At 43.5% G+C, this 117,737-nt stretch overlaps 6 protein-coding genes across 9 annotated transcripts in view; 3 read left to right on the top strand and 3 right to left on the bottom strand.

Moving 5' to 3' along the window:
• Positions 1 to 25,104: 25,104 nt before the first annotated feature.
• LOC309446993 (uncharacterized protein C17orf67 homolog) lies at positions 25,105 to 29,640 on the bottom strand. The gene is made up of 4 exons (XM_082067232.1): positions 29,569 to 29,640; positions 28,938 to 29,038; positions 25,850 to 25,989; positions 25,105 to 25,302 (listed from the first exon to the last, which is right to left on the bottom strand). The coding sequence occupies exons 1-3, from the start codon at positions 29,621 to 29,623 to the stop codon at positions 25,873 to 25,875; spliced, it is 273 nt and encodes a 90-aa protein (XP_081923358.1). The 5' UTR covers positions 29,624 to 29,640; the 3' UTR covers positions 25,105 to 25,302; positions 25,850 to 25,872.
• Positions 29,641 to 31,374: 1,734 nt separating this feature from the next.
• DGKE (diacylglycerol kinase epsilon) lies at positions 31,375 to 44,639 on the top strand. Its single transcript, XM_082066953.1, has 11 exons — positions 31,375 to 32,323; positions 33,936 to 34,095; positions 34,518 to 34,637; positions 35,556 to 35,699; positions 36,521 to 36,678; positions 36,971 to 37,022; positions 37,162 to 37,275; positions 37,624 to 37,695; positions 38,211 to 38,338; positions 38,717 to 38,828; positions 39,122 to 44,639. Exons 1-11 carry the CDS (start codon positions 31,866 to 31,868, stop codon positions 39,311 to 39,313), a joined length of 1,710 nt encoding a protein of 569 aa, XP_081923079.1. The 5' UTR covers positions 31,375 to 31,865; the 3' UTR covers positions 39,314 to 44,639.
• A 2,698-nt stretch (positions 44,640 to 47,337) lies between these two features.
• Positions 47,338 to 55,803, bottom strand: TRIM25 (tripartite motif containing 25). Its single transcript, XM_082066833.1, has 9 exons — positions 55,170 to 55,803; positions 54,044 to 54,139; positions 53,560 to 53,793; positions 53,244 to 53,400; positions 52,547 to 52,630; positions 52,102 to 52,167; positions 51,967 to 51,993; positions 51,465 to 51,605; positions 47,338 to 50,784 (listed from the first exon to the last, which is right to left on the bottom strand). The coding sequence occupies exons 1-9, from the start codon at positions 55,782 to 55,784 to the stop codon at positions 50,255 to 50,257; spliced, it is 1,950 nt and encodes a 649-aa protein (XP_081922959.1). The 5' UTR covers positions 55,785 to 55,803; the 3' UTR covers positions 47,338 to 50,254.
• A 1,522-nt stretch (positions 55,804 to 57,325) lies between these two features.
• On the bottom strand, positions 57,326 to 62,342 carry COIL (coilin). The gene is made up of 7 exons (XM_082066775.1): positions 62,060 to 62,342; positions 60,516 to 61,698; positions 60,104 to 60,190; positions 59,335 to 59,382; positions 58,656 to 58,731; positions 58,035 to 58,123; positions 57,326 to 57,557 (listed from the first exon to the last, which is right to left on the bottom strand). Exons 1-7 carry the CDS (start codon positions 62,305 to 62,307, stop codon positions 57,468 to 57,470), a joined length of 1,821 nt encoding a protein of 606 aa, XP_081922901.1. The 5' UTR covers positions 62,308 to 62,342; the 3' UTR covers positions 57,326 to 57,467.
• Positions 62,343 to 62,414: 72 nt separating this feature from the next.
• Positions 62,415 to 72,742, top strand: SCPEP1 (serine carboxypeptidase 1). Its single transcript, XM_082066776.1, has 13 exons — positions 62,415 to 62,520; positions 63,904 to 64,049; positions 64,965 to 65,054; positions 65,427 to 65,582; positions 66,043 to 66,117; positions 66,351 to 66,423; positions 67,415 to 67,452; positions 67,636 to 67,764; positions 69,204 to 69,288; positions 70,097 to 70,210; positions 70,815 to 70,952; positions 72,121 to 72,284; positions 72,407 to 72,742. The coding sequence occupies exons 1-13, from the start codon at positions 62,466 to 62,468 to the stop codon at positions 72,470 to 72,472; spliced, it is 1,329 nt and encodes a 442-aa protein (XP_081922902.1). The 5' UTR covers positions 62,415 to 62,465; the 3' UTR covers positions 72,473 to 72,742.
• A 7,205-nt stretch (positions 72,743 to 79,947) lies between these two features.
• The window catches only part of RAB11FIP4 (RAB11 family interacting protein 4), a 93,904-nt gene continuing 56,114 nt past the window's right edge, over positions 79,948 to 117,737 (top strand). For 3 of the 4 annotated variants that reach the window (XR_014185554.1, XR_014185555.1, XM_082067332.1), the window contains exons 1-3: positions 79,948 to 80,158; positions 105,601 to 105,688; positions 112,094 to 112,182. Coding sequence is in view for 2 of the 4 variants with exons in the window: in XM_082067332.1 (XP_081923458.1) it covers positions 80,015 to 80,158; positions 105,601 to 105,688; positions 112,094 to 112,182 (321 nt within the window). In the remaining 2 variants the exon portion in view is untranslated. The remainder of the gene's footprint in view (positions 80,159 to 105,600; positions 105,689 to 112,093; positions 112,183 to 117,737) is intronic. The other variant, XM_082067333.1, reaches the window with a different exon arrangement.

Raw genomic sequence — 117,737 nt, 5'->3', positions numbered from 1 at the left:
CTCCAGGGAGGGTATCAATTTTGGCAAAAATTTCCATGGAAAAGTTGAAAAGAAGCATCTTGGCTTTGTTGAGAGGAATTTTATGAAGTGGCAGTATTTGTTTGGACTTCATAATTTTGATTGATGTTCATATTTTCATTTGCATTCATATATTTCATTGTTTCTACACTATTGTAATAAGAATGTTTAACTAATTCTAAATCTTGAAAAGTCTTAGGAATCTTGATTTGTGGGAAAAATCTGACATTTCAATTTAGAATGAAAGCAAACTTTAACCATTGAAATTTCCTACTAGAAATAAAGTCCATTTTCTGAGTAGTTCCCGTATTAAATGCAGACATTATTAATTTCTCTAGCCAATCTTTTAGTTCTTCACAGCTCTGCAGCCTTCCGAAACAACTTCTATTGCATGAGAGCTGTTGTCTGGAAAGGATTATTGTGGTAAATATTTGTTTTTCTAAACTATAAAGTAGCGTGTTTTCATCTTTCACAGGAGGGTGGCCCAGTTTCCTGTTGGACTTTTCTCACAATGCTGATCATTTCTATATTAATACTTTAGTGTGAGTGCTTCTACTGTCTTTGCAATATATTATAATCACAGCACTGCTATTGAGGTAGAGATTAATTTTATTTTATTAATTGAAAAATAAAAAGGTGACAGGGAAACTAACATGCAGACTCCCAAAGCCTCTTAAGCTGCTTTGGCTGCAAGTGACTTGCTCTGTCATAGTCCCTGGTATGATCTTGGGTGAGGAATTAAGTCTTAATTGCCCCGATCACTTTGTGCAAGCTCCTAGCAGCAGCTATGGGCCTCTCACGACAGCCTGTGCTGAAAAATCCTGACTCATGTAATTTAAAGGGTTAAAAATCAAGGAGGCAAACTACCAACAACAAAATGCCATGCCTTTGATTTAATAAAGAGATAATCCTCTTTCTATTAGCTACAATAATAATGACTCACCAGTAGTAAATGAAGGAATATACACAGAATGACATCATGTGAACAGCACAGTGTCTGTGGGACTTAAAACGAAGAGGATTATTCCAATATATCAGTTCTGAGCCTAAAACTGGCAAGGATGGATCTGGAGTAAAATTTAACATGAGAAATGTTTATTGAAGCACTAACATAAGAAAGGAATTATATAACTGAGGTTATTAAAAACAATAAGCTCCTATTTCAAAAGTTTTAATTTTGGTAGAATAATATACACCCAGATCGGTGTAAGGCTGTAATTCTATTGAGTCATTCCAATGACATCATGAACCACAGGAGGGGATGTGCCGTGGTTTATCGAGGTCTGCAAACCACACCCCATTCCCGGATGGAATTACAGCCTCTGTCTTACACTGGACACCAGAGCCTCATCTGATTCTTTACGCAGAGGGAATTGCCCCAAAATCAGCAGTTAGTCTGGACTGGCACTGCTCTAAGGAAGAGGAGTTGAAGCACAAATCACTCATAATTCTGAGTTTCCAGGCCTTCTGCTTCTAGATGGCCCATTGTGTGCATTATCACAAGAGTTGCCAACTCCTTTCTATGGGTCAGAGCTTATTTAAAACAAATTAGGAACTGTAGCAAAGTAACTTTTCGGTCATAGGGTCTTAACCTGATTTTTGCAGACAGGGACTTTGAGCTGGTTTTGTGGGTCTGGATTGTCCCTGATCACCCCACAGATCGTCTTGCTGCCGTGAAGCGGGAGCTGGGGAATAGCTGCAAGTGGCCACTTCACCCAATTTCAGGACTAAAATGATATTTTTAGTGTGAGAGGAGAGAGGTTCCCGTAGAGAATGATTCAGAGGAAAAGGAGTCAAATAAAATGAAGATGAGATGTTCAGGCTATCCAGTTGTGTACTGGGAGTAGGTGACACAACCAGCTCTTTGGTTCCCATGACACAGGCTTGGAAAGGTGTTTCTGGAGCTCTGGTGGCCCCATCTGGAGGTACCGCTGGGTAGGGGGCACGCTGGAATCTGGTCCCACAAAATATCTCTGAAAAATCCTGCAGGCCACCTATTTCTCCCTCAGAAAGTGCAGACGGCACTTGTGTGTTTTGTAGATAATTGGTCTGGATACCAGTAAAGTTTGGCTCATATTAGGCTTGGATTTAAGGTTTTACTATAACAAGTAAAGAAATGCAATTCAGTCTAACAGGCCAAAGCCTGCTTCTATTTACTATCCTTATATTTAGATACTAAATCCTGAATATCTATTTCTGGTAAATTGGATTCCAGTGCCGAGCAAAAGAAGAATAACTCAGAGGTCAATGAGATTCACAGTGGTGCCGCTAAGGACAGATCCAGAGTCTCGCTTGTGCTGATGGCAACAGCAGCTCTGGGGGGAGGAATCCGCCCCCCTCTGTTACTCAGAGGGTGCTGACAGAGTATCTTTTATGAGGAGTTTGAAATATTCTGGAATGTGCTTCCTACCCAAGTCCAAAGGAGCCCAGATTTGGTGACTTTCCAGGCATGTTGCAAAAGACATCCATTTGTCAGCTATCTGGAGAAAGCGAGAATGTGCCTCTGTTCGTCTGCCCTACAAAGAGGGGAAATGAAATGCTGGGGAGCTGATGTCTGATTATTTTGTCTGTGCTGGGACACCTGGGCAGACAACTTTGTTATCTGGAAACTAAATAGAAAACATATACAGATCTGACAATCCTCAGCAGGTCTGCGTTTTCCCTGTGTTCCATCTCCCCCCCACATCTCTTCTCATTGAATGATAAGTGCAGAAATATTTTATCATTCAATGAGCTGATTTCTTGGTTTGGATGTTGGTCTTTGATAACATAACTTTTCAAATGCCTGGTTAAATTTACTGCTGCAGATTGCGTTAGAAAGGCAATAACTAGATGAAGCCATATCAGTTGAAAGGTGGATGAATAAATGAACTGGGAAGACGGCATTTTGGAGCAGAGCTCTAAAACTTCTGGGTAAGGTCACTTTTCTAATTATAGGATGGTGAGGCTGAAGACTCCAAGTGCCCAGGCAAAGGATGAAAAAAAGTATCCAACTGAATAAATAAATCTCTTAAAGAAAAAGACAGTTGTCTGCCAAGAAACTTAATACGAACTGTTGAGAGTGCAGTTCTGAAAAAGATTTAATTGGAGATATACTCCTAAGAATATGTAAATAGTCTTTCAGTTTCTTAAGTAAAAGGAGAAACAGATGCCGGTTCTAAGATCAAATATGAAAAGTACTGAGGCCTCTAAATGTCACTTATAACGTATGTAATTAGGTTCTTATCTTGCTAAGAGGTTAGCCAATGCTTTTCTAGTAGAAGGTATAAACTCTTCAGATACATTTTACTGCAAATGGTTCATCTACTTTAAATGCAGTAAAATTCAACTATCTAGATTTTAAAATGTAATTTATAATTTCATGTGACCTTTAGACAGAACAGGGTTTGACTAGATGGTCTTTTGGTGCTCATCAGTTTGGACCTGCTTATTAGGGATCCACTATCTACTTAGTGTTTGGGTACCCCAATGAAACTTCCAGTGATGGCATGTGGACTTGACTACAATGTCATTTATCGATCAAGGAATTTGAGTAAAATAAGTAGATCCATTTTTATTCATATAAGGGCCCACAAGTCAACAGAATCTTAGTCCTTACACATGAAGGACAACAATTCTGTGTGGTCAGAGGTCATGTATTAAATTGCTTGTATTTTTGCCCTTCCTGACTTTGGTCGGGACCATCAAGGAAAACATTGAATCATAGAGTAGAAATTAATGTTCTCAGAAGGGATGGCTCAGACAGTGCCTGACACGGCAATTTTTCATTTGCATGAGGACATTAGATAATTCAACAAAAATTAGTACACTCCACTATGCCTCCATCACCAGCTAACAGACTGAGACCCAAGAGTTTATTTTGTTTGTCTGGGGCAACAGCTCTGACTCCAGTTCTACCAAAAGCCAAGACATAAAACGATTGTGACATTTCTGATCCAGTAGGAATTTGTAAGTACCAGAAAATCTGAGCAACTTTCCCTTCACAAGTCACAGGTTCAGGTAGGAGGCTCAGTCTTGGGCTCATTTTTTTCTTTCTTTTTCAGTTTTGATTACCGCAATAAATCTGAAATTAAACAGAGCTTTCCAGCACTGAGTTTCCAGTGATGCCAGGCTAGATTTATGGTTCTGGGAACAAACCATACAGTTTTGCAGAGATTGTGGTGTTGCCATAGAATCATAGACCTACAGAGTCTGGTTCAGTCCTTCTGCCTGCTCTGAAACAGAATGAACTCTACCTAATGCCTTTCTGTCAGATGCTTCTCCAGCCCATTTTAGAGACCAGTCATGGTGATTCTATCTAGATGTTAATAGAAAAACACTTAGAAAATGGAAATAGCATAGGCCAGCTCCTTTGGTGCACCCAGATATACCCCAGTGACAGCTGCTGTTATGTTGCTGTGGCCCATGGACAGTGAAAACAGATCTTACTTGCATTAAATGTTTTCATTTTGCTGTTCAAAACCATTTCAGTGAAACACTTTGTACAAAACAATGGGCAAAAAATGGTTTAAATGACTCCATTTCCCTTATCTTGGGGAAAGAAAAAAATCTTGCTTTCAAGCTTAGAAAAATAGGTGCTTTCTACTTTTTCCAAAGAAATGTCCTACAATTATGAAATTGTGACAAAATGTAAAATTCCCCAAAGCTGGAGCTTTCCAAGTGTTCCCAGCAGAACATCAGTGCAGTGGTAGAAACAGAGTTTTATACCATTTTCCTTCCCACCCTTGTTCTGTTGGATGTGCTTCTCAGTCCTGCTTCAAAGCTACTTTAGAAAGAGAAGGAAATAAATGGCAGGTGAGGGTCATTGTCCATGAAGCCCAAGGGAAACCTCTCTGTTTCCTCCTGTACACTCTGGAGCAGACCTGAACAGAAAATCAGAGCAGGTTAAGGGGTTCTGCTGGTTCTTCTGTTACCCCCAAATCCAAACTGCAGCTCTCCCATAAAGCGCTCCTGTCTCCACTCGCTGTCCTCTGTACTAAACTCCCGCAAATCCACACCATGATCCCAGTGTGCTGCTCTGCTCTTCTGTCCTTTTTGGAATCTGCACCAAACGTTGAGCCTGGCCAGGAGAATATCTGGGAGGGAGTTTTATTGTTGCGGGGACAGTAGCGCTGACCCTGGTGCGGCTGTGGCGGGGCCAGCGCAGACGGGTTGGCACCTCTGCAAAAGCCGAAAGCATCACCTTTGCCTTTGCCTGAGCGCTCAGATCTCCCACACGGTCCTGGAATGTGCCTCTTGTCTGCTACCCGGCTGGCTGGGGAAGTTTTGAAAAGGTTTAATTTAGCTCTCATTTGAGTCCCTTTACGCTGCCAAAAAATCTGAACTTTGGTTCCAAGCGGAGCTTAGGAATCCTGGTTCCCAGGAGAAAAGAGGGAAGGACAGCGTAGAAGACGTTGGGCATTTTAAAAGAGAGAGAGAGAGAAAGAGATGATAGCAGATAACTTTTTTTTCTGTTTTAAAGGGACAGATGTTTTGTTTTCTTATCTGCTCCATGCTGCAGCACCGAGGATGAGTGATGAGCTCCAAAATTTGGGCTAACAGCGACACTCCATGGCCAGCACTAACCGCCCACATGGGGCCTCCGTGGGGCTCTGGTGGCTTTTGCAGTAGGTGACAAGTCTCTGGCTTATCCCTGTTTGACATGAATGGATGTGCAGGGCCGGCCTGTGCTCTGGGAGCACCCATATGATCCCGTGTGTTCCTCATGCCAGGCTCTGAGCAGTATCTGGCCCATGGAACTGCATAGGTGCAGAGCAGAATCAGGTTTATTGCCTCCTGGACAAAGCAGGGACCACTGTCTTGCCTGGTGTAAATCACCATCACTCAGCTGAAATCAATACAGTGTTGGTAAATCTTGTCATATTGTTGGAAGTCTAGAAATATTTGGTGCATTGCTTAGAGCCTGGAGTCCTGTCTCCTGTGGATGCACAACAATCTCAGCTTTCATTTTGAGAAGTCCTTGTACTTGTGGGGAAAAACTTGATGATGTGACCCAGGCACTCCATAAGGACTTAAAAATCTGGAGGCAAGTGGAAAAAAAGAGAAGGGGGAAAAAATCCAATATGAGTTCTCTGCTACACTTTCAAACTTTCAAAATAACCTCATTATTCTGGAGATCCCGCTGGCTGCTCTTCTAGTTGGATTGAAATTAAACAATTTGCAGTGTCTTAGGATTTGATCTAAATATCCCTAATACAATAGCACAGGTATTCTTTTTTTGTAAGAAGACGTAGTAAAAGCCGCATTGTGCCATTTCCTAATAATCTTCCCTTTTTAGACTCCTTTCCCCCTTTTCAGTGACATTTGTATACCCAGCTACTGATGTAAAACACAACAACATTGATCTTCTCACTAGCTCAGATAGTCCACGTTTGTGAATTTATAGCTGTTAGTAGTTTTTGGTGCCATCCCAATAATTAGGCAAACAAGACACTTCATGTGTGCGTGTAAGGAGCAATTACACAAAGTGGTAGTCACAGGGACCACATTTGCAGGAAGATATTTCTTTCCTATCTGGTTACGGCATCTGCAACAGGCAGTTTAACAACCAGCTGTCAGGGAAAAAACTCTGCGAGTCCTCAGAAGATCAGCAATGGGACATTTCCAATGATCTTGTTGACCTCAGATGTCAAACATAATCAGGTTAACACACCAGGCAGTGAGCTGCATAGAGCTGTCAGCTTATTCCAAAGCTAACACCCGAAGGGCGGAATTCTGCAGCCGGCTCCCCTGGCACTGGGACTCCTGATACAGGAGAGGGCTACAGGAATGGCCCCAGGACGTACAGACAGGACGATTTCTCCAAAAAGAGTTCTATATGGAAATATTGCTGGTCATTAATTTACTAGTAGCTCCAGGCTAAGTTATGGTAAGAGCAAGAATAACGGCACTTGTTTCTAGAGAGAGGAGGATTTCCAGTGAAAGATATTCAGACACTGGCAAGGGACACCTGTGGCCAGACACTGTCAAGCTTTCAAGCTGACTACAGTGTAGGATGTGAACATGGCACTAGTGCTTGTGCTGGAGGTCTAAATATCTCTTGGGAAGTTGGGGACCTAAATGCCAGGCACATTTGAATGGTAGTTAAGTAGAAAATACAAAACTCCCAAGTTGCCCTGTGGAGGTGTAGAGTATGATGAAGTCATCTATGACTGTGAAATGTAAACTGCAAGGATCCAATTCACAGATGACCATTGGAACTATACTTCAAACTTCCATACCATAAACCATACTATACAAAATGTTCAGTTTATACTTTAGCTGGGAACTGTATCCCCTGCGTGCCTTGCAGCTGAGGGCTGGTTGATCCCGCTCTGTTAGCAGTTCTGTGAGCCATGGGGTGTGAGCTGGCCAGTGGGTATGTGCACATGGGTATGGACAAGGCACAGAGGTGTGACTCCCCTGGTGCCTTATTCATGATACATCCATTTCTGCAATGTCATTGTAAAACACCATCATTCTGATCTGGGTTGATTTCCCATTTCCTTCACACTGCCCTGAACATACTGACTTCAAGTGCTGTTGCACCTGATTAAAACTGGGTGGGTAGAAAAAGAATTGGGTTCAAGAGTAGCTAAACACCTTAAATTCATGCTGTGGGCCAGATCTTGAGCTGATGTATTTCAACAAGGTTGTTATTCTATATCTGCTGAAGACATAGCTTCTGTTTTCTGATTAGCCAGAAAATAGCTTCTAAAAAGGCTGGGAATATAATATGCTGGGAATTCTTCACAGACTGTTTTTCCATTAGAACTGGCTGCCAGCCTGCTTATGAGGCTGTCTGACATCAGGTATATCTTTCCTAGGAAGTCTCCATTATCTGATACTGGTATTATTTTGGTGCCAATGATTGAATTAAACTATTCTGTTCTTATTTCAAAATGAAACCATTCTAATGTAAAAGCCATGGACAGATAATATCCTTTAATTCAACTGGCCAAAGACACTTCCTTTTGTTTTAACCAAATCGACCTAACAAATGAAACAAAATTTTCATGGTCAAGAAAGTGTAGTCCAGAGCAGCTCACAATTGACGTGACAGAGAGGTGACCAGACAGCCGGCTGAGACGCTGGAAGTAAATACCGGTCTCAGTCATGCTGATCTGAACTTAGAGTTACAAGATAAAAGTCGCAGGAACCACTTCGATCAGCTCCAGGCTGAGATCGTAATCACCATCTAACAGCAGCGCTTGGGTATGGCTGCAAATTACATCTTACGTCTCCGAAAGAAAGCTCTCTGTGCAGCTTCAGCAGTGACTTCAGGAGCAAGGAGTGTTTGGGAACTTTTTGTGTCACTGACGAGAGTTGGGGAGAGACTGATGAGGTGTTATGCTGAGACACCTCAAAGGAACTGATTTTTGGAATCCTTAAACTATCGGGCTGTTCTCAGGGCTGGCTCAAGTTAGGCAACCCCGAGCAGGCATGTGAAATCACTAGTCCCTTTTAAAAAACATCAGTCTTCAGCTGTCTAGCAGACATATTGGGAAATCAGGCTAATGTGGAAATATTAGCTGTGAAAAGCCTTGAAAGTTCTACAAACCTAAAAAAGGTACTTATTAGTGCCTGTAAAATCTGTGTGTATAGTGCAGGATTTCAGCTTGCACTGAGCAGCAGAACATGCTGTACTGTAGCTATCATCCCCATGAAACTGCTAATGATGCTGCATTTATGAATAGTCATTAGAAAAAGCTGACTGTCTTTGCAGGTTTGGTGCTCAGCCAGCCTGTCTGCTTGTCCTTATTCTAACAGAACTGATGCTGACTGTGATGTGTAGCTTTTGAGGATGAATTAATGCAGAAAAGGAAATATTTCTGATAATGATGCAAACGTTGAAAATGGCTTGGTTTAGAACTGTGCTCTAGGTGGTTTGGGAACCAGCCCAAATCAGCTTGAACCACTCACATGGTTTACACACATTGATCTTGGTGTTACCCCCTGACAGGACTAATTAACATCAGTGAGATAATTTATCAAATATTTGACTTCACTTTGCAGTTAGACACTGTGTAGATAGGAGTTCTCCTGGAAACATATTAAGAATGACTGCAGCATGTTAATGTGGTCACATCGTACTTGATTCTAGGAACACGTAAAAGGGTGTTGGTAATCCACTGAACATACTGTGATGCATTTTGTTTCTTACCTCTTCCCAATAGTCTTATCCGTGACTGTCATGCTGGCATTCTGATGAGGACTGTAAAAATTCATGCGTTGGCAAAATGATTCTATCCATCTGTGCTGATAGTAACATTTGCTAATGAAATGGGTGGCATTATGATGTCAGGAGGATCAGAGCCAAAGGTGGTTTTCTGAACGGAGACTCTGCATGAATCTCCCCAGACTGCCCAGCAGTCAAGGAGATTATATTCTCAACTGTTAAAGCTGTTTACACATACCAACCAGCACTGACTGCCTCTTTGTGGCAAGTTGTTTACATGAATTTATTTTGGGAAAATTCCATTAGACAGGACCAAGATTTCTTCATAAATCATTGAATTTAGCTTGTGTACTGATAAAATCTGGTTAGTCATTTATTCTTCTGAGCAGTGCTTAGTTATGGGTGTTCGTTATTTGTAAGGAGCAACTTACATGGGTAATATAGAAATAATGGGTCGCCTATGGCTGTTTTCAGTGGTGGATATTTTACTCTGCTGGGAAACGATGTATTAGAAAATGACCCTTCTTACCAATTCATCCAGTAAAACAAAGGACTCATTAACTGGAGTCACAGACCTAATGTATGCTCTGCATTTGGTGAATGTAGCCAGCAAAAAATTCCTAGTGAGACACAAACTGCTTTGAAAATGGTCCTGCAGATCAGTTTGCTGCAGTTCGTGCTGCTGCGTCCCCTGGAGCAGCAGGATCTGGTGTGCGATATTGCTGCTGCTCCAACGCTCAGCTCTTCTTCATCCAAGGGAAATCGATGCTGTTGGACCAGACTGCAGTGTCCTCATTTCATGCACTAGCAGAGAGCGAGTTTTTACAAAGTTCTGTTTACCAAATCACAGGAAGGATATACAGAGCTTGAGACAATACAAAATTCATTCCTTGCTTTTGAACAGAAACCTGTTCTTTTTTTGAACCAGTGTATGTGCTGAACTTGCAAAGTGTCAGGAAAAAAAAAAAATCGAAGACTCTTAATTCTATCATTTATAGAGCATCTTGTTGCTGATTTGTGACTTCTTTACTAACATTTGCTGCGATGCATTCATATAGCAATGTGTCATGACTATAAAAAGAAGCATTAAAAAAAGGCCCCAAAAGCAAAACTAAGGTGTAGACATCAATTTTAATACAAATTTCTGGCATGTTCAGACCCAGGATTTTGGTTGCTTCATTTCAGGCAAACGGACCAGGGTTGGATTCTTTGTCACTACAACTGGACCAAGTTTTTTTTATATAATTAACTGTCTGCATTAGTTTACACTAACATGGAATTTGACGCCTTGCCACCAAATGGAAGGTGGCTTTTCATCCTCTAAATTCACACAGACATATTAATCCAACACTGAGGTTTGGCATAATCTCTGACTTCATATAGCACATTTCTTCTCCAAGTGCCTCACAAATATCACTCAAACGCAGCCATTTCTGGTAGGGAAGTTAGAAACATTCCGCAATGCTCACCAAAGAGGGCAACTTAACGCCTCCTTTTATTAAAAACAACATTAATTCAGAGAACCACAGTTTCAATTGTGTTGGAAATACTCAGTCACTCAGACTAACCGGCACGAAGTTCAGTTAACGAGGTGTTTAGCTGTTCCTTCCAGAATCTGTACCCCTGCTTCAGGCAGTCTCTGTGTCTCTTGGATGATTCTAGATCTTTACTTTAATAGTTTGCATGTAAGAGATCTTCAGAATATTTATAATAATGTCCAGTTCCCATAAAGACAAAGTGATTACGTCTCACGCAAACAAGGCTGTTTCCACTGAAGTTAAATGACAGTTGGCAGTAATGCTCAAGGACAGGCAATATTTTGTTATGGAAGAAATATTTCTAATATTTGACATATTTGGTGATGTTGAATTTCTTGTTCCACAAGGTTGTACCTTCACCAAGATTGTGTCTGTTTGTATGTCTGTCCTAAAAGCAGGAATCCTCTGAATAAGATCTCTGTGTGTGGGTAACTCAGATGAAGATTCAGGCTGTCCTCTCCAGATAGAGGAAGAAACACAAAATCCTGCCTTCCAGACACCAGGAAAAGGCTGGGATGGCACAGGTGGTTCATAGTAAGTTAGTCTCTGGATTAATCCAGTCAAGCAAAGAGGACTTAAAGATTGGTAAGACAGACTGGCAGACTTGGAGTCTGGATGTTTGTTGCCTGTGCAGGCCAGAGCAAAATGCAAGAACAGTTGTAGCGCTCCCATAAGCTTCCTCATCACACGCTGCTGCGGATGCTGATTTTGGGGCTGCTATTCACCCCTGCAGAGGCAGCAGGGGATATTAGTAAGTGGAAAGCAAGTTCCACATGTGCAAGTCCAGGGGGAGGCATTCCCTTTGCTGGACTGCAAGCTGCCACACTGCTGCTGATGCTCAGAACTTCCCTACATCAGCAATAGCTTTATTTCCAGCTTGGGTTCCTGAAGGGCTCTCTCAGCAACCTTTCCCTGAGAAATGCACAGAATCAGCCGAGCTCTCAGCCAGCTCAGCCCTCAGCTCTGCTTGTTTGGTCCAACCGAGTTCAGGAGCTCTCCAGCCACATGGAAGAATTTGAGCCTCTCTGGAAGAACAGATGTGGCTGAGGCCAAGAACTTGGGTGTGAATTGCGCCCCAAAAGCGTCCACTTCCCGCTTTACTTTCACTTAGCACAATGTGCAAAGTTATTGAGGAGCAACAAACTGCAGGCCAAGCAGTTACTTAATTTTTTTTCTCCCTTTATTGATTGTTTGCTTTAAAAAAAAATATTGGCAAATCCAGTGGTCATGAAAGCCCTGGATGGATCCAGCTGTGGTGTGGGCAGGATTTGCGTGAGTGCCTCCACAGAGCTCTGCCAATGCACTTTTGTCCTGGCCAATTCCTTCTCTTCCATTCCAACCTTGGCCACTCCGATGCAGACACTACCAAGTCAGGATAACTGAGACATATTATTAGGTGGTTTTGAGCTGTGGATACTTGCCTACAGAAAATGCTATGCTTGCTTTCTCCTCTGACCAGGCACAGTGCTTATGCGAGGTTTCCAGAGGCAGAAAGTGGAGCAAGACTAAATGTGACTAATATGGAAAGGAAATGGTGAAGAAGGGCCATATTGACTCCACTCACCAAAATATGCCCTGTGGTGAGGGCCCTGCTGTGGGAGTTCCAGGGCATGTTGTGCTTTCTAGAGCATTAGGCAACAAGGTGGCTCCAGTCTGTCTTGAGGATAGGATTCCCCTCGCTGGTTGAGTGTGAGACCTCTATCTTTATTCAGGTTGCTGTGCTATGCCTGCCTTCACGGTATCCAAACCCATCCCTGGCTAAGGGCAGAACCTGCAAGTCTTCCTGCTTCTCTGGAACAAGGAGGACCATTGTGGCTTCCCCTAGCATAGAGCTGGTAGGTCAGGTAGGTCCTGGCTGTTCTCTCGATGATTCACATGCTGGGGTTTGCTATACCCAGGTGCCAGGCAAGGGTTGAGAGGCAGCACATCTAGTGACCAGGCCACTGGACTGGAGATCTGGAGAGTTTCGTTTCCACCTGGCTCAGTCAGATTGTTGGTGTGACTTTGGGAAGACTACTTGGCATGTCTGTTTCTGTTCACCTTCTTTGTCTTTTACATGATCCCCAGGGTAGGGCACTATCATATAATTGCATGTAATGCTGGGGGCTGCTGTGTTAGAAATGAGGCATTAAAGATCATGTTCTTCAAGCTGGAAAAACCTCCCACTGAAAGGAGTAAATGCAGAAACTGGGAGGGCTTTGATGTTTCACCAGATAGATAGCAACTTTTAACTGATTAAAGGTACAAGATCAGGGAAAACTTTCTCTTCCTAAAAAATAACCAAAGTAAAGGAATTAGAGAAAAGCTACTATCAAACAAAATACAGAACTTACAGAAAACAGCTTATCCTATAGCTAAAGGCATGGGCTATAAAATAGATTTTTTTTTTCCTTCACAAATCATTTAAACATAAGTAAGAAATCAGTAGCTCCCTCTTCAGAAGGACCCCAAGGATTAAAAATGCAGTGAATCACGGGTATTTTATTACTAGTCTGTGTGTCTATCTGATGGCAAGCATCAATGGCTTCCCTTACACAGGGTACCCAGGGGGATAGAAGAATGCAGGGAATAGCTTACTAGTTTCTGTGTCTGTCTGGTGGCAGAAATCCATGTTTTCTTACAGAAGACACTGCGGTAATGCACGGGCAGCGTTTCAGCGTGTGCGCGCCTGGCTTTCTGGTGGCAAAGCAGAAAGTGGGATTGAAATGTCGCCGCTCCTGGAGCGCCTGCCGTGCCAGCCAGGCACGATTCTGGGGCTCAGCCCCTTGCAGCACACGCAGAAACTTGTGCCACGCAGGTTTGTAAGGGCAGCCGAGGACAAGCGTTAGGAGATGGGGAATGCTGGGGGAAATATCAGAAGTTTGGTAATAAAAACAGATACTGATACAGGAGTTTATTCTGCCACGTGGAGGGGGAACACAGAAAGAATCTTCTCAGGTAGTGGTTGACACTGATTAGGATGGGTGGCAATAAGGCATCAAACACATGAGTACATCCCATTGGTTTCAAAGAAAGCTGCTTCTGTGTGAGTTTTGACAACAGTGTAAACCAGGGAGGTCCTGATACTTGACTCCCCACGTAGTCTGAGGTTCCCAAACAAGAACAGGGGGTCAGGGAGGACCAAAGCCAGCCAGTCCCCAAGGAAGTGGTTGTTTATCCATCTTGCTGAGTGATCTCTGTCCTAGGGCTGATCTCTGAAAGGGTTTTTATTTTATCTGCATACTCTTTAAAGAGGGACTGTCTACCAGGCCCTGAGCGTCATCCAGTGATCCCTCCATGGAGCCCATAATATCCATCTGAGCTTTAACACTTCACGTGGAAATTCATCTACACCAGAGACCACAGGGGAGAGTAAAGATACACAGGGTGACTTTCCATAAGCTGGTGGGGACAGAGAGAAGTCTTGCTGAACTGGGAATGGAATAATTTACCCTACCGAAAAGCTGGATAAATTGGGCTAATTAATTAGTATTAACTCTGCCTTTCTACCACTAGACTCATGTTACTGTGTGAGCTGGGTGGCTTTAAAACGGCTCTTACATCTCTGCTTTCCATCGCAGCATGACACACAGACATATGCCAAGTCTTGATTTAAACACTGTAAGTAACAGGAATCTTGCTCGTCCCTAGATAAGTTACCCTGGTGATTAACTGCCCTCATTGTTAAAATTGTGCATGTTATTCATTAGTAGAGACACAGTCTCTAATGTTGACATTCTGATCTTAAAGGGAAATGGTTTCTAAAGACTGTGGCTGGTGCTCTTAAACCTCTTGGCTGTTTCTGAAGATTGCTTTTTTCTGATAATAAGTGTTCCAAGATCTAGGCAAGAATAGCTATTTTCTCCTTAGTTTGGTTCATGCTTCTATTCCTCATTTCCTTATAGCAAAATGTGATTTTAAAAATGAGCCATATAAAATTTGTTTCCTTTGGTGATTTATTTTATTTTCATGGTGTCTGGAGACATGCTGTACTCCCATCCTCTCAGACTGGTTATTAGCGCTTGGCCTGGCTGTTTCTTGTGGAAAATCATAAAAATATTTGGTGAGCAAAAGAGATCCTAAGTGCTTTGGTGGTCTGATCAGGGAGGGTATTTAGAAAGACTCTGTTTTGTTTTGAATGAAGTGACTGGCTGTATCCTCTAGTGATGGCAGAGACACACCAAATTGCAGCAGAGTTCTGTGTTTTTCTTTAAAATCATTCTTTTCATTTCTAATGTTTGCATGTTTTGTGTGAAACTCCTAACTGGTATGTTTTCAGTTTGAACTATTTCTGGTGTTTTGGTGAAGGTAAATAAGCATCCTGAGGAGGCGGCCCTTGGAGCAGGCCGGTGGCCAAGGACAGCTGAAATTCAATAGGACACTTAGAGGGTGAATAATTTCCAGTGTTACAGAACATCAGGAGCCACGGGTAGTGGGTCTGAGTCAAAGGAATGGCAACCAACCTCGACAGGCTTTGGATCGGGCGGGTAAGGGAAGAGCTGGCCCGCTGAAAGCAGACAGCTTCCCAGAGGAAACTCGTTAGTGCTTCACAATTAATTGCTTGGGAAAACAATTTTAAAAAAAAAGGCTGTAATCCAGCCTTACTAGCACCAGAAATATCCTTTTCCCAATATCATAATAAACATTATTATAGGGAATTAGAGGTGCCACTTCAGTGAAAACATGCTTCCTTAATTCAGTTTTAAGGAGAAAACCCAGTTTTGCTAGGTCTTTCAGTGTTTTTGATCTGGGCTGTTTTTGAAAGAAGTTCAGAGCTCTTTCATACATATATTGAAATCTTCACGTTTGTGCTTCCACATTTGTGAAGAGCTACCACTGAAATTACACTAGCAAAGACAACTGACACTTGAAATATTCACTTGCTGAATATCAAATTAACACCTACAAAATCAAAACCAGGAATCATGACAGATTATCAGAAAAGCTAAATCATTTCATTAAAACTGCAGATAAGCTATACAAATCCTAATCAAAAATTCAAGAAAATGCCAAAAAATAATGTTCATTATAAACACTCTGGGGCATGGCTCCTTTCATAGTGGCATATGGATCATAACTTTGTGAGTAGTCTGAAGTCACTTGTGGAGCAGGTATGGAATGACTGTCACCACCATTGGTATCGGTGTCATTATTGCAGCGACCCAATATATCATTATGCTGCTTATTGGATAACCTGTAGGAATCCTTGGATCTCAACGCATCCTAATTCATTCTGCTTCTATGATTTCTGCACATATGTTGTCTACATTGTAATCGACTGGCTAAAGAGCTTGTTTCCTTCCAGGCTCTCTCAGCTGTTTGAGAGAAGCGCTGGCCCCCAATTTCATGATTCTTTCCATAAAGTGATGTGCAGAGAATAGCTTAGGGAAGCTGAAATTCCAGGTTGGAAGCTCAGACCTTCTAGCCCAGAACGGAGATGTCTTAGGGGAAGTAGAAAACTTGCAACACACAATCAATATTTTGTCCATACTCTGTATCAGTCGCTATTCCATATCAACCCCTTTGCACTACAGTCCACACTTTCTGTCTCTAACTGGTGCCTACGCACACATGGGCATTTTGATTTGCTGCTTCATTTAAGTCCTCTGTGCTAAGAGAAATACTAATATTAATTTCGGAACACTGTAAAGCTTTTCTGCAGTGTCTGCTTTCTGATTCCAGGAGAACACTATCGTGTGAAAGAACCCATTCAAAATCCATTGCATTCCCGTGCTTTTAATTTATGCAGTCAGATTTATACTGTAACTTCACATATCAGTCCTTGTCTGCTCTTGAGTTCATTTGCTTTCATAGCAGACAGAGCTCCTGAAGTGGCTGCATACATACCAGCCTCCTTACACTGGAATGATATTGTCCCTAGGTGGGTTTCCTTATAATTGCCACAGATCCTCCCAGAAATTCTGGCAGAGCACGGAGCACATCACAAGTTCAGCAAATGTGAGACGATCAGCTGCTAAAAGCCTGTTTGTGCTGCTCTTAACTCGGTAGAGGTAATAGCTGATTCTTCACATGCCCAAAATGAAATTAAGGGGGCTGGTCAAAGAGGCTGTGGTTACATGGTCACTTTAATCTGGCATAAATCTGGCTGCTGCTGAAAGGGGTTGTTCCACTCCTCTCCCCCCTCTTCCTCTGCACCCAGTCACTTTTTTCACCCACTCTTGTCTGGCACCAGTGTTTATGTGGCTGTGCGACTAGCTGGACCACAGAACTGATCCAGCTGAGTATCAACTCAATTAGTCGTATGCTTTTTTTTAAATTAGGGTAGTACAGCCACGTGAATGCTTGTGCTGGCATAAGCAAGCACAGAAATGACTGTCTGGGGGAAGAGCAAATGGAAGAACCACTTTTTCAGTAGCAGCCCAAAGGGCCTTTGAATGATTGCCTGATGAATCCAGCAGCATCCAGCCCACACCAATGAAATTATCTAGGCTAGGCCGTGAGCTTCTCACATCCCTTGGTACCTCCACTGATCCTTTCTCATAAGCACCTTCCCATTGCTCAGTAGCCAGTGAATACTTGGGGTTTTCAGACACTCCTTGTCCCAGGAATGCTCTGCCCATATCTTCAGTAAACACAGTTATCTGTGGGGCCTTTTTTTCCAGTTTATAATTTCTACAATCTCCCAGCAGTCCTACTCCCAGCACATCAAATTCATTCAAATTTCTTGTATGTTCTCATTTTTTTTTTCCTTTTTACCACAATGTGCATGCCACCCTAAACTCTTCCAGAGACTGGTCAACCAAAGAAAAACAAGGTATTTTTCCAAGTCATCTAAACAATGAGCATTTCAGTTCTGAGACGGAGCCCTAAGATCATTTCCCAATTCAGTGAAATATTGTCCAAGTTCTGTGGGGCTTAAGGGGCAACACACAGCGTGCAGTTGAGTTATCCCAACAGCAAAGCAGCGCCTCAGTTGTGGCTCCTGGGTTTCCTCCTTTCCAAAAGCAGCAGTGGCGTTAGCATTGTGCTTGGCTCCGGCTGCGCTCCCCGCCTGGCCGCCAAACCAGAATTCCTCAGCTCCCCTTCCCAGCCCACCCGTCTGTGTGGGAATAGGGAATAGGGAGGGCCACTGCTGGGACCTGCCACACCAGCCGAGCTGAGAGAAGAAAGGGGAAACTCCCTCTCCAAAACTCAGATCTGCTCGGTGTTTCACACTAGTGCAGTGACACGGGCCAGGCGGGGTTACAGCCATTGCTTGACGTGATGACCTGACACAGGGACTGCCTGAAGGACAGACAGACTGACAGACTGGCTACCTGACTGACAGTCAAACAGTTATGTTGGGCAGCCCCAGAGCAAGCAGGTTGATGAGTGATATAGGCAGTCTCCAGAAGAGGCCACCAAGTTGGTGGAGGGTTTGGAGGAGAAGCCATATGAGGAGCAGCTAAGTCACTTAGTTTGTTCAGCCTGGAGAAGACGAGATTGAGAGGAGACCTCATGGTGGTTACAGCTTCCTCACAAGGGGATGAGGAGGAGTAGGCACGGAACTCTTCTCTTTAGTGACCCATGACAGAACCCGAGGGAATGACAGGAAGATGTGCTGTGGAGGTTCAGGTTGGACATTCAGAAAAGCTTCTTCACCCAGAGGGTGCTGGACACTGAACAGGCTCCCCAGGGAGGTGGCACAGCCCCAAACCTGACAGTGTTCAAGAAGAGACTGGACAATGTCCTCAGACACACGGTGTGAGCTGTGGGGTTGTGCTGTTCAGGGACAGAAGTTGGACTCGATGATCCGTGTGGGTCCCTTCCAACTCAGGACATCCTATGATTCTGTGGTTCTATGATTGGACCATGCAGCTCTTTGGTACTTCAACCCCCCATGAAACCACAATGTCATTTGGGAACCAGCTACCCCAAAGATGGTATTGCAGCTCTTCTGTCTGAAATATCTGCTTCTATAAGCACTTGAGTTTGAAAGAAAAAAAAGGCCCCTCTGTGTGTGTGTCAGAGCTGGGCCCTGAAATGTGTGACAGCAATGGGACCTGGCTTGGGCAGCACAGGGTGAAATGTGCTGGGAATAGGGGCAGCACCTTCTCCATCCTTCCAGCCATCCCCCAAATGTACGTGCACACCTGCACCTACACACACCCAGTTTCACTCTGATTTGTCCCTGGATTGAATTAAGCTGAAGGATCAAAGAGCAAAGCTGGGACGCTGTTTCCACACAGAGCGTAGACAGGGACTCTGCTCTCAGAAAGCAGCCTGGTGTTTGTCCCTGCTGCCTCACCTGATTCAATCAAAATGCAGCCAAAGGTCTTCAGCTGCCAGCCCCAGCTCCCTCCCATCACCCCCCCTCAGCTTTCTTCCCCATGGACTCCTTCCAGCTTTTCCCCATGTTCTCCAAAATGCCAGAAAGTGCAATTCCTTTTTTTCCCCCTGGAATTTGCATTAAAGCTGGAAGCAAAGACACTTCTGTCTGGTCAGAGGGCATGAATATCTGTTCCAAACACTTTTGAAATAGACACATCAAACTTTATGACACTCCTTTTAGAACAGTGGATTCTGACAGTGGATTCTATTTTCCTTATATAAACTTTGGCAGAGCAACTTTCCATGTCTGCACACATGCAGCCTGCCATATTCCTGGGTTTGGGAGGCTGGGTCTCCATTAATGGTTCTTATTGGTTCTTAAGGTTCTGTTGAAAGTGTGGCTCTAATTAATAATACACAGTTATAGAGCTTTTTAGTTAAATGTAAACTCTTAGTGCTAATTTAAGCAGAATTAAGATACTTTATTTAATAGTTTGCTCAGACCGTGCAGTTCATTATTCCACCCTAAAAATGTTAGGACAGTTGAGGTGATGTATTTATAGTTCCTAAGTACCCCAGCCTAATAACAATCAATTTGAGCAACGGCATGCATTGTTCGTGTGATAGCACAGGAGATCAGAAGGTGGGTTTGTAGGTAGTAAAATCTGGTCATGAGGCAAATGAAGTGAACAATGTCTGAATGCTAATGTTATGATAAATGCTGATCTCCCTGATTTTCAGTAACCACTGCAATTGCTTGCAACATCTAATCAACCCTGTCACCACATGGGTGAACGCAGCCATTGCACTCCAAAGTTGGTAAGTTTGTCTACATAATATATAGCAACAATATATGGGGGGATGTTTGTTCGCCACAACATGATTTGAATTTTAACGGACAACATTAGGCACTTCCGTAACTGAATTCCAAAAATAAAAGGAAATGAACAGAAAGTGCATAAGCTAATAAATACCTGACATCTCTTGTAGTCCTTCTCCATTGATAATGCTCTGTAACTATCTCTTACAGGACAGAGGTAGCAGAAGAGCACAGTTGAAAAATAAATGAGAGACGTGTGGGCTTAAGTTGGAGCAACAGTTAAGGAAAAAGTGACCTTGCTGTCACTTAATATATTTTCTTGTCTTGTTTAATTTAAGGAGTCATGTTCTAAAAAAGCATGTTTGGGTATTTCTGTTGTCCCTGTGCTTCTCTCAGTGCTGGTGCTTTCCTATGGGTAGCCCAGGGCTGTGCTCGCAGTGGTTCTGGGCACACGCGTGTGCTGCTGGCAGCCCGGAGCCAGCGCTGCTCCCAGACCGGGTTCCAGCAGCAAAGCCGGTGATGCATACGGAGCAGAATTAAAAGCTTGGGAATAAATTAACTAGGTGGCCTAAATGTTTGTCATCCCTGGTAAATAGGAAATAGATGAGCAACTGAAATTATGGAAGTAGCCTCCCCCCTATCCCTTGGAAGCCACGACGTTCAGAGCATGCGGGATGATTCCTCTTCAAAGCAGAACTGAAGATGCGTCAGCAGTCTGAGTGTGTAAATAACGCTGCAGCCCTTGGTAAGCCCAGGCAGTATATCATTCGTGCTAGAACCGTGTCTCCTTGGGATGGATCCAAGCCAAAGTTAAAGCAATGTCCTCTGTTCAGTGCTCTGCTTGAAATCTACCGTGAGACTATTTTCTCTCGGGAAAATCCCCTGTTTGTTCTGGGGTGGGATGAAGCGCTGTGGCTTGTTGCAGAGCTAAAGACAACCACAATATATACCCTTAGACACATCAGTAGTATTGGGTAAGAAAGCTTTACCCTCCCTGGGCAGCTTAACCAGAGCTGCAGAATTTACGGAGTGGAGTAGCTGTGCAGCTGATACAAGCACCCCAACTGCAAGAAGTTCACTAAAGGGGGACAACTGAGATAGTCCAATTCACACTTAAAGCCTAGGGTGAGAGAAGGAATGTTTCTGATTCTGGAGATCATAATCTATTGCATTTATGAGCTGTTCTTTACTGAGGTAGGACTGGAAAGCTGTAACTGATACATTTTGGTCTTGGACTATTTTTGTGATTGTTCACTTTGCTGAAAATGATTGCATCGAAGTGCCTCTTAAGAAACACTTTCAGCCCCACAGCCATATTAATATTTAAAGTGTTTTTCTCCAGCAGTGCAACAGCTGTGCAGTGTGAAATCAAAGACATTTTTCTCTCTTTCCCTGGGCAGCATTAAGGCACCGAATGGTAAACAGAGAAAAAGGGAGGGGAAAAAAAAGTGCTCTATTAATTACTTATAGGCTTATAAGCTGGTTTTTGATAAGAGGCGTAGCAGTAGGATGGAAATCCTTCTCCCATTATGAATCATGTGGTAGGTCACCAGTATTGTTCAATGTCCCCAGTTGCTTCGCAGCACAGCTGATCCAAAGTAATGGAATTGAAGTTTATATTAGCCTGGGATTAATTTCAGACTCCAGATTTGTGTGTCTCTGAGCTAAAACTACTACCTTCTTTGCTTAAAATCCCGTGCTTTTACATAGCTTACTCCTCCTTTTGACACTCTGAATGTCAGATCTTGCCCATGATTGCAAAGGGTCTCCTGGGAGAATGGACTGATGCTGAGCTCTGCAAGGAATGGAGGCTTCTTGCATGGTGCTGAGCTTGTGAAACAATCCTTGGGTGGTGTGAAGAGCAGGTGGGAGCTGGGCAAGAAGGGGGAGAAAACCAAACCACAAACTTTTGGTTTCTTGTCAAGCCCACACTGGGCTGGACGTGCCCTTTTGATAGAACAAGGACAGTGGTGTTACCTCAGGAACCTTTTCTGCTTTTTGCTGTTTTTCATTTTAGTACCCATCTTTACCCCCAGACCTGGAAAAGGATTAAAATGCCAGAAAGGAGACAGATCACTCAGCATTTCTAATCACATACCAGAAGTCTCAAGACACATAGTTCTCACAAGATTTTCTAGTCTTTGTAGACCATAAAAGGCTCAGATAACCTTCAAAAGCCCACTCTGATCTCTTTAGTCATTAAAAAATCAGTTTTTACTGAGAACCTAAGCTAGATTCCTACTAGAGTGATCACATTCAATCAATCCAATTTCCCTCCACCATTTCAGAAGTTATTTATGCATTCATTCATTAAGACAGAGTAACAGAAGTCTTCATTCAAAACAAAGTTCTAACATTCAAAACAAGGCTGTAACTAGTGCAAAGAAAGCCGCAGAATACTGCAGGGAAACATTTCCATATGCATTATTTAATTTTGGGTTGTTATAGACATTTGCTTTGTTTATCTCTATCATGTTCACCTTCCAGAAAAGCTCCAGAGAAGCAGCACTGTCACCATGAACAGAAGGGCACGCTCACCTCTTTGGCCTCCAGGAGAAGTGAGCAGATACCATATCATCTAAGCTACAAACAGGTACATTTAATTTTGCATTTTCCGTTACCTTCCCCGCTGTGAAAGTGAATTTCAAATAAAGTGACTTCCTTTCAGTGAAATTTCTGGAAATTCCAGTCTTAGTAAGCGCTTCTAGTGCACGTTCTGCTCAAAGATGAGGCAGTCTGCTAGAAATACCAATTAGTTGAACTGCCAAATTGCTATTTATCTGGCTGTGATGAAAATCTTTTAGTCTTGGCCTTGCTGAAGAAGTTGATGCTTTCCAAAATTCCAGTCTTTGTCTCTTTTCCCTGAGTTGTTGTGTATTTAAATTAACGCCAATATTATTTATCTACTGTCTACTACAGAGTGGTCCTACACTTGAGGGCCCGGGCACAGTCTGCCTTTCCAGGGCAGGTTTGTACGGCACCTTCCTAAAGGGGTTTGGTTTGGTTGGTTTTTTAAAATGGTTTAGAGGTGCCTTTTTATTTCAGTCATCCGAACCAAACATTTTAAGAAAAGGAGGAAAAAAAACCAAGGGAGAAGAAGGAGGGATGCAGTATTTTGCGACGCTGTTTGTATGCAGAAACAGTGGCATCTAGTGGGCAGGTTTTTACATGAGAAAAGACTAAGTTATCAGACCTTGACTATAAAACAAGTTGGTGAGTAAAGCTAACTATATGTTTATCTTTTTATAGAGGAAAGATTTTCACAAGTCTATCTCATCCTTCTCTGTAAAAGCATTTGGAAATCAACTATTATGCCAACTTTCCCATCTTCAGTATACAACTTTCAGAACATTTGTTCTTCCTATTTTAATTACATTAAGCCCTCTCCTGGCTTTCACATACAAATTCTAATTACTTAATGTCATATAGATTATCATAAATCTTCACCCAGCAGGAAAGCTCATGGGTTTTGTGAATGTATAAAAGTCCAGCATTTTACCCTGATATTTTAGATATGGACAAAAATAAACCTCCAACTAGTTGATCTATTTCAACTTCAGATGATTTCAAGCACAGATATGGCTTTGAAGGAAAGATCTGTGTAAAGGAAGAGAATAAAACCACAGTAGAGCAGCCACAGTGCAGGACTCTGGAAAAAGCTTATTGACATCAGTTCTCTAGCTACAAATAAGTATGATGTTTATGCAGCGTTAAACTTTTATGCTAATTATGTATGTTTTTTCACTGCTGAAAAGATTTTTCTTCTTTACCCTCATAATTTTATGTTCTCTCTTTTTTTTTTTTCATGCTTTTTTCTCCCTTTATTCTTGGTTTCAAACTTTCCTCTATGGTGTCTGCTGTTCTTCTTGTCTTGGTGGACCAGGAGGTCAGTTCTACCACAGAACAGAAATATAGCTACTTCTAGAGAGTTTACTTTTATAAAGAAGCTTAAATGCTGGAATTCTAGAAACACTGGTAGTGGTTTTGTTTTGAATCTGAGTGCAAACATGGGTTGGCTCTTTGGCCCGCTGGAGAGATGAATCTGCCCAACTCAAATGTGAGCTAAAGACTATTAACTCCACACCATTGCTTTTTCCCCCTTATGAACTGGAAGAGAGCATGGAACACATACTTGGAAGTACTCCACCTTTCTATGTTTCTAGTTTTCTCTTTGTAAATTAGACATAATAATACTTTTCTCTGGAGATACCTACATGACATCCCCCAACCCTTGTGTGGAAAAGCGAACTTAAAACCACTGAGCAATCTCTGTTCCACGTTTGCTTTGCGATTAGCTCAGCATTACTGAGGTAGACCTAGAAGGTTTTCTTTAACCTTACTAGTTACCTAACTCATGACTGAATATAACTAGACACCAGTTCTTTTCTTTCAGAGAAGTACTTAAATTGACTTTCACTGAGTGTAAGCTGGCATAATTGGGGTTGGTGTCTGCGCAAGGAAGAACAGAGCCAGGATTTCACCTAATGACTTTAACATCAATGGAGATATGCAAATAGAGATCTATGTATTGAGAGTATTATGAATGAAGCACAATAGGAGCCTGATTATGCTTTTTTACACTCCCAGATTTAATCTATGATTTCATCTTGATGGCAGGGGAAAGCAAGCCTTTGATGCTTTGAGATTTAAATTATTTCCTTGGAGTCATTTAGGAGAGTTGTCTTACTGGAAGGGCTGTTGATCCACCAAGTGCTCTGTTGCAGCAGTAATTACCTTATGTATCTCCTTTTTTGTTGTTTTTAATTTTGCTACCAGTCCTCGGGCTCTTGGTGTGAGTGCAGTGACAGAATTGTAAAGGAAATGGAAAAGCTGTGCAGAGAAACTCCGAATTTATCAGACTGCACATAGTGCTTCCCAGCTGCTGATCCTAAGAACTCTTCTGACGTTTCCTTAGTACTTGGCAATACAGAGCCTTACGTCCAGTGACTTTTGTCAGCATATAGTATAAGAGACTAAGGTAGCAAATCCATCTGAAAATTATTTGAATCAAGCTTTTATTATGATATTAAATACTCAGGCAATTAAACATGGATTAGTGTTGCATAAGTGGTAATCTCCTTGCAGTACTGTTGTTTAACATAGGAAACTGTAATTAAGGATTCCTCTGAAGTCCAGAAAGCTGGTCTTCTCTTCATGTTTACATTCTCCAGTTTTCTATGGACCTCTCTTCTAAGTTTCTTTTGCTTCTGACAGTCTAAAGCTGTTCCCTTAGAAAGTGTAATCTGGGATTCATCAGTGATTTACTCTTGCCTATATCTCAGAAACTGGGAGAAAGCCTTTATTTATTCATTGATGCATGCAATCATGACTGTTAGAAAATATATGGTGGTCTATAACATATCTAGCCATTTGTAGTTGGAACTTCTGCTGTATTACTAGGATTGTACTGTATTGCAAAGAGGTTCAGCTCTACAATGAGTGTGTAGCAAATACAGGAATAATCTTGTTCTCCTTAGCACAATCATAGTATATACCCTCTTCAGTGCCCATGAAGAGATCTGCAGAAAAAAAAGCAGATATAATTAAAATACATGCTGACGTGAGCCATGCTAATACAAAGGGCTTCAAAACATTTAGGCATTTTTCTAACATGAATTCTTCACAACAGCCTCTGAGCAGGGTAGCAGGGAGCCAGCTTCCAACCGCCTCTCAGCTGGAAGACATTCTGAAAACTGCCAACTTACCTCCTAGGGCCAAGATTTGGGAATTTTATGTTTTTGTTTTTAAATAAGTTTCAGATCTTTGGCTTATTATGCATTAGCACAGCTCCATTGAATTCTAGGCCAACATCAAGATTTTCAGAGTTTATTTAGATACATGCAGGTACAAATAGATGCCCAGCAGAATTTTAAGCAGATGAACAGAACCACAGTGCCACAGTTGATGCCGAGGATGTTTATTTGTCCTGCCACTGCCCTGTTGCCAGGCACCTTTCAGCACAAGGTACTTTCTCCAGCCATCAGTTGTTCTCTCTTCTTCCAGTTTATGGCTCTGCCTTTTATTATGAAGAAAGAAATATGCACTGTAAAAGAAATAGATATATACCAATTGTGGGGTAGGCAAAGCCGTTAGACTGGATGCACGAGATCCCTGTTGCAGTGTGGTAAGCAATGTGGATTCAACCAGTGCTCAAGGAATTGTTCTTCTGATCTCTGCTCCAAGCACTGGAGGTGAAGCATATACTCCTATTTAAAGAAAATAGAAAGTAATTTAATTATGTAACCACTCAGGTCTAACATCTGGCCTATGAACCAAGAGAATTTCAAACCTTATACAGGAGCAACTGATATATCCCTTGAAATTATCAGATATAGTGAAATGGTGTTGCTAGTCAGCTTGCCCCAACCTACCAATATTTAGCAATATTTAATGAATAACATCATCATCCACATCCGTAAAGGTGTTGAGCAACAATATTCATCAATTAGGAATTCTGCATACACATTTCTTATTTGCATTTTGACACAGAAGCCTCTGTTGGTCTGGAGGGTACAGAAGGATCCTCACAGACAGGTCTGTTGTAGCCTCTTTTGAAAACTGATTTCTGCTGATTAAAAAACATTAACCAGTTATAGGACCGTGTGGCAGTACTCCAAAGGGTTCTAGTAGTAGCATCAGTGCTGACTGGTGATACATAAAGTAACGTGTATTTGCCTTTTTTTTTTTTTTATTTGGTTTAAGCAACTAAGCTTTGTGAACACTAAATACATTTTTTCAAAATAAACCCCCAAGGCTTTGCACAGTAAGCATGGCAGGGCTGGAAGCTGTAGCATAAACCCTTTGCATTGGCCAAATATTCCTGCTGTCATGCAGTTCTCTGCTCTTTGTGCAGACCGGAGGGCTGGCACAGTGGGTGCCAGCAGGAACCATTAGAATCCTGCTTTGTACTGTGCTCTCTGTCCCCACAGCACAGGAGACTTGGCTCAGCTCCCTCTGTGAGACTGTGCTGCAGACTCGGGGAGAATGGGACTATATGACTGAGAAGATGCCATATGATAAAAAGCAGGGTGTCGGTCAAAGTAAAATTAAATCATGCTGATAACATAAATGACGTTTTTAAAATAATCAAAGTTGGCAGATCTTGCTGCCTGTAAGTGAACTGGCTTTTTGACTGAAACAGCACCGTGGAAGTCAAGCAGTGTCACAAAGAATTGCAAATTAAATTCCCCAGCTCAGCATGATCCGGCCTAGTACAAACAGCTTTTGCGTAAAATAGATGAACAGCGATGGGTTCATCCCACTATTCATTTAATTCTGCTACAAAGAATCCATACAAAATCAGTTTTTCTCCTTGTGCTGGTGGTAGAACTGTGCAGAGGGGTATGGCAGCCATGCACCTTCATTTATGGGGGAAGATCTCCATGTTACACATGGCAGGGGGCAATTGTTTGGGGTTTTTTTTTATCATAAGATATTTCCTTTCTACTGAAAACCTTGACATACAGTAAAAACAACAACAAATATTCTTATGGTTGGGTTTTCTCACAGAAAGCCAGCATTGCCATACAAGGGGTGGGGGGGAAAAGTTGGAATTTCTCAACAAGTGCTTGCTACTAATTGCAGCAGGATGGCCAGTGGAAGGACAGAGCCGCAGAGGTCAGCAACCAAACGCTTCTCCAGCCCACGCTCCATCTCTGCCCCACCTAGAATCACAGAATATCTTGAGTTGGGAGGGACCCATAGGGATCATCATGTTCAATTCCACACTCCTCCCAGAACTACCTAAAACTAAACCATATGACCAAGAGCATCGTATGTATGCACGTAATTTCCTATCATACAGGATTTAACTCAATCCAACTTCTCTACTGTTTTATTTATTTTGTATTTAATATGTTATATTTACTACATAACTTATTATATAACTGTGGTGGTTTATTAAGCATAAGCACAGATGGGAGCTGTATTCATGCTCTCAAAAACTACAAGACTCATTTAAGAACAGCTTAGAAATCAAGCTAGTCCTTAAAGTTGTGGGCAGCAGCAAATCCCCTGTTACCTTCTGGGTTTGGGCTCTGTTGTCCAGCCTTCACCATACTAGATTGTTAACAAGTATTGTGCAATATTCTTGTGACAGGTTTGATTTGTTGTGGCCGCCACGCTTGAGCAAGAAGTGCCCACGCTGGCAGTGGTGCAGGGCCGGCCACCCAGGACAGCCAGTGGATAATTTTGGGCTGGTGCACTATAACCATTGGAAAGAGAAAACCACCAGCCGGGCACATGCTGCGTCAATCCTGCAAGGTACGTGGCATTCAGCACGTCCGGGGGAATTTGGGAGCGCTCAGCACCTTGCTAAGCTGAGCCCTTTGTACTCATCATACGTGCACAATCTATTGTGAGCTTTCTAGCTTCTGTGGGGTTTGCCTCTTGAGAACCATGTAATTTCAGCACAGTTTATTTACTTTGGAAAGCAATAGGCAGTAATTTTAAAATACCTTAAGTACCTCTTGAGAAGTGCAGAACTATATGGTGCATCTTGTCAAAACAAGTGAAACAGAAGGCTCCTTAATTCTTTTTCTTTTGTTTTAGTATGGTTTAAAAACAAATAAATGTACATATTGCATGCAGAACCAACGCTGTTGCATTAAGTAAGCCACTAAAAACTTCTAAAATATCATAACAAATCATCCTATCTGTAGCATTCATAAATAAGTAAATGAAAGTAAGTGATTTTAAAAGCTAGTTGGGAACTACCTCAATCTCCACACTGACCACTGACACCTACATCTCCTTTCGGCCTTGAGTGCAGAATGTACCGTAAGCAGAAGATATTTCCTGTTATTTACTTTTTCAGGAACAACCTGATGAAATCCACATTTCTATAACTGAAAAGCCACTTTCTTCTCAATAATTTAATCTGCATTTTTGAACCATGATAAATAATTTCCACATTCTGCAAGCATCCATTTCCTGAGCAATATTCAGCACTTACAGAATGCTACTTAACAGTAATTGAAAGAACGTAAAAGCTTTTTTTAATACTTCACAGAAGAACTCAGCTGCTTAAAAGGCTGATATTCATAATGTATTGCTTGGAATTAAAGCTACAGAAATTTAATACTAAGCACAAATGTTTGGGGGTTTTTGGTTTTGTTCTGGTTAACATAATTTAAAAATAAATATCATAAATCACCCTCATTGGCTCATCAGGGAAACCAGCTTTTCTCGGTCTGTCTTCACGACGAGTTCTCAGCATCTGTTTGGCATCTTTTTCAGTCAAAATTGGTGAAGTGTCTAAAGACAGAAAAGCAGAAATTAGTTCTGAAATTACCAAAAAGTTACTATTTTATCTGTTGGTTGTAAAATGAAATGTCTCCAAACCTGAGTTTTGTCTATATACAAAGTGTTCTTTCATTACAGCCCCTTCCCAGGGGATGTTGCATTCCAGGAGATACGAGTGGAATTTTAAACCATTTTTATACTTGTGCTTTCTATAGTTCTAGCAGCATGAAGGAAACCCTACATATTCATAGTACTCTCTAAAATGAGAAAATATAACAGCACCATCTAACCACTGACATTAGCAGCTTTTCAATTCTTTGTTGTTTCCTGTGTTGCTTTACTTTTCAGGATTATTTTTCAAAGTAATGAGTTAGACTTTTGTTGCAAAGGAGAGATTGTATTGAACATTTAGTTTGCAGGACCTTGCTAAAATAATATTGAAATAGTAAGCTAGTAAAATTAAGCTTTTTGGTTTTACAATATATTAGTACAGTATGGCAATGTAGAAAGGAAAATATCAAATACAATATATAAACTCCTACCTGTAAGAGTGGTCATCAGGACCAAACCGGAGACAAACACAAGTAACTTCTTCATTTTGATTCTGCTTTCTCCCAGTCTGTTCCAAAGTGAGTAACGCTGACTGAGGCATTAGCCTATTTGAAGTAGCTACGTCAGTCACAAATGTTTGTTTATGCTTTGACTAATTTGAGTGATAGCATGATTTTAAAGACATCTGGCCTGAAGTTTTGAATTAGGCTATTATCTGCTTGCACATTCTCAGCATAACTCTGTCCCTGAGGGAAAGAAAATAAAGACCTTTTTTCCATTACAGGCTTCAGAGTTACATTGGATGTTTTGAATTTGTGAAAATAAAACACATCAACTTACATTTAGGATAGCAAGCAATGGTTTCAGGTGCCTATGATAAACAATTGGTTTTTTAAAAATTGGCCATTACTGAATGTTGATCTCAAAGGTAGCCAAAGAAGCCCCTCTTTCAAAATTGTCTCTAACTTTACTCCAGCACAGAAATACATGTTAATGTGGTTTAACTCTAGCAAAGCCAGATTATCACTGCTGGAAAACACAGCAGAGAGATTTTTATCAAATTAACAGAACCGTACAAAAGAAAACTCATGTAATTCTTTTCGTTGCAGGACAAGCTGGTAGAAAATAGGATTATGAATGTCCTTACTGGTAAACACAGCGTGAAGTAAGAATGTAGGTTTAACCAATGTCATTGCAAAGAGCCAGTTTCTGCCTTCAGAAATGTGGCTGTCCAGACCTCTCCTGAGCAGCACTATGATATCACCAGTCTTTAGGAAAGAAAACGTGTCTCTCTGAATATCGCATGTGAAATACTGAGTCAGAATTCATCAGCGGCTCTAGCACGAGGAATGTAATCAGAATTTCCCCCCTGAGGAGAAGGTGCAGCACATCCCCATAGCTCCTGCACCGAGGGGTTCACCTGGGGTTTGCCAGCCTGGATCTGAGCAGCTCTCCTCATTTGTGCCTTTTTATTTCCTAAAGAAGTGGTGTTTATTCTGTCCGTGCCACTAGTTCTGCACAAGCCAGCCAGCTTCAGTGAAATGTGGCAGAAAGCTCGTGGGTCTCAAAAGTGTTAAAAATACAGAAAGGTTCAAGAAATGAAAGAGCAGGTCTGTGAGTGTCCCATGGGCCAGACACCGTGGGGTGTCCTCAGCAAGCACCGGGAGCCCCGTCCCAGCTCGCCAGGCTGGAGCAGCTCAACTGCACACGCAATAATTGGTGAGTTTATAAAAATCTGACGGAGTCATGAATTAAAGCAGAGTGCTGCAGGTGCGAGGGTGCGACCGGAGCGGGGCGGGTGACGAAACGCGGCTGTTCGGTGTTTGGGCGGTTGTGGGGTTTGTACGTCCGCTTGTGGGGCTTTTGTTGCAAACCTGAGTAATGTCAAACTGTGGCGTATTTGCGTTTTTTAGCATGTGTTTTAAGTCACCAACAGGAGATGTGATATACTGTGCGGCTTTGTGTAGTTGTTCAAGGGACTGTTTTGAAAGTGCAAAAATCTGTGGTTTCGAAGAGCAGCAAGTATTTATTTTTAGAACTGCTACGGGGGGGAAATGTGTAACTTGTCAGGATAGAACGAAATTCTGGAGGGAAACGCGTTCATGGTGGGCTAACAAATGAACAACTATTAACTGAGCCCGAGGCCACCGAGCAGCCCGCCGCACCCGACCCTTCCCCACGCCATGTCGCGGCCTCCGGAGCCGCTGGCGACAAGCGCGGAGCCGCGACAAGCTGGCGGCGAACCCGCCCGTTTCCTGGCAACCGCCCTCCCCGCTTCCGCTTCCGCCGCCCCGCGCATCCCCGGCGGCCGCCGCTCGGCCCAGCGCAGGCGGCAGCGGCCCCGGGGAAGGAGCCGCCGGGAGCCGCGGAGCGGGCAGCGGGTGCGGAGCGAGGGCGGGCGGCCCGAGGGGGCCGGGCCTTGGCGCGGTGCTCTGGCCGTGCCCCACCTCGCAGAGGGGCCTGGCTGGAAGCGGGGCTTTGGGGGCAGCCGCAGCCGTGTGGGGAGCGGGCGGGAGAAGGTCCCGGTGGTTTGGAGACCCGCACCGGCCGGCCTTGCGCTGGGCCCGGGCAGGCGGCAGAGGAGCCGCTCGCACCTGGGCAGCCCCGGAGCGCTGCTGCTGGTCCGTGGATGTGGGGGCAAGTAGGTGCTTAGCACTAATAAGGGATTAAAAGATGTTTCACGAAGCTGCGCGTTGGCTCCTGACGCTTCGGGGCCGTTCCGGGGCTCGCCCCGCTGTCTGCCCGGCTGCTCTGAGGGGTTAGGCCGGCCAGGCCGAGCTGCTGAGGAATGGAAGGGACGGGGAGCAGAAGCGACAACCCCTCCTCAGTCGTCGCGGACTGGAGTTTGGTGTTTTGGACCCTGTGCGCTGTGATCCTGCCCGTGCTCATCACCTTGTGGTGCAGCTTCCAGCGGTCCCGGCGGCAGGTGTTGATCCGAGACATCTTTCGCAAGAGCAAGCACGACTGGCACTACACAGACCTCTTCAGCCAGCCCTCCTACTGCTGCGTGTGCGCCCAGCACATCCTCCAGGGCGCCTTCTGCAACTGCTGCGGCCTGCGTGTCAGCGAGGGATGCCTCAAGAAGGCCGACCAGCTCTTTCACTGCAAGGAGATCATGATGAGGAGCAACGGTGGGGCCCACAGCTCGATGCCGCACCACTGGATCAGAGGCAACGTCCCGCTCTGCAGCTGCTGTATGATGTGCAAACAACAGTGCGGCACGCAGCCCAAGCTCTGCGACTACAGGTACCGCGTGGGAAGTTGGCTTTGTGCGAGAAAGTACAGTGCCGGATCAGTATTGTATTTTCTACAGGGTTGTTGGAACACGTTACACTAAAGAAGATCCTGCAACAGCCAAATTGTTTTTAAAAAACAGCTTTAAAGAGCCTAAAATTAAAATGGATGCTTGTGGGAAATTTGAGTCAAATTAAGAGTATGGCATTGCATGTCATGTCACCTGGTTCTTGTATTTGCATTACTTGAGCATAATGTGCCAGCTACAGTATAATTGCCTACAAAAGGTTCTCTGTGTCCAAGACAGTTTATGGGGGTGACCTTAAAAAGGTTCTAACATGCTTGTCGTTTGTACAGTGGATAGCCTGAGCAATTGGGTGGCACACTTGCAATTCAGAGCACCAGAACGTACATGTGTCTCTGCAAAATGGGCATCTGCTCAGCAGAACTGGAAAAAACAACCGTCCTATAGCTGGTTTAAGTTAATTATTAAAGATACTTTGAAAAAGCCAATGTGAAGTTTTAAAAGCGGCTGTAACATAATTATCGTTAAAGGTTGCAGTAAGAGCGTTAAACATTTCAAGGAACTGTTGAGTGGGTTTATCTGTCATCAGCAAGGCTGATAGCAAAGTCATCAGCATGGCACACAGTGCATGTTATGCTAAAATATAGTGCTGGTGGTTTAACTCTTGGGTGCAATGTGAGTGCTGCTTCGACCCTCTAAAAAAATGTCATTTCTGGCAGCTTTTGCTTTGCTTCTGTGTGATACTGTCAAATTGCTTGGTAAGTAAACAGAATTACAGTGTAGATGGGTGTACTATCAGAAACCAAACAGCGAGAGGGGGTGTGTGCAGGAGAGGAGGGAAGGAGAGGATTTTGTAGGCAAAGAGAGAAGGAAGGAGAGGCAAAGGAGAAAGTCACAGTACAGGGCAAGTATCAAGTAGTTGTGTGCGGATTAGTCAAAAGGACTCCAAAAATAGCTTTCACAGCTGCTTAAACCAAGGCTTTGGACGTAGGGAGCGAGGATTAACATCCTGCAGAGGCGGGCAGTGGATAGTGCAGTGTTTCCTCTTGTTCTGGTCCATTTTCTAGGACGGTTTTTAGACTAGGTCAAAAAGCTGAGCAGTTTTGCATAACAAAATCCCATCAGCCCTGTACAGTACCATCTGATGTTTTAGGTTTCAGACTTAAATGGGCATTATCAGTCTTAAGAAATTTATTAACTAATGTTATTAGTAACCCTTTATTAAATTGAACTCTAGTGTTTGTGTTCTTAAAGGATGGATAGGAGTTTGGTTTCTCATACAAACTTTCAGTGTAACTGTTTATATTGCGGGCAATGCAAGAGGATATTTATAGCACCTGTTTTGGGAATTAGAAAGAATAGAATTAGTTTTAAACTGTTGGGTTTTTACCATAGAATTCAAATACTTTTCTAGACTTGCAGGCGCATGACTGAGTTATGTAATTTTCTGTAGGGAATGCATCATTTTCTCTGTGTGTTTAAAATATTACTTACAATGGCGCATGTAAACATCAGTTATTTTCAGAATGTCTATCTTAAAAAGTGAAATAGATGTGCCTGTTTGAGGATTTTTTTAATGGTTTTTGGTCTTTTTTCCAGGTGTGTGTGGTGCCAGTGCACTGTACATGATGAATGCATGGTGGACTGTTTGAAGACTGAGGAGTGTACATTTGGAGAATTCAGAGACTTAATTATTCCACCGTACTATTTGTCTACAATCAACCAGATGCGCAAAGACAAAAGAACCAATTATGAAAATGTAAGTGTCTACTTCTTCTTGGGTTTATGATATATTAAAAAAAAAAAAATTAAAGCTTTAACTCAGACCATTATCAGGTTAATAATTGCCAGGTAAATGTTTCAATATATGTGAAGTATTTGCAGTGTTATTTCAGAGATGTTTGTCATTTTACTAACATGGTAGTTGAAGCATGAGCAGACACTTTCTTGAATGTTTTGTGTTTTTTCTACTACTGTGTTCATAACCTGGTAGTGTTTGTTGTCCTCGGCACTGTGGAATGGAAATCTTTACCCTTGATGTGTTAGAAGTTGTTTCTATTTTGACTACTTCAGACTAACTGGTAACTTCTTCAGTGCTTAGAGGGGACAGGTTTTGAAAATAAGGCTCTAAACATTCTAAAATGTGAAGCATTTGTGTGACGTACTGTCGCTCTTTTGCAGGTAGTACCTTACTGCAGAAAACACTGGATGCCAATAATCATACTGGCTAATACTCGTAGTGGAAACAACATGGGTGAAACTTTACTGGGAGAATTTAAAATTCTGCTGAACCCTGTTCAGGTATTTACACTGAAAAGCCACTATAATAAAATAAAAGTTTAAATTAGAATAAGAACCACTTTGCTTACGCAACACCAGTGGGATCTTGTGGAAGAACAGTAAAGGAAACAAATTCATGCAGTTTGTTCTTGTAGAAAGAATAACTTTATATAGGAAGACCAAAGGTGCAGAAGCTCTTCCCACCCCAGGTTTGTTATGGTTCTAATATTGATCCCGTTTTCTATTTATGGTAATACCTGCAGTAATTCTGTTAATGATAAGTACCTGGCTCTTGAAACAGTGTACAATTTTTAGAAAATGAAGTCTTTAGATCATCTCAGTTTGAACCCTATTTTTGTTTAAATCTTTACTTGTGCAAATGTCGGTGTTTACAGTTGCTGCTTTGTGCTGTCGCTTTCCCCTTAAAATGCACTGGGCTGGCACAGGATGTTTACATGAGGCAGCTGTTCCTTGGATTTCCTGCCTGCACCTTAATACTCTTCCTTTGGAGTTCAAAACTCAGCCTTAGAACACAGCCTAACAGAGATCATGGTGTGTTTGTTTTCAATGCATCCCAATGAGGCTTTAAAGAATAAAGCTCCTTGTATACTGAGTATTTAAAAATAACTTTTATCTGAAGTCCTTTGTCTTTACCGAATTCATCATAATGCCTCTAGATACAGACTTTTCTTAGGGCTCTCAGCTCGGTTTATCAATGGCATTCATTCCTAAGGAAGGAGCCAGAGCTCTATTGTGAATTTGGGAAAACAAATCCTGCTCATAAAAGTCCAAACAGCTGATTTGCTAATGGAACCTTGTAAATGGAGAATATTTGTTTTGCATTAGAATGAACTTCAAGAAGTTGCTTCTCTGTGAGGCAAATCCCAATTTGTTTTCTGGGAGCTTATGAAGCTGCCTATTTTCCTTCCTTTCTTCTAGGTGTTTGATCTCAGCAACATCACACCTGCTAAAGCACTCCAGCTCTGTACCTTGCTGCCTTGCAACGCCGTCAGGGTTCTCGTCTGCGGCGGGGATGGCACAGTCGGCTGGGTCCTGGATGCAATCGATGAAATGAAGATAAAGGTATTGTGGTTTAAATTGAGAGATGTCTTATGGTGAAATGAGTTTTGCAGCTGAAGTGCTGCACCTAATCTCTTGCCTGCATTTATTGTTTTCATCTTCCTGAGTAATCCTACAGAGAAATACTTGCAGAATTGCTTATTCATGTTGGGGGTGCAGTAATTTGCTTCTGATCCTTGTCATATACTCTAAAGAAATCTATCGGTCTACAGCCTCGCCTGTTAACAGTAGGCAGAGAAGGAAGCTGTGTGTTTATTGTTGATTTGAAATGGAAGATATTCCAATTTACAGGGTACTACTAAGAACTCCTGAGAAAACAAGAATTAAGGCTTTAGCGCTTTACCTAATAAACTTTTTCTCTAGTGATAAAAGGAAGAAAGTTGCTCTCTATATTTCAATGTTTTTATTTTTGCTGTACCTTTCTTGTTAATATATGAAATGTTGTAATTGAAAGCCATTGTAACAGCTTCATGCGTAGTCCAACTGAGCTTCTCCGAAGATTTTTGTGTGCTGATAAAGTAGAAATGCAGCAAAGTAACCATAAAGGTTGATGAATATGAGTATATGGTTACTTGGTCTTGGACACTTCATATATTGTCCCACAGAGCCAATATGGTTGATAAAATCTGGGTTCTTCTTTGTTTCCAAGTATTCAGATCGAGTCGTTGGAGTGAAATAAATGCTGTTGCCAGCTCTATCATTCTGCTCTATGTAACAAGCTGCTATGAAGATTAATGATATTTATCTAACCTGAATGTTTGGAGATAAAATGGGGAAAACGAGCTCTACAGAAGGAGCTAATATGCAGTGTTTGTGTATCCTAGGGGCAAGAACGTTATATTCCACAAGTCGCAATTTTACCTCTGGGAACAGGTAACGACCTGTCTAATACACTGGGCTGGGGTGCCGGTTACGCTGGAGAAGTCCCTGTAGAACAAATCTTACGAAATGTCATGGAGGCAGATGGAATCAAACTAGACAGGTAAGAAACAGTGAGAAGAGAAATTCTATAGAACCAAGCGCTACTGTAGCTCTACTGATACATAGTTGCAGCAGTGTCTGTAAAGAAACACAAGTATTGCTGGAGAGAACTGCAGAAGAACTGAGGTCCAACATTAGTCTTTATTTAGTTGTTTTACAAGGCTTAACTCTTCCATAACTTAACCTGAATCTTTTGTCTTGATCCCAGTATAGATGTGAGATTCCCAACTACAGCTTTGATAGTAAGTGAGAACAGTCTGCCATGAAACTAAGTAATGGCTGTTGTTTTTCAGGTGGAAGGTACAAGTAACAAACAAAGGATACTACAACCTAAGGAAACCAAAGGTATGGTTTGCAAGTGTAAATATAGATTCTGTGGAATATCTGTTTATAGTTTTCTGCTTATCTACTTCCCATTAAACACTGTGACTTTTAAATCCTAATGATATTTAGTACGACCGTAACTAGCAGTTCTGTCTTACAGGTGTTCACAATGAACAACTACTTCTCTATAGGACCTGATGCTCTCATGGCTTTAAATTTTCATTCTCATCGTGAGAAGACTCCCTCTCTGTTTTCCAGCAGAATTATTAATAAGGTGTGTTTCATGAAGTGATGTTTTCTCCTTTTAGCGGTTGACTTGAGGCTCTGCCTGTTTGCGTAGATAATATGCTGTTTGTTCAGTTTTTGTTTAGAATGTCTCATTTGCTTTGAAACTTAATGGACTAAGGCCATTGCCTATTTCTTTTTAAAGGGGAAAGCGAGTTTCTTTTGCAAATTGTAGCCTATCTCCTGAAGAAAGCTTGGTTGAAGGACGTGCAAATATGTTGCATATGAATTTTCAATAAAGTTAGCAGAACCATAGCTGTGCATGAATATTACAAATAGTCTTCATACGTATTGTCTTTAACAGTGTTTTTCTCACTGATTTTTTTGCTTTTAATAGGCTGTTTATTTCTTTTATGGAACCAAAGACTGCCTAGTACAAGAATGTAAAGATCTTAACAAAAAGGTTGAGGTAAGTTTTTTAACTTGCTTATTGTCTGGACAATCAGTGGACTGTAAAAATTTACCTTGTGAAAGAAAAAAGGGAAAAGCTTTGCAGTTTCCATTTATATGATATTTGTGTAAGGATGACTCTGGACTTGGGGTATTTTTCATGTTCCTTTTGCTAGCTGAACTTACTCCATGGAATTCATGTCTTTGAGCTTACTGAAAATCCCTAATTTTTTTCTGGCCTTGACTCAGTTGTACAAGTTCAAGTCCTGATATTCAGACAAGATTTGCCTTAGCACCGGCGACTCATGTAAATGAGAGTTCCTTTTACTTTTCTCTGTTAACAGAAATTTGGTGCAGCTGAGGGTATCTTGTGAAATCAGAAGTCATTTTCTTAAGATATAAAAAGAAAATGTTCTGTTTGTACAGTGCCAGTTTTTCTTCAAGTGGAAGCCTATTAAATGCATAAAGAGAACTAGCTTATGTGGAAGTACTGAATTTGATCCACAGTAATTAACTTCTGTTTGTCTTTTAAAGCTGGAGTTGGATGGCGAGAGAATCGAGTTGCCCAGTTTGGAAGGCATCATTGTCCTGAATATTGGATACTGGGGAGGTGGCTGTAGGCTCTGGGAAGGAATGGGTGACGAACCTTATCCCTTGGCAAGGTAAACAGTGCATATTTTTCTTTCTTTAACAGTTCTTGTAGTGTAAGCAATTCTGTCCAGCAGGCTCTGCTTATGTAGCCAGCCCTGTCTGAAAGCCACAGGATTCCTTGTGACATAGGCTCAGATTTTCTTTGTCATATATCCGTCATGTCCAGAAGGCAGCTGGGGTGTTACCAGCCAGTGTATTGCTCCGCATGTGCATTTTTGTGTGGCTTCTTTTGCTGTTTGTTGTCTAGCACAAGTAGATAGTTCAAACGTAGTTGTAGTATAATGTTTGCCTTCTCTTTAGAAATAGCCATAAAAGGACTCTGTAATATTTGGACAGATATTCTAGAGCTCATAAGCATAACTAAAAGAGTCTCCTTTCTCAATATGTAGACATGATGATGGGCTTCTGGAGGTTGTTGGCGTTCATGGTTCTTTCCACTGCGCACAGATTCAGGTGAAACTGGCAAATCCTGTTCGCCTGGGGCAGGCACACACAGTCAGGGTAAGTGGTGGTTATGAACCTGTTTTTTTAATACACAGTACAGAATCTCAAGCACTCAATTGTGTGATCTGAAGTTGCAGTTGAGCTTAGATGTTTATCCTGCTTCATCAAAATTATGTCATAATTTACAGTCCTGTTGCTGTGGTTGGTGGCCTATGAGTGCAAATAATTCTATACTAAGTTTCTCCCTGGCCAGGATGAAAACGTGCAGCATCAGTATATTGTAGTTGTAAAAAGTATCTTCAGAGCTACTTTGAACTGCCATGATTGTGTGTTCTTCTATTTAATACCAGCTGATCTTGAAGAGTTCCAAGATGCCGATGCAGGTGGATGGAGAGCCGTGGGCTCAGGGGCCCTGCACCGTTACCATCACTCATAAGACACACGCACTGATGTTGTATCACTCGGGTGAACAAACAGATGACGAAGCTTCCAGCATGTCTGAGCAAGACCATTTGAGAGAACAGACGGATGAAGATGTATAGATTTGGTGGAATTTCACATCATACAGCGGTGACCTTCAGCTCATTGAAAACACTGAGGACGCCTAATCTAGATTAATGTTCATGCCGTAAGGTTCATACCTGTGAATGAACTGGAGCTGAGGAAAAAGCCATGCTTTCACGTTCATGAAAACGTTCATAGCTGAATTACCACAACTGTTTTGGCTTTCAGATTGGTGGCGATGCCCAGCCCTTCTGGCTGGAGGAGGCAGATACTGCAGCCCTTCCTTGCTGTGGAATCACATCTTCTGCACATACACAGTGCAGTGTGAAAAATGCTTGATACCTTGGAAAGGAGAATAGCTGGGAGTTTGACCTCCTTCCACTTGCCTTCTTCCCCAGACCAGGAAACCAGACCAAGTAGGATGTGGGCTGATTTTCTGACGGCGGCCTGCTGCTGGCTCTTGGGAGCAGGACAAATCATTTTCAGTGCACCTGCTCGTGCAGTGCATTATCTAACAGGCTTGACTGGGAGAGCAGAGCATCTGGGAGCTCTTGGGAAGGTGGTTAGCAAGAAGGAAAGGGGCCAAAGGTTTCTGGAAATGTTCTGTTAGCAAATGACATTTTTCCGTGGCTTTGTAAGTTATAGAATACTCCTGAGGTCCCAAGTACCCAAGATACAACTTCAAAATAATTGTACTGTGACGTGCACTGAATGATCCTGTGACTGACTCTGCTTCAGTCCAGTGAGAGGCTAATTCTAGTTTTTGTAAATAACAGCATCTTAGTTCTTGAGGAGGCTTTTTGGAGGAAAACATAGACAAAAGAGCTGTCTGATTTAGATGTTTGCAGGAGGATTTTTGAAAAAATAATGATAAATGGCAAATCTGGCTTGTTAAAGATCTTGCTTCATAGTCACCTGAAAATGATCAATAGCAAGTCAGTCTGTTAGCTGTTTAATTGTGGAGGTTGAGACCCAATTTTGCAGAGGTTAGCAAATTCTGGTGTTCATGCATATAACTCAATTGTGAAGAAACACATGGAAGCATTTGTTTTCTGACTGGGTCTTACAGGGTCAAAGATACCTTGGGCCTGAAACTTCATTTCCCCTGTGAATGTAGGATGAGAAAAAGGCTGGTGGTTTACACTGATAGTAAAGGTTAAGAACACATGCAGCAGTACACGAAACTGTCAGTTTCGCAACTCTGAAGCTTCTCAGGTTAAAAGCCGCTCAGGTGATAACATCTCCATGGTTAACAGGAGTAAAAATCTGCTTTTTCTTTTCTGTTGTAGGTGTATTAGGCCTGCAGCAGGTGAGAGGTGCGAGTCGAGGTTTCAAATTTGTCAGTAAGAAATTCAGCTAAGTCCAGCTGAGTTACTGAAGGTGATCTTCCAATTAGGAAGAGAATTTATGCTGAACGTATCGTGTAAGCCAAGATCATAAGATAAACTGAGGGCCTTTGAACTTTGAATGTGGCTGCTTTTGTCAGACCTCCCCCAATCTTTCCTTTTTTTTGTGCTAACTGAAAGCGATATCATGGGGTAAATAGGCTGGGTTTCTAGGTTTTGTAAAATGGAACGGTTTTTCAACCATCTATAAAATGACATTTGCATTAATGGTAATGAACTATTTATAATTTAAAATAATCTATCCAAACCTTGGCAAAGTGAGTATTTTTAAAACCCTCAATTGTAATCCTCTTTGGAGAGCATTTTTAACTTGACAGTATTTGTTGTAGAAAATGTATGTACTAGGTCTCAAATACTACTGATTATCGGTGAATTTATAGCTGCCTGAAAATGTGATCAGAGTGTAAAGAACTGTAAAGCAGAAGCAATTTGTAAATTCCATGTTCATTAGTCTTCTACACCTTATCTTAATTATTTCGTTTTATGTAGATACAGAGAACAAATTAATAGCTGAATCTATGTAAAAAGTGTTTAAAATACCCCAAAGTATACTATGTTAGATAAATCCACTACCCTTTGTTGTTGTTATGAGGTTCAAATTGTATTAGCTTCAAAAATCTTACTGGTTATTAATTATTTTTAATAACTTGTAACCATCAGCATCCTAAAAATAATTGAGTTCTGTGCTGTGGTTCTTAAGGTGACTGTTGTTTACAAACAAGTGACAAGTCTGGAAGAGCAGGGTATGTGCTATGAACGGCAGTATTGTCTGAGGATAAATGATAGCGCTGGCTACTTGATCTAAACTATTCATGATACAGTTCAAAGAGTTACCCAGAGTTGATCAGATCATCATTCCAATTGTTTTGTAGCTTAAAAACCGTGCTGTTTCACAAATGGAATGGTAGTGATCGCAGCGGCAGCCTCTTGGGAAATTGTATTTATGGTATGGAAAATATTCTGGGAAGTTGAAGTGTTCCAGCTCCCAGTCAGACATGGGCTCATCCTTCTGTGGTAGCTACATGTAGCTGTCATACACGTGACAAAAACAAAAGGTTGTTTTTAAACATGAAGCGTTAGCACTAGAATTTGTTGGGAAGTCTTGCTGTTTCCCACATGCTGTCCTTTGATTTCGAAGTATCCTCCTTTCCAGTATGTTGCAAATTGGATTAAAGCCTATTTTTTATTTACTTTTATGGCACTGTTTTTAGTCCAGCTGCAGACAGGAGATGTCAGCAACAGGCTCCCAGATTCTAATGCTAACGTAAGTGAACTTTTCTAGTTTGTAATATAGCTGCAGCTGCCTGATGTTGTCACGTGTGCTGTGACTGTAAAACTGTTCAGTGCTTTTTTAATGTTGTAGGTTCATAAAGTACCAATATAAGTAGCTACTCTGTAGCTCTTCTGAAAATAGATTGGAAACCTGAAAATACTGCAGCGCATTCTGTGTTTAGAAGAGGGTCCTCTGCAGCACAGAGTTCTCCCTTACCTTGTTAATGATTAGCATTAGAAGAATTGTGAAAGCAATGTTTCGAAAAGACAAATCACCAATAGTTTCCTTTGGCAGTCTGCATACGGTGCACCTTTGTGTAAAACGTACAGGGTCAATAATGACATCAATTGTCAAGCACTCAAAAGTGAATTCACAAAGTTTAAGTTTTAGTGCTGCATATACCAGCCTAACTGAAGCTGGGTCAGATTCCAGTGACTCTTGACTGTAGGTTCTCGATTGTGTGACTTGCAATACGAAACCTGAAGGGTGTCAGCAGCTGCCTGTCTGCTCCAACCTCGCTTGTTCACTCGTTGGGAAGATGTGTGTGGATGTTCTCATGTGCATAGAACTTCACGTTGTAGGCTTTGCTTTACTTCGTTTTCACTTCAGCAATTCATAGCAGGGTTGAAGTGTTTCAAATGCCACCTGTATTTTGGCTCTTTCTCCATGTTTGGACTTTTTAACAAGGTGTCTGAAACCCAAACTTGCATTCTTTGTTTTCAAAACCAGCTGAGGTGAATGGCATTCACTTATTTTTTTTCTAAGTACATGTATTGTTCCGGGTGTTTAAAGCAGATTAGGGTAGTACTTGGAACACCCTTTTTACGGCACTTTGGAAGGATTACAGTTATTAACATAGTTTTGTATTTTCTTTCTACTGCAATGGCGATATTTCTGCTTCAAAATCGTTTGGAACTATGCTCAGATTTTAACATTTTTCTCAGCGCTGTTATGAATTGCATTTTGTGTTCATAATGTAAAGACTTCATAGCATAATTTATGCATTTGATACTTTTTTAATATATATTCACTTTCAATGTTGCCCCTTCATTTAGGGTTGTTTTTCCAGGTCTTGCTTTTCTCAGGCACTCAGTAACTTGAAACACCATTCACTTTAGTTAGAAGCTTTAAGAACTGGCTCTTGGAAAACAGGCTTGAGTTTGTCCTGGTTGCAAACCGAGGTGCTGCCATGTTCGAATGTGCTCAAAGCAAATCATCTTACTGACGCAGTGCTTACAGCAGGAGTAAGTTAAAAATCTCTCTGTATAACTTGTGCTGGTTCAGATTGAGAATTTGTTCCCCTGTATATTTTATCTTGCAAGTGTTTACAGCTACTCAGTAAGTACTTCTTTCCCTCAGTCATTTAATTACTTCTTTTATGCTGGCTCACTGTCATTTACTGTTGGGACAGTATCAAAAGAAATCAAGAAAATGAGTTTCTCTTCTGTGCGCTTTATCCTTCACGCCAGGCAGCTGGTCGGACAGGACATTTGCAGTGGCTTCACACAGCTTATTCTTAGCCTGGTGACCCACCACTTTGGCTTTTTCAGTCGCCATCACCACCCCTGGAAGATGTTAGAAGGGTAGAATGTTCCCAGTCCCCCTGACCTGTTTTTGCTCTTTGCCGCTCCCCATTGCCCCCAGTTCTGAGAACTGGTCGTTACAGGGTCTGGTTTCAGTTTGGCCGGTTCTTCTGGTTCTATGTTACCATGCACTGAAGCTCGCAGCTTTTCTAGTGGATGTTATTTAGCTGTGAACAGCATGACCATGTCAGTGTTGTAATGCTTGCTTGTTTTTCCTTGGCAACAAATGCTATTTGGTAGAGCACCACTGTAGCCTAGTTAATCTATGGGTAAGAGGAGAATACTTGGGAATCTTTGCATGTGTTCTGACTGAAAATCCTTTTTGTTCTGTGTTTCATACTGACTACTGGCAGTTTTCTTCCTTTGGAAAAGAAAAAAAGATTCAACACTCCAGTTAAGAGCAGACTAGAATATCTGCAGATTGAAAAATAGTAGTAGCGTAACTGATCCTGTTGAATGTGAACCACTGATTTTAAAATGCTCTTTTTGTTGTTAAATTATAGATGCTTCCTGAACACAGGAATGAGATAAGAGACCCCTTGTTTGTTTAGCGAATAGGTGCGTTGAGAGGATTTACATGTTCTGTGTTTCAGCATCGTTTAGGCCACAGTTCTAAAATTACCAACGTGTCGGTGTCACTGGGCGTGCTGGTTGCCCTGGGCAGGCGTTGGGCGCCTCAGGGACACACTTTGGGAGTGAAGCCACGTGCCTTGACTCAGCCCAGTGATGTTACGCAGGCTTAGGGTAGCTGAGCATCGGCCCTTTACTGTTCAAAAGCACGAATGTATTCAAAATTCTACTTTGTTTCATGTTAATACTACCCTCCTCGCTGTAGTTCATACCCTTGTTGATGTATGTAATTAATTTTTTTGCATTGTTTCACTTGCAGCTTGTTCGTAGAGCTCAGCATAAAAGCGTTTTATTTTTAAGTGGGAACTTCGGTTGTGAATGTATTGAATTTTGTATCTTCAAAGTTTACATCCCTCAAAAGCCATTTTGTCTGCTCCCAGCTGTTGTAACCCCTTGAGTACCTCCAGACATCTTCTCTTTCAGGATTTTTATAGGTAAACAGAATGAATTTTTATTTTTGTAGCTTTAACTTCAATATGTATAGTAGTTATTTCTATTTAGTGATCAGAATACTGTAAGAACGTTACTTTTAAGAGCTGTAACTTTAAATTAGTGATAACTACTTACAAAAAAATACCAGCATGTTAACAGTTAAAAAAAAGTTGTTCTTTAGCTTGGAAATACTGTGAAGCTGTGAGTTGGCATTTGTATTGAATATGCTTGTGCATATATTCTGAAGTTGCACTAAATAGGGGGGGAAAAAGAGCTTAAAATGCAAGTAATAGATCAAAAGGTAGAATTTATAACATCTTAGGTTTTGGTTTTGTGGGGTTTTTTTCAACCAAAAAAGGTAACATTTGGGTTTCAGCTTTTCTCTTGGTTTTCCCACAGAAGAGGCAGGAAGGATTGGTCAGTCTGCTCTTGACACGACAGTTTCCATATGGTGCAGTTTCAGATGTGTCATTTAGTGCCCAAACATAAGCAAAAGCCACCTGTGCCATTCCTGCCTCTCTCAGAAAGCGAAAGCTCAGAGCAAACCTCAGTGCTCACGGCTGTGAAGTGCGTGAGATCTTACTTGCAAAGAAATAAAACAACCAACATAATATTGAACCTCCAATCTAAATGTTTAAAGTCAAAATTTGTTAATTTTTTCTTGGCATCAAGTGATGCTTTCAAATCCCAAACTGTTTCTCTTTTGTTTTTGTGAAGGCTGCAATGGGAGGGTGAGGAGCTGTCACTGTCAGACTCAGTCACACAAGCTGCAGTGTGTCCTCTCTTTGCCGTGCAGGCCCTGGCAGTGTGACCGTGGAACACGCTGTGTTTGCACCCTCATTGGCTTGATCCAGGGTTCCTGAAGTGGTAATTGTGATGTTTACTCAAGTGATTGATTACACGTGGGCGATGTGTATGATACTATTGGAGTACTTGGGCCAGGTTCTGTCTGTAAGAAGCTGCAACTTGAGTGAAGCTGCAGAAGGCCCCCAGTTCTGTGGTTGTGCTCCACAGTAACTCAGTGGAAACTAAAGCAGCTTTTCAGTTGTCTTGGCCTGTTTTTTGTGACTTAAGCTCCCAGAAGGCTCCTTAGAGAAACACCTGCTCCATACTCTTCAGAGAAGCTTGTAAATACGAATTTTTCACAGCACTGACTCTGTTACTGCATTTCCTATCGCATCTTCTTGGTGTCTTGTTATTTGTACTGTATTTCTCTGTAGATTAAAGTGTGTGGATTAAAGTATTTAAACTCATATTTTCCTGTTCCTCGCTCTGCATAAAAGCAAATGTGAGTTTCAACTGTGTAACAACCTGTTGGTGGCTGTAACTGCCTGGCCTCGAGGGTTCTGCATGGATGAACTTGGTCATTTTGAGAACGGTTGTGTTGGACGCTGCAGCCGTGCTTCTGCCTCAGAGCCTGCTGCAAAGTCCAAGCATTTAAAACCTCAGATGCATTAAGTATTTCTGGGCAACACGGCCGTGTCATTGATGTGAAACTAATACTGTTTGTCAGCCTTCAAATACATCCTGGCAGCTGCTTATCTACTTATTGGTTCATTCTCCTCAAGGTATTCACCCCTGGGGAAAAGCTGAGTTTGTATGTGTGGCGCTATAATAGATGTGTTTGTAATGGTTTAAAAACTCCAGGCTTCGCTAGTAATATGAAATATCTAGATTGTTCCTTCTCACTGATGTCATCAGTGATGGGGAATCTTAAAACAGTTTGTGATGCACACTCTTGTTTAGCCCAAGGGCGGAAATAGGCCTATAAATTTCTTATCTGTAAAGAGCAATTTCTGAATAAGAGTTTTAGTGGGAGGTGCTTTGGTGTTGTGTGGTGTTAATATCAACTGGAGCGTAAAGAGCTGCTAACACAGGTCAGGAAAATGCACACGGGGCTTTCTGCAGAAAAGGGAAACGCTGCTGAAGACGTTCAGAGATCGAGTGGCTCGGTGCTTCCTGATGGCAGCGTGTGGGTTTGTTGCAGCTTCTGCAAATGAATGAATCCTCCTGTGGGGCCACTTTATGGTAGTATCGGTTCCCTCCCCAAGTCCTCTCCTCTGTTCCCCCATTTCATTTGTACAAGAGAGAGAACGGGCTCTGGATTCTTAGCTCCTATATTATGCCACAATCAAACCTCTTAAAGATTGTGTGTTCTCCATTCAAGATGCAGTCAGAGCGTAGATATTCAGCGGGTGTTTTCTTAGATGGGTAAGAGTTTCACAGAGTTTTGAGGATCACTGGCACTAACGTTAATATGAGTTCTAGGTTTAATGCATTTTAAATGTTTTCAGAACTGTTGGAGAGAACCATGCGCAGCACCAAATTAAGCCAGACTTTGGCCTAGAGCTGTGTAAGAAGTCGCTGCAGGTACGTGTGGGGAAGAACCGCGGGATCTTAGACAAGCGCAAGTCAGGACTGAGACTCTGTTTGTGGTTTTTGACATCCCATGTTCAGAAGAGATTTAAATTCATCAGGAACCCAAGACCTCGAGATGGTTCCTGGAAATTAGAATGATCTTTTGACAATGGGATTAGCCATTTAAATGGCTTGAAAGTTCATTTACTTTTCTTCTTATAGTAATTTAATCCTGCACCTAATAACACTTACTCTCCCCAGTTCTCATAGGACTCAGAGATAAGCAGTAAAATACCTGTTACCTGTGCACTATAGCACTTTCATTTCTGCTTCAACTTTGAGCACAGAAAAAAAGCCAAAAAACACCAGAGCATTTAGAGTTAAGGTTTACCATTAATATTTATTGAGTTCAAAATATCACAATTCATTCACTTTACAGCTGAAAAGATCAAGATCAGTCAACTTCTAAAACAGTTGCAGGCACAGTCATAAAACAGATGGTGCAATGTCTATGTCTATTGCTCTGACAAGATGTCTGGCTGGCACATCTATATAAGGTAACATACAGTATATGTACTGATATATCAGTATAATCAACAAGTTTATGATTATATAAGCACTTATTTTTCTAACAAGTGTTTTTACTGATCGTTTCATTGAAAAAAGATTAAACAGATTAGTTTATTTAGCGTTTCTCTGTTTACTCTCACTTGTACATTAACATGCAAATCATTTGCCGTGCTCAGGGCTTTATCAGTTCTTTTTCTAGACTGGACAAATTGGTTTCTTTATAGTACTAAAAAAAATATATAATTAAAAAATATGCTTGTACCTACATTTTGTTTAAAACTGTTACAGCTTTGATAGTTACTGGCTGAGTATAAACACTCCAGTTGTAGGAGTACTCTAACTAATATTTGTTTCTAATGTTATGTCACACCAACGTTTTGATCTATCCAGGATATCTGACGCTAACCAAAATAAGTCTTCAGAAATGTGGCAACTCAGTTATGCTTTTCTCATTTCATTTCAAATTAACAAACTCATTCTGTCATTTCTAGTCATTCAGAGCACAACAGAAACAAACAGGAGAGTCGGGAACCCAGCGGCAGGCTCGCTGCACTGCCCGTGTAATCCAGCTGTCGCAGTGTCACATCTAAAGAATCCAACCTTGTCCAACGCGGTGGAATAAAAGCTCTTCCTTACTTTGCTTGAGTATTGCTCCAGACTATGGCTAAACGAGCCCATAGACTCAGAGGTTACTATGAACCCCTCTGAAGTCAAGAAGCAAGCAATGGAAAACATGGACTTTCTCCACGGCACAACCCACCAGAGCAGGTTTGTCCCCAGAAGAAGGGGCCGCTGCTCCTCCAGCGCTCTGCGGCCGCTGGCACAGACAGGCGAGGGACGGGATTTCTCAGAGGAAACCGCTCTTGTCCTTCACTGCTGAAAAACTCGAAATGCAGGAAACAAGTTTTGCACTCATTGGCTCCGAGCAGGACACATGGTCCTTCTGCACCTTTTGAAGTGTTCTGCTTAGTCTGGTGGCTTCAGTGCTGAGACTGTGAGCCAGTACAACCACTCCAGAGACAGCCACAGTCCACCATCGATTCCATATCCTTTTCTGACCAAAGAAATGGAAGCGACTTACAGACTTCTGCTATCCCGGACAAAGTACTGAGTTTGCAAACCAAGTAAAAATAGAGACACCAAGCCTGAATTCCTGCAAGTCTCCCTCTTAAAGCACTTTGGCTAATGTGAAATGTAGTCAGAGAGGTTCTTTCGAGCCTTCTAACAATTCCAATCCAAACTGCCAGCAGTAGCTTTTTGTTTTATTTCAGAAAGTCCCATAACAGGGAGTTCTACAAATCAAAGTCCAGGAAGTCTCTGGTGCGAGCTTCTCTGTTCTTTGTGGGCTACTACAGGAAATCCGAGTTGGCATGGTGAGTCCAGAGGCACCAACAAGATACAGGCCCAAAGCGCAGGAGATCCAAATACCTTGATTGCCTGCTGATTGGTTTAAAATTGTAAGTAAGAAATGCACAAGTACAGAGTCCCCTGTACATGGCAAGGACTTCTGAAGACATACCACAAACCACAGCAAAGAACACCCAGAGAATTAAAAGCCATCCCAGAGGGAATGGATGTATATTCTCCTTTGTGCTAATTCCCTGCATGTGTCGAGAGACTCATCTGTCTGTCCACAGGCTTCATGCAGAGAGGAACCTGCATTTTCTAGGTATTGTGTGCACTGTATCGAGACTTCTCAAATCAGAGTCCCAATAACACGTAGGAAGTCCAATTTCTACCACCCAAACAAGTGAAGACACACCAGCAGAGAATATCCTGCCTCACTAAGAGGAAAAGCTTAATGACAGGAGCCCCTGCTTTAAGTGAAGAGCACATTTATGCTCCCTACACAAACCAGAAATGCACTCCCTGAACTCCTCAGCACACACACAAAAACAACACTGAAGAGCCTTCAGTGTGAAGATGTGAAGCATTAACTACTCTGGGTCAGAACAGGAGCCAATGCTTCATCCCACAAACTCTATTCCAGGGCGCACAGTCCTGCTCTGCAGGATGTCTTCCTGAAGATTCTCTGCCGTATTCCCAACCTCCAAGTCAATGCCATTTATTTCCTGGTGATTCAGACACCATTTCTTATCCATCAACTCCAACAGTCTCTGCATGTCCACTCTGATGAGATCTGCCACATTGGCTTTTATAACTTCAGCGCCATAAGACCTGAACTCATTATTTTAATAGTTCGTTCTGTACCATCTCATGGAGTCACACACTGAGAACATCCGTATTGCAAATCCTGACTACAGACAACAGTCTGTGTACAGAGAAAAAAGCAACACTGAGCCCTACCTCAAAGCCTGGAACCTGAACTCATCAAGGAATTCTTTCCTGTTTCTTTCTCAAAGGGATCATTGCTACCTGTGAAACACATTTGGACCTGACAATTAATTCTGGGGATCCTTTACAGCAGACCACAGAGGCCACAGCAGCTACTGAAGACATTTAACAATTGATTGTATCATAACTTTGCTTTTAGAATGACCATCAAGAGCTTTGCAAAGCCCTTCATCGTAGTTTTTACTACTGTCAACATTTTACTAAATCACTATCTAAAGGCTTTAGCAATTCAGATCAAATAATGAGTGGATATTGCAAAGTAATTAAAAGAGCTAATGATTTTTGTCTCATAGACCTCTTAGACTAAGACATACAAAGATTTGCTGCAGGACTGATTATTTGCATGTAATTACCTAGGCAAACGAGGCCTTACTATTTCATGTCACAGAGAGAGAGGACAGCGCCACTGGAGAACACCCAGAAGGCAGGGTACAAGGCTTCGGTAAACTGGGTTTTGAATTTATAGATCAAGTTATGCTTCTCCCCGACAGCCGTGAAAATCACAAGGCCTCCCTCGCAGTGGAGCAGCACACCAATCTTAGTAGCCTTTGTATTGGGTAAGCACTTCTCAACATCATCGTGCCAGGATGATATTTTGGTGTTAAGCCACTCGATACACCAAGAACGGCTGTTCCTGCCCAGCCGGCTCTCGGGCCCCTGTCGGTCCATGCTGCCGTAGCAGATGCCGATGCCGCAGAAGCTGTTCTTCTGCAGTTCCACCTCCCAGTAGTGGATGCCTCTCCTGAAGCACTGGAACCCCAGCACTTGGGAATAGTCGGTGAAGCGCTGAGGGTGGTGGTTGTAATTCAGGGGGGTGTCTGAGACAGACATCTTGGTATATCTCTCAGACAGCAGCACTTTGTTATTAGCTGTGTTGTAATCCAGCGTGATGTTAGCAGCATCTGCAACAACATGAATCGTTTGAAGGTACTGTGGAGCAAAGCATTTTTATTTACACCGTTCTGCCCAGGCACTCGGTTCCTATCTGTGTTGATCTCCCCTCTCCTCCGCAGGACAGGCAGCTCTTAGGGCCACAGTAAGAGCTTCTGGGTTCAACTGCAGCTCTGTGTTACACAGCAGACAAAAGGTGGGCAAGTTTCCTTCCTCTGCATCCCCACCAGATTCTTTTGGCACCCAAAGAGATGCTGGCACAAGGAAGGGATTGCTGATCTGGCAGCGAAAGCTCTACCATGTTGTATGGTATCCTAAGCAAGCCACCATGGGCTCACTGAAAAGCCCGCATTTCATTTCAAAGAAAAATCCAGCATGTTACGTATTTCTAGGCTACCCTAATACAGTTGTTTTGGGGGAAAGCAAAGCCATTACTGAGAAAACTTCATTTACCTTCATAAAGACACACGAATACCAAAGATAAATCTGATTCTTCTGGCAAAAGAACCACTTAGAAACCTCCTGCTCCCTTTTCCTCCAAAAATTTCCTTCATTTGTAACAACTTGTTGACAACCTACTAAGCTAACTGAACCCCCTCTAAAGCAGTTTTGCCAGCTAACTACAGAGGGCACAAAACACCAGTGCAACAAGTGCCAGAAGTTCATCTTTAAGTAATGTTGGGTGACTTACACTGCAGAAGCTCCTCTCTGGATTTCTTCAGAAAGCTGTCAAGAAGCTCTTTAGTTGTAACGGCAGCTGCAGCAGCTGGTGTTGCTGGGATTGGTGTTGCTGGGATTGGTGTTGCCGGGGCTGGTGCTGCCGGGGCTGGTGCTGTGTTGACAGAAGAGAAGAGGGTTTGGCCAGCTGGGAAGAAACCCAGCGTGTTTAACACATCACAGTCACCCTCGAGCTCAAGGGGACCTCTTGGGGTTCTCTGCTTTAGCCTCCTGCTTCAAGCAGGGTTAACTTCAATATTAGCTCAGGTTGCTCACAGTCTTATCAAGTTCTGAAAATCCCCTGGTGTCGCTGGGCAACCTCCTCCAGTGCTTGGTTGCTCTCACAGTGACTCGTGAGAGCCTTCTCTGAGCAAGAGTTGCACTCCTGCTTTACACCAGCACTAGTGACCATCTACTTATCATTTTAAGAGCAGTCAATGAGAATTAGAATGAGGATGCTGAAAGTTTGGACTCACCCACTTTATCAGGTTTCTTTTTCTTTTCTGGAAAAGAAAAAAATCAAGTGAACTGTGAGTTGTACTGGACTTAGACTGAGGGCAAGACCTGGCCAGCAAAATGTTTGACTAAGGTCACAATTAATCACCACTTACTGGTATCTGCCTCTGTCTGTGAAGTGGCTTGAGCGTGGTGAGGGGGTTTCTCTCTGTGGGTATGCTCTTGTGAGGCGGGGAGAGAAGGAACAGAATATGAACAGCTCGTAAGCAGGATTCACTACATAAAAACCCATCAAACAAACAGATGTTTAATACCAGTGAAAAAAACAGCAAGGAGCAAGGGTGAGGCAGCTCTGCTTTGCTCCACCGCCTGCGCTGGGGCGGCTCCGGCGCACAGCGAGGCCAGTGCCCCCGCGCCTGGGCGGCTTTACAGCTCTTACGGCATCCAGCACCAAACAGCCCAAAGCAACCCCCCTTTCCCACTCCATAGTGCTCGCTACAGGTAATCGCTGCTAGAACAAGCGCTTCTTGAGTGACTGCTTGAGTTCTTATTTATTGGTAAAGCCACGGTTAGAAGAGGATGGCGTTCTTTGGTACTTACGCGGTGCCAGAGGCTTTTTCTGAACAGCGGCTCTGTTTGGAGAAGGCGCTGGACGGGGCCTCGTTTTCTCAGGTGTTAGTTTTGCTGCAATGGTGATATTTTACGTTATGGTTTGTGTTGCCAGGAAGAGTAATGCATGAGCAAGGACATTTTTTAATCTTATTTTTCAGTCATATGAATAGAATTTAAGTGATACGCAGCAGAGATGGAAACTGCACAGAAGATACCCATGTCCTAGTCCAAAAGATACTTCACTTAACCCAGTAAGCAGAGCTTTGTTCTACAACACTTACACAATCAGCACCTTTATAGTTGGGTAACTACAGTCCTGTCATTCAAAAGCGTTTTATGTCTGCCCTCAAATCCACATCCTAACTGTAACCAACCCTCCTACATGATAAAACATGAATTACTGTAAGGAACAAAGGCCAAGCTGTGCGAGAAGGGTGTGGTATCACGATACTCATCAGCATAGATAAAAGTAATGAGACACAGGCTCACTTTTTAGCCTAGTTTAGCCCAGACTGTAGCATTTTTGTTTGGAAATGGAGGACCACAGAAGTCAGAAGCCAATTTATATTAACCAGTTGTGCTTGCTGTACTATTTTGTTTCTCATATCTGGATTGGAGGGGGAAGATGCCTTATTTGAACTCAAAGCCAAGGCAGAACATGCCCGTTCTCCCAGTGGTACGGTACCTTCTGCTCTCGCCTCCCTGCACTGAGCCACTGAAAGCTTCACCACATCTTTAAGGTTAATGGCAGACTGGTAAGTGGAATGTAGCAAGTTCTGGTCCATATCAATTGCGGGAACATAAGCGTCTTTTGTTGATGTTCGTTGCAGTGATGCTGCTCTCTGGAATGAGGAATAGGAGGTCTCATACAGACCGCCTTGTGTAGCAGGCAAAAAATACAACCAGGTTTCTTTAAGTGGGGTGGGGTTTGTGCATTCATCTCAAATTGAAAGGAGCAAAGGCTCCCATGGCAAAATTGCAGCATCTAAAGCATATATTACCTTCAAAAACAGAATGTCATCACCTTCAGTCAGTGCCATCTCAATCTGATCTCTGAGAGACTGAATTTCATTCTTCTTACTTGTCAGAATGCCATAAATGTAATCACACTTGTTGCTAACTCTTTTTTCTTCATCTGCGATTACTTTTAAGGTCTGATTTTCTCTTTCTTCAATTAGAGCTTTAATTTCCGAAAACTCAGTTCTGATCAAATCAGTCTTTCTGGAGGCCGCCTCCTGGAGCAGACAAGGACAGACAGACACTGGTTGCAAAAGAACAGCTTATGGACAAAGTACTGCCGACCGCTACCACCAAGAGAAACCCAAACCTTTGCGGAACACATCGGCTTCAATTACTTGAAACAGGCAATGGAAAAGCTTTGTATTTCTATGTAGTTTAGAAAGAAAACTCATTTACTCCCAAGAAATCAGGCCAGTTGGCGTATGCCAAGCAACCTGACGGCATTTTTAGCAGTTACCCACTTACAGCAACTTGGTTTTGCCTCGTTTTCACAAGGTTCATCGCCCGAGCAGTCTTCTCGCTCTGACTGTGCAGCTCCACCAGCCTCTTCTTCAGCACCGACTGCAGCAGAAAAGATCAGAAAGCATTTCAGGGAAGCAGTTGCTGTGCCTGCTCTCATTCGGGCCATGCTCACCGGAGGAAGAATCCTATTTTCAGGAAGTTTTAAATAACTCCTGTAAGCATTTAGTACTATGGATTTTAAACCTACTGCTCCTTAAACCTTCCAGGATGTAAAAGTTTGGTTCTGCACATGCATGGCTGGTGGAGCCAGTGCCCTCCCAGCAGCTCCACCTCTCCAACAGCTGGACACGTTGCTGAATCACCCTTTCGATGAAGGACTCAGTGCTTTCAGCAGCAGCAAAGTTCCCAGTGCTGCTCTCAGGTTGGACTTTGGACACAAGGTTAATGCTACTGTTCACCCCTCGCAGTTTAACCGACAATTTGTTAATTACCTATTCCTTTTGTTCAAGATGCTGCTAAACTAAGTCAGGGAGGAATCCTGAGGGTAAACAGTATAAATGCTCACTCAACAGATGGGAATTTGGCCTCCTGAACTTTTCAAGTGTGCTTTACTCGCCTACCCTCTGATTTTCAGCTGCGCTGTTAAGATACAAAGGCCAGATTTCCTTCTACTCCATGGAGAACCTGCTCCTGGTTTTTGTTCATGTGCTAGAAATCTCCCCTGGCTATTTTATAACTCTTTGCTTCTTAAGAGCATACGCAGAGTGGTGTTGTTTACCGTGCAGCCAGCACTACAGTGAGCGCAGAGGCGGCCCAGAGCTGCGGGTGACACCGCACCCCTCAGCCCAGCCCCAACCAGGAGCCGGCGATCAACGCCATGACAGCACCTTCCCAGCAACGTCTTAGAGAAAGGAGGAAAAGCCAAGAAATGACTCTGAACACATGCTGGAGCACGTTTTGGAGAGCAGGTAACAGTTTGCCAAGGCCAGATGTGAGATTTACAGCCCATGCCTCCAGCGCCCAGGGACCCACCAAGCCCAAGGGAGCCAAGGAAGGCTCCGGGGTGCCCCTCGGAGGGCGCCCCAGCCCTGGAGAGGACCGGCCACCCCCGCCTGCCTTGGCCACTCACCTCGACGTTGGCTTTGGCCACCTGCAGGGGGCTGGTGTGACACAGCTTGTGCCCCAGCAGGCAGAGGGAGCAGATGCAGCTGCCATGCTGGCTGCAGAAGAACTCGAAGAGCTTGTTGTGCTGCGGACACTTGCGCTGCTGCAGGTCCCGCAGGGGCGGACAGAGCTGGTGGTCGCGGAAGGCCGGGCTGTCCCGGTGGGGCCGCAGGTGCTCGGGGCAGAAGGATGCGGTGCAGGTCAGGCAGGTCTGCGCAGCCGGGGCCTGCTGGCAGCTGTCGCACAAGATGGGGGATGTGTCTTCCTCATATCCCACCACCTGCTCCTCGGCTTTGGCTTCAGCTTCGGCCCCGGCGCAGCCCTGGAGCTGCTCCACCACCCGGCACAGCACCGTGTTCTTCTGCAGCTGCGGGCGGCCCGCGAAGGTGGCGCGGCACTGCGGGCAGCTGAAGTTCCCCGGCAGCCCGGCCCAGGTGAGCTCCAGGCAGGAGGCGCAGAAGTTGTGCCCGCAGGGAATGGTCACGGGGCTGCTGAACAGGCAGAGGCAGATGGAGCAGGTCAGTTCTTCCTCCAGCCCCACCAGCCCCGGCTCGGACAGCTCCCGGGCCAGCGCTGCCATGGCCCCGCTGCTCTGTGCGCAGAAACGAAACTGGAAGCCGGGCTTTCCGGGAATCGGCGCGGCGGTGCCGCCCCGCCGGGAGGGGCTGCGGCCGCGGGGCCGCCCGGGGGTGTGTTCGCAGCACCGGCGGCTCCCGCACGGCTCCCTCATTGCGCGGCTCCGCAGCCGGGAGCCGTGTGCGGGTGTGACGGGGCGGGCAGCCCCGCCAGGCGGATCGTACTCCACTTGACTTAAATTGTGCATTGAAACGGTGGTTTCACCCCAACATGGTGACAATGGATAAACGAAACTCAAGGCTTTATCTTCAAAACATCCACTCTCTGGGGTGTGTTTGTTTTCAACCAACATGTTTGTCACGGGGACTCTCTAACCATTTAATTTGCATCCCAAATGCCCTGTAGGCAATGGAACAAGAGGTGAATCCTGCTCTAAAATGCTGTGAAATAACTGACTTGCATTTAGCTTTTGCAATTTCATAAGAATTCAAAAGTAACGATTTCCTTCAGAAAAAATACTGCAATTAATTCTAGATGTTTCAGCATGACGGTGCTAGAGTGCCTGGAGTTCTCTTTTGTCCAGGTTGCAAGAATATTCATGCATGAATCTAACTGTTCATTTCTCTAAAACACAAATTCTAACATAAATGGCACAATGACAACTAAAAAGAACCATAATACACCAGTCAGGTTTACTCATATAAAAACTATTCCTTTACAAAGAAGACAGTTTAACAGGGACAATGCAAAGGTGTGCAGTATTTTAATGTAATCATGCACTAGCCAGAGCACATATTAGCAAAACCATGATGTACAATTTTTTAGGTGTTTGTATCTAGTTTGTTGGGGTTTTTTCCCCATGTCTTCTGTCTAAGCGTCAACTACCTAGGACAGGGATTATCTTATATTGTACGACTTGCCAAGATACAAGTAGTCCATGGGTACAAGGTGCTACCTCAGTGCTGGTAATTAGCACATAATGAGCAGAGCTGTCAGTGCAGTGCAGGGCCAGCACCTGCTGCCCCATTCTGCTGGTACGAAGGAAAGAAAGGCAGCACAGAAACTTCAGCATTGAAAGGGTTTGCTTTAAAACAAACAAAAAGGTGTTCAGAGCCTACACAGATTAACACAGTGGGACACAATTTTGCCAGGGATTTGTTTTATATCCTGCTACTTCTAGGCAAAGTTGACAGTTACACCAACACAATTTATCTGCCTCTCAAAATTACAGAAGCTTAAAATCCACAAACTTTTCTTGACATGTTCAGGTGAACCCTGTAAATAACCACAAGGTCCTGGCACTTGTATCGTGCTCTGCAGCTGTAGAGAAAGAGGCGTGCATATCAACAATACTTTTATTTGATTTTCAGATGTTGTTTTAATTATCCTTACAGCAAGCTACCTCACACACCCCTCACCAAATCCAGACACATAAACCGAGCTACCGGCAGGACAAGGTTGTATTTCATCTTTTTGATCACACCATTCCAGTTCTGGAGGTTTTATAGTAAACGATGTATTCCTGTATTACATAAAAGCATAGCCTAAGACAAAAAAACATTTATTTCTTTTGGCATAGTTTAATTTTAAAACCATTTATTAAAAATATCCACCAGTGCATCCGCTGCCCTCAGAACTAGAAGGCAGCATTTCACAAAACAAGTCCATACAATTATTTACATTCATCCTAGATTGTTCCATTTTCAATGCTGGATCCGTTAACTGGAGGCTCAACAATCAGTCTTGGCTCTATCAGTGCATCCCAACTTTCAGTAATCTGAAAACAAAAGAGACAATACTTAGCGTGTCCCAGATATACAGGCAGATGCAATTTCTCCTACATTGTTTTTCTAGACTTGAACAACAGCACTGCTGGACAAACATCCCGGATCCTTCCTGTGATTCACCATCTTAATGAACCTCAACCTGCCTGACGTCCTGGGTAAGGAGCGATGCAGGTAAGAACAACAGTGCATCAAATTAATAACCTTTTAAGACCCAATTATCTAAACATGACATTGCTTATTTTGTTAGCCAAAACAAAAGGTTACACAGTTTGATGACTGGGTTTGAATCTAGTTAATCGAATAATCATGCATATTCTTGCTAGAAAACAACAAGTATTTTTGCTTGCTTTTATTTTAATCAGACACATTACGATAAAGGGATCTCAAAGGGATGAACAGTCATAAAGCAGGACATGTATCAGCCGCGCAGAGCTTGTAATGGGCTTCAAAAGAGGTCACCCACGTACCTTTGTGTCCTGAGGAACCGCATACTCTATCAGTTCTCCTCCATCTGCAGACTGATAAACCAGATCGAACTTCCCTGGCTCTTTAGCAACTTAAAACCAAACAAAAATAACTCCCGTTAACCATGAGCAAAGAGGTTTAACTGTTTACCATAGTTAGACAGCAAGACAAAACCAGGGTGTGCTCGGGATCATAATTGTAACAGAAAATCGGAGGAAGAACTGGATTCTGCACGTCAGAATTAAGGTAATTATCTAATATATGTATGAAAAAGTGAATCAATAATATGCTGCCTAAATTTGGCAAAAACACTCATACGATGATGACTCATTAATGCTGGCTTAAATGGCAACCACGGTTTACACATGCGCTTTCAGAGACACGGTTTTGGTGTCTGAAGTGCACTTTGTCATCGCAGGGACTCAGTTCCACGCCCACCAAAGACAGTGGCTTCACTGATGCCACAAAGAACAGCATTATCATCTAAAATTCTCTCTGTAATTCCATATAGTTGAGAAGATACCCAAGGAAATTGGAAATACTCCTGAAACACGAGAAGTGCCTTGGACTGTTTTCCAGGTGATGCACATGACAACAAGCATTTGGTGCCCCATGGTACGTACACTGTCCTGCTGACGATGAAAGGATCTCAAGCTCGATCTCTTTTTTATCAGCATTCCAACTGATTATTTTCCCCTCCTTCATAAAGTAACAAGAAAAGAATAAGATGAGATATACTAGGTAACTATTCCATATTTACAGCCACTGTGGTACTTGATCTCAGTTAGAGGAACTGTATCTGTCTGTCAGATTTTTCTACCTCTATGCATAAAATCTGCAGAGTATTAAAGCTCAGCAATCTGCACTTACTGGCATCAACAAACCAAAGTTACTCATTGTCACCATTCTTGTAACTTAAATCAATACTAATGCAGAAACCAAGTTATTTGAAGTAGCTACAAAATCTTGCTTGCACCAGTTTCAAGAACTTGCCTTGACTTCAAACCGCAGCAGACTTGAATACAGCTACATTTTTCTACTTGAAGGTGTGAATTTTTTGTCATCTCTAAAATATTAATGATCATTACTAATGCTTGTTTTTTTCTTTATTTAAATACTACACCTTTCAAATTTTCAATTACGTTTTGAGTTCTAGAGTTTTTGTTTTTACTGCTGCACCAGGAAGAGCCCAAGGAGCCAACTGGATGAGAAGAATAATACTGCATAACCTCAAAATATTTCAGCCCTTCTTCACTTAAAATAGTTTTATGAGTGAATGAAGGGAGGAAAGAAAAACTGTACCTTATAGTCTGAAACTTCAGGACTGTAATTTTCAGTTAGTTCCAAGCGCTGTTGAAAGAAATGCAGATAACAAGTTACAACTTATCCTGGATGATGCCACCTAAACCCCAGCACGGTTTCTTCAGCAAGAGGAAAGCGCGAGAATCGAGGATCCCGCTCCCGATGCCGATCTCAGTCCCAGCTGCTCCTCCAACGATTTCTGTTCAGGTCAGGCTGTGAGAGGAGATCAGGGAGATGGATCCCAGTCTCCTCAACTGCAGCAATTTCATTTTCGTTTACTTTATATTTTGCAGTGAAGAGTAATTATATGTATGGTGAGATTTGCAAAGATATCGTAGAAACACTACATAGAGGAATAACATAGAAGTGGTTTTTTCTTTTTATAGCATTAATTTTAATGCTGACTTGCCTTGCATGTTGAAAAGAGAGGGGTAACATGCCTCCTTCTGGCATAAACCTTGAAAATATGCCCATGGTAGAGAGAGTCTTTGTGAAGGTGCAACTGGAAAATTCTATTATTTGTGAACTGACTTGTGTGCTCCAGTTTAAAACAAATTTTTTAAAAAAGAACAACTAAGTAGGATGACAACTACTTCCTAACTCTTATACCTGTAGGATAATGGTCCCAGCACAATGTAAGATTAAGTTCTTCAGTGTAAGCTTTTGGTTGTCAGGACTATGCTGTCTGTAGCGTGTCCTAAAAGACTTAGAGTGGTCCAAACGAAACAACTGTAGCCCACTAACATTCAGTATTTCACAAGTTCTTTACCTTAAAGGCAATTCTTTCTCCCACTTGTGGTGGGGCAGCTAGAAGAGGTAACACACTATAGTCTCTCCTGGGGACATCCACAGGATTCTGTGAAACAAACAATAAACCCATTGGATTAATTACTGTGTTAATAAAAATAGAAGACATTGTTTATGCTGAACCAATTGTAAGACATTCTGAGAAGAGTAAGGTACATATCTGAGCGCTTGTTGTGATATATATAATACAATCACTTACATACTGTTTCATAAACACTTCCTCAGGCTGCTAGAGGAAATATCAGATTTACATACAGTAAATATCAGATGTATTAAGATCAACCTTTACCCTGTCAGTCTTTTTCTGCTTTTACAAATGACTGTACATTTTTTGTGTGGCTAAAGCTGCAATACAAAGGTGCCCCATGACCCACCTGGACAAGAACAGAAGTGTTTGTCGCAGCTTCATTTAACTGCCTCTGTTTCTGGCCTTCGCTGCTGTAGTTATAGAAGAAGTTGGCTCCTCTCCCGCGGCCTTGGCCCCGCATCATCCCATGGTACCCACGGCCCCTGGGTCCCCCCCAGAAGGAATCTTGTGCTGTTCCACGGCCCCTTCCACGACCTGAGCTGGCGAGTGGGCCTTGAACGCCGCTCGGCAACGGTTTAGTGCAGTTTCTTACCATGGAATTATTCAGGCCAGCATTTGCTGTGGGTTTTTTAATAACAAGTGTTTCTGAATCTGAACTATCGGACTCTGAAGAGGAGGTCTTTGCCTTGGGAGCCTTGGTGGTACCGGTTTTTACAGCTGCCACGTTGGTAGGCAGCGACTTTTCCTTTACAGTACTGGCTTGTGCTGTTGCTGCCTTCTCATCCTCTGTACTCGAGTCAGAATCTGAACTAGAGGACTGGGATTTTTTAGCGCTTTTACTAATTGCGGTCTTAGTAGACTTTTCAGCATTAGACTTTACAGTCAATTTATTAGAAACAACAGTTTTCACATCAGAATTTGCAGCAGCTTGGGATTTGTCTTTGGGAAGTGTTGCTACTACATGTTTATGGGGAGATTTATTTTGCTTTACATTTAATTCGTTGCTGTCGCTGTCAGATGACGTGCTGGAGGAATCCGAAGATCCCAGCCTCTTTCTTCTGGACTGTGTTGTGATTTTTTTGGTGTAATTTTTACCAGAATTTAGAGAAGAGCTCCCATCCGCCCGTTCTAAAGCCACCTTTGCTGCAGCGGCCTTTGTCTGCTTTTCATCCTTCTTTTTTGTCGCCAACTGTTTCTCCATCTCTTCTTTTTTAAGCTTTTTAGAGTGGTCAGTAGAGCTCTCTTCCCTACCTTCTCTGAGTCTACTTCTTCCACTAACTTCTTCCTTTCTTTTTCTTTTCTTGTACCTTTTTAGAGAGTCCTGAATATCGACAGAGGTCTCTTCCCTACTAGTGGAATGCTCAGGATTATGTTTTTTCTTTTTCTTTTCCCTTTTATGCCTTTCTTCATTTCTAGACAATTCTTCCTCATCCTGCTTTTGTTTATGCCTTTTTTTCTCCTCTTTTGGTGCATAAGAGAAGCCATCATCTATTTCTTCATAATCTGCAACTACCTCTTCCAATTTCACTCTGTCAAGAAAAACAAAAAAGGGCAATATTCAACATAACTAACACCTTTTTGCTACATGTTAGCAGCTCGGGTAGACGTGTCTTTGGCAGCGGGGATGCTCCAAAGGGGCAGTTCAGAGCTCCTTCCAGAGCAGGGGCCGCTTTCCCAACCGCGGGGTGAGTCCCGAGCCCCCCCGGGGGGCCCAGGGGCGGCGAGGCCGGTTTGAGGCGGCTGGGGGGCGCAGATGCTGGGGCCGCGCTCTCCCCCTGAGGGAAATTACCGCCCCTGAGGGGATTTACCGCCCTTTTCAGACACCCCGGGTTCCTCAGGCAGTGGGGCCGGTGCCCTGAGCGCTCGCCCCCCCGGGCATCCCCGCCGTACCGCAGCGAGTCGTTGTCCCGCACCAGGCGGGCGCTCTCGGTGGGGGGCAGCAGCGCCCCGTCGAGGAAGAGGCTGAGGCGGGTCCGCCGGCTGAAGCCGAAGCGGTGGCGGATGAGGCTGAGGAGGTCGGTGACGAGGCGCACCTGGCTGGGCTCCAGCAGCAGCCAGCACAGCGCGCAGCCCGGGCTGCCCGGCGGCGGGTGGTCGAACAGCAGCCGCAGCCGCACGGGGCCGCCGGCCGCCGCCATCTTGGGGGAGGAGGAGGCGGGCGCGGGAGCGACGGCGCCACGCATGGGACAAAAAGGGCGGGCGGCGCGCGAGGCTTGGCCACGCCCCCTGCGGGCGGGGCGGGGCTGGTCCCCGCGCACGTGACAGCGCGGCCGCGGCGGCGGGAGCTGTTGGCGGGATGGGGACGGGGCTGCTCCCGCTGCTGCTGGCGGGGCTGGCGGGACTGGCAGCAGGTACGGGCCGGGGGGCGCGACGGGACACGGGGTTGTTCTGCCCTGCGGACGTGCCCGGGCAGTGGCGGAGCGGCGGCCTCTGGGCACGACGTGTCCCGCGGCCGCTACCGGGAAGGGCCTGGGCTGAGGCGCCGGAGGTTTCCGAGCCTCCCGGGGTGGTGACCGGGCGGGACGTGGGGGACAGAAGCGCCGGCGGGAGCGGGTCGGGGTCAGGCCCGTGGGAGGTCCCAGGTGGCCCCAGCCAGGGCTGTGGCCGTGTCTTTGCCGGGGACTATCGTGACTATCGTGACCTTGGGACCGCTCCTCCCAGCCGGCTGACTGGGGTCTGCGCTCCCCGGAGCCCCAGGGAATCTTTTTGGAGCAGGAACTTGGAAATTCAGGTCCCGGCTCCATAAACTAGGGCAGCGATTCCCAGGGCTGTTACACCCCGAGCTGTCACCTCCTTCCCAAAAACCCCCAGACCCTCTTGTGTTCCTTGGAGGGCCGGTGCAGAAGCCACGCACACCAGTGTGTCTGTACCAGGAGGTTACCGTGGGGCTGGCGCGGCGGACAGGAGCGCAGGTCCCTGTCCTGCTGCTCGTGGGCAGCGTTTTGTCGCTGAGACCGTGGGCTGGGGGGCTGCGAGGGGCAAACAGCCAGATCGGGTTGGTGGGAACGGCGTCACCGCGCTGATGTGACCTGTTCGGCACTGTGGATCAGCACAGACCAGGCGCTGTGGCTTGGAAAAGCCTTATTGCCGCTTCTTCAGTGGACTGCTGCCTTCTGTTGTAATCAAGAAGATTATGGGATGTAGTTTCAAAGGTCTTTTCCTGGGAAAGCGTCTGTATCCCAGATGGCAGAATAGACTGGCTGCTTAAGTTGATGAGACTCTACAGACTTAAACTGAGTTTAGGTTTAGATCTTGGGTTCATTTAGAATTGACCCATTTGCCTGTTCTGCATTTACTCTTGGGGACTGTAAGTCACTGATCCCAGTGACTGAGATCAGTGTTGGATCCCCGAAGGAGCCCTGGTGGCCCTGAAGCCGTGTGAGTTGTTCCATCGTGTCTACTGGGGCTGTGCTTTCAGCCCAGGCCTCGAAAACATGAGAAACGTTTCCCGGATAGGAAAACTTCTAGCTATTGGGCTGCTATTTCAGCAGCCACTGTAACATCAGGCTCTGATAATGAAGCGCTTAATTACACACTTAAGTTCATTCATTGATGATAACTCAGCGATGTCTGTGGGTGTAAGTATAGGCAGGATTCTTATAGTAATCTTTTTAATGGAAGCACTTCTAATTATCACACCCAAGATTGAAATGTAATATTTTGGAACAAATCTGGTAGAAAACCCCAAGCTGATCCTTTTTGCTTACCTGATTTTATGTTGCTTTCTCCCCTAGGCGCAGTTCTGAGGCAGACCCCAGAGCCCAAGGAGCTGTGGGGATATGTGCAGGTTCGAAGTAAGGCCCACATGTTCTGGTGGCTCTACTATGCAAATAACCCAACCAAAGACTTCACAGAATTACCTCTCATCTTGTGGCTTCAGGTAAAGTTTGGTGAAAGACACTTAAACAGTAACTTTCTATCTGTGCCTGGGTTGGTTTGATGCATATCTTTCAGCTCTACAGAAATAGCATTCGAAATTGTCCGATTCTAAATGATTCATTTTGCAAAAGAAGTTTTCGGGTTGGGAAGAAATAATGTAAATATCATTTTCCAATTGTGGGGTGCCTTCAACTGCTCACCCTCCATCAAGTTAAATTGCAGAAGTAGAGGTGGTTCTTATCGTTTATACAACAGTAGTGCAAGTACATTGTAGTGTCACAGCTCCTTTCCTGAAGTGCTTGTGGTCTAAACAATGTCCAGAGAAAGAGTAGATAAAATGATCAGAGATTTAGAAAGATTTCTAAATGGAAACAACTAAGAGAGACTCTGATCGTCTGGAGATTGGTCCCGTTCAATCACAGTTTGATGAAAGGCAGCGGGGTGAGCTCCACATCCACTTCCAGCAGTACGATTCAGAAGTTAATGTTGAACATAATCACTTGATGACTTGGTCTTTTTTCCTTCTGGGTTATTTCTTCAGAGTGGAACGCACACGCTGTACATGCTGATAAAACTAATGACTTGCAAACCTCTGTAGATGGCCAAGTCTTGCATTCAGTATTAAGGGAATAAGGGGAAGGATTTTCAAACTGCATCACACAGCATTCAACTCATTAGGTGCTTTGACAAGTGGGTAATTGCTTTTCTGTTTAAATTCTTGCTTTCAGAAGTAGCGTGTGTACACATAATGAAAGAGGAAGAGGAAGAGAGCCTGCATGGCAAACTAACATGTAGTGCAAAAGCCATTTTAAAAAAAATTACAGTCTGTCATTCTACTTATTGGCTTGATTTCATTTTTCTCCTATCTCTATCATGCTGCCTTTTAACTTATTTGTCATTTGGTGTTTCCCCACAGGGAGGTCCAGGAGCTTCAGGCTGTGGATTTGGGAACTTTGAAGAGATTGGTCCATTAGACAAAGAAATGAAACCAAGAAATACAACTTGGGTATAGTAGAATGTTCAGCTTCTAATTACTGATTGCAAATGTTTATTGGAAGTTTATTCAAAGAGATGTATTTGTGCTCTGAGCTACGAATAGTTGTACTACTACTCTGGAGTTCCCTAGATCGTGTGGGTGATCTGCCCTTGGATCACTGGGATTTTTGGGGTGCCTTTCTTGTTGCAGCTTGGGCAAATTGAAAGACCTGAAAACGATTTTCACCTGCACCATTCTCCCTTTTGGATTTGCACCTCTTTTTTTTGCAAGTTCTTTCAGGGCCAGAGATTCGGTGGCTCAGTTAAACATTTGTGCCCTCAAAACTAAGCTTTGTGCTGGTGCTAAACTGAGGTTTCATACAAACTCTTTCTGCTTGTACAGTTGCAGGCAGCCAGTATCTTGTTTGTGGATAATCCTGTGGGCACTGGATTCAGTTATGTGGATGACTGCAGCTTGTTTGCAAAAAACCTCACCACAGTAGTTTCTGACATGATGGTTTTTCTTGGAGAATTCTTCACACATAGAACAGAATTCCAGGTAAGTGATTTGAATTCTTGGTTAGAATCACATTTTAATTTGGCTTTGAACAGATCTCAAAAGGAATTGGTGAACAGCCTTCCAGATGGGCAGTGTTTCTGCTAGGTAACATGCATTTGGTGGGGGTCTCTGCCTCTTACTTCCCACAATTCAGAAGTGGTGTCTTGAATTTGGTGCTAGTTAGTTAAGCAGTGGGGTGGATTATTGTCCATCGGGCAATCCGAGAAGCATGTAGGATCACGGCTGTTTCAGTTCCAAAATACTGAAGTGCCTGCTTCAAAACTTCCCCCACTAATTACACCAGGATGTTACGTAAATCCTATCTGCAGGTTAGAATCATAGAAACATCCAGTGTATGATAGCGGAGGTGAAGAGCCAGAGCTGGGTTCTGCGGGAGGCAGTTGAAGGTCTCTCCTGCCCTCTGTCCAACGGGTTTGTTGTGTGGCTTCTCTCTCTCCAGACCATCCCATTCTACATATTTTCTGAATCTTACGGCGGTAAAATGGCTGCTGGGATTGCGCTAGCGCTGCATGAGGTGAGTAATTGGAGGATGTCGGTCACTTTTCACTTTAAAACATGGTGTTCTACAAGTACTTGCGTTTCCTGCAATACATCGTCCCTGTTGTCTAATTCAGACTGCTACCTATTTTTTTACTTAAAGAAAACTGGCTCTAGAGTCAATGACTATTTCACTAAAAGCTGATTATTATTTTTTTAATTATATTTTTTGTGATTTGTTTGGTTTTGTCTTTTCTGTTATTCATCAAGGCTGTTCAAAAAGGGACCATAAAGTGCAATTTTATGGGGACTGCTCTTGGAGACTCATGGATTTCTCCTTTGGGTATGTTTAAAAATCCTTAGACTGTGGGTAGTTTGTTGTTTCGGTGTTTTATCATTCCACAAGTACCTAGAGTCAAAATGCCTCTAGTGAGCCCTGCCTCAAGTGAATTAAATCTGTAGTGAGTTGGGTAGATCAAAAAGGAATACTTCAATATTGCAAGCTGTGATTGAAGAGATATCTAGATAATGAAAGGTCAGAGAGCAAAGTCAGTGAGCAGTGTGCTGGCATGTGAGGTGGGGTGCTGGTGAAATGTCCTTATGCATCTGCAGCATCCGGGGTGTTTGGTAAGAGAACTGCACTTCAAATGTGGCCACCAGGTGATTCACAAGGTCATAACTGAGGTTTTCTCTTTTCCCAAGAAGACCTTGTGCTGAGGAACTGATGTGCTCCCAGACACGGTAGGGACAGGGTGTGTGTCTGGTGGAGGTTAAAAAACAGAAACCAACAAAAAACAAAGGGCTCTCAGTCCTTCAGTGAGATTTGCAAGAGCAGGCTGCACAGATTCTCTGCAGCACAGGACAGTATCGAGCAAACCCCTGTCTGTATTAGGATCAGCTGATCATTGACACCTTATAAACAAACTTGTTATAAACCAGATTTGGTTTATACCCAGATTTCCACCCTCCTGTAGCTTCTGCAAACAAATCCATTTAGACAATGCCTGTTCACCTGTCAGATCTCCCCCGTGTTCCAGCAACGTTCTGCAGCATTGGGGTGAGAACAGTTTGGTAAGAACACATCTGTTGCTTTAAATAAATTTCACTGGTTAATGCCTAAGAGTTTATAGTGACATTGCAGTGCTTTTATTGGTTTGTAAAGAACCTGCTCTGTGGTACATAACCTTAGGGCTAAACTGAGCTGACAGTCTCTTTTTACTAATTAATTCATCTCCATATATTTTTGCCACAACCATTCTTGCTACAATAAGGGAAAAGTAAAGGAAATCGTATGTCAAAAACGTAGATGTTTGAAATCTTTTCTGTTTCTTTAGACTCTGTGCTGTCTTGGGCGCCCTACCTTTACAGCACAGTAAGTACCTTCTTAAACTCTTGGTCCTCACCTGGTTACTTGTACTGCCCTCCAGTATAAGTGGATGTTGATTTTTGAGGTTAGCTCTTAGCCAGAATAAAACCTCAAATGCATGGAGACTATTAATGAGAAATGTCTGTGAAATTATAATTGAAGTTGTTCTCTTGTGTGTTTATCTTCCAGTCTCTCCTTGATGATAATGGTCTACGAGAGGTGACTGCTGTTGCCAAAGAAATAATGGATGCAATAAATAAAAATCAATATGGATTGGCCACGGAGCTCTGGGGCAAAGCTGAAGAAGTCATTGAAGAGGTGAGATCTTTGACCAGCAGCAATAACTAACTGGTGCCTGGGGCAGACACAATTTCAGGTTATCCTTTCTATGAGCACTAGGATGCTGTGAATCCTGCCCAGTCATTTTTACCAGTATCTGTTTCATCCCAGCGCTGATGTAAAAGCACTATTTGCTGCGTACCACTGGGTAATTGTAGGAGGCAGTGGGTAAGGTGACCCACACGGGCCTGCAGTGTTGCATCAAGGTTTCAACCTGGCAAATCACTTAAATAAGTGCTTAATTTTTAGCATGCAACTAGTCCCATTGACTTCTACAGAACCTGGTTTCAACTTAAAAGCGCTATGTCTCTTCAAAAGCTTTGTTTTGCATATTGAAAAGGGCATCCAGGGACACACAGATTTCAAGTTAAGCACAGATCTATAAAGAACTACAGTAGGTGCACAGGGTGGAAAGGAACCTCAAGTTATGTCCTGTTACTGTGGGTTATTGCATCTTGTTACTTAGAAAGTTCCAGCTTAAAAGATAAAGGTTCACTCTGTTTTTTCCTGTTGAAGGGTTGCTCCAAAATCTCACTCTTCCTTGTGTTTTTGTTTTAGTACAAGTAATGCTCTGGCTTCTTCAAACTGAAAGACTAATCTGGAGCTGCTTCCTTTTTTCACTCTGTTTTGTTTTATTCGTAACTGGCAGTGCCTTGCACATAGTTGGTTTCACTTCTTTTGAAGGAACTTGTGGTTCCTATTTTGCCTTTCTCTTCAAGTCTGCTTGTCTTCTCCTCCCAGTTGTGTTATCAGTCAGGGTGCGGGCACTTCGGTTCTTCTAGGGTTGCTGTTGTGAGCTGGTTTCTGAACTTCAAAATTCAAATATTTGATAAAATGGGGCTTCAGGAATCTGGAGTAACTTCTGTAAAGGCAACATTGATCACATGTGTCCTTCAGATGCAGACAATTTGCTGTCTGGATCAGAGCTGCCAGTCTACAATCCTTGGACTCGTTCAGATGTCTTCAGTTCCAAAAGAGGAGTGGCTGATCTTTATCACCACGTTCTTGAGGAAGCATTTCAAAGGGTTGTAGGCTGGGAGGATGTTGAGCAAGAGGCAGCATCAGGCTAGACTAGATCTAGCAGAAGAGACCATCTGAAAGCATCATCTGGCATTGCAGCTCCCTAATGAGCGATGAGAATCTGCAGTCATTTGGGTGGAAGGCTTCCTGTGGCTTCACATCCGTTTCAGAGGTGTAAATAAAATCTGTGGCAGAACCCATGTGTGAACAGTACAGACTTGAGAAAACTTCCCCACTTCCCAAAGCAACTGTAGACCAAAGTTTTTCCATAAAACCTTCCTGATGTGTAGGTGAAGTGGCAGGTCACAAAGTCCTTTACTTAGGATTTACTTATCTCTTTTTTCAGAAGAGTGTGCTCTTCATATCTGAGAAATGTTTTTGTTATCTTGTGTTTTCAGAACACAGACAATGTGAACTTCTACAACATCATGACAAAGGAGGTTCCAGAAACAAAATTAGATGAACAAGAAAATCTCCATCTCAGTAAGTTGCATATAAGTACTTGAGCTTCTGAGGCCCTATGTTTGCATTCGCGTACCTTCAACTCTGATAGCGGGAACCGCCTCAATTTAGCACATCCTTTAAATGGGGCCTTCAGATCCAAAGAATATTGATATTCTGAGCAGAAATTGTTTGCTCTTGCATAAATAGGGATAAATAGGAATGTGGAACACTTCTGTAGATTACACCTCCACCTATACATCCTGCACAAATTATTCCAAGGAAGTATTCAGTATAATTGTGACACAGTTTTTAACCTTTAAGTTACTTCCTCTTAATGTCTTTAATTTCTGTCTTCAAGCTAGGACACAAAAATGTCTCATCAATATAAACAGTCTGATTAGACTCCATGATGTTTATGCATCAGTGTGAAAAACACATGTATAGAGTTTCTTTCAAGCTCCTTATCTCTTTCTATTGGCTTCAGCAGGGAAGATGAATGGCACAATTAACTCCCCAAAGTAAAGCACTGCAGCTCAAAAATAACTGGCCTGTTGAGGAAAAGGAATTGTGTCTGTAGCAAGTGGCTAAAGCAGAAGCTGGTGCCCTGAAAAAGTGCTGTGTTAGCCAAAAGTAGAAACGGATGGTTGAGTTCTCCTGGTATCATCCCCTGACCTAAATAAGGGTTGACTTCAGTGGTTTCTGGTAAAAGTAAGCAAAACTCTCTCTGGTGTTGCGTTTGCATTAGAGAAGAGTTTGTTGGCCATGACTGTAACACTGAAAATTGTTATCTGTGCAGGACAACTGTCTCAAATGGGCCACTAATCAAAGTGCGTCCTCTTTTTTTCAGTAAGACTTTACCAACGCCATGTCAAAAATATGCATAAGGACAGCCTCAATGAGTTGATGAATGGACCCATCAGAAAGAAGCTAAAAATCATTCCTGACTGTGTGAAATGGGGAGGTACTTTCCTGTCTGCTATGTGGATCTAATGAGTGCATTATCGCAGTCTGTAGGAAGATGCTTTCCCATAGTAAGCAGTCACGCTAAATTGTCATTATCCTTGGGCCTAAGAAGAGGACTTTTTCTCAGAAATGAACATGTAATGGGGCAGGCTCGTGGGAGCAGACGTGGTTCTGATTCTGCTGCTTGTATCCATCATTAGTCAAGCAGCTAAAAATACAGGTGAAGGAAGAAGATGTTCTGTGTCTCAGCAGCTGTTTTCTGGCTGAAATTCCGGGCAGTTTCTCTCTGCCAGAAATCTGGTATCATGTAATGCTGCACGGTGTGGAGGGGAGGGTGTGAAACAGAAAGGACTGATGCCAGCACCCTGTATGTGTGTGTAGTAGGAGTGAGAAGCAACAAAGCTGTGTGTGAGCTCCAGTGGGAGCATGGCCGCTCTGTTCTCTTTAGTTCCTCAGACCAATAAACCACCGGCTGCTGCTTTGAGCGAGGACTGGTTTATGCAGCCATGAGCTGCATTTTAGGAGCCTTAGTTGGTTCTTTCCCAGCTTGGGGATGACATTCTTCATCAGTTAAAACTTGTCTTCTTTCTGGTTCCAACCAGGTCAGTCCAGAGATGTCTTTGACAACATGGCTGAGGACTTCATGAAACCTGTCATCGATATTGTTGACCAGCTGTTGGCAGCCAACGTCAGTGTTACAGTCTACAATGGGCAGCTGGATCTCATTGTTGACACCATGGGTAAGGGGCTTCTTGATTGGGGTTGGGAACAGCACATGTGAAAAGTAGAATGTGAAGTTGCCAGTAATGTTGGTACCTGGATCTGTCCAGTCTTAGGTGGGAGATTTGCACAGAACTGGCAACTCTTAAATACTACAGTCAGAAATGAGCAGCTCTTAGTATGTTTTGTTTACATCCCTCTAAGATAGACAATTATTTTACCTCCATTGTTCTGTTGGCAAATGGATCTGCAACATCAACAACTGTTTCTTTCAGTCAAGCCCATAAGTAAGTACGTAGGTAATAATTCACTTCATTCTTCTGGATAGACATGTATGTATTTATGTACGCTTGTTTATAAATGAAGAATGAGGATAGGTGAATACATATATGGAGATTATTCTCTCTTCTCCTGCTGTGCCTTGAAGATCCTGTTCTCTGGGATGTATCTTTCTGCAGATTTGTGCACAATGCGGGTCAGTGACCTGCAGCAGAGAGCGCAGTGCCAGGTGAGGTGGAACAAGGGTGTTGGTAATTAATGAGGGAGGGTGCAGCTGGAGAGTGATCACACCTGCTGCTCAGAAACCTGTGTAGGCACCTGCATGTCTGGCCACTCAAGGGCTTTGTTTGTCCCTTGCTGCTTACAAGATGCCAGCTTGATCAAGTGGCAGTTTGGGAGCCAGGCCAAGTATTGCTGAAATGCCTCGTGCTGCGAGACTGCCGTGCTCTCTTCTGTTCACCTTTTCTTATCGATTCAAATAATCTGCAGTCACCGACTGTGCAAACATCTTCCTGTGTGGTGAAAAGCTTTATCCTTCCTTCGTCTCTGCCCACTTAGATATTCAGATGCCCTTCATGAACAATATAGCAATCAATATATCAGGAAACAGAGTATTTAGGCTGTCAAAACAGATTAGCAGTTAGCGGTGCTTCAGTTTATCACATTTTGAGTTAATATGTAAATTCTTCCAGTAATTCAGACACAGACTAAAACTTCTCCCTCCATTGGTTTGTTCCAGCTTGTCCTGAACACAGCTGTGGACATTTTCTTAAGCACAGAAAAATGGGGTTTGGAATCTGAGCACACAGAGCTGTTCTGCTAGCACTGCTGTGTGGGTACCTAGTCCAGCTGAACCGGGATTCTCAAGTTGCTGTATCAGTAATCAAGCATATCTCTTATCTCTAACAGGCCAGGAGGCATGGATACGGAAACTGAAATGGCCTAATTTGGACCAATTCAGCCAGCAAAGGTGGAAGGCACTCTATGTGTCTCCAGACTCCACTGAGACAGCTGCTTTCCACAAGGCCTACGAGAACTTGGCTTTCTTCTGGATTCTTAAGGCTGGGCACATGGTAAATAAAATAATTCTTGGGGTGGGATGCACCGTAATCAGCAGGAACACTAAAGATGTCTACATGCTTCTGTCTGCTTCCTTATAGCAGCTGCTCACTGTGTGCTCTCCTCTCTGTGCTAGGTACCGTCCGATCAAGGAGAGATGGCTCTGAAAATGGTCAGGATGGTGACCCAGCAGCAGCTCTAGGGAAGGGGAGGCCAGCTGGGATGGCCCGCTGCCCCATGTCCGTGCTCTTGCAGAATGTGAGATCAGAATAATAAGCCACAGGAGGAACAATGGCTATTTGGACACATAGCAACTCTGATCTTGCTGATAATATGCACGGCCACTTATGGAAAGGCATTTTTTCCTTGAATGAGTTGTTGCTTTTGAATTTGTAAGCTATGTTTTGCTGCCTTAACACTGTAATGACTCTTCCAGAGGAAAGTCCACTCTTATAAATCATTAGCTCAACCAGCTCTGAGCCTTTGCCTTTGACTTGGAAGAATTTCGTACTTCGTAAAAAGCTGCCCTTCCCTGAACGTTCTGTTTTCGGTTCACACACCAAGACAAAAATTATTTGAATCCTGACAGGTTTGCTGTTTGTTCCTCTCTGAGAGCCAACCTTTCGTAAGGCCATGGAACGTTCCTTCCTTTGTCCTCAGGCCTCTGCTTGAGTCACCTGGCTGGATTACAAGCTGAAGATATGGAGATGCCAGGATAGAAGAGCTGCCCTAGAGGAATTCCAGTTCATCTCATTGTGCTGAGGTGCCTGAGTTAGGATACGAGGTTCTTCAGGCTTCCGGTGCTATGGAGAGAGAAAAACACATCTCCCTCCCAAAGGAGGATTTGACCTTTTTCATTTGACCATTTGTTTCTTGTTTTCATTCTCTTTAATGACCATTACCCCAAATTTTGCCTTTAGACTTAACACCTAAAGCACATCCAGCAGGAATTCCTGCTTTCCTGAACGCTGAAGCAGGAGCCCTGTTAATACCCTGTTCTTGTGCAGAAGAGAGTCCTAATGGACAGAAACCTCTTAGAACCTTCTGAGCTTGGCCTGGAGAGTGGAAGGGAAAGCATTATTTGAGCAATAATAGCATAATTCTGAAAGATAGTAGCAGACAAACTAGAACCAGTATCTTGATCCATATTTTTCTAGAGCTTTTTTAAAATCTTGCAGAGACCTATTGTTTTGAAAAAAAATATATATATTTTTAATATAGTACACAGTCAAGAGGAGACTTGGTCAGACATCATTTGATTTCTGCTATGGAGCCCAAAGTGACTGTTGCTTGTTGGTGTCTGATAGGAGACACAACAGCTTGTTCCAGCTGTCAGAATCCTAAATAAATAGCAACCCCTCAATTACTCCAGCAACTGAAACGGTCATAAAATGTCTGATAGTGTCGGCTTAGCAAGGACTGAGGCATAATGCTGTGTAAACACGTACGCAATCACCCAGCAGCTGGAGTATTGGCACCTAATAATTGTTTTTCTTCTTCGTGTTCTCTGCTTGAACTGTGTTCTTAAGAACTTTAGCAATGCAAACCCAGATTTTTTTAACTGATTTTGCAATAAATACAGTGGGTCTAATCTAATTCCTCTCTCTTGGGCATCACATTGATTTCGCTGCTTGAAAATCGCGTCTTTTCTGGTTTGGCTTTTCGGTGTAAAGCCCCTGCCAATGGGAGCAGATGCAGTCACAGCTGAGAGGGAAGGGGACAGGACTGTAAAGCTTCTTTATCAAATGGGATGTTCATTCACACCGCCTAGAGCTTGTGCTCAGTGATAGGCCTGAGACATCTGTTTCTTGTCCTGCATTGTTTTAGCTTCTGCAGGTTTTTCTGTTGGCAAAGAGATGGCTTGTGAGGGAAAAAAGATGGTTTGAAGAAGGCTGGTGGTAATGATTTGTTGGTTTTAGGGGCTATGCCAAATCTAAACATGTTAGAATAAAATGACTTGCCTGTGGAGACAGGCTTTTAAATAGTGTCCATTTAAATACAAATAACAAAAAAGCAGCAATCCTTTAATATCAAGGAAGATTCCTTCCTTTTATTTCACCAAAGGCTTTGTAACTGGTGCTCACAGCTCCAGATCATCACAGAGGTAAGTCACCTGTCCAGCAGATGCTGTAAGAAATCGGTTGCTTTGAGAGGAGTTCAAGTCCCGCTGTGTATCTGATTAGCACTGACATACTTTGTCCATTTTGATTTCATGCAGAATGCTATTTTCAGATAAGGGCTGTCACTTGACAAATCCTTGAGAGTGAACCGTTCTAAATATTTATAAGATTCCTGTGCAGTAGAGGTTGAGGTTGTTGTGGACAGATGAACGCAGAAGACGAGATCTGCCCCGTTTGCCACCACAGGAGTATCTGTGCAGGCAATTTTTGTCTCTGATGTAGCTAATCTGACATGGAATATTTCTGCTGTAGGAAGAGTGAATCACATAAGCTATTTCTAAAGGGAATTTGGCACATAGCACTCATCGATTTTATGTCTTTAAAGTTTGAGGCTTAATGGTGGGATGTAGGTGTGCATTATTTTCAGAAGATGAACATTTTCAAGTGTTGCAACATCTGCTTATCTTGGGATTCAAAGCTGCAACAAAAGAACATCTGTGTACTGAGGCAAGATGGAAACCTTGGAGCACTTTTTCATTGTCATGTTATGTCTATTAGCCTGTAAACATTCTGCTGGATGGCAGCACCATTGCATGTCACTGCTGAACTCTGGGGTGAGTTCATGTTTTCCAGGAGGGATTCGGGAAAGGGCCAGTGATTTATCTGACCCACGGACAGTGAAGAAGGAATAGTGAGAATTGGAGTATAGCACAGTTTACCCTCACAAGATTTCTCTGTACATTATTTTTGGTATTTGCTGTATAATAGATTTGGTAGTTAAGAAGTAGCTTTAGCTCTTGTGGAGGAAAAAATGTGTCATTCTGGTCACCCTTTGGGGGGATTTTTTTTTCCTTTTAGCTGGCTGCTGATTGGGGTGGTAGGAAACTATGTTGGATGTATCTGCAGGAGCAGAGGTGTGTTGGTGTGAGTGGCCTAATGCAGTGATTTTTCAGCCTATCTCAGTTTACAAACCCCTCACCTAAAGTATTTCCAAGGAAAGCAAAGCACCCTTAAAAATTTCATATATTGACCATTCTCTTGCATAAATGTTTTTGTTCTGTCCTTTATCTCCCATTAGTCAGACAACTTGGACTCAGCTTACACAATCTGTTTTGAGACACAACGAGTAATCACTGTTTGGCTTTAGCATCAGTGTAGTATATCGTGTTCTAATTTTATTATTCTGTCCCAGATCTCATTGCTAAATACAGCAATATCTGGGAATTACATTCCTGTAGTCAGCTATAATAAAATTGCAGCTGGAACATATTTATTCAGATGTTGTGGAGTCCATCTTGAATAGGACAAAATAGGCAACATTTTAGAAACTTTATCTGAAGCAGGAAGGGACAACTTACTGAATGGTTCATATATCATGTTATGGGTGAGTTAGCTTAAAGAAAATACACTGGCTGCTGCACCCTCAGACTTTAACAGCTGCTAGATGATTTGCTAGATTTTTTTTTTAATAAATTGTGGGGTGGAATAATTCCCTTCCAAGAGTCTGGGGCTTAGGTCTGTTAATATTTGCTTGTTGGAGGCAGAGAGGAATGTTTTTGTGTCTCTTGACAGCTCTTTTGGGGGTAGGAGTTGAAAATAACTTGAGTGTAGCTGTTGCACTAGGTCTCCTTTTTACATGGTTGTCTTGGAATCTGAAACACGTCATCATACCCAGAGTCTCCTGTGAAGGAGTGACGGTCTCCTCCTGATGCACAGAAGTGACCTAGTGGCCTGGCAGCTGTCAGATGCTTTCCAGCACCATTAGTGCTTTCAGGACATTGCCAGATGCCATTGCACGTTATAAGCTGAGGCAAATGTAAATCTACCCAACTGCTTAGAGCTCCTCTGAGAAAAGCTGAGGGGTTCTGTCCTTCCCCTCTAAGAGAAGGCAACAGGGAGGCTTCTGCAATGCACCAGAAAGAGCAGTTTGGCCCCAGGACATTCGAAGGACTGTGGGATGTCTTGGAACAGGAAGAAAACTTGCTTTATTCCATGCTATTCATTCACCTCTGGATTACACAAGTTTTTTCTTACCAGCCCCAGTAGCCTCACCCAGCTGCCCTGTGCAAGGTGCCCAGCGATGGGTTCTCTTGGCTGGTGCCAAAGGTGCAGTGAAGTGGGTGACCACGCGGTGGGGTCAGGAGACCTGCAAATGCCACGGGAACAGCTGGCGCTCGGCGCTGCCCCTGGAAAACCCGCTCAGCACTTGGAAACATGAGGTTATTCCTAAGAATTTGCAGTGGAAATGGTTTTATGTGAAGGATTATTTAATCTTAGTAATAACTTCATGAGAACAGATATTTTGGTCTCTGTGAGTGCAACCCCAATTACAACAAGCCTTTTTATAATTGCAAATAACAGCTAAATTAGCCTGCTTTAACCAGAACACACCATTCAATATTGTGATTTCTACCTAGGCGTGTGCTTTTTCAAATGGTGCATTCCCTGCCTATCCTTAAAACCTTTTGATCGATGTCTCTGAGGGTATTATGTGTGTTGTAAGAATAAAGAAATAAGGCATCGGTGTGTTTGCTGAGGTAACTGCAGTTTGCTGTCTAGGTAGGCTCATCTAGCAGAGTTATGCACACACCTAGTGTGTAATCTGGTAAGAGTGCTGTTGAAATCGAGAAGCATTCATACTATGTGAAATTAATCCACTAAAACTTTTACAAGGTGATGTCCTTTAGCAACTAGAAAATTTCAAAGAAAGATCCTTCCTTGTTGAGACATTTCCCCCAAATTTGTTAGGTTTTGTTGTTGTTCTTTAACTTTTTATTATTGAAAAAAAGATTAGACAAAATGGCAGTAAAAAAATCAAGTATCTTGCTTCTGTGCCACACCGAATTAAGTTAACAGGAATAGGATTTGATTCAAAATACAGTAAGACTGTTAGAAGCCAAATATTCAACGTGGGTTACATTATGTATATTATAAAGAGAAATTGTGCTATGAAGATGTTCTGAGAGGCCAGGCCTCAAGATGTTGCTACTATATGCTGGAACACAACCAGAATTGTAGATAAGGTCATCAGCCTGGGGAATGCAGTCCTTAGATGCTGTTTCTGACAGCAGATTACAATTTCCTATGTTAAGTGGAAGTGACATTGATGGAAAAGCAGCTGATTGTAACCAAATCGTGCAAATGACAGCCATGGCCTGTGGTATTCAGTGAAATGTTTCCTCTTGAACTATTCATTCTTAACAGGCAAATACAGTAGCACTACCACTAGTCATATTTCAGGTTCAGAAAACTAGATTTACAGCATACAAAGTATTTATTCCACACAGCGCACAAGTCAAATGAAGAAGCTGCCAAACACCTCTGATTAAACAAGTATTTTGATATAGTCAGGAAAAATGGCAGATCTGTTCTACCGCGAACCAGAGAAGCAGAGATCAGCAAGGAGTGATGCCAGCTACATCCACTGGCAATAAGAACTGACCTCCTCCTCAGTTTGGCTTTACAAACTGTACCTCACCAGTGCAAGTGCATGGCACGTGTTCAGCTCAGCATCCTGACTTCAGCACCCTTGGGGCGCCCCCAGCTTATCCTGGACCTTAACTGACTGCCCCTCACATCCCAATTCTCCTCTCTTCAGCTGCCCATCTGCACACAGGGAGGTGAGTCAGATGGCGCAAGGAGGCACCCCAAGGCCATCTCAGCAAGCAAGGTGGGACAATGATAAAAGTGTGCTCTCAAGCTTTGAAGAGCTTGAACTCCACTTCAGAGCACTTAGACTAACGGCAGCTGATTCCACATAGGTGTGCTTTCCACAGCTCTGAGGGCTAACAGCTCACAGATTTTTGAATACTTTGAATAGATGCCCCTAAGGGGTATGCTAAGCTCAATCCCCATGTAACTTGAATATGAGTTCAAGGGTCCTGAGATAAAAGCTAAACGTCCACACATCTTAAGAATCCTGCTCTAACTAGACAGCTTCAGAGAAGTTTCCTGATCAAATATTTTGCCTCCCTTTTCTCTTTCAGATCTCTTCACATCTCTTCCTAAATTCTTTGCTTCCCAAGGGTCGTGTCTGATCTCTGCACTTTGATTTTTTTTTTTTCCCCCAGTTTGGAAAGACCTTTTTGTATATCAGAAAGGGAACAGGAGAACCCTTCTGTATTTGTTGTAAAACCAACCAAAGGTCAAGGTGGCAGGGGCTCTGGAACCGGCTCCTCATCTGTGTCGGGGGGTGGATTTGTGGGGAGCTGTGTCGCTAATGCAGCGTGTGCTGACCCTGTGGTGGTGACTGACAGCTGACTTCCAGCCTGCAGGGATGTCAGATCAGCATCTTCCCAAACTCTGAATTTGCACATAAAAGGAATGAGAGACTTGTGCTGGAAGAAACAAAACTTCCTGAGGAGAACACTCCTATTGGTTCTAGAAAAGAGATTAATTTGACTGGCCAGCTCTAATCATGGGCTTTTCAGGATTGCTATGGGCCTCTCTTACTGCAAGGAGCAAATGAATGGATACTGTCTCAATTCAAAACCTGCTCACTTTCGTGGTCATTTTAGGTAGACAGCTCTATCCATCACCTACAGAACGTCACTCGGTGATGGATGGTGACCTGTGCTCAGCAGCCTCGCTGGGGAAGAAGCGCTGGGGGATGCAGCACGTACCTGAGTCTGACTCGGCCAGTGCTCCTTCCTCCCCAGGACGCTGCCCCGCGATCCCTGGTGAGAGGCACAGTGCAGGAACCAGAACCCCTCCTGGGCTTCCCTCTGGCAGCTCACAGCTGTGGGCTTAACGAGCAGTCCAAGAAACTCTGAGAAAGGAAAGGGACAGAGCAGAGATCACATTAACACCCAGCCATGGAGACAGCTGTGCTTTAATGAGCAATCCTGCAAAGGCAGGGACATCCCTTCGTTACCAGCTGTGTCTCATTAGAGCGTGGGTGTCCAGTGTCTGTCCTAAACCCAGCCCAGCCACGAGGAGCCTCTGCACAGCTCTGCCCTGTCACAGGAGCGCGACGGAGCACGGGAAGCGCTGCTCGTCCTCCTTTACCTTAATTGTCCCTTAACTCTACACTTAGCTTTTCTCCCCCTGGCCTGGACCTCAATGGCTTTTTCTCAGAAGAAATTGTAGTGTGACTGGTGTTTCATTTGGGGTGGCGGGGAGGAGGAGGACTGAGGTGTGGAACAGTGAAGGGACTGTAACTGCATCTGTGACAGTAACCCAGGGGCTGCCGGGCCTGCTGTTCCCCAGCTGCTGGAGGGGAGCATGCTCTCCTCTTCCCCCTGCCCCCCTCCCTCCTTCCCAGGGCCGCTCCCCAGCGCCGCTGTCCCCGGACTCCCCGCCGCCCTCGCACCTCCCGCCCGCCCGCCAGCCCCTCGCGCCCTTCCCGCCCGCCGCAGCGCCCCCTGGCGGCGGCCCCGCCGAGCGCGGGTTCCCACCACCCCCTCCCTCCCCATCCTCCAGCTCTGCCCTATTGTTCTCCCTTCCCTCGCTCCCTCCCTCCGCCCGGGGCTCGCGTCCTCCCTCCGCTCTCTTCCATCCCTCCCTCCATCCCTCCCTCCTCCTCCTCGCTGTCCCTCCCGCTCCGCTCCCCGAGCTGATGTCACGCACCCGCTGAAGGCGCGGGCGATCATGGCTGCTGCGGCCGCGCCGCCGGCCTCCCGCTGATGCCCGCGATGGAACCCACGAGCCTCCTGCGGTTCCTGCGGAAGCTCAAGGAGGTTTTCGACGTTTGCGATGAGGATGCGGACGGCTTCATCCGGGTGGAGCACTTCGTCGCCCTGGGGCTGCAGTTCGGCCAAGGGGATGAGGTGAGTGAGGCGGGCCCGGCCCGCTGCCTCGGCAGCCGCGCAACTTCACCTGCTGCTCCCGCTCTGCAGGGAACGGGCCACGGCTCTGCCTGGCCAGACCCCGCCGGGACCACCCGCCTTCCCTCAGCGCTGCCCGGATTCCCCCCGACCTCCAGGGAGCCCCCGACTCCGCCCTCAGGTTGGTCGGGACTCCCCCCGTCCCCCAGGGCGTCGCAGAACCCTCCCCATGGCGGCCCGGAGCCCCCTGCCCTCAGGGCCACCCGGTCGCCCTTTCCCGCAGAGTCTCCCTAACGGCAGCCCGGATCTCTCTTTTTCTCAGGGGGTCCCGGAGCCTCCCCTGGGGCCGGCCCAGACTCCCGGGCTCCCTGGGGCAGAGGACGGGCCGCCCGGTGCCCAGAGAGCTCGGAGGGTCTTTTGGGGAGCTCTATTTATTCTGGTGACAACAAGGGTTTTGTCCATCCTGACTGAGTTCTGTCCTCAGTGGGGTGCCAGGCCCCGGGCAAGTGAGGTGCAAAGGTCTGAACGGGCAGGGAAGCACCAGCACAGGGGCACCCGAAAACCCCCAGGTGATCACCTGGACCCCATCCAGCCCCCCAGTGACACAGCGTAAATCTGGAGTCACACCGCGGGTCCCAGTGGAACCCTCGTGTTGCTGGGACCAGCGCACATCTATGGCATTAGAGTAAATGAGAGTGGGGTCAGGCCAGTGTCTATGAGGGTAATGACATGTGTTTGGTTTCAAGCAGTTCCCATAAGTGATTCAGTCAAGAGCTGCAGCTCCAACAACGTTAACCAGCAAGAAACGCTTCTTTTCCCTAGGAGAACTCATAAGACTGGGACTAGGATAGACTTGTAAAACCAGTATTAGCCAGCCTTTTAAAGTACAATACAACAAATTAATGTGAGAAGCCAATAAAACGGTAGTGTATAAAGGGATGCCAAAGAGGCAGCAAAACCAGAGTGAATTCACAGTAATCGTTGGAGCAAATTACTTATTTTTGGCTTACTGCTGGTAATGAAACACAGCTTGTGAATGAAATCAGAAGACCAGGAGACAGAAGGCTTATTGCTTGCAGATAGTCACAGGTCTGTTAAACATTTTCTTAATGAGAAGCTGGAGTTTCTTATTTTAACCAGCAGAATAAGGAGAAAAAATGAGTAATAGTAGAGAGCTTTATTGATTTCTGGTTTTATTTGTCTCTTGGTAAGTTGTATAATTTTATGTAAACTAGTAGAAGTATTTTTAAATCCTCACTGCCAGAAACACTGCATCAGAATGGCTTTTTGCACTACAGCGTTTATTTGGAGGCAGATCAGTGGCTTTCTCTTGCAGCACTGAGGAAGACCAGTCAGATTCCATTGGCCGTTTTCCAGCAGGATGGCACTGATGATCATAACAGTCCTTTTTGGTCTTAGAAATCTCTAAGGTTGGGAGAGGGGAGCAGGTTCTCTAAGATGCAAAGGAGGATCCAAGTGGTCATCTCATAAGCTTAGGTTGGAGTGTATTAGTTGGAAAATATTTAAATGGAACAGAAAGGAAAACTGCAGATCTTGACAATGACTGCAGTAGAAAAGTATCAGCTGTCAGTGGTGGTACTGAGGTGTCAGGATGGTCTGGTCTAGTGGGCAGGTACAGGAGAGATTACTGGTGCTGAGAAATGCATGCATTGCTTTTAATTCACTTGTAATTGTCAGTGTTCAAACAAGATATTTGCAAAACTGGGACGGAGAAGTCTTATCTATGTATCTATCAAACTTATAAATTGTTCTGTTTTGCTTCCCTGTGTCTATGGTGCTCATTGGCTAGAGTTCCTTGACTTCAAAGGACCATGTGTCAGCTGAGTCAATGGGATTTGTAAATCACCTAAAGAGGCTTGCTAGGGAAATACAGAATCAATTTTCCAAGTGCAGGGTTACTGTGAAACAACCACTGTAGGTGAGCTAGTCTGGTTTTAAGTCTTGTTAGAAATGAGTGTTATGTGTGATGAATCACAGCTGATGTTTGCAGACAGTGAGAATCTGTTCTCCCATATAGCACAGTGCTATCAGCCTTGCATCTGCAGGAACCTAATGAGCTCTGTGTGGGAATGCATCTCATGAAATTAAACTGAGGAGACACTGCTATAGAGCAGTTCATTTTTACACGTTATAATCTATTTACTGTCATTGAAAATTAACTATATATTTGAACATGCTACACTTCTTGGGCCTGATCCACCTCCACTTCACATTCAAAAGAAGCTTCTCCATTGGCATCAGTGAAAGACTCATTTGCCCCCATGTGTAAGTTATTTGCTTCTTCTGGTTACATAATTCATCTGGCCACAGGAAGGATCCTATTATGTAGCATTGTGGCCTGAAGAGTTCTGACTCTTACCAACAGCAGCTCTGGGTAATGTTTATGAGATGACAGAGCATCTGTCCCTTCAGTTGTGCCAGCCTGGCGCACACAGCTTTCCACCTCTTCTCTGCCTCCTCGGGGCCACCACCATTCAAAGTGTGGAGTCTACAGGTTCTTAATACTAACTTCAGTAGGCCTTGTGCCTTGGACTGTGTAGGGCACTTACCCTTTTCTGTTTTTTATGATTTTTTTTTTTCCATTTCCTTTCTTTGTGTGTGTGTGCACACCGGTAGTCAACATGCTGAAATTTATCAGTCCTGAAAGGTAACAACTCCCTGGAAACTGCCCCAAGGCAAAATGTTGCAGCAAGGCAGCAGCTTTCTGTTCAAGCAAAGCAGTCCTTACCTGCGCAGTTGAAACAATAAACTGTAGCATTTCTGATTAACTTTTTTACTCTTTTAGTGGCCTCTTGAGGCCTCTGCTTCTAATAGCTTGATGCTTTGCTTTTCTTCTTTAAGACCGCACCATCAGTGCTGTACCTCATTCATTCTGCCTTTCCCACACATTCTGAAATCCTCTTCTTTCGGTGCAGTTATTGGGAGCCCACTGCAGCAGAACAGTGGTTGAGGTACGGTGTGTTCTGGCTGCAGAAGCACTTCTAGCAACTTTGCTTGCGACCTCTTGCTTTGCCATACGAGGCACGTGGTTCAACTAGAGGAAGAAACGACTTGGCCATGTTAATTTGTCAGAGCCAGGCGCAGAATCATGCCTCTAAATTCTTGCTATGGTGCCAGAGTTAACAGCATACCGGGCTAGCTGTCAAGTACTGCTTTTCTGTGCAAATAGTTGTGGAACTTGTGCTTTTAAGTAGTTTGGCATTTTGACCTCTGTTCATCCCATCTGACTGTAGGCATTTAACTGAGTTGTCTAAATTAATCTTCCTCCATGGTCACTGATGAGCAATTGAACACTTAGAGGGTGTAACAGCACCCAAAGATGAAATAAATTCTTCAGAGGTGCTTTTTATCTCCAGTGACAACAGAAACTCCTAGATGAGACTTTTGGTTCAGTGATTAAAAATAACAGGCTTGGGCCCTTCTTTCCCATTGAGTGGACTGTTTGCCGTTTGTGAAGAAATCTGAAGGAAGACACAAAGGGCTGTTTCCAGAGCAACTTGGCAGGGTGGCATGTGCTCCATAGCTGATGAAACACTTCACATAATATTGAAAAATGCCAAGAGTCACTCACCATCTGGTTCCCTTTCACGAGGAAGATGTTATAGTTGCACTAGCAGCTGAGTGTCTGGGAGCGTTGTGTGTGACGTGTTCAGCCAGCCCCGGTTCTGGCAGTGGATTGTGTGAATGTGTATTTCAGGGTAGTGCCAGTTGACGTTTCATTATGCCAGATTCTATTTAAGCTCTACATTCAGTTTTCAGCAATGAGTGAAACATGCTGAACACATTGATGACTTCTTTTTGAGATACGTAATGAGCTTTTGGAGGTGTGCAAACCATACAGGTGCTTTTAGACAATAATCTTTGTCATGGAGAGACCAAGAGATGCTTATCAATTTGACGCAGTGTCATACCTAAGAGGCAACTTGAGCAGCTAATAAAATCTATAGGCAAGTATAAATTATTCTTGTAAATGGACAGTAATTCACTTGCAGTCAATGATCTGCTAGTGCTGTAGAACAGAAGTAGCTGAAAACAAGTTCTTATATTTCATGTGAACAAATGAAACTTTCTGGCCAAAATAAACGACTGAAATGGGGAGATGTTTGTTGCTAATTTTATTTGCTTCCATGCATCCTCTTTCTGGACTGAAATTAAAGGCATCAGCCTCAAGCGCTGCGGGTGGTGGCTGCTGGCTGAGCTCAATGACAGTCCTGATGGTCCATTTTGACTCACTCTTGGGTGTCTCCCAGGGACACCTGATGCAGTCGTGCTCTAAACACAGGAAACACAGCCCTTCTCCTGTAACCACTCCAGAACTAGCTAGTCCTGTAAAGACCAGGAGCGTAATTTCACCGCTTGCCATAGGGTCTTTCTGAATGGTCTGGGCAAATTTCAGGCTTCTAGCTGTAGTGTTCCAGTTCAGAGTTGCACCCAGAAGTCGATGGAATCACTGCAGATTTACTTCAAAGTGCATGATGACAGCAGCTGGTTCATACCTTCTTGATAATGTGCTGTGTGCTCTGGAGTTACCGGCTGCCATGAGAGCAAGAGACTTTGGCACTGAGACATCGAAAGAAAAGTATTAGGGTGTTACCTAGTGATAATGCCATTCTCATAACAGAGGCAGAAGAGAGTTATGACTTCTTTCTTCTCTGCTTTTCCTCGAAATAATTGCTAAAAGGAAAAATAAAATATTTGCCTAGATGTAACGAGGATGCAAAGAGCACTCCCATGTGATAATGTTCTCCTGGTAACAGGCTGCCACACATTTAGACTCCTTAAAACTATATTTGCTAATGACCCAGATATTTCATATCATTTACAGTGACTTGGAAAAAACACAGTTCTGAAATGGCACAGTAAGGTACTGAGATTATGGATTAGTCAAGGTACAGTGACTGTAGCCTTCCTAATTCAATACAAACTAGCAGTGAATTTGTTTGCCTTTTGGTATATCCTGAAACTAAGCGTATATTAATATTTCTAAACAGCTGGTATAAAGCAAGCTTAGTACTTACTGTTAATCAAACATTTTCTGAAGCACTGTTATGAAGAGAGAAGCTGTAGGTTTGCTGTGCACTCATGAGTTTAATTTGTTATGTAATATGTTTGCATTTCAAAGGTAAGAGCTCTGAGGGGGTTATATGTATAGTTAAGAATTGGTTGTTGCTGTGTTTTGTAATACGAGTCAGTGATCTGATACATTAAGTTCTTAATGCCTAAAGGAAAAGCAAACAATTTTGACAGCAATTCTTGATATTTAAATGACAACGTTTTATAACTACCTCAGTGATTTCATTTAGTACACATACAGTGATATTGGGTTTTCTTATAATTAAATGCAAAAGTAAAGAAAAAGCATGTGGATCAAGCATAGAAGTCAGAACAGCATCTTTTGTGTGCAGTACGGAAGGTTGCATATGTAACCGGTGAAATTAAAGCATTCAGCTGCCTACCAAGACCAGATACTTTCTATGTAAATTTTTCTCCCCTTCCCCATGCCTGATTTGATGCTGTTAAGTTGTACAACTGGTATTCTTCATCTGTGACATGTCTGAGTGTTCTCCAGAAATTTGCTTTTGCAAATCCTAGGGAGGATTTCAGATTTCTAGCACGTACTGATTTTATTCCTCTAATGTGATAAAGCTTCGAAAAGTAACTTATCCAAAATTGCTACAAGGGAGGGTAAGTCTTGGAGAGAGAACAAGCCACTGCCACATAGTATTTGTGGGGGTGATCCCCAACACAGAATTTTTCTTGGTTTCTAAATCGCTTTGTTACCTACAATTTAGCACAATTGACTCATGTTCAGCAGCAGTGCTTTTATAGCAACAAAGCAGAAAAAAATTAATTGACTTATAATGTTTAGGTAAGTGGATGTGATTGTTTTTATTCTCTGTGTAGTTGACAATATAATTTCCTAATATTTTTTTCCGTTTTTAATGCTAATATTCACAAACATTTTAAAATCTCTGATCTGATTTTTGAACCAGACTGTCTGCTCAAGAGCTGAAGTTCTAACGGTTCTTAGAACATGCCGTATTTCGGGAGACACGTGATTTCAGACCTAGATACTTGCATAGGCTGCTGAACGTAGTTAAGTCAGTGCAGGGTGTGATTAGGCACATGAATGATAAAAGAGAGCGTCAGACACAATCACTACTACTATAACATATGGTTTTACAACAGCAGTGTGAGTGTAAACAAAGCACTGTATAATACATCTCAGTTCCTTTTTACTCACAACATAATTGAAGGGCCTCACTTGGAGAGAACGCAAATGCTTCTATATAACTATGAGTGCTGTTTTCCACATTTTGTGTGCGGTTAAACCAAAAATAGTACTGCTCCTTCCTAAACCATGTGTACAATTCAGGTCTGCAGTACGTCAGCCCCAGGGTGGGCGTCAGGACCGAACTGTGGGGTCAAAATACTGCACGGCAGACAGGGCAAATGGACAGACCTGGGAAAATCCCAATGTGCTCTTCAGATTTTAAAGCTACTGTAATAGTTTAGTTTGGGTGTAGTGTTAGGGTTTTAGATGGTCAAGTGAAAAGCTTAGAAATGGTAGAACCTTTATTAGGTTTCCTGAAATTAGAAGGAAAGGTACCGGAATTGTCTGTTCTGGAGTGGAGAGGCTGTGGTGGAATGAGGGGTGTCAACCATTCTGGTTTCTTCCTTTAGAGTGGTGTCAGTTTAAAAATTACCTACATTTCAATGCTCAAATGGGTGTCTTCTCAAGTGTTCTGTAATATCACACATACACCCGCATTGTCAAACTTTTCCCTCTTGGTTCAGGGCTGCTCTTTGGAGCACAGAGCCGTCCCAACAGCCGCTCTGTCACCGGCATCCAGCAGGGAAGCAGAGTCACAGTGCAGTGCTCTGCAAGCAGCCCTTGGATGGGAAGCTTCCTTTTCTATAGGTGATCTTCAGCCTGTGGCAGTGCTTTGCGGTGTTCCAAAAGAGGGCATATTCCTGGTACACCTGCTGCAAATTTGCTGATGAAGATACTTCACGTTTTTCCTTATGTGTGTGTCATTCTGGATGTCCTCAGTGCCTGGTTTATTGTGAAGGTTTGAAACAGGACATTCTGGTGTTGTCCCATCACTGCCTGATTAAATGACCCTCCCTGGTGGCATCCAGATGGCTATTAGAAAATGGAATATTATTTTCCAATGACACTTCTGTTATAAGTAAAAAAAAAAAAAAACAAACAACAAACAAATGGGTAGATACAAATAGCTTTGTCCATATGTTTTCACAGTACTAATAGATTTGAGAAAGTGTCCCAAAATCTTGGTGATTTCACTGTGACTATACAATCAGTTGAATATATTTTACCAATTAAACCGTATTATATATGTATTAGGATACAGTAGCTAATAACAGGTCAGAAAGTGAAATGCTGCAGATATGTCAACACAGAGACCATTTGTAATTGTTGGCACTTACCTTTTTGTCCCTGTGCAATAGGATATTCTGTCTCCATAAAGCAGTACAGAATCCTCCAGTAATGGTATCAAGGCCGCCCTTGGGGGTTTGAGCTGTTGGGAACAGCAGAAAGCTGTAGGACTCTCATTAGGAGAACTTTGTTGCAGAGGTCTCTTGTGCCATTGCTTGTGCTTTTGGTGGATGGCTCCTGTTCAAATGCTGGTGGTCAGTCAGTGCTCTCTGTGTTACAGCAAATTAGCACCTGTTTGGAAGGAAAGGGAGCTTGGGAAGAGTTGGTCTAAGTGGTTATAAACACAAATGATTTACACAACATTTCAGGTGAAAAGCTTGCTTGATTGAGTTGGTGGAATAATGTGGCTATAAATTACCTGTGGATTTATCGCAGTTGGCTGCTGCAGCAGCTCTTTAGCAATATGTTCTGTTCAGTGGCACTTCTCCTAATTCAGTGCTTGCCACTGCTTGCATTTTGTAGACGTTGCACTATTCTGTAGCCCTGGATTTACAGTACAGGATGAAGACAGTAGGAGTGTAGACTCGGCATTCATAGCAAGAAATTGCTAGTGTCTCTATTTTGGGGAAGAAGTGTGAAGAGACACATTTCAAATACACTTTTTGCAGGAGGAGGGGTTGCCATGGACAATAGTTGTGAAACATTGGGTCTGATTTCTACCCCCCTCTCTTTTTTATTTTGTTCTGTGATGAGATATGAAAATCAAGTTCATCTTCCAGGCCCCTGTGTGGCACAGGATGGCTGCAGGGACACTTGCATTCACTGTTCTTGGTTTCACCAGAGACAGTTCCCACTCTTGCTACTGACAGAAACCTGCCCATTTTACAATCAGCCTGTTAGTCATTATACCTTCTTCATTTTGGTGAACCTGCTGTCAATAATGCTGGTTGTGTGCCATCATCAGTACCAGTCTGTTGTTTCTCTGAATGAATTGGGTAGAAGGATCCCAAAGGGAAGGGAGCAGAAGGATGTTCTTTTCAAATGTATAGCTTGCAAACAGATGGACAGCAGCAAATGAACACAAAGGAAACACAGGAGAAACACGTGAGGCTGTGAAAGAGGATAGTGGTGTTTACACCATTTTTATGTGTGTATATCTTAATACCCACATGCAAGAACTGATTTCTAGGATGAAAGTGTGCCAGCCTGGAATAGAAATTGATTTTAAGACCCAAAGTGTGTGCTCAGTGCACACTGTAATTATATCATGATGGCAATTTCAGCATAGGACTGAACTTTAACTAACCTTTCAAAAATCTCTCCTTCCTTGTGAGGCTATTTATGATATCAGTAATGAACTCGGGGAATGTCACAGGCTATCAGATGGGGAGGCAAGGAGAAGCTATCAAAAGATTAAATTTTGATGGCATTTTGAATGTAAACCCCCAAACTCTATTTGATGCTTCTCTAATTCTGCTGAAAGTCAGTGACTCCAAAAGCTCCAGTAATTCTCGAAAATGTGATTTTATTTCCCAAGTACAGCAGAGACTTATCAAAATTTTGCCTTGGCCCTAGGAAGAGAGTCAGGAGGTGCGAGACCCACTAACATCGTTCACAACAAAGCAATTTTCCCCACTGTCGCAACTGGCTGTTATGCTTTCTGTTATTAATGAGGGAGTTATTGTTCCCTTTAGGTGAGGTTTCTGTGATATTTGCTGCTTGGCACTTCAGAGAGTCTCATTAAAGAGTTGATGTGATTCCCATGAAGATTTTGTGAAGCCTCCTTTAACTGGGTCACTACATGCCAGATAACGTAAGCAATAACTGCAGCACTTCTTGCGAGCAGCATTAGTACGGTGCTGAGCTGTGTGTCAGCCACTACTTGAGCGAAATGCTGTACGTAAATTTAAAATATTCACACTTGTTCAACCAATATTACCAAAATAAAAAATACTTTTTTTTTTCTTTTATGCCAGATTAATAGATTTAGGTCACAGGCTGTAAATGAGTGTGACTCAGCTGTGTGAATAAATCAGCTTGCTTGATTGTGGGGTGAGTTTACACTTTCAGGGCTTTTAATAGGTAATGAGTATTCAGGGTCTGCCACATGGTAGAAAATTTAAACCGAAGGCTTGGATTCCTACAGCCCTGGCTCTCACTCAGCAAGCGCTGTTACAAAAGAGTGTCGGGGGGTTGGAGATAGCAGTGCTGCTCTGATCCCTCTTCTCTTTTTCCCTCTTTGCTGTCACTAATAGGAATGCAACAGTGTGATACGCTAACTGGTGGCTCTAGAAAACACGTTTTATCGTGCTGTGTTAATGCTGAGAAAATGTTGTCCTCTTGGCACTATCGGTAGACATCAAATGGAGCTGCACAGGTGTCAGAGGAGGGGATTTGAAATCTCAGTGGCTTGCAGAAGAATTCAGGAGCAATTACTCACCTCAGCCCTGTAGGCAGAGAAGGCAGCACCACAACCCGTTTTTCTTTTAGGGTAAAATGCTTAGCAATCCTGAAACTCGGTTCTCTTAAATGTCTTGTTCAGCACACCCTACTCAATAAACTCAGGATTTTTTCTCCTCTTGGGTATAGTTGTGTTGTATATGAGTTGGGTTATGAGCTCTTCAGGGTGAGAGGAACTGTGTTCTGCGTTTGTACAGTCTGGGATGGACTGTTCTGTAGAACCTCTTGGCACAACCCCAGGGCAAATAATAAACTATAAGGCCGTGTTGTTTCTGGGGAAACTGTCCACTGCTTTCTCGCAAAAGAGATGATCTTTGATCAACCAAATCCTGAAATCTGTGCAGTAACAAGAAATATTTAGTGAAACAGTTATCAACTAAGCACATGCCAAAGATGACAGCTCCCCTGGGTTCTTATGATCAGATACAAGCTTTGACATGGTAAAAACCTCTATCAGTGACAGTCATGACATTGATTTGCAGAGTGGAGCTCATGTGGGAAGCAGTTGAGAAATGCATCAGGCTTTCCTGGGCTCTGTTGAGTGACTCAGCATCCTGTAATAATTTCTCATTTGTTACTTTTTGAAGTAACTACAAGAGTAGTGGGGAAGGGAAATAAAGATGCTGGTGCGAAGTTACCCAAATTAAGAATAGCCTACAACACAGCTGTGAAAAGTTTGATATTTTTGCTTGCAGTAGAGATTTCTTGCCAAAGCCCTCGGTGGAATTAGTTCGAAAACCTGAGTTCAAGGTAGCTGCTTAAGAAAAAAGGATTTGGCAGCACTGTGAAAATCTTTAATCAAAAAGGGTCTATATGGCACCTCAGCAGAGTTCTCCTTGGTACAGCATTTCACTGCCCTGCGTGTGCCAAGACTAAATTGTAGCTGATGGTAAAGTCAAAGAGGTGACAAGGCTGAGCTGGAATGTGTCTGGTTTAGGTGTAACATGCAGTGATTTGTTGACCTTAGGCCTTATTTTTTTCCTTTCAAGAAGTCCCGTATGACTGGGGGCATCCATTTTAATAGGAATCTCTGGAAATTAATCTGAAAGCACTAAAGATAAAAAAACTGACATGTTTCTAAGGTTTTAACCACGTTACAGAGTTCCAAGGCAAAAATACATTTCATTATTAAATTCTACAAGCAGAGTGAAAATCTGTCGTTTCTATTCACTGCTACAGGTTTTTTTCCAGAAAGGAGGTTAATTTATTCCTTGATTCTGTTTTATGATCTGTAGGGATAGCTAGGCTGTGGAAGAAGCTGCTGAGAGTAAAGTTTTTAAGATATTTAAGGCTCAACTAGATACCTGTCAGGAATGCTAAGATAATATTAAGTCTGTCTTTCCAAGCTATAGTATAATATTCCTGATGAACCAAGGGCTACTTCTTTGCAAGAGAACTCTAAGGTAATAAGGCGAGGAAACAGCAAATGGATAACCAGCAGCTCGTGACGACAGACAGAGGATTTAAACCTGCACAATTTTGAACTGGCACTTAAGTGCATTTTTGGCTGTATGCTTGGGGAACTCAGACTTCAGTGCGACTATTTGTGGCCTGTTTCAGAAAACTGTCCTGTCGGGCAGCTGGGAATAGGGAGGAACACCCTGCGAGCGTCTTTCTTCCTTTGAAACACATGCTCTGTGCTGTGCTGGATGGGCCTGGACCGCTCAGCGTCCCTGCAAGGTGAGATGCTGAATAGCAAAGCAGGGCTGGGAGATAAATTAGCTCACTGATCAAGATGTTCCAAAGTGTATCTTCAAGGCAGGTCTGAGTCAACACTTTGAGATGATGCTGTCAGACTAAATGATAACACAAAATATTCTGACAACCTATTTGGTCTGGAAACAAACACTGTCTGTTCCTTGGCAGCGATTTCTGATTAAACTGTGGGCTCTAGCTGCCAACAGCCCAGTGCTAGCCACTGTGACTCAACCATTGACTCCTCTTGTTTGGCATAAAACATTCAAATATTTAAGTTAAATACATTCAAGTGAAAGGATAATCTTTATATTTGGAAAAATAAACTGCTCTATAGCTTTATTAAGGATTTCCGAGATCCACCTTAATCACAGACAGCGATGAAAAAGCTCACATATACGTGCCACAAAATAAAATATGTAAGAGGAGATTTTTCATACAGGTACCCTCTGTCTAGAGTTTGCAATTATATCTGACCTTTTAAAATAACCCAGGTGCAGAAAAGGTGCTTGAATACATCACACCTAAGATGAGTTTCATATATCCTTCCTGGTTTCCCGAGAGCTCTGCTCTTTGCAGTGAAGAGCAATCAGGTTAATCCAAATAACTGAGAAAAAGGAAAACATCTGCAGGAAATTCTCTGCTGGCTCACCCAAGTGTACAGATTGCGCGCACTGATTTTGTAGTAAAGTCTTGCAGACTTTGAGGGCAGAGACCTAAGGCACTGAGCAATCTCACTGGTGTTGGGCAACTGTTCACACACTTAGTGAAAAGCACATGTTAAATATGTTGCTGATCTTTTCCTTCATGTTTTGTTTCCTTTCCTGTCTATTTTCTATCCCTACATCATTTTTTTTTGTTTTACTACCTATAGCCCACTTTGAGGCCCTTGGCAGGATTTATGTTCTGTCTTCCTTGCAGGGACAGCAGTCTTTCCCATGACTGTTGTCATACACCTTTCTGCCCTTAACTGTTTCCTTGCCAGTGTAGGAACTCTTCATCAAGTTTCTGTCTTCTGTGGGATTAAGAGAGGACAGCCAGATCAGAGCCTGACTTATTTGCTACAAGTACCTTGAAGAGCAAGGGAAGAGGATCAGCCATGTCTTTAGAAGAGCATCCTTTACCAAGGGCCATGGTGATTAGAACAGAGCTAAAAATAGGTGCAGAGAAAATTAGTAAGCCTCAGAATCATTGGGTTACAATGGAAGAGAATAAGGTACCTTTCCTGGTGTCTGTTCAATATGTTTAAAATTGACTTGGATTTTAAAATTAGAGGACAGACTCTGCAAACAATCAGTCCTGACACTTTCAAATCAGCTGAAGGGCACTCAGCAGAAATGCTAATGGATGAGTTGCAGTGAACGCAGAAGAGAGAAGGGTGGAAATATTGTCTTGAGGGGAATCAGCAGATTTCTCCACAGTAGTAAATGCAAAAGACTGATCAGCAGTGGCTGAACACACGCGTGACCACTGTGTTTATTGTAGATATCTTTCTGCGGTGTTCACTTTTTCTTACCGATGACTACTGTGATTTGTAAGCTCTACCAACTGCTTAAACCCAGGTCTTCTTGTTCTTTAGTTTCTTGCTCAGAAAGAACAAAAACTTACTCCTAGCTCAAGTCTGCATCTGTACAGAAAGAGCAGCTGTGCCTGTGGCAGGGAAGGAAGGTACAGTTCTGACTGTATGCAAGATTCACAATTTTGCCTGAACTGCACTCAGTGCAAACTGAGCACTTGTTTAAATCTTTTCAGTGTCTTTGTTCTTGTGGTAAGATTTCACTGATCTTTTCAAACAAAATAAAAGATGTTTCATCTCAGACTGACTGTCTTTGGTCTTTACTGCTGAAAATCCCCAAAGCTGCATATTCTGTTTCTTATTGGCATAAAAGAAATGACAACAGGGAGAAATTGTCTGCCTTCTGACACTCTTGAAAATACTGAACATGAACCAAAGAAAACAGAGGCTTTAGTGACCTTGTGGAAAACCACCTGGAAAAATTTAGAATTTCTCTTTGCATGTTATTAGATGACTAAATTCTGTTTAAGATTTTTATTCCCTTAGATTGAAGGACACTTGAAGGGTCTAACTCTGTTCTCCATTTCTCTAGCATTGCTGTAACTGCGCTTTAATGAAATTCTGATTGATGCCACTCTGAGATTGGAACAGGGCCTGTAATGGTTCTATTAGAGTAAAAGGAGCTGTACCAGTTTATGCCTAAAACTCAGGAGCCCTATTCCCAAAGCAGTTATGTAACATTTATACAAAAGAAACAAGGAGGTGATTAATAAAAGCTGTTTTAAATATTTACAGGTCTCTTTATCTTGCTTCTTAGAGATGCAGGTACAAACAGCCATTGTGGAAAAAGTGCTCCAGAGAGCTTCTCTGCCTGAGAAGGAATTTGCCCCTTTCTGTTCCCAGGACACATCCCAAGGGGTGAGTTCCAGCCCAGCGAGAGCTCTGTGCTGTCCTTAAGCCACTGGCCTGTCCTCAGACTGAAAAACTCCCTTCTTATATGTCTTATATATGTATTTAGGCCATGTTAAGTTTCCACAAACGAACTGCCACCGAGACCTTAGGGAGTGCAGGACTGGAACCAAGCGTTCCTGGGTGTTGGGAGCTGCTGCCCAATTTGTCTGCCAGGCCAAAGAAACATTTTCTTCCTCATCTCTCTCTCGTTCTCTGCACTGGTTATTTTTAGAATCGCTCCACCTCTGCATGTCGGTTGTGAGAACTGTGTTGCAGTAGATGAGCGTACAGGCCAAATCGGTTCAAGCCAGCCAGGCTTGGTGTTTCTAATGGGTTTTATATAACACTGCATGAGGCATTGCAACATTTCCTATGGCCGTGATATATGACAGCTATCCACTGTAGCGTTGTTCCAGTGCCTGAAGTGGACTAACATTTTATTTTTCATTAATGAGACTCCTTCACACAAGGCCTATTTTTAGAATAGATCTAGGTACAGAGAAGCACCTGCTTGGCCTCTTAGAAGTTCTTGGAAGGCTGTAATTGGCACAAGTATGTACTTTAATGTATACAAACCGACATATGCACACAGATTTGGATTCATTGCTGTAGTGTCTTAAGCATCTTAATAGGTGTGTACTTATTTTCACTGTCCTGGGGGTTTGGGGAGTGGACATGCGAGAAAACTAATGACCTGTCCATGATGAAACGCTGTGCAGAGTTGGTAATTTAACCCAGTTCTGCTGGAAGCTGAGCTGCTCTCTCAAGAATTGAGGCTTATTTTGTATAGAAGGAGGTGCTGGGATGATCGTGTATGTATGTGTGCACCATCCAGACCATTTCAGTACAGAATTAGCCTTACTAATTACTTGCCTTCCTTCCTTAACTGAGTATTTACTTAACATTTGACCTCCTTTAATGTACTCAAACAATCTGAGTTGGCTTTCCCTAGGAGTTCGGTCTGCAACTCTTTATTCAGGCGGAATTCCTTCTACACCAGTTCTCCTCACTCTGGAGCAGGGCCAGCAGCCCCTACTCAGGCTAAACCATGGCCTTTCAGACAAGCAGTAGATTCTTTCTGTCCTTGCTGTTAGATACGTTATATGCACTTTGAGAGTTTTGCTTCAGTGAGGGCAAGATCAGCATCCTGAAAAAAATGCCTGTTTGTGTAAATGGTAGAGGTTTGTTGTTAAGTTCAGCGGGGACTAGAGAAAAACACATCAGGAACTGTGTAGAAAACTCTTATTCTGGGGAGATATTTTTCCAGTGTCACAGACTGAAGAAGCTTGGAGCACCCTGCTGTATGGATGCCGGCTTGATGCAGCCAGAGGCAGAGCCAGTGCAGGTGAGATCTGACTGCACTCTGTGTCCCTATGTCTTTTAGGAAGAGAAATCCCTCTCCCCTTCCCACTTTTATTTCCCATCCCTTTGCTCTTAAAGCTTCAGTCTTGCCTTGTCTCCAGGGGCAGCTTCGTGGCATTATGGACTTCAGTGATGCTTCTTGTCTCTTCTGAAAGAAGTCGTTGGTGTTGCTGTGGTTTTGAATGATAAAGGAAGACCCTGGGGCACTAAATGCCTCAGCTGTGTTTGCAAACCTCCAACAGATGAGCAGTCAGTGTACACAGCTTAAACTACCATGAAAGGACAACAGGAAGAGAGAATGCATTTCTGAGAATAGCATCATATTATATTCTTCTCTGAGCAGATAATTTATTCAGGGAGTGACAGATTGTCTAGTCTGTCTGAGGCACTGGCCTGCGACTTGGATCTGGCTGTGGTTGCCACAGATTCCCTTTGCTGTCAATATGTAGTGTATCCAAGCATAAAATGAACCATCAGACCACATCTTAGAGGTGCTGTGTTAGGTTTGAATAGCCAGGATGAGAAACCTTTAGAGGCTATTTCCTGCACCTGGTTCAGAGATGCTCATAAGGCTTTGGTCTGCAAGGCTTTAATTCAACATGCTCTATTAGCACTAAATTTGTATCTATATTATATGACCCATAAGGTATTAATAGCCCACATAGCAATTGTCTTTTGGAGCAAGTGTAGGCTTTCCTGTTTGAGTCAACTGAGTAACTGATCATGGAATACAGGCACAGGAAAATGCTTGAAAACCAGACAAGAAAGGCTAGAGTTTACTCTGAAAGGTCAAGTGTAGAAGAATGTAAGATCTACTTAGCTAGTGCGGGAAGGAAATGTCCCAGAAATGGAGTATCCCATGTTATGGGGAAAGTTTTTTCCAGTGCCAAGAGAAGCAACAGAAAATTGTGAATAGAGAAGCAGTTTTTCAGGAGTCTGACACCAGAAAATGAGGTTGCAGCTTCTTCCTGATACATGGCAAAACTTCTGGCAGAGCTCCACAGAGCTGCTGATCTCTGTCAAATCCCTTGGTATGTCTGTTCTCCTGCTGAGTGCTGGTGCTTGTGAGAAGCTTGGCCAAGAGAGAAAGTGTTTGCTGTTAATTGGCTTACCCTCAGGGCTGATCCTGCACGCTGCCCAGAAGGTGCTCAGGTCAGTGGAAAGGTTCCTGTTCATTTCTTTGAGCTTTGGCCCCGCACCACAACTGGCCTGTGCGGGGTTATGCTTGTGTTGCTGTGCATCCATCCTGCTGTTGGCCTCTGTGTCTCAGGACCCATGATTGTCCTGGAATATTGTTCTGTCTGCGATCGTGCCCCCCAGCAGGGCAGTCAAGGCCAGAACAGAAACATTACTTTATAACATTTCTTGCCTTTGCACGAATATTACCTCAGTTTCTTTGGTGTGAAGATTGACCTCTGGCTGGTGCTGATGCTGCCATTCAGTGGTGCACCATTCAATGTACACTGTGCTCTGAGAGCCTCCTTTCATTTAATTATTATTATTTGTTCATTTTTATCCCAGACAAAGCATGTGCTAGGGCAGCAGCCTTTGAAAGGCCTTGCTGTCATTATCGGCAAGTGTGGCAGTAATTCAGTTATTGCAGCTTTCCATAATTCTCACCAGTGCAGCAGTGTAAATAAACAGGGAGCAGTGAGATGCATGATGGGAGACGGAAGCAATTTAGCCACAAGAGTTTATCATCAAGATACAAAATACCCTGGAGCAGCGAAATTGTCTCCTTTGCCAGCTCATTGCTCTCTGACTGCTGGCTGGATAGATTGTGCCCTTTTTTTTTTTCACTGACCAAATGTTCCTTTTTGCAGAGCCTTGGTGCTTCCCCTGATCCCACCGCTGCATGAAAACTACATGAAAGAGCTGTGCTGATGCTGTTCCAGAGAGATGTGGAGCCTCCCTGTGTGCAGGGAAGGTTCAGCAGAGACCAAAGGTGTTTGCACAGAGAATTATACTGGGCAGGCTCTGGTTTGGTGGCTGTATTTTGAGGGCCGTTTGCAAGGCTTTCCTCATGGTCCCTTTAAAGAGGGATTCCTATTACAGTGAAGAGCAAAAACGTTTTGTCAGCTCTCAGCAAGAAGTATCATGTCCTGTTCTATGGCTCCTCATCCCATCTAAGTCTGCAAAACGACGGAGGTAATGAGCTCCTGTGTCATGAGATGTGTGGAAAGGTTCCCTTTGTATGCAGGTTTGGAACAACAATCTGCACCAGTATTTCTGGACTCTAGGACGGCAGACAGTCCAAAACCAAGAGTGCACTGGGCAAAACCACACAGCTATCAGGTTCAAAACAGATGCCTTTTTGTAGTTCTCAGCACTTCACTTTTGTGCTGGTCCTGCCTATTGAGGCTTTGACAAACCTGGCTGTAAAGAGATTTATTCTATACCAATGAAGGTGGAGTATGTTGAGTGGTATAGGGAGTCCTGACTGCTGGACCCTATCTGAATGATGGCAACCACTGGAAAGTGATTTCTGTCCGAAGAAGGTTAAAGTCCTGGTATGAGACAAGTCCCTCATCATAATGATGCCTTCCAGCATCTCTCAAATAAAGGGCTAAGTGTTGTTTGCCAGGGTTTAGAAATTTATTGCAAAAGCACTTTTCAGAGTTAAATACCTCCCTGTAGTTTTGGTGATTTATAGATTTTATGGCCACTTTATTTTTAAGTTCTTCTAGCATGACTTTCCTTGTATAATATAGTACAGGTAATTCCTGATTCAGGTCCATTGCTTCTGGCTTTGTTCAAGGTCACGTTTAGTATGGCACTGAGGGAGCTCTTTCCCCTGCCTATCTACTTCCCTCCCCTTGTTAGCGCTATCTGGGGTGATGTCAGATTTTAATGATGTGACGTCAAATTGTCCAGAGTGTTTAAACTGGCAACTGAAGTGAAGAAGAGCTTATGAACTGAAAGGCCAAGAAGGGGGTGTAAGCGTCTACTCTGACTTCTAGTTTAGAAATAATGTTTTACTGTATGTGTACCTGGTGCACATCGACAGGGACACACGTGCACACAAACACCTTGATTCCATAGGCAGTGATGCCACAGTCCAACTCATATTTCTGCTCAGGCCAACAGGATTTTTCCAGTAGCCAGATCTCTGTTTCAAAGTCTGCCATTCCTGCTTAGTCCCTGGGCCCAGCACTTTTTACAGTCCATCTGTTTCTGGATGAGAAGGTAAAATCACATGCCAGCAGAGAAAATTACCTTTGCATTAGATGTTATCTTTTCAATAGTGTGTACAGAGAGCTGAGAATACTGGGTCCAGTCCCTCACTGAGCTTCTCACAGTACCAACACTAATTGATAACAGTTGAATTTGGCGCACTTCTAAAACACAAAAGCACAATCTCATCATAGTTGTGTGCTTTTATTTTGTTTCTCTTTGTGTTACGCTTTGAATCTTGCTTCCATTCAGCCTTCTAACCATTAAGAAGTACTAATATCGACCAGACTGTAACAGCTAATGAGGATGCAGAGCACAGGAAATACTGTGACATGAAGCATCCTTGTACAGCTTCTAGGGCTGGATAGAGCATGCATTTTCTATGCACACAGGCGTATTTAATTTATCTCTTTCTACACAAAAATGCTGGCTAATTATCATTCCTTCTAATGTCCTTCCCAGGGCAGACCAAACAGCAATGTGGATTTCTATGTGTGATTTTTATACAGTGGAAATTTCCTCCTTTGCAGTTTGAATGATGCATTTCTGTATGAGGGAATCTCTCAGGACATGGAGGGGGCATCTGGGCCTGGAGCTGCCAGTTGCCACAAGCCACGGGGGAATTAGAGCAGATTAACGCTCTGTGAGCGCTGTGGTCAGGAATCTGCCTGCTTGTGTGAGCTGATGCAGCAAGGACTCCCTCCTTCCCTCGGCCCCCGGCAGCTTTGCTCTTTGGGGTTCGTTGTTCCCCTCTCTCAGCATTAGCCATCCTGACTCTGCTCTGCCACCGCGGTCCTGTCTTGACGTCAGAGGAGTCAGCTGCTGTTCAAACCTGTCAGCCTCATGTAATTATCCCCCATAGAGTGATACTTACTGCACATTTCCTCTTCTGTTTCTTAGTGAAAGGACGTTATCTCTCAGCCACACTTTTCTGAAAGGTTAAGCATCTTTCTCTTCAACTAAGTGGAAGATTGTTCTGTTAATCATACCTTTCTGCCTGATGTTTGTCATCTTAACTAATGTGTGTCTCCCTGTGCTAGATTCATCCAGTACTTGTTCCTCCCAGGATTTGTGTCAAAGCATTAATTTGCCGTGAAATTTCTTTCATTCAGTTTAATTTCAGGACTGCTGCTCAGGCGTTTGCATTTGAGGTCAGATCTCAAGACCTACATTTCATCCTCTGTGTCTGTGAGCATACCAAAAGCCAAATACATTCCCTTTTAACAGCTGGCTTCAAAATTCATTTCAGGAGACCAGACTGAGAGAGCTGAGGATGCCCAAATTGTGCTGCCCCGGGCAGGTCTCTGGCTGGCTCTCAGACCACCATCTAAATTGGTTTTGGAAGTAGATGTGTGTGAAACACAGCGCTGTATTATGATTGCACACTCTTTGGTTAGTTTTATGCATTAAGGAGAGAAAGTAACAATGAAAGCACACAGTCAAGAGAAGTGACTAATAACACATGCTTTGTATCTCTGAGGCTGGAAAACCAACCTGTAAGGCTGTTGCTAACAGGTGATACTGTGTCTCAGCAGTCTGCCGTTGCACTTGGCCGTGGTTTTGACCTGTGAATCAGAGATGCACAAAGCGAATGCCATCACAGGGCTGGCACAGTGTCTTGTTTGGATTTTGCATAAGCCACACGGTCTGGAGTCGCTGCCTGGGTGTCAGCACAAGCCTTGAGCACACATGGAGCAGTGGCCCTGGCTATAGGGTCTGGTTTGGTGTATTTTCTGCAGCTTCTGTTTGGCTTTGGGCACTGTGTTTTTCCCATGGTACAGCGGATGCCTGAGCTGCGTGCAGTGACCCACCTACCAGCCATGGTTCAGACTCACTCTGCTCTCCCCACTCTCTCCAGCCTCTTCCTGCTGCTCTTTGGTATTCTGTTTGTTCTTTGCATATGATAACACTTCAATTAAAATGTGACTGCAGATGTGTCAGCAAGGAAGGCGCTGAGAAAGTGTTGGCTGATGAGCTGGCGCTGTGTGCCCCACCTCTCTCCCCAGTTTTACTTCAAAAAATTATAATTATTCCCTGGAGTAGATCCCATTTGGCTGATGTCTCACAACTGGAAGCTGTGAAAACCATTATTCTGTGTAAGTTCCTTTTGTGCCCTGATGAGAATGATCACACACACTGCAAGCTGCGGAGAGGAAGAATATTTTGTCTGTAAATGAATCCACATTGCATCACTTGTAGATAAGCCTGATGTTACCCACACATTTCCCTCCTCGTTGTTTAAAGGCAAAGCATGGTGCACCCGTGTGACCAATTGCCTACATCTCTTGAGATCTGACTACTTTATGCTATATTTGACTTACGCTAATGAATGAGACGATAATGGGCTGTGCTTCATTTCAGCTTGTCACAGCTTTTGCTAACAGCCTTGTTTTCCAGGCAGCCTTGCTTTGGGTTGTGGTAGAAGTGGAGGAGAAGGTGTTAATGCAGCCTTGCTTATTTTAGCAAATGAGTGAATCAGTGGTTTTAGGAAAACAGTTCAACGTGTTAACCCTTTGTTTTCCAGAGCAACACAAAAAAAATCTCCGTAGAGCAAACAGATGGCTCTGGCATATTTTTAGCCTTTCCCTCTGTTCCCATGGTATTCCAGACTGTGTGGGATTCCCTGTAGACTGTTGTAAGATTGGTGGGCCCAGCCATATATCTTGTTTTGCAACAAGGGAAGTGGAATCCTGTTCAAATCAGCTTGTTTTAGTAACTTTAAATGAGAGGTTCTCACCTATGGGATCAGGGATGGTAGGGAAGTCTGTAGAGGGATGTTGGTCTTATGATTCTGGTGCTTGCTCATTGTCAGGTGCTACATTATATTAGGAGGGACAAAATAAATGAGAAATACTGTTCTAGTGGTATTGTCTGTATAAGCAAATGTTGCATCCAAAGGTGTAGATAGCAGAGGAGAAAATCACCAGGGGTTTGGTGGTCTCCAGCTTGCAGATAGGATGGGGGAAAGTAGTTTCCGTAGCTGTGAACGGTCTCTCTGGGATATGTACTCTGAGGAAGTTCTGAAAACGTCTTAATTCCAGGCAATGATTCTTTTTTGGGTGTGGTCACATTCAGCAATATTCACATGCACCCTGTTTCAGGGTTTATTTGTGGTTCTCTCTGGTCATGAAGGGTTTTGTTCAGGCACAGTGAGGGTGACTTACTGAAGAGGACACTGCCTGGAGAGCTCTGACATCTGGGCCACAGGGATTCTAAAAAGGCCTGAGCCTGGGGGCTGGTTAAAGAGCCACTGGTGGCTCTCGGCACATGGTGGCCGCGGTGCCTGGCACGGCTCAGCTGGCACAAGTCCTGCCTCTGCATTTCACACCGTGAAGGTGTAAATTTACACCCCTTCCCCAGGTGTGGAAAAAGCCAGTCTGCTAAAATCAGGGTGAGTGCAATTCTGCTGCTCTCTGTATAAATCATGTGGGAGGCTTTCTAATTCCACCCTGCAGCATTTACATATTTAATCTCTTTTTGCTTTTTTTTAAATTTTTCATAAATGCTTCTGCTTCAGGAGATCCTGCCCAAATGTCACTGTCGCAGCACAGCCTGACCTTTCCTGCAAGTCCTTGTCTTGCCATTCTCACAGCTCCGAGGTGTTCCCTGCCTGCACTTCAGCGTGAGACGTGCTCACAGACTCCTGCGGTATGAAGGCGAACTGCTGAGATGAATTGTTTATTTCAAATGGCATCTTCTGGCTGTTACTTGGATCCTGCTGTAAGATTTCAGTGGATGGAGCCACTGTGGGGTCCCTCAGAACTCAATTACATCTAGATCTCACAAATTGTGTTAACAAAATCTCTTCTGTGCTGGTCAGTTTTTGAAGAAAATTAAGTGCAGTCAGAAGTCTGAGTTTCTTCTTGCCTGGAAGTGGAAACAGGATTCAGTTCCAGTCAGAAAATCTTTGCTGGAAAAAAATACCTCGCTGTTCTGGCAGCATCAGTACAAGAGGTGGCCAGGAGTCCTGAGGGGGTTCATAGCCTTAGAGCTGAGAATCCAGCCCCGCCTGGTTCCTGAGCTAAGCCTGAGCCACAAAGCCTCAGCCTTTCACCTCTGTGTTGCATCCAGAACTTGTATTTTGAACCAGAGGGTCTCCGGTGGAAGAATATTCTGCCTCACTTTATTGTCCACTGCTTTGTATTGCTAATTCCTCCTCATTAGTGTGCATCTCCGCCTTGGTCAGTTTTGATTTCAAAATTGTTTCTTCACACTGAACTTTGCCCCTTTATTTTCATTGTAGAGACTCCTTACCGTGTTCCTCGTGGACTCTAATGTGTCAGATAGCAGTAGGGGGCAGACATCTCTGCAGCACAGTCAGCATTGCTGGGAAACCCAGCAGAGAGGAGGCGAATGCTTTGGCTGAAGTGACCTGTGATTACAGTGGAGAAACATGTTTGCATTGAAAGGATAATTGCCCATTCATCCAAGCAAGTTAAACAATAGGGACAGAGGGTTTGGTTTTCTCTGATTGTTTCCCAAAGCAAAGACGATTGATGTCTTCTCTCTGAGACTATTGGATGTCTACCGAGGGTTCACTGGAGAGAACCTTGCAGCTGCCAAAAGAACCAGCTAGATTATTGAGCCTGCAGCTCATTTTTTCTGTTCTTGTCCTCTTCCTACAATGAAGAACTAGTTTGCAATCCAGACCTTGTTTGTGCTGTCCCACAATACATGCATGTATATTAATGCACAAACTCTATGCAAGTATCCACCTAAATGTAGTTCCAGTTGATTAAAATCCTTGTAGTCCCTGACCTGTTCTGGGAGCTGTGTTGATTAGCGCTGGCTCAAGATGTGAGTACTAGTAGCATAAATTCCATCAGGCTGTTCGGTAAATAATTCATCATCTCCTGCACTGATGTCAGTTACTTGCATAATAAAATCTAATTGTAAAGCTGGAAAATTAAATTTAGGGAAAACTGGAGACAGAAGCACTTTGCTCAGGTGATAATTTCATTTACTGTTAAGACATTGCTTAGACCTAAATGTGAACGCATTCTCTGTTCTTCTATTATACATACTTTCAGGCATACAGCATCTTATTTAATTTGATTTAAAATGTGTATTGTGTATGGGTGAGCAACTGACAGACTGCAATCATTGGATCAGCTTTGAGAAATAAACTTAATGTGCCCCATTCACTGAGAACCTCCAGTGACACTGCTGTGTTATAGCACAATATTAAGCAGCGTAGAGGCTTCCCAGCTGGCTCCAGGAATCTGTGCATTAAAACCTAAACCATAATTTGTTGGCTCTTAGCAAGAGACCTATAGGAAATAGGATTCTCTAAAGCAACCCTGCGAGCACCTGAAATAGTATTTGCTGACATGGCCATGATGGGAGCTTGCCATTAGTCAGAGAGAGTTACAGGTTGGTGTTGTAACCTGGCACACTGGTGTCTGGTTAGATTTTGTTGCTGTGTTGCATGTGAATAAAAAAGTGTTCATTTTCTCATCATCCAGATTTGCTTGTTCGTAAATGAGGCCTTTGGCTGATCATGACATTTGTGGGCACAGAGAGAATTTAAAAGCACTGAGAGCATCTGAAGGAAGAAGTGTCATGCGCGCACATCAGTGCATTATCTGCAGGGCTTTAAGAAACTGCTAGGGTTTTGTGAGCATGAGAAGAGAAACTGGGTCATGTGGATTCATTTGCTGCATATCTTTCCAGCTGGGCTTTAGTTGCTGCTCACACTGACACATCTGAGCTCACGTTGCAGACTCCAGGACTGTGCACATCCTACGTGTCTGCTGTCCTGGCCTCCTGCGCTCCCCCGGTTTATACTCCAGCGTGTCTGGGGGCCCAGGTCCCGGTCAGGGTTGTGCTGCAGTGGATGGTGATCTCAGCAGCAGCCTGTGCCTCAGCGAGGAACCTGCTGGGCACAACACGCACAGGGACATGCAGGGACTTACTATACAATGTCACACAGCCTATTTATCTACAGAGAGGAGGTCAGAGCTGGGGTGTCCCAGCCCTGTGCCCACCTCCCCGGACTGTTCTGCCTCTCTCCTTCTTCTTCAGTTACTTGTTTCTCTATTTCTTTATTCTAGACAGCACATCACACAACAGCCTGTACCGTCTAGACTGCTTTTCTCCCTCTTCCTCAAAACCCTCATGAAAAATCTGCCAGACCTTCTTTGGGGCAAATGCCAATTTGGTGGCTGTGTTTAAATTCAGTGTAATCTCATTTTATGGTGAGTAGTGATCAGAAAGGCTAAACTGAAGCTGAGATTATAAACAATAAGTACATTGCTTGTTTGCAGAGTATACTGAACAGAACCGTTCTCTCTCATCGCATGAATCTTTTTTTTCTATTTCCCTATACAAAACTTGTATTCTCTGCTGTGGCGAGGAAGTTTCATTTGATCCCAAGTGCCCACTGAGTTTTCTGTCCTATAGTCCGGATTCTTCAGGGAATGAGGCGTCTCTGGTTGTGCACATCTTTATCTCTCCTTTCCCAGTAACTTTTGATGAGAGGTCTGGAGATCACTAAGGTTTTAAGTTCCTATGAGCTGCACACTCAGCAAGGGCTCCTAGGGAAGGAGATCCTTTTAGCACCCTGCTCTAAGATGAAAGGCTAGGTTGCAGATTCACCTCTTATTAAGCTCTTGAGACCCACGCAGGAGAGTATTAATGTGTCCCAGCTGCACAAGTGTTTTGCTCAGAGCACATGTCTTACTCAGCACCAGATAATCCAACTGAAAAACATGATTTCTCCTTGCAGAACAATTTGTTGGCTGGTTCAAGTGATCTTTACAGGTATTTTTCCACTTGGGGTTTTCTGTAGAACATACAGGCTAGCTGAGCAACAGATGAAGCGCCAAGCTCAACACATATTTTATGATCTTTTTTTTTTTTTAGGTGGAAAAACTGGCAAAATACTTGGACCCAAATGATTTGGGAAGAATCAATTTTAAGGACTTCTGTCATGGAGTTTTTGCTATCAAAGGTATGTGCATTTTTCTTAAAAATAATCCACTTCAATTCCACTAGTGTTTCTCTTGTTGTAGAAAACATAATGATGAAAGACATCCTCTCTCTTGAGTGTGGTTATTCCTGGGGACAGTCAGGCAACTCTGGGAACAGAGCCACTATATTTTTCCTTTTTGTGCATCTCATGTATCAGTTGTAAGCAGTGCTAGAATTCCTGCATGCACAGGTGCTTGTGTATTGGTTTACTGTTGTTTTTTCTGAACAAGCGTGATGTGGTTTAAAGAGAAATGTAGCAGAATAACGAATAGCTTTGTGGTTAGCAGGCAGTGCCAAAGTATGATACTTCCAGGTTCTCATCTGTTTCTACCCTTGATTTACCTAAGGAACTTAGAGAGCGTTGGGCTTTAGTTTCTCTGCTAGGAAATATAAGACTATTCTACTCCTCGTGAGGTATCCACAAGGTATAGTTAATACATGTTTTCAAATTACTTGGGGACATGTATTGGAATGAAGGGTTAATTACAGGTTGGCCATGCCAGCCCTGAAGATAGAGACCAGGTGGATCAAACCATCTCCTTCGCAAGGGAACACAGTTCTTGACAGAAGAGAGAGACATTCTAATGCTTCAGAGCTCAGCCAAAGGACAGCAAAGCAGTGAAGAGAGGCTTCAGCTGTTTTGCTGCTGATTAGTTTTCTGGCTTCGTATAGCAACATAATCCAGCCTGTTCTTTTCTGGACACGTAGTATGTCCTGAGTAAAGTGCCAGAGTACTGTCACAGCCCAGAGGCTTCACTTCAGGGACGGGGTGAATGTCACAGCGATCATATTGGAATTCCAGGAGAAGCCTCTGAAGAGTTTGATATGATGAGATTATTATAGAGCCATAATGATGCAAGAATGTAACACCACAGCAATTTTAATTAAAGTTTATGGCAGCCATGGATAGTGTATAATTATGTAAAATTACAGTGAGAATCTGCTCTCAGTCCATGTTCATCGAGATACCTTCCAAGGTAACACTGATATGTTTGAAGAGAAGGCACTAGAAAGCCCAGAAGAAATGTTAACATGTTAGTGTATAGAAATCTATATTAGAGGTTTTCCTTGTCCAGGAAATGCTGTAGCAAACTGGGTTCTAGGTTAAATAAAACACAAGCTCTGGAAATCATCTGGTAATTCAGAGTCTACAGATGTGCACAAATGCACAAAATATGGTCAGGAAGGGAAAGATGTGACCCAGAAGAACATTTCTGCTGTAATAACCTTGTTCACTCCTTGGTGAAGGAGTGGGCAGCTACATTCTGTTACTGTGAGGGACAGCGTGTGCATATTGACAGTTATTGGAGAGTGATGACACCTTGGGAGTTTTCATCCTTGCTCACCTTGTGTGAACTGATTCATGTATTCATATCCTAAGGTCTAGTCCTGCAAAGATGTGACTGAATCAAACTCTCTGGAATACCTTGTACTCCAAGTTTACAAGTAGCTTAAAGTCCTTATGTGGAGCATATTACAGGTGGGGTCCAAATCTTATGCTTGGTGGATATTAGTTTGTATATGTGAACAAGGAAATCATCCAATTCTGCAGCATCACCTAGAGCTCTCTCAGCACATCATTAGCGTTGTCAACACTTACACAGTGTCAGTGCCAAGCGTGTATAATCACAGGAGCAGTTGTATCTATTTCTGATAAGACATTGTTATTCATACTTTCACAGCAGCTCTTTAGGAAAGCTGGTTCTATTGCTCACCTCACAGCATGGAAGTTTTATTGGTCTTTAGCTACCAGCCATATTTTTCTTACAAATAAAATTGGTCATCTTAAAATTCAGACAGGATATGTCTCCCTTTTGGAATGGAAAGCCGCCGCTGTGTTGTTACCTCTCACTTTTCAGTGCAGCCACATCCCATGGGTAACAGCAGGCTTGTTAGTGAACAAAAAGCAATTTGTCTTGGCAGCAAGAGATTATAAATATGATTCTTTAACATCTCAGCCTATTGCAGTTGCTTGGGGCAATCAGATTAATAGAGCAAAATGAGATCCTATTATACCAGTGTTTTTCTTCAGTAATGGAGTATGAAGCCATGTCATTCTTAGCACTGGAAGCCAAATGTTTAAATTCAAGCTTTACTGTAATAATGCCTTGCCATATTTCTTATTTGTAGGACTTCAGATTCATTTGTCTCATAGATGCTTGCCTTTACAGAATGCTGAAGAAATTTTTTGCTGCACAGAGGTAATAATAGTGTTGTGGGGGTTTTTGGTAGTTCAGTTAAAGGATGAGGTTTGAAGCATCTGGAACAACAGTGGTAAAGAATTGACCTCTGATGATGTTGATTTAGGCATTTCAGATCCAGGTACGGATCATAGCAAAAAACTAAATGTTGGAACCTGAAAAAATCCCAAACATTGGAGTGTTCAACATCTGCTTTGTAACTGGTTGGTAGCAGCTCTGGCTTCAAGGAGAAACCCCAAACTGTGGGTCTAGAATCTCCATAAACCAGGGCATTGTTCACTCTTGGCTGGTACAAATGAAAAGTGTTGTGTTCCCTCACAAGTGGACATCAAGCCTTGGCTCCTCCTTAGTGCCTCTGAGCTGGGTAAACCTCATGACATATGAGTCATGTACCTCAGAGCAGCTGCTGGGACTATCAGGTGGAAAAGACAATTAATCTTCAGCTGCTGAGTAGGAGGAACTGTGAGGAAGGATGTGCTGAGGAGTCTCACTAACAACAGGGACCTTTGGAGGTGATGGAGAGGACTTTTTCAAGTGGAGGTATCTGTGCTAGAGGGGAGAAACTCATTCCCACTGTGTCCCTGGGGTGGAACACTGGACAGTCAGGGTGCTTTCTATTTATGGGAAGCTTTGCTTCTTTCTACTGGTCCTTTGTGGATTAAAGGACTTTGGCTCAGCATCTGTGCTGAGCCCCTGCTGTCTAGTCTGCTTTCCCCATGCAATTAGGCTCTGCCAGAGCCAGGGACAGGCTTGCCATCAAACTTAAAGCTTTGCAGTAATTTCATTGGAATGCCAGAATATGAAGCTTGTACTCCTGCTGAAGCTGCCCTCCCTATCTGCTCACTGCATGGCTTTATTTGTAATAACTGCATCAATCTGGAGAGCAGTTGTCATGAAATAACACCTGTACCCTCTTACGTAGCAGCTGTGTCAAAGCCAGTGCTATCTAAGAAGTGGCACCGCTTAGAGACTTTGAGAGCAGCCAGAGCATCACTCAAAGGCTGAATTCCCATTGATTTCAGCAGGGTCAGCGTGAGATCCATTACTGTTTGCTCAGTGAAGTCAATGACTGGTTTCGCTGTACTGAATTTATTGTACTGATCCACTAAATATTTTCTGCCACTTGTAATACTTCAAGGCTTCAGTGGAACTGTTATTTCTGATGTGCAGTGCAGGGTGGCGGGTTCCACAGCCAGATGTGTTTGCAGGACCAGGATCTTGGTACATTTGGCAGGGTCTAATTAGGTCTGAACTGTTCCTTCTATTTTAAGATTTGTGTTGTCTTTCCCGTAGTCTCTTTGCTTTGGTGTTCTACTTAAAACCCCAAGCCCTGACAAGTAAAAGGTGAGCTCCCCCTACTGACCTTGGTGTTGGAGCTCCCAGAGATGAGAGGGTACAGGACAAATACAAATCAGTGCAGAATTAAAAGGTAAAGGCAAAAGTATTCCAAGTTTATAGCTTATTTTAAGCATGAAAACAGCACTGCTGTGCATCAGTTTGAGAGTAATGGCTTTCATAATGGTAGACTGGGCCACCTTAGCACAGAGCATTTCTGCATAATGAATCTTTGTGCTATAGCAGAATCACTATTTTTTCAGATGAAATCGTACAGCTTGTTTTTCTCGTGGAGCAAGAGAGTCTTTTCCTCATCTTGTAGAAGTTTTAAGGACATTTAAGTTATGCTTTGTTACGATATTTGGAAATGTAGAGTTCTTTGGGCTCCTTCATAGTCATTAACCATGTGGAAGAAGCACAGTTGTGAATTTATATGCTTCCCCACCTGCAGCAATAGCAACCTTTGAATCCTCAAAATAGTAACACAGACCATTATGTGCCTTCAAAAATCCATCTCTCTGCTTCCCTGGATCTTTAGGCATCTAATTACTGCAGTTGGCTGGAAAGCTTCTAGAAGCAGTTTGATGTGAGCACATAAAAGTTAAAAGGTAGACATGTTTCTCCATGAGTTTCTAGCAAGTTTGATGAAAATTCCAATAATACAGATTTGCCCAAAGCTTTAAAGAAATGCTCAAAAAGGGATGTTGGCTGTTCTGATATCTCAGATTGTGACACGTTATCTGGACTGTGAAAGAATATGAAAATAATGTTGTACGAAATTTTATTACTTGTGTTCCAAAACAGAATATTTCTGGCCACCTGTTTCACTGGACATTTTCTGTTTGCCTTCATTAGATCATTTAGATGCTCCAGACAAACATAAGTCTTACCAAACCAGTGCCGAGTTTTGCCCATCTCTTTTAACTAACTTTCAAATCTAAGTTGCCATCCCGTAGCTGGGAACAGTGTTGTACCTGCTTTGCCCTGGAGATTCGGTATGGAATAGGCGATGGACATGTTGCAGTCGTGTAGAAGGAGTTTATTTGCCTGACGCCAGTATTTGTAGTATATACCACTACCAAAGGCCAGAACAGCTGCACTGGTGCGGGAGCTATAGCTGGATCTAGCGCGAGCACAGATGTATAGCTCATAGCTATAGATCTCAGACTTCACCGTGCTCCATGACTGAAGATGGTTTCATGAATCTGTCCATTCTTTCAGGAGTAACTTAATACAGGAGCAGAGCTGGGATGGCTCTAAGGAGAAGGGCTGTTACATAAAGGTGAAGAGTTGAGCTCTCCTGTTATAAATTACACTATATCTGTTTAATGACCTGAAGTTGGTTACTCTTAAAAGTACTTTGGAGTTTTCTAAGGCTCAACTAAATTTTACTAAATACAGCCTGAAACTGTAAATGAGTCTAATACACCATTAAAGATCCAAGGGTAGATAAAGTAAAAAGTTATTGCTGTAAGGAGAAATGCCAGGAACCAACTACATTCAATTAGGTAACCAGATTTGATTTCCTATAGTATTAAAGTTGTTTAATTGCCTGTGAAAATTGCCTGATGCAGCATGGGTTAAATCTCCTTCTCGGAGCATTTGCAGGAAATGGCTTTGCTGCAATTGTGTTTATTTGTGGCCAGAATGTCTGTTTGCAAATGGACTGTTAGGGTGTGAAGAAAACTAATTTTTTTTTTTTTTTTTTAATGAAACTGAAGGTAAATTTGCAAAATTATCTTATAAGAGAAGTTGTGTGTGGCATCCTGAGTGAACTGAAAAGTTAAAGGTTTACATCTTCCCCTTCAGTGACTTGTAAAACACTTTCATCACCGTTGATGAGGAGTGGCCTGAGAAGACCAGCCCCACCATCCTCCAGAGTTAAGAGTTTCTGATTTGTGTCTTGACAGGGATAATTCACACTTTCTTACGTTCCTCTGTTACCTCTGGCTCACCTGCCTCATGGATGGGTATCAGTGTGTAATGTCACAGCCAAATGTGTTGCGTTAGTGGTGGGATAGAAGAGAGAAATACTGCTGGATAATTGCAGCTTCCAAGTAGGACAGTGTACAACACGTGCTGAGGTGTCACACAGCTTAGGCCCTAGGCTGTAAACTGGTTATTCTAAAATAATCTGGCCTGATATTCCTGCCTTCTGCAGCTCAACGTGCCAAGTGCGGTCATTTGTAATTAATGGGGAATGAGACATTTTGTGATTTCAGTGTTTCTATATTTGTCTCAGGTTTTCAGATGAGAGGAGGACTGAGGGAAACACAGACATTGATTTTTCCAGCTGTTAATGTGGTTGTTAACAAAAGCAAACACAGAAGCTGGAAATCTCTGGTTGCAATGCGTAGATATTTGCTTGCCCAACACTAGGCTCTTTTTGAAGGGGAATTTGTGACATTTAGGTATTGCCTTCTTGTCACTAGACCAGAGGAAATCAGAAGCAGCTCCACTACTAATGTGCAGCAGACACGGGTTCATGCCGAGCCTGCAAATCCAGTGTTTGACTTCAGAGTTTTGGGTTGCTGAGGGTTGGGTTTCTATCCCGTGGGATAGTTTGCCAAGCCAAGCAACGCTCAGCTTTTCATTGCAGTGTAGCGTATCCACACTGAGAGTCAGCGTTAGTGTAACTGCACTTATTTAAGTGCCACACGCTGGATATGTGCTGTGCAGAACTCCAAGGGCAGGGCTTTGTTACAGCTATTTAAACATATGCCAGAGCTAACTTTCAAGGTTTTGTGCCTACAGACTAGCTAAAAACTGGTTTCTTCCTCTATTGTGCATAGAGTCTCTGGGAAGATAAACTCTCCGCCTATCCATTTGCTCTCATTTCTCTTTGCCAGGCTGTGAGGAGTTACTAAAAGATGTCCTGTCTCCTGAAAACTCGGGGCCTCTGCACTACGAGCCACAGTATGTCGATTACTATTACCAGGTAAGAGAAGCACTAATTCTGTCTCGTGTCAGTGGGCTGAGGAAGACTCTGGAGTGATGTGTAAGTGTGTCATTGTAAAGGCTGTTGTTTTGCTTGGCCTCTTGATTCCTCCTTCCCAGATTCATGGCTGTTAGCAAGTTTTCCACACTGGCTTAAGCTGCATTTAACACCTGATAGCTGTCGGCTAGTGTGAGAGTATTTAGGATTTGGATAGCATTGCTCTTACAAAACTCACTGTTTGCTTGGCTGTGAAGGGAGACAAACTTGCTGGCACCACACAAGTGGAAAACACTGATTTGTATCTAATGAAATAGTCCAGCTTTGTAGCTGAACAAGTCCTCAGAGACCTTCTGCAGATAATAAACAGGGACTCAACAGCTGCTGGGAAGCAGGAACAATGCACCTTTGGTAATCTTGAAAGTATTGTGGCTGGTGGGTATAGCATATTTTCAGGCTATTAAAGGTTTGCATCTGTATCCTTAATCTGACAGTGTCTAACAAGCAGGACAATGTTAAGCTTCCTTAAAGCATCTCTTTGTCTCTCCTTCATTTTACTTTGGTTTTCGTCACCTCCACCCATGTAAATTCTTAAGATTAAAGCTACAGTTAGCATGGTACATTCAGATATGGATTGCGTGTCAATGGTGTTATGAGACTGTAAGTGATCCTGAAACCAGCAGGGAAAGCATTTTACCTTCCCAGATGATGAAGTGCGAGAAAAATACTGATGTATTGAGGAAAGACATGCGATAAGCATGCTGGTTTTACAGTACTGCATGGTGTTATACAAAACAGTTTCCAGTGTTCTTACAGAAAGTATAGATACAATTCCTTCAGTTTAGTGCAGAAGATGTCTGTCACAAGATGGAAGGAGCCCTCTAAGACTGCAAGCAGTAGAGCAGAATTTGGTCATAAATTTATTTAAGAAGGAAGAGTTGTCTGGGCTTGCTGGCTCTTTTGCTTGGTGAAAATGCCCGACTGGTTTCAGTACCTGGGCTGTGACAGGCTGACACCACCATCACTCTGCTTGTTTCTAAAACCCTATTTTTTTGTAACTGATGACATAGATACCCGCCATGCTGTTGCTTGGTTACCTTAATAGGTATCATAAACCAAATGTCCTGTTTTGCAATAGATGATAGAGGCTATAAAATGGATAGCAGGCTCTCTGCAAATACTAGATGTTCCCTGATTGCTATGCAGACATTGCAGGCTGGTTCTGATGCTCTTTGAAGTCCAATGGCATGGTCATTGGGTCTTTATTCTTCAGGGATCTGCAGTCACCCAAAGCTGTGCTGTGGAGAGTGCTAGAAGATAAACTGTGAGATGGCTGCAAACCACACTGCTCCTGCCACCCATCTGCCTGGAGAGCCCAAGGGTGGGAGCTGCAGAAGCTAATCCTGATCGCAGCCGATGAGTTTCTCATCTGAGTTCTAGATTCGAGCATCTGGGAGAGGAAGGGAGCAGAGGGTTGACCCCTCCTGTTCATAAAGAGCTGATCTGGCAATGCTGCGGTGGAAGCCTTGCTGATCGCTCCTGAGTAGGACTTCTGATGTCCACCAGCCACCCTGTGTGGTCCCTGCAGTGGGTGGCATCATTGTGGTAGAGCCCAGCAAGTGTGTTTGCCCATTTACTTAGGCCAGTGCAGTATTTGTGCAGCCTCTGAGCAGAAGCAGGCTCTTTCCCAACTGCCCGCAGGACAGATAACCCATCGTGGTGGGGAGAGGACATTGTTGTACACCCCGCGCTTGTCCCACAGCTCCTCTGCACAGCTGCCCTCCAGAGGGGACCGTTTCATCTTCAGTCTCCAAGTTTTCCAGGTGCAGTTTGGAAACCGTTCGCTAGATGTCAGTTAAAGACCAGGAAAAAGCATTGAGTCAGGCTGCAGAGGGTATGTTGGCACATACAGAGAAGCTGGTCCAAAGAAGCTTGGGAGGATGGGACTGCAGTTTGGAGTTAGCAGTTGTAGATGCTCGCAGCTATAGGACCTATGAATAAACCCCTCTGCATGTGGACTCGGAGTCTGTTGATTGGGCTAAGGTCTGTATTGTGCTCCATTTGAGGCGCTGCTTCAGTCAAGCACAGGTTATTAGTATAATTTCTGTCTCTTACAGCCTTTAGACAGATAAGAGAAATGCTCTGAATTTCCCAAAAGTTAATTGATCAATCCTGAATTCCTTTCACAGCTGCTATGGCCTCACCTCTTGTTTTAGCTCCGGTTTGAAGGGAGACAAAAGCCTCCCTAGCCCAGTGTGCAGGATTTGCTTTGTGGCAAGCATCTGGTAGCACTTGAGAGCCCTTGGATGGCCTTTTGGAGACAGTAACCAACAGCAAGTCCACAGCTGAAGTATGTGTGTGAAAACCCAGACCCAGATTGAGCCAGCTCAAACAAAGCAAAGTGTCTGTGTCTGGTATTCCCGAATGGCTGGCTCGGAGCCTTCCTGGGCACCTGGCCAGCCGGCAGCACTAGCCACAGGACTCTCAGGGAACTAGGCCGGCTGCATCTGCAGCTCCCTGGCCAAGGTTTGCATTGCAGGCCCTAGGAAGCAGTGACCTGGGTCTAGTTGCTCTTTTGTCTGAGCATCTATGTTTGGGGAAAACGGAATCAGCAACAGGACAGGGATTTTCCAGCTCTTCACATGGTGTATTTTAGCTGTTCAGATTTGAAGGGGGCCTGGATCTAAATCACCTGGATAGATGACAGGAGGTTGAATGACAGATCTTGGAGCCTCTCACCACCAGCTAGCAGGGTACCTATTCAACTAGCTACTTATGGTGGGACAGACTATGTATTTTTACATGTAATTGCATTTTCATCTGAAATCAGTGCCCAAATGCCATACATGCAAACCTAGTGAAAGCACGCTGTAAGATGTGGTAATAGCGGGGTCCTTTTTGAAACAAGGCTGTTTGTTTCTTATGAAATGTTGCTGTATTGAGTCGCTGCTTCCCATTTTTTCTGCTGTTCTAACCTGTAAATGAGTGTGAATCTGCCTTTTAACAGGGTACAGGACGATTGCTGCACGTCAAAGAATGAGCTGCTTTTTCAGTCCTGTGTGTGTTTGCCTGCCTGCCAAGTGATTAATTACACTGTATGAACAGCAGAAAAATTGTTGAAACATGACAAATTAATTGTGTTTGCATCTGGGATGGAGCTGGGACTACTGGCTGATCTGCTGCTTTGAAAATATTTTCAGTAGCAATTAGGAGTCCCCTACCGGCTTCTGAATTTTTTTTCCCTGCGAGCTGCTTGAGGTTATCTGCTAATATCTGTGTCGGAACAGGGAGGGCCTTTCTGCACTGGAAGAAGACTGTGATCCAAATGGCTTTTTCATTAGGCTGTAGAAGAACATAGCAGTCTGGGACACAGCCGGCCTGAGGAAAGGTGAAGGGCCATTTGCACAGGTCTCCTTTGTCAGCCTGGAATTGCAGGTTTTATCTCCAGTTGTGCCATGTATTGTTATTTATTGAAAAGCAAAGCCCAGAAAAGCGTTGAATATTTTATCGAGCTCAAACTTGCAGTTCTCTTCTTGTTGTTCTCCTTTTTTTTCTCCACTGAGGACATCCCATTCGCCAGGCCTGCCAGCGCTTGCAGCAACTCTAGCAGTGGCTCCACCTTGACAGCGGTCAAGAGTTGCCAGTGTTCTTGGGCAAGATGATTGACCTCATTTGTCAAGAGGGTTTTCTCATTACTGTTTTTTTCTAACATTAAACCCAGGTGTTGCCTAACTGTTAATAAATCATTCCTTCTGCTTTCTGTGGTAGCGTTGGCAGACACTCCTATCTTAGCACAGGCAAAGGCGTTAAGATGTTATTAAGTTGGAAATACATTTCCGAGCGAGAGCCAAGAGAAAAAATGGTGAGAAGCAATATTAAATACAGCAAATTGAGCTTTTTTTCCCCCTCTGTTTCTTATCAGCCCCCAGTTTTCTCCACCACCTACACTCTCCCAGTCACTCTTGGCTCCCATTGTGTTTTCAGCCTTGCGTGTGAAGACTTCCCTCTCCATGCTCGAGACATTGGGGTGTTTATGCTACACAGCAATCAGCACAGTGTGTGTTTGCACACTCCTTCCCGTCCCAAGCTGCTGGTGGGCTCTTCTGTCCTGCTGTCGCTGTGGGACACGCGCTGGACTATGAGCAGCTCCTCCTACCGTCTCCTCAAGAAGCTGAGAGAGAAGCTGTGTCTTCATTCCCTCAGTAGTCAAAACCTGGGACATGCATGGAATGGAATTCAACTGGGGAATGTTCTGGCTTGAGCCTCTCTCTTGGGTACGCCAAGGGAAGCAGACATTTCCCTGTTTTCCCTGGTCAAATCTAGAAGTCTGTTTTATGTTTGGTGCTCCTAAATCTCCCAGATTCTCTTTCCCCTCAGCTTCTGCTGCATCCCCTGGGTAATGAGTACGCTCAGCATCTTCAGGGACAGCCTTTTGGGAGGCCCAGCCTAGGGACTGATCCCAGCCCAGGAACTGATCGCAGCCCCTGCTGAAATCAGTACAAAGACTTCTCAGACCCTGGCAGGAGTGAGGTCAACGCCTTGGGTTGTACTGGGGGGTCACTGCCTGAATCGCTTGCTGGAGCGGGGGGAAGAAAAGCTTGATACAGCAAGAAAAGTCCACGTTCCTAGGTAGGACCAGGCAGGATTCTACACAGGCAACACACTGTCTGCACTGGTGAGAAGTTTATTGGAACCTCTAAGGGCAACACTCTCAGCAATTCATTTTTTCCTATTTTTTTTTCCAAGCACCAGAAAGCAACATTAACTACAACTGCCAAGAAACCCCCAGTGAACAATTACCCAGAGCAATGAAGAGCACAGCTGGCCCCCATTTGGGACTAATTTACATGGAAATTGCCTGCATTCACCTGGCAATATTCTGAATTATATATTTTTATGTCTGTGCATACATGCTAAAATAAGTGTCCTTCCTACAAAACACTTGCATAAAAATAATCTCCCTTCCTGGCTGCTGAAGCTGATTATGAAATGCTGCCCTGAAGAACCGCTGTACATAGAATGAGCAGTTTTGCATTCGGGGCAAGGTAGGCGTCTTCCAACAAAATAAACGCTGACTTCTCCAAAAACAGCCATAAAAGACATTTGAGGAGTATTTTCTTTCTCAAAACCAGTTTGAAGTTTTGATTTGGTGGAACATCACACACTGACAGTTTTGAAAGGGAAATTACTTTTTCCCCGATTTGTTTTTCCTTGCTTGTTGTATAAAACACACAGAACACAAAAGAAGTGAAACACTCTGGCCCAGTCAGAAAATATTTCTTCCATTTCTCAAAATGTGTTTTGGTTTTTCTTTTGAGAAAAATGCGAGGGTTTGACCTTCTCATCCTGAACTAAGCCAGGAAAATCTTTTGAAATCTAAGAGCTCCCAGGCTGGGAGAAATGTTTTCCCACCTCATTCTTGCCATAACAGCCCAGTAGATGAGCTTTGCTCCCTCCAACTGCAATCCCACCGTGTGAGCCCAGCAGGAGACGCCGCAGGGCTGGGCTGACCTGAGAAAGATGCTGCTTGAGTGTCTGTAGCCCCAGAACGGAGCATC

The sequence above is a fragment of the Streptopelia decaocto genome (assembly GCF_964273445.1).
Source record: "Streptopelia decaocto genome assembly, chromosome: 16".
NCBI classification, from domain to species: domain Eukaryota; kingdom Metazoa; phylum Chordata; class Aves; order Columbiformes; family Columbidae; genus Streptopelia; species Streptopelia decaocto.
This window is presented reverse-complemented; position numbering and strand designations above follow the sequence as displayed.

What these genes read in the sequence shown, in the direction of transcription:
- LOC309446993 (XM_082067232.1), bottom strand. Translation starts at nt 29,623, where the DNA reads ATGAAGAAGTTACTTGTGTTTGTCTCCGGTTTGGTCCTGATGACCACT. An exon ending in CCTGATGACCACTCTTACAG is followed by an intron (nt 29,039 to 29,568) that starts GTAGGAGTTTAT and finishes TTCTGTCTTTAG; the next exon opens with ACACTTCACCAATTTTGACT. An exon ending in TCCCTGATGAGCCAATGAGG is followed by an intron (nt 25,990 to 28,937) that starts GTGATTTATGAT and finishes TTCTTTAAATAG; the next exon opens with GAGTATATGCTTCACCTCCA.
- DGKE (XM_082066953.1), top strand. Translation starts at nt 31,866, where the DNA reads ATGGAAGGGACGGGGAGCAGAAGCGACAACCCCTCCTCAGTCGTCGCG. An exon ending in CCCAAGCTCTGCGACTACAG is followed by an intron (nt 32,324 to 33,935) that starts GTACCGCGTGGG and finishes TCTTTTTTCCAG; the next exon opens with GTGTGTGTGGTGCCAGTGCA. An exon ending in AAAGAACCAATTATGAAAAT is followed by an intron (nt 34,096 to 34,517) that starts GTAAGTGTCTAC and finishes GCTCTTTTGCAG; the next exon opens with GTAGTACCTTACTGCAGAAA.
- TRIM25 (XM_082066833.1), bottom strand. Translation starts at nt 55,784, where the DNA reads ATGGCAGCGCTGGCCCGGGAGCTGTCCGAGCCGGGGCTGGTGGGGCTG. An exon ending in TGGCCAAAGCCAACGTCGAG is followed by an intron (nt 54,140 to 55,169) that starts GTGAGTGGCCAA and finishes TTTCTGCTGCAG; the next exon opens with TCGGTGCTGAAGAAGAGGCT. An exon ending in AAAGAAACCTGATAAAGTGG is followed by an intron (nt 51,606 to 51,966) that starts GTGAGTCCAAAC and finishes CTGTCAACACAG; the next exon opens with CACCAGCCCCGGCAGCACCA.
- COIL (XM_082066775.1), bottom strand. Translation starts at nt 62,307, where the DNA reads ATGGCGGCGGCCGGCGGCCCCGTGCGGCTGCGGCTGCTGTTCGACCAC. An exon ending in ACACTTCTGTTCTTGTCCAG is followed by an intron (nt 60,191 to 60,515) that starts GTGGGTCATGGG and finishes TTTGTTTCACAG; the next exon opens with AATCCTGTGGATGTCCCCAG. An exon ending in GAGAAAGAATTGCCTTTAAG is followed by an intron (nt 59,383 to 60,103) that starts GTAAAGAACTTG and finishes TTCTTTCAACAG; the next exon opens with CGCTTGGAACTAACTGAAAA.
- SCPEP1 (XM_082066776.1), top strand. Translation starts at nt 62,466, where the DNA reads ATGGGGACGGGGCTGCTCCCGCTGCTGCTGGCGGGGCTGGCGGGACTG. An exon ending in CTGAAGAAGTCATTGAAGAG is followed by an intron (nt 67,765 to 69,203) that starts GTGAGATCTTTG and finishes TTGTGTTTTCAG; the next exon opens with AACACAGACAATGTGAACTT. An exon ending in TTCTTAAGGCTGGGCACATG is followed by an intron (nt 72,285 to 72,406) that starts GTAAATAAAATA and finishes TCTCTGTGCTAG; the next exon opens with GTACCGTCCGATCAAGGAGA.